Source organism: Argiope bruennichi, chromosome X2 (genome assembly GCF_947563725.1).
Source record: "Argiope bruennichi chromosome X2, qqArgBrue1.1, whole genome shotgun sequence".
NCBI classification, from domain to species: Eukaryota; Metazoa; Arthropoda; class Arachnida; order Araneae; family Araneidae; genus Argiope; species Argiope bruennichi.
Window position 1 is genome coordinate 91,970,736 of NC_079163.1, and position 144,179 is coordinate 92,114,914.

Consider the following 144,179-nt stretch of genomic DNA (forward strand, 5'->3'; position numbering starts at 1 on the left):
TTCAATTAGTGTTTGAGCCTCTGCAGCACTGCAAAAGGCGGTCACTTTAAAACCAATTGAATTTATTTATTAGTGAAGATCTACTCTTATTATTACTTGTTATATTTTGTTAATTAATTTATTTTTAATAAAGTTAAACTAAAAATAGTTTGTCCGGGTTTTTCTGCTGCACCCTGTATAAATATCTAAAAGATAATAAGCGAGTTGGTACCCAGCGAATTAATCGCACTCTTTAGCAATTAATCGCTAGAATGCGGTAATAACCTGAGCTCCGAATGTGTGTTTTGACCTCCTTTTTTCACACCGATCAAAGCCAATATTTGAGATAAAACTATAATTGTAGTCACAAAATAACACACCAAATTTTATATATTCATGTCATTGCGTTTTGCAGTTATTGGGTTTACTTGCTTTTGAAAGTGCACATCGACTGACGGTCAATTTCGTGACGGATTTGGTTCAAAAGTTCGTAGATGTCTCTTCTTTAGACTTTAAATCTTGGTAACAAATGTTATCCATCTAGCTTGTTTCGTTTTTTAACTATCGAGTTAACTTATATTTGGAAACAGCGCAGACAGACACCCTCTGAATGAATTTCGTTCAAAGTTATGTAGCAAATTGTGAATTTGCTGTAAAGATCATATGTCAAATTCCATCTTTTTAGATTAAAGCACTTTTCAGTTATCGTGTTCACAGACAGACAGACAGGCATAATTCCGAAAGTGTGTTTTATGAACTCAAAAGTGTCTGAAACAAGCAGACTCAGCTAAATATCGAGCTCGAATTTTTTGAAGATTACCATATTTTCTCTTTGTATACGAAAAAATAAAAACGCAATGATTTAGATGTATGAATTTTGGTATGTGATTTTGTGACAACAATTCTATTTCTGTGGCAAATTTTGCTTTTATTCAGCCGAAAAAATGTCCAAAATACAGACATTGGTTTCATTTCTACATTTTTTCTTAAACTTCTTATCAAAAGAAAGTTGGAGCTGCGTTTTAATTTGCAACAGAATGATTTGACAAATCACACAAGCATCATTTAATTGTTAATCAGATTAATTTTATGAAATTTGAGACTTTGTAAGCAATCTTAAATGCATAAAGCAAATAGTAATAAATACTAAATAAATTGAAATCGCTTTTTTCTCGTTATAAAACATGTAGCTCATTATACATTTATTACAATCTAGTCAACGTGTTTGTAACATTAAATAGTTACAATCTAGGAAGTATTTATTGGGAAATAAAATTCCCACTGTTTCTCGACTTTTTATAATTTGAAAGCATCATTATATTAGCCAATAATTCTATCATGCCAGTAATATAGATACATTCAGCCAGATTTAATAGTATGGACTGTTAATGAAATAGTATGACACTGGAAAGCAATTATTATTATTATTATTATTGTGATTTGATATTTTTTGACATCTAGAGAAATTTTTCAGATATTCTTGCTTTGCAAACCTGGAAAATAATATTTTAAAGGCATGCATAATCAGTAATATTTGGCTTTTTGAAATTTGTAAATGCTCCCTTAAATGCATCGCTTTAGAAATAATACAGGAAATTTAAAGTAAGGGAAGAACTACTCGTAGGAATGAGCTGCAATTTTGTATGTATTCATAAAATGGCCTTCTCCATTGATTTATGCAAAAATTTCGGTGTGTTGCCATTTAAAAATTTTAAACTCTTATTTTGAAAAATTTTCCGTTCATTAATTAAAAATTGCTTTTTAATGATAAATGTGTAATTTAAATGTATAGAATACCTTATATTTCTCTAATTAAAAAATTATAATCAATAATTATATATTTTTTAAAGATATGAATAAAAGTTCGAAATTTAAGTTTAACATTAGAAGTACAAATTTTTACTCTTAATAGATTAATAGAATTTGGTTTCCGAGAATAATTTTTGATGTACGTTTAGGAATTTGATGAGAAAAAAGGTATTACCATTCAAATTTCTAAGTTAGTTCCTATTTCAATGCGCAGATGGCCTAGTTCAAAATTCATTCCTTTCGAATGATACTTTTTTTTTTTTATGATTGCGCGATGAACGATGTCAGCATAAAACAGTGTGGTTTCTTTTTTTCCCCACATAATACATTTGTCGAAATGTATCCTGTGCAAATAGGGATACATTTCGATATAATCGTGGTGAAGATTTAGGCATTTTTCGTATCGGTTAACCAGGCTTCCCATTCCCTTGCCTCCAGTTACGTGAGACGGGCCTTAAAGTTCCTTTGAAACTCCTCATCAGTACGGAATTATTTTATCAGACTCGGATTACGAAATAGGCAAATGCTTAAGGGCCTCGAAATTTCGATGTATTCTTTTACAATATTTTATTATTATTTCAATTTTATACTTTTATTTAATTTATTCGGGTCACGACTCATCCTTTGACTATTGACTCAAATTTAAATCAAGTATCGAACATAAACCAAAGCATTATGCTAATATTCTTAATTTAATTATCTTTAGCAAGTTCCATATTATTGATTAAAAACTTTGATAAAAATACATTGCTTTATGTTAAAAAAATATCCGATTGTGTAGCTAAATAGAATTAAAACTTAAAATAATATGTTTGTTAAATGCCTCAAACATCTTTAAAAATTCAAATAATAATATGTGCTGTTGTTATATATTACAATTAATTTTAATTTGCCCGTGCATTTTCTCAGGCAAAAAGAAAAATAATTACAAATTTTAATGATACTGAAAAACAATAAAAATAAATTCAACGGGTCAAATATTTGTAAAGACAAAATATGAAACTCATGAAAATATAATCTTTGATTCAATAAGCATGAGAACTGTTACCAGCAAAAATCTAAAATAATAATTTAAAAAAATTATTCATTCTAAACAAAATATTTGTAAAGAAAACATAATAGAATTCAATCAAAATTGAAGTAATACGAGGTGAAATGTGGACAATAATTATCGGTTGGTAATGCATTTTCCTGTCAAGAAACATAAAAGACACGAATTTTTCAACATTAGTTTTCTGAAGTTAAAAATTAAGTTGATCGGCGATAGCTAAGCCCTTATTTATTTAAATGGTAAGCTAACAGTTTTCTACCAATGTTTTTAGTTTCTAAGACATCGATCGATCGACTTTTAAAAATAGTTTTTCAAAAGGAGGAGATGGCGAAAATATTGTCTTCTATTATCATAAAAAAAGGATTCGCCTCGTTGCCATGACGCTCGTCTTCCCCGGGCAAAGGTCAAAACACGCATGCGCTTCTGTATCCAAAATAAGAATCTTATATAACAATCTGCAGTGCGCTTAACGCAAAGGAAAACAGGAGCAGAAAATGTAAACACGGGTAATCGGTGATTGGTTAGCTGAAATTCGGAGGCGTGGCAAGCACCCACGTTATTAAAATTTTGTGTTTATGACGTAGTACAAAACCCGATTTTATCGATTTAATTTTGAGCTATCATGTATGGGGGACTGGTTCTAAAAATATTAGTTGTGAGGAAGCAATGGCGGTCCTCCCACTTTCTCATTTTTACCTTTCAGTTGTTACAAAAAGCAGATAAAATTTTTAAAAGATATACGAATTGAAATGAAAAGATGCTAATACAATTTTTGCGATTATATATGAAATGAAAATCTCATTACATGAATTACACACAAATAGTTTGTACACTTCAGAAATTCATATATTTTTCTCAGAGACTTTGATCGTAAATATGAGTGCTATGACACACAAGAACGGATTTAGTAAAGATTTCATAACAATGGTTCCTGAATGAAATGGCTCATTTTTTATTAATTAAAAAATATGCTTCCATAAGTTGAACTAATTAATTTATCTTCCATGATGAATTAAAAAAAATTGCAGGTGTTTTAAATAATTTTATCTATCAGCCTCAGAAATGCTACATAGCGCTGAATTTAATTTTTCATTAAAATTAGTAATAATTTATATGCACAGTTTTGGAAAAAAATTTGTTATTGTTCTATAATTTTTCTTTAAATTTATGAGATTTAATAGATGTTTGGCACTAATAATATTCACATTTTAATTAGTATGATGAAAAGATTTATATAGTTATAATTTTATTTAAGTAATAATTAATTTTTTTATTAATTGATAATAATTAAATTTTTATATATCATTTTACATAATAAAATTTTCCAGATAAAAAATTATTATATATTTAAAAAAAAATACATTTATGTGCTTGTGAATTTGCTTTCCAACAGGTGTTATTATTAAATATATTTTTATTTTCTTTTTTAAGGTATTTGCACCACGTACTCAGTCAACAACTATCTGATGTGATAATTGTAACTTTTAAAATATTATAAATTCTTAAAATTTTGCATACAACTATTGAAAAATTAGGGAGATTTAAATGAAACTTTTAGCATAAATATGTAGTTTTTTTTAAATTTTTTTTTTTTTTTATAAAGTAGTCGCCCGTAGCGCCGATTCGCCGGAAACATTTGGTGTTTAATTTCAACTTAATCTCTTATGCATAATTTGAGGATTATGCTGCTCGCAGTAAAGTATTTTTAAGCACTAAGTCATTTTTCAATTTGATAATTAAACCACTACAGCAATTAAGCTGTGTTATTTTAATAATCTTGCATCTTGTCTGTTTATTGAGTGCATGAACTTCCTAATGAAACTGAGCAGCAAGACATCAGAGCGCCATTAAAAACTGAAGTCTCTGGGCTTAAAGCCTTATGTCGAATTGCTCGTAGTCTTTTGCAAAATTATAATAAAAAAATAAAAATAAATACAGAATTCAGGAGAAACTTGAGTGAAAATTAAGAGGGTATCAATAAAAAAAATATTTCAAAAATGGTGTAAAAATAAGCTTTGCAGTTTAATATTTTCGGAAGTTATAATGGGAAAACGGCAAAATCTCGCTTAATATTTTGTTGAATAAATTTCTGATTAAAATTTAAAAAAAAAAAATGTCTCTCCGAGGTACACAGTTTTACTCTCCGAAGTATGCATAAGTCAAATGTAGTAATATTAAGTTAAATGGTCCATCATGCTGACACACCACATGCAAACATTCCCCTTCATTATCAATAGTAAAATTTAAAATATTTTTATCTCCAGCATTATCAAGTATATCCGCTAGTAAGTAAAATAGCAAAACAAAACCAATGTCACATAATTCATATAATATAATCCTAAACCAAAAATCTTTATTAATGTTTACTGTTTACGCCTAATATGCGGAAGAAAGAAATACCAAGCACTGCTTTTATAATGGAATCTTAAATGAGTTTTTGGTGAATGAATAGCACATTATTGTTTTGAGAATTTTTACCAAAGTGCAATCTGTTTACGAATCTCTTTATATTTTTTAAATCAGTGTTAGTGGTATCCCAAAACCTTTCTCGCATACTCTCTAACAAAGGTATTGTCTCTCCCGTCCGCATAAAATTGAGAACTTTAAGTAATGTCGCGAATGCCTTGCATAGCATTGGCGAACAATAGCTAAGAAATATTGATCTTTGGCATGAATTTAACATTCCTACTGAATTTATTGTGTGTTCCTTGGCGTGTTTTTTCCCCCCTTTTTGTGATTGTTTCCTGACATGCGGTTAATAGTACCGAAAATTGAATTTGTGTCTGAGACGTGTTTTTTCCAACTGATTCAAACTAAAATTTGAACTAGTTTGCACAGAACTACAGTTGTAATTATAAAATAACTTGCCGAATTTCATATATTTAAGTCTTTGCATTTTGAGTTATTTCGTTTATATGCTTGTGAAAGTACAGACCGATATGGAGTCAAGCCCTCTACAGATTTGGTTCCAAATTTGATACATATCTACATTTTATATGTTGAATCTGTGCATGAAATTTTATCTATCTAACTCGCTTCGTTTCTAATTGTCTTGTTAACTTATATTCAGACATTCGGATATAGGCTTGCTTTAAAAGAATTTCGCTGAAAATTCAATAGAAATCTACAAATTTGGTTTAAAGACCATATACGTGTTATCATGTTTCCAGATAAGCAGACATAATTACAAAAATGTGATTTTCGAACTTTGGGAGGTCTGAAATCTTTTGATTCGTCAAAATCTCGAGTTCGATTTTTTTTAACGATTACAATATTTTCTCTATACTTCATATACGAAAAAATAAAAATATCTTTTACAGTAAAATATTGAAATTCGAGACTACAGAAATTTTCTATATGTAGTTCTCTACACAAAGGAAACTAAAAGAAAAAAAAATCAAATGAAAAATGCCACATCAAAATATAACATAAAAACAGCTACTACTAAATTGTATGGAAAAAAATACAACTAATAAAATTAGAAGATAAATGATATCAAATTTAGTAGCTGCCTCGTGACATCATAATTTTATAAAGTAAGTTTATTTATTAATAGAGTCAGAAAAATGAATTCAAACGCTTTGATAGCATAAGTTTTTTTTTCTCTCAATCCATACAAGTTTTATAGAGATCCGTCGAAACAGAAAGAATAATGGATATTCTGAGTATCAGATCAAAACCAAGCATGGAAATCGGATGACACTGAAACCACCTCAACATGTTTAAAACTAATATCTAAATTAGATCTTATGAAATATAAAGGAATAGACCATCAAGGATAAATAAAGTTTATGAATAATTAAATGGCTATTTTATTTTTATCATTGGGTAAATTACGCCTCCCACATTTGTTAGAGAAAGATGCATCTAGATTTCTTCAGAATTTTTTTCTCTTGGTGGCACTCTCATTAAAATGATCAATTATTTCCTACGTTTTCAGAATTCGCTTTCTTTCAACTGACTCTGACACTTTGGACCCATAAATTTTATTTTTGACATGTATATCAAATACAAATTTGGATTTAATATCTTTCGGAAGACGAACTGTCTTCGAAGAGTTTAATGTTAAACTCGAATCTCCAAAGTCAATTTTTCTGCAAAATTAATATATAATAGTTCTGCCTGAAACTCTTTTTCGGTCAAAGATCAAACCTCTGTTTTACTCTTTCTACAACGGTGTAATCATGACAAAATAAAAGGCTTGAATATGTGATTTCCCCCCTTTCACATTGTTTTTTGCTCACTTGCGGCGCCAGTCCCCCTTCCCTTGGATGGCAAATGAGAAAACTCCTCAGTTCAGACTGGGTTTGCGTTGGAGTTGGAGCACGAGATACATGCGCCTCTACTAAAGAAAAGACGAAATCTTCTTAACTATTATTGCTCACATTTACCTCCTATGAAGAGAGGATGTGATCAAATAGGGCAATTGAATAATGATTTAAAAGTGTTTATATCAAATTATGATTTGATTAATTAGAATTAATCAAATCATAATTTGATATATTTTGTTGAGTTCCCTAATAAACTGTTTTAACCACTGCAGTTTACTTCATTTTATTAAACTAGAAACATTATTTGGTCCGTCGAGGCCAATGGATGAATAAAATATAATGACTATGATTAATTTAAACTTAAGTGTTCATTTAAAAATTTTGGATGCAAAAATTTTGAAACAATGATGACGACGGTAGATATTTCGGAAAAAATTAATCGTTCAAAAGGCGCAATAAAGGCCAATATTGCGAAAATGGAAGCATTCCATGAAAGTGGAGATAAATCTTCCGTATGTGAATTAGTTAAATTAAACCGAAAAAAAAAATATGAGTATTACAGAAGAAATTAGACTAACTTCTTCAAGAATTCTTCTCAATTCTGGATTTGAGTCAACTTCAAGAAATGGCAAATGATTTTGAGCAAGTGGATAGCCGCCTTGAAGAATTGAAGGTAAGAACCACTCCTATTCTCACTTATTTGAAATCACCATCCAATTTAAAAGATTCATTTGTTGAAAGTATCAAAAGTACGCTTGTCAGAAATTCGGCTCCCAACGTTTGCCGGGGCATTTTGTTTAAGGTCAACATTTAAAACCCAATTCGTTACACTGCCGTCAAATAATAATAATTTAAATGGCAACCAGAAACAGTTTTATTTAAGAACATCTTTCAAAAGAGAAGTTAAACAATTAGATTCATCTGAAGATACATTTAATTCTCTATTTGAGGCATTAAAGGAAAGATTTGAAAATGAAAGACTGTTAAGTGATCATCATGTTCTTTGAATTTTGAATTATACCAAAATACAACAAAAATCAACTAAGGAACTTCGTTATTTAATAGACTATATTAAAAAGAACATTTCGGGTCTTAAAGCTCTAGATTATGAGAAAAATAATTTATCAGAGATTTTATTAGTTAATATAATTCTTCAAAAACTTGACAAAGAATCAAGAAAGCTATCTGAATTTTCCTTACAAACATTAGAAGCTCCACAGTTTGATTCTCTCATATCCTTTCTTGAAATGAGAAGTTCTATTTTGGAAAGTGTTTCACAATTACCTGCTGCAGCGAAAATGAATTATCCAATCCGAAATGCAGCAGAAAACAAAAGTGTAAATAATGCATTTAAACAAAAATCTCTTGTGATAAAATCAAATAATAAAAGCAATTATAAGCCATGCATTTATTGTAAAAATATACATTCATTGTACAAATGTATTACCTTTTAAAATATGAGGGTAGAGAAAAGGAAAGAATTTGTACAATGCCTTCTGCACATTTTGCCTTCACATTCATATCGATTCGTGCTCATCCAAATGTTTTGTTAAATATTGACAGATGACTCACAACTCCCTACTTCATGAGGGGAGAGATACATTAAATCAACCCACAGGAGGAATGAACAATGACATACCCTTCCCACCCCCCTCCCAATAGCTTAGATGTCATTGAACACTCTTATCTATTCGAAAAAGGGAGATGTGTTCAAACTTTGCTATTACGTGATTGGATGAGATGTATATCTCGCCGATAGAGTTAATTTGTTTTAAGAATGCTTTGGGAGAAAGGGTAATGATCCGATGTTTGATCGATTCAGGGAGCAACAGGAAACCTCCAATGGAGGTTCAGAAATTGTGCCAAAAAAAAGACCTATTCCTTAAAATGAATATGAAAATGCTGAGGTTTGTATGTTAAGATGGGCACAATATTGATATTGATAAGTTAATAAATCACTTTTTCTGAGTTTTCTATTTTGAAACTTTTAGTCACTGCTAAGGAGTTACCCCTGACTAGCGCCTAGGCATGCGGATGAATTGGATGACTAGTTGCCTTCACAACTTAATCAAACACTGAGACGATTGCAAAATACCTTACCCCATTACAGAGTGACCTATGCATCCACTCCTCACTTAAGAACTACGACCAATCATCGGACTGAAGGTAACTCGACCCCGTAACATTATTGTACCCAACAGTTAAGTGATAACCTTCTTATACTACAATTGTTCACCTCTGTACCTGAGATGCCCCCGATGGAATTGAATATTTAATTATACGAAATTTTAATACATAAATTCAGATGTGGTTTCCGAAACAACAGGAACTTAACAACAAATTCACTCTCAACTGAGAACTAAAATGTTCACTAATTTATTTTAACTTTTTTTACCTCATGTTATTTTGAGACTCTCCGTTTCAAATCAATATAATAACTCATAGTTATGTTTAAATTAACTCCCAACCACCAAGAGAACCTTTTTAGAATGAATATTAATTTTATTGGTTAAGTGAACCGAAAAGAATTTTATTAAATTTATTAAAAAATACTTTTATATAGTTATGAAAGTTATATGAGTTTGAATTAAAAACATGTTAAAACTGAAAAAAATTATGTTTAATGTGTGAAGTTAAACGTGTTAAAAACTGAATTTCAAATAGTGCTTTAACACATTTATTGATGAATGTTTTCATTTTAAGAAATAAATGAATGCTTTATTTATGCGATAAATGTTTTTGTTTTAAGTAATAAATGAATAATTTAGTACATTTATTCGATAAATATTTTTTGTTTAAATAACGAATAAAATACCAAAAGAAGAAAATTTTGAAGAAATTGAATATCGAATCATTTATGACTATTAACGTAGTCGGATTTGGCTAATTTGGACGTTTTTAAATCACATTGAAAACAAAATTGTGTTGGGTATTTCGAATTTTTTTTTATCTAATCCTTTAAATTTTCTGTTAATTTAATATTAAAAAATAATTCGAATTTATTTTGTTTACCTCGAAATCTTAGCTAAAAATCCTAAAAAATTATTTCTATTTTTGAATTGTTTTTTGTTGGTTAAATGCGTCTGTAACTTAAGTTCTCAGTGATCGCAAGTGAATATATTTTATCTAATTCCTCAATTCACTCAAGTATTTGATCCTTCCTTAGTTACGAGTGATTTCACAAATCGCTAGAATATATTATGTGTATGTGCTTGCAATCAGTTGCTGATTTTTTCAAGCTTTTTCATTAACCGTTAAGAATTAAGAATTTATCAAATTTGGCCTGCAAATGCCTATTCCCAAGTACCGGACATATAGCGATCGATCGGATGCCAAAATAAAAAATCTTCTTCACTTAATTCATTTTCTAATATTCTTTTTCTTTTGATAAAAAATGTCATATTTGAAATAGACGTAATTGTGTAATACGAAATTTATGTGACTTGAGGAGGAATTTCTTCGTTGTTGTTGGTCGGTTATATGGAATGAAAATTATATGGAAACGAAAAGTATTTTGAAGGAAGACGAGATTGATATATCTTAAGTTTTTTACGATAAATTGTGTTTTATTTTGCTTATTTATTGAACAGACTATGCACTAAATTCCCCCAGAATAATATTAACACTTAAATTTTAGTGTTAAACAGGTGAAAAATTAGTGGGCCATGACTACAAAAGCTATATTAAAGTCATAAGAGGTAACTTTGCTAATAAGTAATATTTTCTTTTCCACATTAGCATTACAAAATAATGTGCGGTAATGTACGCAGTTGACATTTTGTATTCTTGAGTACTCTTAACACACATTTAGAATGATTATTTAAGCGTTAATATAACTAGATTTTTTTTATTATCACCGACCGACTTTGGTGACCAGGCTAGGTCGCCGGGAGGTCTGGTTATGTTTAATTTCACTTAAATTTCTTATACATAACTTAATGCTCAAGATATTCTCAATAAAACATTTGCAAACATCAAATTGTGATGAGCATTTATGCTGTAAAGCCAAAAAGTGGAGAAATACCAATATCTCTCTTAATTTTAAATTAATCTTTAAAAATTTCACTCCAAGGACCACATCTTAACTCTTTAAGATATTTTTGTGCCAAATTAGGTTGCTCTAAGTTAAGTGGTCTGTTCTGAAGAACGCTAACAGATGAAACACATTCTTCATTATTATTAATAGAAATAGCAAATACAATATTGTATAAAATATATTTTAACAGATTCTTAGATTGAAAGACACTCCCTTAAAGATCCCCTAATTCCGAGAATTATGTTTTAAGATTTAAAAGAAAAAAAGAAAAAACATAAATGTTGAATCATTTGTATGGATAATCCTATTATACCTTGCAAGAAAGTGTTTCGGCTAAGATTGCTAAGTTTTTTAAAATATGTTTTGAATATTGTTCTATCATTAAAAAAAACTGATTTTCGCGATTTTCATAACTCTGATTTTAATAACGAAGTATTAGCATTTCATACAACGTGTCGAATCCTGTAGCTTTGAGCTTTATGTTTTCTCATTTAAGAAAAAGTGCAACAGGTATTTTTTCGCGATTTTAACAATCGCTGATTTGTTTCTTTCAGCAATCAAATGTAATTCTACTTCCTTATTATTTATAATTTTACCTAGCTTCTAAAAAAATTAATAGTTCATAACTATTAAGTACTTTATTTCATGATAATTGAACCCAATATTGTCATACCACCAAGGCTGCATTATTAAAATGTTTTATAATTTAAAAATGTGTTTAATACTCTTATTAGATAGTATTTAAATTGTGTTAAAAATCATTCACATTTTTTTTGCTATTTTATTTTAATTATTTTTAAATTTGAATTCAGAATTTTCTATTCGCCGGATACTGAAAATAGTCATCACGAAAGTGATACGCAATCAAAAATTTTGTAATTTGAATTTATCAAAATTTGATTGAGATTAAATTTTAATATTGTTATTTATATATATATTGTTATTATATTGTATTTATTTATTGTATTTATTATATTGTATGTTATATAATATTGTTATTATATTGTATATTATATTTCTTATATTGAGATTAAATTTTAAAAAAGCACCCTGATTTTAGAGCCGCTCAACGAAAATTTTATATTAAGCAATGGAAATTAAATTAAACTTGTAAAACTATTCACCTTAAAGCTCTCCGTAAATTTCAATAGATATTCGCCATTGCTTTCAAATCTGACGGGGATGCACGCTCCCTGATGAAGCTGCATGCATGCATGCAATGTAGATAGAGGGCGCAATTGCTCAGCCCCATGGCACACTGCCGCAGTCTCCCCTGCAGGATGGAGCAAACAGCCATGCGGATGACGACAGCATTCGCCTAGCAACGGTCCGATGCCAGGGGCAACGAGAGATCCCTGGATTTCCAAGAAACCTCAAAAACAGTTCGATTAATACACGTGCCGCTCTGACACGGGGCTTCGTGGAACGACCTGTTTACAAAATTAGCCGCCATTTTTCTCCTGGTGTTTTGTGCAGGAAAGAAGGACATCATTACACTATATTAACATTTTCTAAAACTAACTATCAACTAATTAGTTGATAGTTATTTATTTATTTAAAAATTGTTTTATTTAAATTTTTAAAAAACAAATTTAAGACATTTGATTAATTTAAAATTTCGAATTTAATCAAAAGAAAACAGTTTTTTTCAGGTGCTATTCTTCCAAAAACATATGTTTGTTTTTCAGACAAAAAAAAAAAAAAAAAAAAAAAAAAAATCTTATTAGAGACAGAAAATTTTATCTACCACTGAACAGATAATTTTTTTATGATAAATTAAAAGTTTTAAAATAAGACAAAAGGAATTAAAATATTTATTCTTAGAAATAAAGAAATTAGGAAGTTAGATTAAAATATTTTTCTTGTCTTTTTAAGAACTAATTGATGGAATTGTCAGACTTAAAAAGTACTTAAAATATTCCATAATAAATTTGAAATTGAATTATGAAATATATCAAAGACTACAAACCGAAAAATAATAAAAATATAAAACTTTAGAAGAAGTAGACTTCCGACAATGTATTCCGACAAAATATTTTTATTATATCAAAACTCTGAAAGTCAAAATAAACTTTGTAAAAGCTTGAAAGGTTGAAAGCAATATCAAAAGGAAATGTCACAATGAATATCACAACAAAGCTCTTAAAAAATCATCACAAAGAATATATAATGTATTGGGAATTTGATTACAATTCTATTCTATTTAGAATATTTAAATCAGCACCTCCAGATTTTCTATTTTCGTTTTGATCTCTGGATTAGTAAACTTGGCACTAACTTATTTCTTCTCTTTCTTAATACTTTGATGAAAATGCTATTTGATTTCTTTTGAATGTTCCGCTTTTTATTTTAGTATATCATCAGTGAACAATATATCAACAAAATAAATCTGATAAAGATAAGAATTGAATTATATTCTTTTAAGCGTTTAGATGATAGGTATTTCGATCCGTTGATACCGCCAGACGTGTGTCCACAAAAAATGCCGTTAGAGCAAATAATAAAACAGCGCTCTCCTCCCATTTGTTAAGAAACTTTTATCCACATAATCCATCCGATCCCATGAAAATTTATGCCAAAGAATTTAAAAATGTAATTGCAATTAAATCTAAAAAATATATAATTTTTTAACTAATTTGATTTATATGTTACAAATTAATCGTCAGCTAGTTCACCCATCAAATTGATGGTATTAATTTCGTAATGTCAACCAAATTTAATTTAGAATTATTATTAATTAATTATTTAATTTTTGACAAGCTGAAAACATTAATTGCTATAGATAACAAAGAAAGGAATAGGAAAATACAAAAAAGAAAACCAATGCATAAAAGCGTTACTATTTGAACTATATTTTCACTCTCAAACCAAATGAAAATGTACTGAATGTTTCGCACCAGGTGAAGTTCATAATTTAGGTTCTTCCGTTTAATTGTTTAAAAAACGTTAGGCAGCTTTCAAAAAAATATGAAATTTGATTAAAATAATTTATAATTTTTGTCAAATATAAATTTAACTGCCGTTGCAATAAATTGTATTAATTAATTCATTATAGACATTTAAGAAAAGTATATTAAGCCGTTGAGCAATATATTAATTGCTGTATTTGCTTTTTCTCTCAATCAAAGCAACAATTTTATAAAATACACAGTAAAATATATCCAAAAAAATTCCTATAGTGACTATTTAAATCATTTATCTACATAAAAAAGGAAGCCCATGTCAAATTTAATTCTGAAACTTATATCATCATGTATAATAATTTTTAAGAAAATTCATATAATTCATAATAATTTCATTCATAATAATTTTTTGAAAACTATAGAAACGAAGGAGAAAAACAATAGTATATAAGCTGTAAAATATCAAAAAAAATTAAACTTTCTGCAACAATATCGTTAGAGTCCTGCAATTATTAGAATTATTAGATGATTAGAACTTGCACATTTAATATAGTAGTATTACAAAACGTACATAAAACAAAGTGACATAAAAATAATAGCTTCAGATATTCTAACTCTTAAAATCAGAATTGCCATTTTCTAATAAAATGCACTATTTCAAACATATGTAGCTTTTGGAAAAAAAAAAAAAAAAAAAAAGATTACACGGTGTATGCACGGAGATAAACAGTATAGTATGCACATTTAATAAATATCGTATGATTAATCTAATGGGAAATTTTCGTCAAGGCAGCTGAACTTGGGGAAGGGGGGGGGCAACGAGTCTTTTAGAAGATATTTTCTTGGTTATTACATAAATAAATTTGCAAAAAATACAACTTCTTTGAATTATAAAATATTAGAACTACAACTTGAGTTCACAACAAATTATTAAAATCATTAGTTAAAGTTTAATTCTTTATTTATTTATAATGAATTAGAATATTAATCATTCATTAAATCTTTTAATTACATTCCACTTCACAGGTTCTGCAAAATAATTTTTATATTACATTTATTTCAAATTTGTTATATCTTTACAAACCATCATAATAATTTAATGCTTTTATTTGTAACTAAAGAAGTCATTGATTAATAATTATGGCAAATATTTTTTTTTCCATTTTAAGCTTTTTTCCCCAAGATATTTAAAAAATAAATAATTAAAAACGTTTTTTTTTCAAGTAGTTGTTAAAACAAAAAAATTAAAATAAAATAGATCATTAGTATGTTGATTAAAAATGTATAGAAATATGAAACTTAATTGATCATTACATAAAAGAGGGGCCTCATAAAGCGCAGCACCTAGGGAAGCAAAATGCTTAAATCCATCACTGGAAAAATCTAATCCTGTTCCGTATGAGAATCATCGTATTCCGAAAAACCATACAGATAGAGAAAGAAAATCCAATATTTTTTAGATATGAAATCACTCCCTATAATTTCTTAAAAATAAGATAAAATTCTTGATTAATGAAGTTATCTGGGGTGTAATGTTATTTTTTAGCAAATAAAAAACATCGGATTTAAAGATTTGATAAAATATAAAAATCAGTTTGGCTTTAGTTTTAATAATAAAAGTTACGGATGCAAATCGTATTCATAAATATTTTTGAAAATTAATTAAAAATGTGGAAATATTGCTCGGCAGCTGAATTTAAATCTTTAAAGAGATAATTTTTGGAATCTTATTATTAAATTAAAATAATTTTTTTGCACTCTAATATTTTTAGAAGCCATTACCAAAAAAAAATCCCAAAATTTTGCTTGTCGTTTAATTAATTAAAGTATAAAGCAAATTACTTCGAGGTACACATTTCCACATTATAAAATGCATTTGTGCCAAATTGAAGAACTTTAAGTCAAATGGTAATGCGCCGACAGATATAAAGGCTACAGCTACAGACGTTTGTAGAAAAAGTAACTGAAGAATAGGCAATTAATATAAACAGTTCTTTCATCTAAAAGCGGCATAAGAACATAAGAAAAAAATATTGAAAAACACATTTTATAAAGTTGTTTTAAAAATTAATTCATAAGAAGTAATAAAAATTTATGCTACACTAAGAAAATAAAATTTTATGAGTCTTACTAATACTTACTTAGATATTCACTTGCAAAGCCTGGCACACTATATATGAATATAACGCAATTCAATATAAAAAAAATGGATAGTTTTTTTTTAATTAACGAAACGTCTTGATTATGGTTAAAGGAGGCAAAATCAGCAATATTCACTAATTTGCATTCTAAGTATCAATACGCTAAGTATAATGATTATTAACATACTCAAAAATAAATTTAAAGTTATAGTTAAATATATATTGCTATTTAATGTTTATTTTCAGCGAGAGAAATCAACGAAAGCATGACTGTTACACTGGATGGAAAACTTCCCCTTATCTTCTGATTTCAAAAACACCCCTCAAACCCCTCACGGCGATTATCGGAAAAATATGCTGTTAAATCACCGTACTCCCGTTCTTTCCCCCTCTCTTTTCATGAATCACCGCGCATTCACCCCATATAATCAGCAGTGAAAGTGAATGAAAGTGGTGATGGAGAAACTTGCAGATGATGATATTGATTTTTTTCCAATAAGAAACGGTGACTGTGAAGACGGGAAAAGTGATATAGTGGAATCATCCATGGTTGAAAGTGCAACAAATATGTATATTTTAATCAATTTCGTTGAATATGTCAGAATGTACCCTTTATATGTACGTCTGCAGGACTAATGGTGAATGATGGTGGTAAAGTTGAAGGGTTTGATGGGCATCAGTTTGAGCAACTCAAAATTTCTCTTGAGGGTTAATGATAGTTCAGATTTCTCATAGTCATGTAAAAGCTCTATTACCAAACCCTATCACTGAAATAGATTTTTGTGTAATCAAAGAATGTTTCAAGAATGTAAATGTCAAAGTAAAGTGAGTTGAATACGAGATTATGCACTCTGTTTGAAGTAGGAACTCTGCATTCCAGAAATAAGCTGAATTAATAGTTCTTGCTCATTTCTTAGTAAAATTTCTAAACCTGAAATCATTCCGTTAAGTTATCTCCGTTTTTATAAATATTCACTTTCTGACTTTATATGGTAAGATTGGTGATAAAATTATTATAAATTACTCGAAACTGAAGGACTTGAATAGGTATGACAGCTTATATCAGGTATTCAATGAAATCAATCAAATATTTTTGCAGAAAAATAATATTTTGTAGGGATTAGAAACCAGCAGTAAAATAAATTATGAAGCAGTGCGAATCTCATTTCAAATATATTCTTATCAAATCAATTCACTGCCTTGATTAGAAGATCAAATAGAAATTCCAATTAATTCAGAGACTATGAGATAATTGGAAACATACCGGGGTCATTAAGATGTCTCTGTCCTTAATGCTAATTAAATAATAAATCAGTTTGAAAAAATTCATTATTTAATTAATCTTTCAGAGCATGATTATGCACTCCCATAAATTATAGGTTTATTTTTCTTCTCATGTGATAATTTCAAATCGAAAAAAATGACGAAGTCTGCAAAATTCGCTCCCAATTTTCCTAATTGATCCAACAGCAACAACAAAATAAGCAACAAATGTTATTTATTGCATGTTCAAATTAAAAAAAAAAAGTGAGAAAAAGTTTGACTGTATACATTGTATAACATTTAATCATTTATTACTATTTTATGCCTCATGTTTGGCGTGGCAATTTCTCAGGTCGCATATTCGTTTCTTTATCTACAAAAACCTTAATATTAAATTTTTGCTGTCAAACACATAAGATATTTTTTTTATTTTTGAGTGCATTATTTATATTACCACACTCTTGTAAAAAATCAATAGATAAATAAATCAGAATTAAAGGAAATTTTAATTAAAATGAAATTAAATTTACATAATTATTATAAATTGTTAAAACAATTACAAATTGAAAAAATTAGCTTTGATGTCAAAATATGTGTAAATGTATCAATTATTAATAAGTGAAAACAAAAATATCAAAGAACATGGAATCGTATGTAGAGATTAAAACGTAAGATTCAATCTTTTTTACAAGTAATACCGTCTGGCAACCAGTTTTGAATTTTATTTTTCACGATGCATTTATAAGCCACCACACTTGAAACAGATAAATTGAGTCCACTTTATGCTCAGGGAACTTTCACAGGGTCGGCAAACCTTTCAATGGAATATCTCATGTGAACAAAAAGAAGGGCCGTTTTCAGGAAATTATCTTTTTAATCTCGATGTGAGGGAGAATGCTAGGCCAGTATTCCGGTTTCGAAATGTTATCAGTGTTCTACCAGCAATGAATTTTCCCAGACAGCGAAGAAAAGAAACACCGGGATTTTTTTCTTCCGTTTTAAGTGCAAGCAAATTAAATCTAGCCATTTATTCTAGAGGTATTCATCAATGCGTAAAACTTACTGATATTGTACGTTTTCTTTTGGATAATTTCTGTGCTTACTTAAGCTAAATAAGGCTTTGTTTGGGCACTGAATAACACTAATTTTCTTTATTTTCTGTCGGGTATCACCTAAAACACATTTTCTTCAAAAAAAGTCCACTTTACAGCTACACCGATAGGCGTGTCGATTTTGGACCAACATTCGAACCATTAATTATACATTTGTAATTATAATACATTTGAAATCCTAAGAACTCAGACTTTCAGGTGCCGCTTCATTTCACGTTTCATCATCTCCACATTCTTCATGTACCGCCTTCGCTTGACCACCTTGACTTTCAAGAACAAGAAGATATCATAGCCGTTTAATCTTGAGAGAGAGAGAACCTGATCTGAAGTTTTGGTCGAATTACGGATAAAACTAGGGAATGTATGGAATTCTTACATATTTTTCAATCTCAAGTGTTTTGTTAAAATCGTATGAAAAAAAGATTTTATCAAATTTTGTTCACCAGCAATCATCCGGACAGTGAACCCATGAACAGAGAATATGAGAGATTGCATATGTCCAATGTTTTTTTCAGAACGGAAATACTAAGTGGAACAGTTGAAAATCAGGTCCTTCAGGAAATAGAATTATTTGCTGGTGAGTTGAGTTTCGAAATTAATTTTAGCTTTCCCTGTATAATTAGGAGATTAATTTTAGCTTTAAATCTAAACAAAGAGTTTTATTAGATATATTTTACTTCTCACCTCTCTAAAATTATTACAGTAAAAAATTTTTATGCCAACATAGCTCATTCAATAAGGTGCTATTTACATACAAAGAATAAGAAGGGAATATCAAAAAATGCTGAATGCCTTTCCTTTATTATGGTAGAGATAAAACTAAATAACATGCACATGAGAACGGAAGATGATTTTCTAAGAGTAAATAAATTTTAATTTATTGTTAAAATTTTGCTGTTTTCAGAAATTGTTTACTAAATTCATATTTGCAATTAGTTCCATTGATTAAGTCATTTGTATTGAATTATTTTCAGTTATTTTAGCTGTATTATAAAAATTATTGGAGACCTTATGTTTATTATCTTTTCAAATGCAGTTCTGTATTATTATAACATATTTATTTCCAGAATTTGACAATGTAATCAAATTATCACTACTCGTGTGAGAAATGTGTGAAATGTAAATTCATATATCTATCCAAAAATTTTATGTGTGTTTAAAAATTTGTCATTCAAAAAGTGCAAAAAATACAATTCATGATAAGTTTAGTATTGTGATTAAAACTAATTATTTGGGCCAAACTTTAATAATGAAAATAAACTAGAGTTTATATTTATTCTGATTTTATATTGAATAAATGCTTTATTTGAGCAATTATTTTTGGAAGTAAATAATTTTAGGAATTTAATCTATAAATCCAGTATATGCATCAGATCATCTTTATTTATTTGAAAGAAATGTATCAGTTTCAAAACTCAACTTTGAATCTTTTCAGAAGGGATTAGCTGGAATAATCACTGTTATTCCATTTCATAAACACATTCTTAAGACTGACTGATTTGTAGGTTACATGATTTCTCCTTGCTGAAGACTGCCGGGAACAGTTCACGGATTATTTTGAAGATGGCATGGGGCCTGAAGAAGCAGCCAAATACCAGAAAGAAATTCTGAAGATGAAATCAGATTTCCAGCCAAGTGGTCTGACAAATAATAGGATAAATCCTTTTCAAAGAACTATCGAATATTGGTTCTCCACCTGGGATCTCGAAATAGCATTGGCATGATTGAAGTAAGTTGCAAACTCTAAATTTAAGACCTAAGTGAGTCATTATTTTAATGATTTGCAGTTTTATTTCATCATTTCATAAAATAAGTGATGGGTTTAATTTTTATATTTCATATCAGTGTTTAATTATGAATTAAGACATTTGTAATTTATACTTATCCATTAATATTTATGTTATAGATTGAAATGCGATGATAAGCAAGACCAATAAAGTGCTTAGTGTTTTCAGCGATAGGCTATGAATTAGAAATTAGGATAGAATAAATATGAGGATTATTATTAATTATTTTATGAACTATACTGAGTAATTTTATTTACATGGCTAAAAAATATAGAAAAGTGATGCATACATAATGTAGTTCACAGCCTTTTATATTGGATAAATGTTATTATCAGTAAATATAATGTTATAATTATATATTCTCTATCTTGTAGGTTACATGTCTTTCTGTAATTTCCCTAACATTTTTTGAATTTCTTATCTTTCTTATCATTAAGTTATTGCTTCCTAAATTCCTTAACAGATTTCACCCTTTATAGGAGCTCTTGTAATTAAATAAAATATTTGATTATATTTGCTTATATGTTTTGCAGGAAAAATTCATATTTTTAAACCACTGAAGTAAGCATGTTTTTTTCTTTCAGAAATTGAAGGGAAAAGTAACAACTTATGCAAATAACAATTAGGAAGCAGCTTATGAAGAAAATCCTTTTGCTGTCATAATTGTGACCCCTAATATGAAAAGATCTCACAGCTTACCAACATCATAAGAAATCATTTTTGTTCCTGTGATCCTGAAAGAAATTCTGTGATGTCCAGGCTTGCACCCTATGCTGCTGGAAAAGTACCTGTAGGAATCTTCATCACAAAAGGTAATATAGAAGACTCATATAAACAAGGCTTTACCTGAATTCTGAATGTTTCAAAAGAATCAGTTTTTATCATAAAGGGGGGGGGGGAGGTCTTACAACTTTCATTACAGATGGTTCAGCATCTGAACCATTTGTACCAGGCTGTTTGGAGATGGTTTGGGGATTCTAAAAATGGAATCCCAAATAATTATAGGAAACAACTCATGTCTCAGTTTCAGAAAATAATATATGTCCTGACGCCAGCTTGTGCAGAACAATCATATTTAAATGCAATTGGCTATATTAGCCTTTATATTCCACCTTTTCCATAATGGACTAATTACTTGCTGAAAAGTTGAAAAAGAAAAGAATTGTGGTGTCTTGCTTTTTGAGATGAAACCATCAGAGACCTCAACACCAATAACTTCTCAGAAGTGGCCATAAGAATATTTAAGGGTGAAGTTCTGTCATTAGTAAAAACATATAACATTGCCTTGATAGAATTCTGTTGAACCACGCGGAAAAATTATTATAGCAGAAGATTATAAGAGTTTGCTAATTCACGAAATGGTGAATGAAGGCTTTTTCTTGAAAAAATGAAGAAAAGAGCATTGAATTCAACCAATCCCATCAAGCCAGAGCATATCAAAAAAATGGAATCTAATGAATGTCTGTTTTCTGTTCTATGTGAGAATGAAGTATATTCTATTGATGTTTTAAGTGCTTGCTGTTTTTGTTCTTCTAGAAGATTAGGGAAGTTTTGCAAACACCAGTACTGCAGTATTATTATCACAAAATTTGAGCTAAAAACTTTCCTCTAGTTGAGGTGAAAGAAAAACATCAAATAGTTATTTGGCGCTTTGAGTGGAAGTTCCATTAATTGATTTTTACCAACCATCTTAATTAGATGTATTAAATTCCAACAATTAATAGGAATAATGTATCCCTTGATGGAATTCTTCCTTTCACTTATGAGTCTATTCCTGCTACAGTGAGTCATTCTTCTGATGCTAACATTCATGTAGTTATAAAAATTCACGGAGGAAAGAATTGCATGAAAAATTGATGAAATTATTTACAGATGGTCTTGGGGGGGGGGGACTTAATTCTTCTGAACATGAATTTGATTCTTTGAACTTGATTCTTTGCTTTTCTTGAACTTCTGAACTTGATTCTTTGAAACAATTATTTGTTAAATAACAACAACCATTGAAATTTGAAAGTTTTTCTGTAACGTAAGCTGTTAACAAATTAGAAGAATATTTAGTTTTGTATTTCGCATATACAAGATAATGCCATTTGACTAACTTGAGGATCTTACCAAATGCATTAAAAAATCATAATACAAAAATTAAAAGGTAAAATCTTTGAAAAATTTCTAGAAGCCTGTTATTACAGATAAAGAAATTTCCACTTTTAGATGTTAATAATAAAATATATTTTTCAAAACAAAATCTATTTTATTTTTTAAATTTTTATATTTATTATTATAGGATATCGAAAAGGTTTTAAATAAAAATTGTCTGTGAATAGTAAATATCTATCTAGAAATTATGTGATAGTGAATTTAAAAAGTAAAAATCTGTGGTGTTAAAATAATTAATATTAATACAACTAGAGTGCTCTGAAGTTAGACTGATTTTTTGCAACTTTTTGTTTCCAACAGATTTGGAAAAGACTGTAATGCGTCTACAAAAAATATCATCTGAAGGACAGTGGGAAACAATGTTGGCAACCCTTGGTAGTAATGTTCCTCTAAAGAGAAAGTCTGAAGTAGCTATAAGAGTTTAACCTACATCCATTGCCCAAAGATTTGTTGGAATTACAAGAGGCAACAAACGACTAGCATGTGGTAGTTCATCTAAAGGGCTTCAAGTTCCCCCCAAATGAAAACATAAGCTTGTAGAAATTATTTAATTAAATCAACCGAATGCTAAAAAACAATAGATTCTTTTCTTGGGAAAAAGCTTTGAATGATTTATTCTATTTTTATATTATATTGTACAATTAAGAATTTAAATTTATCACAATATTTATTTGTATATTTTCTCTGCTTGGAATGTAAAATTTCTTACTACAAAAATGTTTTTCTTGTTTTTGTATATAGAAAATATCAGCAATGAAAAATAAGTATATTGAGTTAGTAACCAAGTTGCTGGAAATGTTTGTAGAATTTATTAAAAGACAGAAAAGCCTTTTATTTCTATTCTTTTATTATAAACTTTGCTGATAGATTTAATATTGTATACATATATGTTTAAAAAAGTTGCTTCTTGTCATTTATTATGAAATCGTAAAATAATATTCTTTTTGTAGAAATTTTTAAAAAATATGATGTCATTGTTTATATTGATGCTTTAAAAGTACGATAAATACTTTTTTATCTTTCAAAAATATTAGAATTAACTTAAAGTTATATTTGTTAAATTATATTTGTAAAATTACTAAAAATAAATTGCCCTTTTAAATTTTTGAACTAGTTACACTATAGTTTCACCCAAATTTGTGTAATAAAAAATATAGACATTATTTTCTTTGGTATAATGTTACTATTCTAGTATATTTACCTGCTTGACACAAATATTATCATTTTCTTTATTATAGCTTTCTCTTATTGAATTGTAAATATAAAAGCAACATTTTTGCTTCATTCAACTTTAATTAAAAGTTACCACTATTGCATTATTTACTTAATTTTGTAACATATTTCGTAATATTTATTTTTATGTGCGAAAATGTCAGTAAGATTCTTTTTCTAGTGTTAAATTTGCATTTGTTCATTATAAATAAATTAAGAATTTTTCAAAAAAAAAATGTTTGGTCATACAGATATTAATACAGACGTTCTTTAGAAATTGGGAATGGGCAACCCGGAGAGACATTTTTTTAAAATAAAGATTTTATTAGAATTTTAATAAATAAAAAAATAAAGCGAAATTTTGTCATCCCCCCGTAATTGTGAAAAATATTACAGTTAATTGCTGTACATTGTTTGTCTATTTTTGATAAATTTTTAAAAATATTTTAACCTTAATTTACAATTTTATATTTCACTGTTGTAAAGAAAACTCAAATCGTTATTATTGTTGCTACAAATATTTCATATTGAACTGTTCTTCCATTGTTTAAGATAAAGAAGATATGGTGATAGGCTTATTTTTGCATGAAGAGTAGGTTTCTGTTTATAGTATTCTTTTAATACCATTTTTAAAATTTTGTTTTACTTACTATTAAGGTTTAACTCCACAAATAAGCACTGTTGAAAAATTTTTTAAAGTGTGCCCGTTTTTAAATAGTTTCAACAAAATAGTTTTTATATTAGCTGTAGTTTAATTAATTTCATTTGAATTCAAGGTTCAAATTTTAGGAGAGATGATAGAAAATTAGGGATGTATATAGTACATTGAATAGAATGATGTAAGCTTCTGAAATAATTCATGTTGCACATCTATTGAAATTTTCTGTTTAAAAATACTTAACTGAAGAAGAAGCAATAATCTGCATAAAATATTTAATGAAAATTTTATCAACCATTAATCCAGCAAACCGGCTGATTTGCTAGGCGGAGATTTTACATGTGTTATTGTCGCACAAGATTGACTGTTAGATCTAGAACTACAAAATCGGGCACTGCTATTCTACCGAGAATAAAAATATGCACTTGTGGGCAATTTTTAAAATTATTTAACAATAATTTAATGAAATAAAAATTGCACATAATTTTAGCGTTTTTCCTGATAGGAACATATAATTGCACAAGAATTATTATTAAGCTGTTTTAGAGTTCAAAATATTATCTTAAAAATAATATCAATTTTTATAAATGTACTAGATTTTTTTTTCTGAATTTTTATCATTTTTATATCTTTTTTGTATAATTTTTCAATAACATATTTCATTATGAAGTAAAATTCAAATCGTTTTCATTGTTTCACCAGCTTTTTAGTTGCGTTATATTCTTCCATTATTCAAAACAAAGGAAGAACGACTTTATTAAATATTTGTGTAATTTACATGAAAGTGAAATTACAATACCGCAAAAGACAAAAGATAGAACAGGGCAAACTATATTTTTAATAGAGTATGATATTATGGACTTGATTTCATTAGGTAGGTTTGTTTATACAATAAGTAGAATAAGCACAAAGCAATTAAAATAGCATAATTCTAATGTATATAGTGATCTCATTTTTAAAAATACATTTTTTATGGAACCATGAATATCAAAGTTATACATAGGAGATTAAATAAAAATTAAACACACTCAATATTCCCGAGGTTGGTTACCAAAGGCGGCTAGTTAAAAATAAAATTGCTGATGATATAATTTGTGTGATATAATTATGATTTTATTTCAAAGTATCGTTATTTAGTTATTATTTCCCATAAAATTTTATATTTGTATTTTATTTAAAGAATTCTTTAAACTGCGCACACTTCCTTAAATGCTATTATTACATACATTTTTACTTCCGTTTACGTCTCATGCCCAACAACAGCTAATCTGATGTGAAAATTGTGGCCTTTGTCTTATGATTAATAGTTCTTAAAATTTTGCTTAAGAATATATAGTACATTTTTTAATACAAAAAAGGAAATATCTACTTTAGTAGCATTGGCGGATTATCATTTACTAAGTAATTATAAAAATAAAATATCACTAAATTAAAGTGAGCATAACATATTAGTGATCAAAAAATATATTATATATATAAATAACTACAGAATACAAGTACTTTACATATGGATACCAAATATAAGCACAGTTTTTATGATTGAAACTTCAATAAGTTTTTGATGGTTGCATAGTATAATGTTTTTAAAAAATTTTTTAGTCAAATTATCTATGAGTTTCTTTTATATTTTTAAGGAGAAACTCTTGCTACCAAACACTATTAATAAAACTACAGAAATGTATTTCACGCAGATTGTAGAAATGCATAGCAAGCTATATAAAGTAAAGTAACATAAAAATCAGTTGAGCCAGTCTCACCGTTGTAAACTATAAACATGATCAATTGAATGATAAAATAAAAATAATAGAGTTAGAAGATAAAAAATCTGAAGTTTTTAAAAATGTTCGTACATCATAAAAATGTTTGTAAAAAATGTCATAACATAAAATAAAAATGTAAGTATTTATACCTAAAAATAAACTTTATATGTCTGCATTTTCATTTCCAAAATTTAGTAATGGACGACAATGTATCAAAGAAATTAATCTATATATTATTTTATTGGAGGTGAAAAGGATTGACAAAGCTAACTAGATAAAAACACATAAAAATAATGCTAATGAACTGTAGGAAAACGATGTCGCATTTGAATGCATTCCATTAGTAGGGATGAGTGTTTTTCCAGACTGCTTGAAATTTTTTTTGTATTTTATCTCGAAATCAGCTGAGAGTAAATGTTGTGCACCCTTAGACATTTTCATAGACTTGAGGAATAAAGGAGTCAGGAATAAAGGAGTGAGGAATAAAGAAGTGATCTTGTTATGAGATATATAGCAGTCACATCCAAAGAATCGGTATTGCTGAAAATCCTGTGCATCACGAGAAATGAGCAATAATAGAAAATTAAATATGATTCCCAGATAACATGGTTTTTAAGTTCCTGAAAATACCATGTTATAAATCTAAAACATTAATTTGTATTAAATGTTTCATCATCATCGTTGCTAACACACACAACTAACAGAGCATTGTCATTTTTAAGATTTAATCCTGTAAATTTTCTTCAGCATTTTCATAGCTTTTGTTCTGTACTTATTCTAAAAGGCAATTAAAAATTTATATAAATTGCTTGCTTTTACCTTAGAGATCTTAGTGAATGTTTTTAGGTATTTCTGGGTATTTGTGAAATTCTCTCTAAAACTTCCTTCGCTAGCAGAATCTCCATTAAAATATATATATAGCTACGTCTAACCTTCTTTCCATCCCTTCTAATCTTTTCTAACCCTTTTTTACTTGAGAGTTTTGTATTTATTTACTGAGTTTTCACTAGTGATATTAAACCCGGAATTAAATTAACTTATCCCAATTATCATTTCCAACATTTGATTCATTAGTTGTTTCAATTAGTCATCCATCAATAAATTTTCCAAAGTAAAATCATTAGAATCTCCCTCCTTAAGATTTAACAAGTTCCTTTATTTAATCTATTTTGTTAGTAGATGACATTTTTATTTTTAATAAGCTACACTTGTATATTTCCCAAACACGTGTATAAAATAATTTTTTTTTTATTTCTTTTACAGATGAATTTATAAGACTTATACAATTTAACATTTTTAAAGATTCCTTTTATTTGCCATTGGTTTAATTCAAATTCCTATTATAATTTCTTGGTGTGTTAAATGTAAATGTAATTGCCAGATCTGAATTTAAGTGAAAAAGCTGTTTTATGATTAAAAAAATTGTTATTTCAGTGGGTAAATGCGAATCACTAAAGGCGTTATTTAACATTAGCAGACCTTAAAATACGGATTTTTTTTTTGCTTTTAATAGTTTTTCATACATGGAACGAGTAATTTGAAATAATTTAATACTTTTCTATTTCTTTTTGCTGTACATTATAATAATAAATTATTCTTATTTATGGTTTTTATTATGCAAGAATTAATAGATTGATAAATCACCAGAAATTTTCCTCTGTGATCCTCTCAATATTATGTTATGTAATTTAAGTTATGTGGTTTTGCTGATAATTTAGCATAACTTTTTAAAAATAAATCTCCTTTTTTGTCACAAATTTTTGATTTCATTGGTATTAAAACTTTAATATCATGAGTATTCAATTTGATTTATAATTTTTTTAAATTCCTATGGGTAAGTTCATTTAATTTTTAAAAATTAATGATAAATTTTTAAAAACTTCATGTTTAGTGAGTTGGTATTCTTTCAAATTTTGTGACCATGATATTTTTTCCTAATTTCTCAGTTACTTGGGCTCCTGGTGAAGATGTTATATCTATAGAGACAATAATTTTTTTTTCTCTCAGATAGACTAAAAAATTCCAAATTGTTTCCTCATTAAAATCTTAAAAAATAGTATTGGAAAATAGAGCATAGAGGAATATTGAAATCAACCTTTTGAATGCAGAATATTAAATAAAAATCTACTTAGAAATTCAACAAATTGATTTTTAGACATAAGTGTAATATCAACTTAAGAAATATCATAACGAAAAATATTTTTGTTAATAATGGCAATTAAGCAATGGACATTCTTTGCTGGATTGTCCTTCGAAAAAGGCTATCATTAAATTGAGGTACGTGAAGAAAAAAAGTTAATTTAATACATTTGGGAGCAATGTTGTTCTAGATATTTAATTCTGAATATAAGAATCTGAATATAAGCAAAAGAATTGTCAAAGATGGAAATATGTGAAATGAAATACAGCAAGTGCAAAACTTGTTCTTGTTATTAGAATGAAGATAAATTTTTATATTATAATATTCTGCAGGAAAATTTATAAGGAAAGAAAACTTGTTTGACAAAGGATTCTTTTTATCCATGAAAATAAACTCTGAAGCACATTCAAAGCTTATAGTCCTCAAATAACTCCACAATTCTGTTTAAAAAGATTTCTCTATCACGTATAAAAACAACAGAAGTTGAAATATTTTTTATATATAAACAGCCAAGAGAAAAATTACAAAAAATGAAAAAGAATTGGAATATTTTTGTAATTTGAAATATTAATATATAATAGAAATGAAATCTGCTAACAGGGTTAAAAAAGTTATAAATCCCTTGTTGGAATTTTTTTTATTTCCTTTGACTAAGAAGGTTGGCTTTATCTCCAGATAGCACGGCCTGTTGCACAATATTGTGTAATACTGTGTGATATTATATTATATAATTCAATATTATTCAACAATATTATACAATGTTCGGAGTATTGTTTACTAACATACAACATCATACAGTATATATGTATTACTAATCTCATAGACATAACCAGTGGGTTTTATTTATGATTAGATCCAAATCTTTCAGCATCATTGTCAGGTTTTAGATAAGTTATCTTAAAATGCTGTTTATTTTCTCTTTTAGAGAAGCCATGGATTTATTGCAATAAGAAGCACTTTCATGTTAATTTAACAAGAAAGTTAAGTTTATAAATATTTTAAATTGATCATAACATTCATTTCTTACTCTGTAATTGAATAAATTATCATATAGGAAATATAAATTCTCAAGGTAGTAATGGTAAAACGTGCTCTGCAAGAGCTGCCAACCTAAAAAATTAAAAATAATTCATTAGAGTGGAATAAAAGTAAAAATTAGAAAAAAATGGTGAAGAATTAAAAAGCATCTTCTCACTCTTAGGGCAAATTGCAATAATAAAAGAAATTGATGCATTAACCGTGAACACATTAAGCACTGTTTATATCCACTGTTTACATTTTTCACATTAATATAATATATTTAATATCATATTCATACTACACTCGTCCATAAATTAAAGATAATGCCAGTTCCCTCAAATAAAGGTACAGAAACAAAGCAAATGTAGCTTACTCATAAAGCCCGTTTATTAAAAAAAAAGATAAAGAACAAAAAAGATGGTGCGTATATGATATCATTCACAAAAACTTCGATTTTTATGAACGAGGAGCAATTACGAAAAATATCTCCCGTACAAAAACTTAACTTTACAAAGTTGGTATGATGGTTAATACATTGCATTCTCAGACGATGAAATATAGTCCGTAAAATGCCTAGGCATGCTAAGCATCAAATTATCGAGCTAATCTCGCAGAAGATTACTTCAGTCATCAAGCAATGCTCTCTGAAGTTCCGGTAAACATGTAGAAGGTGGTTGATGGGCTGCAAATCGTCGGCCAAGCATGTCCTATCGGATTCAAGTCAGTTGAGAATGCTGTCATTCCATACGGTGATAACCTCAGTTGAAGGCATTCGTTTACGAAATTTGCATGACGATCACGGGCGTTGTTATCCATAAACTCAAATTCTGCGCCCATGGAATTCCTAAACAAACGTACATATTGTTCCAGAATAATGTCACGATAAATTTGACCTGTCCTGGTTCCGATTAGAACATGCCGATCTGTACTGGAACCCTGCCTAATTCCACCCCAAACCAGCAATCCTGCGCCAACGTAACAATGATGTTCTCTTGGTGATAACGAGTACTTGACGTTCTTCATATGAAAGCCCGACGTGAATCAGACTGCAAGCTAAATCTGAACTCATTGGAAAAAATTACACAAGCCCAGTGTGGCGATGTTCACATTTCAAGTTCTCTACTCCAGGCTAGCCGCTGGCGACAGCGAGTTGCCGTGAACAGAACACATCTGACAGGCATGCGAGCATACAGACAAATATGTCCCAAACGTTTGTACACGGTTTGCCTAGGAAATGTCGCACTCGCTCGTGGTAGAAGATAGCTGACTAGACAGGTCTGATGCTATGCTCCGTCTGCTTCTTTTGACAGTTACTGCCACATACGAGTCTTCATTCGGATTTGTAACTCGGTGGCGACCTATACTGTAACGTCTACCAACATTTCCATGATTCTGAAATCGTTGCCAAGACTTAGAGATGACACTTCGGATGATTCCAAGTTCCTCGGATACTTCTATCTGAATACGCCAGATATTTCCAGACGGCCGATAATTCTATCATGTAAAAAATCTTCCACATGCTTTCTCTGTGCCATAGCTATTCGATTATGGCACTGAGTGAATTACAGAAAGCTGGTGAACAATTTTACTTCTTTGCCATTATTCCTTATACACCCTTCTCCTACAATCTCGTCATTCTGATATACTATCGGCGAAATCTGGTGGCATTCTATAGTTTGAGTATTATTCTTGAAAATGTTTGTGATAATTCTACTGGTGAAATTTCTACTTTAGAGTCTGATTTCCGTGAGATTCTGAATTATCCTTAATTTATGGGCATGAGTGTGCATTAAGACTACAAGAAAAATGTTTTACGCCTTGTCGCTTATTTTGCTTGAAGACACTTTTTATTCTGCCCAGCAGCAGAAGAAGTTTAAATATTTTAAATTCAAAAGTGTTTTGTATAAGACTTGGTACCAGATTCATTCCACATAAGAAAATCTCATTTAATGGTAAACGAAAAATGAACGAGTCAATCGCTTAGATATGCAGGGAGCAATATTTGTAATGAGTGAAGAAATGTAAGCATTTGTCTGAAAGTAATGTACCAGTTTGTAAGTATCAATTTATGAATTGATTTCAAAGGAATTATTTCCGATCGAAGGAAGGAAATATTGTCCGAAAAGGGGAAGGAAAAAAAAAAAAAAAAACGTGTTTAGGTCTACAGAATACTACCTACCTCCATTTCTTCTTCAATCCATCCACCATAGTTTCTTATTTTGAATTAAAATTGCGAATGAAATAAGGTTATGTTACGAGAAATTTATAGATCATAAGTATGGCAATTTCATATATGACTTTAATTTATTACACGCAAATAGCTTTAATAAAAGTGTATAAAGTGTGTAATCAGAATGATTTTACTAATTTTTTGTGGAGCAAAAAAATAACGAGACACCTTTTAGTTTCACTTTCGAAAACTACCCCTATTCCCAAATCGATGTATAATGTATATAGTACTGATAATTTAATCTTTGCGAGATGTTAACATGAAAATCTGTAAAGTATTTCTCGGCTGTCAAATTAAGCTCAATACTAGCTACAACACCTACAAAAGCAATATTCAGTTTAAAATTTCAGGCATTTTGTAGTTTTAGAAGAAACCAGGACGCTTTCATACGTCTTTTATCTACCGTATTAATTTAATGGTAGTTTTGCTTATTTTTTGAGAAAAAAAAATAATTAGTAAACATACAAAACTACTCACTAAAATTTATAATTAAATATTAATGAAAAACATCATTTATTAAAGACTTCAAAATAATTCATTTAATAAAAATGAAAATTATCTTATTACGAAAGAAATTTCTAAATATGTTTATTCAAGATATTTTTTTTTTTACCCATGAAATCTCGTTAAATAACAACATTCTATTAATACAACATATCTCTTAACAAGTTGTTGTTGTTTTTAATCTCACTTGCCACAGACAAGCCCACTGACTTTAGAAGTCAGTGATTTTAAGCCAATGGGGCGTCTCTTGTTTTTCAGTAGCGCCATCTAGAACCAAGAGTACGACTTAGCTACACACACGTCACAACCCTTTTTACGGGGCGGACTTTATTCATGCATTTCATTCACTCAACAGATCGTAATTTAGACCTGAATCAGAGAACGATCACCCCTGCTCCAGTACCCCCAGTGGTATTACTCTCGACATGGAGGACTTTGTGACCACGACAAACTTAAACGCGAGCGAGCACAACACACGCGGAGAGTCTTCTGCCGGGGAATTCGAATTCGCAACCCAAGGGACGCGAATCCAACGCTCTACCAACCAGGTTACCCCGGCCACTCTCTTAACAAGTACAGTCACGTAACGCTGTAAAAAGACAGAAATGTTTTTAAACACAAAAAAATCAGCAATATTTCGTAGGATTTCGAGTATATAGTTCCCAAAACACTGAATGTCCCTTGCTATACCATTTGTGACATGGATAATATTTGGACTTTATACTACCGGAAGCCATTCGGATAAAAGTGTAATAAGTCGAAAAACAATCAAAGTAAAATTATTCAAATGCTTCTAAAAGGATGCAATTTATTACTATAGACTGAAATTTTCATTTCATGCATAGTAAAAAGAAAAGAAGAAAGAAAGAAATCCCTGAAATTTACAAATGATATGCAAACAATGTTGAACAAAACTACACAACAGTACATTTTTCAAAAACATTATGAGTAGGATATGCAATATATTCAATGCCTATTTGAGAGCTGCAATTTCTATCGAACTGCACTTAATTTTTAAATCTCATTTATATGCGTGAGATGATGAGTTGTGGCATTCAACGCGTTAAAAGCACAATAAATTCAAAGTGCACAGCTGCTTAACTTTCTTGTAAAATAAGTTCCTAAAACTATCGGGAAAAACAACAGTATGGCCTGAAATTTGTTTTAAAAAATGCAAATGTGTTGAATATATTGGTTCCGCTTCTCACATTAAAAATAATGCGTCAGGCGGTAAATTATGTGGGTATGAAAAATGTGCTAATGACACATTAAGAAATTATTAATTTTCTTGTTAAAATTTGGCAAAAAAAAAAAAAAAAAAAAAAAGACGATTACTTACTAAGAATTGACACGAAAGAAGACATTTTTTTTTGTTTTTCAAGAGCAGTAAAAAGTAGTCCATGAAAGACATTTACTAAATTTGCCTATAATATATATAATTGAAATGTGTGAGGGGATAGTTATAATTTGATTATAAGTGCATTCCACTGTATATTAGGAGAAAAGATTCTGTCACAGAGTCATTTAAGGGGCCAGGTACAAACTGATGAAGGAATTTTGAAATGATTTGCAGTTTTCATTATAGGTTTTGTTTGTTGTGCATAATGTGTGCATGAATTTTCGTATAAATAACGCATATATTCGGAAAGTTTTGTAAAGATTTTTTTAAAAATCCCAAATATTTTCCACTTATAACATGCCAAGTTTTCAATCAGATTATGTGCAATTTGCAGAATAAATGATAATAATCAAGAAAAGTTTTATGTAAAACTTTACAATGAATGCTTTAAATATCATAGGATATATAAATATTTGTAATAAATAATTTATAACTGCCCTTGTGGGATACAAAATATTTTTTTTCTTAGTTTCAATGCCAGATATGTGGCAACTTATATAAAATTTCCTGTTGAATATCGTTAAGTTTCGGAAAGATATTGGCATTGCAAAGATCCTAAGAAAGAACTACACCTTCTCTCTTAGGATCTTCTTTTTCTAGCTGAACAACAACAAATCTAGGAAGGAATTTTTTCTAGCAGTTTTTGAACAATTTCTTGCCTTTTTTCCCCCAATCATTCATAAGTTCGGTGTTCCATAAAGTCGATTTACGTGATAACAGACGTAATTATGCCTGTCATTTAAACAGAAAACAAAATGTTTCACGACATGATGCAAAGTATATGTGCTTGTTATTAACGCTTTACCCTTTGCTTTGACACTGTGTTTATATTTTACTTGAGAAAACAGATAATTGTATGAAAATTATTTTAATTTTAAATCCTGAGCTTAAAAATCCTGAGTTAATAAAAGCAAATACTGTGATTTTATTTTTAAAAAAAGTGGGTTTATTTTTGAAAAATCAAGAATACGAGAGTCAGCATGTATGAAACTGAAGATAGCTTTTCTTAAGTATTTTATTGTTATTCTGCTTCCTTCACAGAATTAAAGTTAGTTCCATTACGAGGGATTAAAAAAAAATATATAATTAATGGCTTAACACAAAACAGCAAAGTGGATTATAATTTAATTCGGCAAAAAAGTGTAGTTTTTATGATTTGTATTATCACATGAATGCTGAGCATGATTTGTGTATCCAATAATAAGATTTTTAATGCTGACAGGTTTAATTGTGTTATCAGTAAAAATGAATTTAGAAGATAAAATTTGAGGGAGCATTCATAAAAAAAAAAAAAAAAATCGCAACTGAAAATTTATTGACAAAAATATTTAAATACAAAACATACAAATCACATATAGATTTTTTTGTAACAATATTCAATTTGTTGTCTTAATCAAGTAATTCACACATAAGTAGTATTACTGATAAGTAAATACATGCTTAGATGGATTGCAACCATTAACACATAAGAAAATACTTTTCTCAATATCATTCAGGAGACCACTGGCACCGATACGAAATAAATGTGGATGTAACCATTTTGGTCCTAGTTCTTTTTTCATTAAATTTTGCCACAGAAGAACCTCTTTAGTTGAACGAATGCCACCAGCGGGCTTGAATCCAACCTTCAAAAGACAAAAAAGCTGAGTTAAAGTCGAGTTTTCTTGAAAAATCCGATTTTTTTTTTTTTTTTTTTTTGTAATTCTATTCCAAAAATTTGAAGACAAATTTAATAATTGATTAAAATTATAAAATACAATTAACTTGATTTTTGAAAAATGCATGTGTTTTATTTCTGTTTTATAACAGTTCAATCTATATCAAAATTTACTGTGAATGATTCATTATATTTCAAAATATGAGAGGGTCGAAAGAAAAAAGGGACAAGCCACATTTTAGACAAAATAAATCCAACACTGCAATTTGCTGCTTATTAATAAAAATTTTAATAAAGTACATATTTTTTATTTCTAGTGTTACTAGATGACAATGCATGTCAAAAGTTTTGTTTTTAACCGATGTTTCTGGAGCTTCTTTCGCGGGAAGAAAGTGTCAAGCAGCAAGAGTTTCGGTTATAATTATGCAATATAGGGGGAAATGAATTTCTATAATAATTCAGACGATTCTTATATAAATGAACACTTGGATAGTGAACATGAACTTACAGATAAGAAAAATAATTCGTCTACTGAAATTGGGAAAGAAATAAATGTGGCTTGGCATTATTTTCACTTGAAAAATATTTTCGTTTTTCAATTTTATTAAAGGTGATAGTAATTTTTATTTCATGTATATTATGCTTATAAGATATTTTGTGCATCTGTAACTGGCGTACTATTTTATTAGTCATAAAACTAGGTATTAGTTACCTTCAGACATTTATAAAATTGAAGAAATGTCATAAACAAAAATTTTGTATTTCTGATTTGTTTTAATTTTATGTATCTTATTTTTTCTTTAGTTAAAGTTAGTCGGTTTAATTTGGAGAATTAGAATGTTCCTTTCAAAACAGATGTTGTAATTTGAAGAAAAAAAATCGAATAAGTAAGAATTGTAAAGGAAGACAACCCATTGAATAGAAAATAATTCAATATACTTTTAAAAACCGCTTTTCTAAAACAACAAAAAAATCTTGGTTTAAAAGTGCGATAATTAGATCGTGAATAACACCTTTTAATACTGACACTTTTTTCGACGGCCTGTATACAATAATTTCAAAATGCAGTTTACTCACGAAAAACATTCCTACAGAATCTGTTTTATATTTAGATTCTGAATAGTAAATGCTTTTATAGTAAAATTAGGCTACAGTAGAAAATCTTAAAAATTATGCAACCAAAAATATCCTGCAGTTCATAGTTAAGATACAAATATAAGTTTTAAAAAAATTTCAAATTTTGAAGGAAGTGAACGTTTTAGTAACATTGCATCAGAATTACAACAATTAAAACTCAATTTTATCTCCCATACTCTGCATTCATTTTCATAAACTACTGTTAGTCAAAACAATCACATTCTAGAAAATAAACAGCATAGCAAAGGCACTTTACCAGTTGTGATCAAGCAAATTACACAAAATCAATACCAGGAAAAAATATAGGGAAATGGTTTAAAACATATGGAATTAAGTATCATTCAGTTATCACAGGAAATGCGCTTCGTACTTTAATGATGGCAGAATACAGTACAGAATAGTTGGGTATGTAGAAAATGCTGAATTGCTCTTTAATAATTACAAAAAAACTCCTTCTTGTATATTTTATAGTTTTTATCTTCAGGTCAGCTAGCAAATTTGTCAAGTTTATCACTATACAAGATTATTTTGAATTCAGATACAATCAGAATTTTGAATTTTAAAAGTTGATAATTTAATTTCTAATTTCTGATGAAAAATTAATGCTTCTAGTTTATGCTATTTCAATAATCTAACTTTATTTTTAGTAATAAATGTATTTACAATTTCTGATTACCATCAGAAACGCATAGCTACATGACGAGGGAGTAAAGCGAGCTGGGATCACTATGTGATCCCAAAAGAATCACTACATTATTCTTGGGAGTCGGTGAGCGGAGCGAGCAAGGGGAGTAACCCCCTAGTTTTATACAATAATTTTTAGATTTCCTTTTCCATTTGGCCACTCTAACAGCTTATGAATTTTTAAAAAATTATTGCACATTTTCTCTTATATTTAGATTTAGGGGGTTTGTGAGCTTTTGAGGCATTTTTAATATGAAATACAGTAGACTATCCAATCCATTCGACGATATTTTTGGAAGTGAATCATCTTTTTAAAGAATTAAGTTCAGCAGAACCGAACCAGCCGAATGCTGAATAACTTGCTAGCTCCGATTAGTTAAACGCCCGGCGTGGACAGAACCAATTCATGTTCTGATGTCAGACGAATCCATCACAATCGTTGCGTATGAACGTACCCTGTCGCTACAAACACACACAATTGGACATATATGATCCAACAAAACCCCCCACGTTCATCAATAAATTCCGTAGCATGCTTCAAAAGTGATAGTGTGGAGTGACTTCACCTCATCTTTCGCCGCTGTTTCTTAATTTTTAGAAGAAAACATGGGCCAATGACAGGCTTTATTACTGGCTCAAGGTAAGCAAAAATGTAACGGGACTTTGTCATTCCCTCGTTTCAACAAAGAAATTCTCTTCACAACAAAAAATTCACACAAGATTTACATCGACACAAATCTCGTTACTTGTTCAAGAGTTATTGAGGAAGAACTTTCGTATTACCAAGTTATTCGCAGGTCATTTTAAGCATCTTGGCTGGTTCAGTCATCTGACCTAAAACGTGATTTTTGTCAGTGACGATACTTAAAGAGCTCCAAACTTAACGGCATTGAAGGATAGAATTTTGCAAGAAGTATCCCTCCCTCAAGCGAACGACTGCCATGAATTCTGCCATCGAATAGTTGTACATCGAATGCACTATCTAGAGCAAACAGGCGAAGAACGTATCCGATCGTTTCTGTAACGATAGTAAGGTTCCACAAGTGATAGCAATAAAAGCTATTGCAAGTTAAAACACTTTTCTGTTGTTGATATTCATTTTTTCTCCACAGGATAGTTCGCATTAATCATCATTGGTATGCACGTTAAGAAATATGTAAATTGCCTGCCCCAAAGCACCATTTCTTCCCTTAGCGGCCGAAATAGAATTTTTTTTTTTTTTTTTTTTTTTTCAAAAATAGAAACCACATAATCAGGAAAGAATATGCACAGAATTTGAATGAAATTGACCGAGAACTTTTCCCTACAGAAAAGTCTAAATCTTTATCGAATGTTCCACCTTAATTTATATATATATCAAAATTGTAGCATAACGTTGAATAATGTTAATATTGAATTGCAGAAATAATGTTGAGCTCAAAAAAAATTAGTCCAACTAAAAAAAAGGCTTAAAAGGTAAGAGATCAGAATTTTGAGTTTCTTACATTTTTCGAGATTATAAATTGAACTACACAATGCAAATAATGAATGAATGCTTTTCAATACCTCATATCCTGTTAGATCATAATAAGCTCTTATTGCTCGAGCCATGGTCATTCCAATGGGCAATGTTGCATTAACCGATTCTTTTCCAGTAGACGTCTTTATAAAATCAGAACCTATAAATAAAGTCTATTAATTTCACGTGACACTATCATAGCAATTTTAGAGCTTTTTAGGGGGGGGGGAAACTAACGCATATGTATAGAATATACTTTCATTTGACTCAAATACTTTTCACTATCAACTCTTTTATCTGAAGAAATCAATGGCCATGAATATGCCAACACTTAAACTAGTAGAAACTATTCTACACAGAGAAGACTTCTTTAATTACTTATCTAGTGAAAGCAACATCTTAAATAATATGACATGGAAATTCGTCATAAAAAAAGATCATCCCAGACAAATAGCAAGACTTTTCATAAGATTACCACGAAAATTGGAGGTATTGCCTAGTTGTAGAAACCGAAAAGAAGCATTGGAGGGAGAAGTTACTTTAGAAGCCGTCATCCATGGAGAGATTACAGCATCTGAAAAACTTGATCTTAAACCTATAATTCATCTGATGGATTACCTATAATTCGCCTGTTAATTTACATAACACCTTCAGAAATATTGCAAATGAAGAAAATGACAATAGGCTCTATGGGAATTCAAATCACTTTGAAGAAGAATATTATATCATCATTAGACAGCAAAGAAGCCTAATATATTTAGTTAATTTTACTTGAAAACAAAACAAAAATCCTGCAAAAACTAGATAATTCATCTGCTATCACTAAAGTATTCCAGAAAGTAAAACAGTGATTTCAACTTTATAAAGCACTGAAAATTCTATAATACTTGCAGAACTAAAAGATTACAAAAACTAAACTCAGAAAAATTTCCAATGTTTCAGTGTTAGTTAAATGGCTCTCTATGTTCATGGATCACGACTCGGTCTGAATATGTATTCCATGAACTATTTAAGAAACTAACCAAAAATTTATCCTGTTCCAGACCAAAATCGAATTTGGTCCTGATCGAAACTGAAGCACAATATATCTAATCTGGAATCACATAAATTTAAAGTTGAAAGAATTGGCTTATTTATAATGTTACCACACAAAAAAAATTCAAAATATATTAAATAAATTTAATCTGATTTTCACTTACCAGCTGCCATACATACAATGCTTGCTTTATATATATTCTCAAGTGATCCAAGTTCCCCAGCAGCAATTATAGTCTTGAGCAGTATTTTAACTCCACAGGCCTTTCTCATAGCCTTCACTTCTTCATATAAAACTGGAAATAAAAATAAAACTATAAATAAAATCTTAACGAAAAAATTAATAAAAAATAATGAAAGCATGCACACAGATTGAAATTTTAAATAAATATTTTGGAAGAAAAATAATTAGAAAAATCAAAAACCAATTTGCTTCACGAAGCAAAATAACATGCAAGATCAAAAAAGGAGCAAGTGAAAACCTACTTTTGTTTGAGAGAATTAGGTACAATTTTACATCTCAGACAGTCTTGGAAAGAGCAGACAATTTTTACATCATAATAGCAAGCTTTTCAGTCTAGTAGGGTTAAAATAAAGGAATGATAAATTCAACTAGCTATTCTTACATAAGAAAATTTCGAACATCTATTCCGCAAATAATTGGCACATAATCAGAAAAGCAATTTAAAAAGAAGAAGAATTAAACTCCATTGAGAAAAGAACTTCGTTTGAATGCATAAGCTATTTTTTCGAAAGAAAAATATAATGAATATCTTTGAAATTACGAATGAATGAAACTAGGTTATTCGCCAGTGGCGGGTTGTCAACTCAAAATCCAGAAATGCTGCCAAAGATATTTCTCAATGTATAAAATACATTCAGTCTAAAACAATAGGAGTAATTTTCTTTCGAATGTTTACATAATCAGATGCGTTTTACGTTTGATTTTATATAATGAAGAGAATCGAGTATGTAGTATAGCTGTCTGCCCATTGTCCTATTGGATCCAAAATTAACGATTTGATGTCTAAACCACATATCAAAATTCATTTATTATGCCTAGTATGCTTTGGAGTTACTGCGTTCACATACATACGGTCAATTTGTACAATTGATGGATACAGTAAAAAATTAGATACATTTTTAATTATACAATAAAAATTATGTACTAAAATTCATTTATTTAGCTTGTTACTACACAAATGAACGAATCGACAAATTGATAAACAGTTAATCCTACAGATATGGTCCAAAATTTCATATAGATGTACAGTTCTAGTAATAAAATTATATGTTGAATTTCATCCATTTAACTCGCTGTGTTTTTGAGTCATTCTATTGATATATACATGCCTCAGATACATAAGCAGATTTTCTTTCTAAAAAAACACAGCTAAAATTTGCTGGGGTTCCATAATTTTGATTTAAAAGCAGTGCGCAAAATTTAATCCCCCTACCTTGTAGCATTTGTTAGTTATCGAGTTCATAAACAAGGGTTTTTCTGGAAACTTAATGAAACGCTTTATACTTTTCACTAGGCCCAGGAATCTTAAACGAAACGTATTGATTCGTCAAAATTTCATGGACGAATTTTTTGATGAACACAGTACTTTTTCTTTGAATACGAAAAAGTAAAAACTGCTGTCCACTTTTTTTGAACAAAAATTCCCCATTCATCATAAGATGTTAAATTTTATACATTTTAGTGGAATTAAATAAGCAACACTTAATATTTCCCCTTCTATTTGAACAAGAAAACTATATTTAGGTGAATGTGTTCACAAGACAATTTCACAAGCGCAGTAAAATAATTTTATGTGAACGATTGATTAACGAAGCACAGAAAAACAGTTAAATGTAACACGTACTAAGCCGGAAACATTTTTTCGTCCTAATACAGAAATGGAGAAAAGAAAAAAATAGGGTGAAAGGGAGATATCAAGAGAGTAAGTTTCTGATTTTCTCGATATACTGCCAGACTAAAGAGAAGCTATGAAGCACTCTTTCCCGAATACTTTGCTCTATTTTAACCAGTGTATCGAGATGGACACTTGTGTAGTGTATAGAGCTTGTTATCTGTGGACCATTTAAAAAGAGAAAAAATATCTCTCTGTCTCTTCTCATCAATATTAGAATGTATTGGACAAAACAACTTCGTCAGCATTATAACACACTCAATAAAAAAAATAGAATAACACTCAGAATATATGGAAACACTAGTAATGTCATTAATAAATAAAATAAAAAGTAAAGATCGAAAATTAGAGTTCTGAGAAACACAGGAGGTAACTGAGAACAAACGTGAGACAACATTATTAAAATCAACACAGAGAGTCCTATTACATAAATAAGAATGGAGCCAATCAGTAAGGTTGAAATTAAATCCAAGATTATGAAACTTATTTAAAAGAATTCCAAGTTGTTGTTGCTGCTACCGCTGCTGAAGATGATGATTATCCCGGGAAAAAATTGCTTGATAAAGAAAAGTTCACATTCCTTGTAAACGCTTTCTCCATGCACTTTTTTGTTTTCATATGGTCCACTATTAAGCCAACTCTTCTTTTACAATGATAAATTGCGGTTGCGAAAATTGCGAACATTTTCCTCCTTTCATTCCAGATATTTCAAGATTGAATGAAACAAATGAAAAAGGAAAAAGAAAAGAATACAACCTTCAGATATTCTTCCTAATACTGAAATTTGATTCCAAAACGCGGCCACCATCACCGACAACCCCCGTGCGTCATTCGGTCTTTGAAGGACTATGGGCAGGATTACACAGTATCCTATGACTTCGAAATTTTTAACTAAGAACTATACATAAAATCTCCACATAGCGGGCAGATTTTATTTACATGCTATTGGCATTTTCTGCAAGACCACCTCACCACCAATATATTAGCAAAAATTTTATTACTGTTTTGCATCGATCCGAAGAATGATTAAATTCGATTCCAAAAACGCTGAAATCCACGTTTCTGCAGAAAAGTGTATTGTCTGAGCATTTACAAAAACTTTTAAGAATGACTTCTATAAACCAAACAAAATAGTAAAGAAAGTCGAATGAAATTTCATATGATTTTAAGTGGATCAATAAACTTCAAAAGACAAAATTAAATATAATTTCTGTAAAATTCATATACATCTAATATCAACTTGAAGAGAGAAAGAGAGAGAAAAAATAACATTTTCACGTTGATCAGTTTAATAAACCTTGAAGTCACATTAAGGAGACATGAAACGTGTTTTTTTCTCAGCTTCGCTTATCAATTTTAATGGAAATGCCCACATGAGCTTAAAAAACAACAACAACAGTTCCCCAAATAGTAACAGCCTATATTCTTAAGTGTTTATCTTGGCATGATAGAAATATATACATGTGCTCTATAACAGACTGCATTAGAGTGCAATGTGTAGGTAGCAAAATAGCTTTCATCATACAGCTATGAAATTTTAGAAAAGCGCTGTTTGCGATTAATGCCATTCAATAAATAGCCAGCTCAGCAGAAAGGTAATTTGTATGCGAATATGAAGACCACGACGTTACAGGTGACGCGAGAGCATGCGAAATGTATAAAGTCAGCGCACGCAGTGCAAGGCAACTTAAAATGAAAAAAAGTCACATTTTTAAACATTCGCTGCCAGAAAAAAAAAAGTGGAAGTGATATCGTTAGTACAAAATGGCTACAAGAAACCTTCAAGACGCCTTACACATGGTAGAATGTTCGGAAGACTGGAAAAAGAGCATAATTCAACGAATGTTGCCGATGAGTTTGGAATCGACTAAAATTTTGTTTCACGCGCTTGGAAAGAGCTCCTCTCTTAACAGTGTTAAGCTTCAAGAGAGGTTGGAGGTAAACAGCCAAAGAAAACATCGGGAATAGATGACCGATATATAGAGATGCAAGGCGAAAAGAGACTGAAATCAGATAGCTGAAAACACTACTCAGCACTAATCGGACGATAAGTGTTCAGGTTTACAGTGGCTAGATGACTGCATAAAAGTATCCTATTCGCCCACTGCATACAATGGTGTAATGAATACAAAGACTGGAATCTCTTCAAAGTGGTCACATTCTTTTTACTGATAAGAGTTGCTTTAATCTCACAAACGATTACCAATGCCAATTTACATATAGAGAGAGAAACATGTTTTCATCCCGCTAACATCAGGAAATGAGACAATTAGGGTGGTCTTTGTGTACTAGTGTCAGGAGGGATAATGAAAGAACGGAGATCGGTATCTTTCTCATAGAGAAAAGACGACCAGAGATCGTTATTGCAATAAAGTTATCCTCTCCCACGAACATGAGTTACAAGTTACCATAGAACCACAATTTTTGCTTATGGATAATAACGAACGACCATAAAGATCTCTTAGAGTGCAGGAGCTTCTTAAAAGTGAAGATGTACGTCGAATAGATTGGCCAAAAATTCCCCTGATTTAAATCATCTGAACATATCTCGGAATGCTACAGGGAGATGCCTGCGACAAGATCGCATTATCTAGAAGCAAACAGACAATTCATATAGACACTCTTTGACGAAAGAACCTCTTGCAATTTCATTCAATAATTAATTTCATTAAATACTGAAAAGTTTTAATGTATCTCTAAAAGGAGTAACTGAAATTTCTGACAACATGCGCTATAGTTTTTTTTTTTTTCCCTTCTTCTTGTTTTCTTTATACACCACTACTGTTAACTAGAGTTACTGTTGAGGTCAGTTTATTTCCTTTTCTTCATCTACCAATTTTACGTAAGAATTCCATTAATAAGACAGAATTGGTTTGATTGTCGTCTTGTCAATTATCAGTCATTACTTTTTTTAAAAATTTGATTTGGAAATTTTCACACATAAATTTCAATGCAAAAAATTTACACTCTGTCGTTCTATAATTGTGAACCATAAAACATAAAGCCTTTTAATTGTTTTTTTTTTTTTTTTTGTTAAAAATAAAGTTTTTTAACAAGAAATGTCATAGAAAAACTGAGGTTTCTTCAACCATAAGAAATTTCAAAATAATTTATGCTAATTTAGCCCAAGTAGGCATAAAGGATTTGACGAATTTATTAAAGAAAATCCAGTGAGGTGTTTCAAAGCTAAATAATTCAATTTTGGAACTATAAAAATCAATAGACAGATCCTGCCACATATAAATCAATGATGTTACAAGGATAAATCGCGTTCAGGTCATACTATTATTTTTTTCGATAGTTTCGCCACATTTAAGTCTAAAATGTAAAATGAAGACACTAATATCTATAATTTCAGCATTCAAAAGCAAAAACAATCGCTATTTCTATAAATATAAGTATTAAATGCTTTTAATTATCGAAAAAAATATCTTAAAGTTTACTACGGCTGTCAAAATTAACAATGAGAGTTTTCTTAAATGGATAAATGGTATAATATTGTATTTTTAAAGAAAAAAAGGGGAGAATACAGGTTGGGAATGTATCAGAAGTAACTAAAAACCATATTTTTAATCTGCTTATTATTTAAGGGTAAAGCTAATTCAATTTCAAAGTCACCTTAAAATTTCCGAAATCAAATTAAGGCAATCTTTTTTTATAAAAATATATTTAAAAAACCTTTTGTCTGTGTTAAATAGGAAAAAAATATATGTTATCAATATAAAATCTGGCGGCTAAAATAGACTTCACAAAAATATGAGATGCAAATAGCAATACTCTAAAGTAAATTAAAATTATGTAATGCCTTCTTAATTTTTTTAAAAATAAATCGCTTGAGAAATTTTTATTCCTTTAATATTTATTATGTCTTTATAATTCTCATTTTTTAAAATATAAATTATTTTCTAATTTTTAATATATTTTCAAAATAATAATCACAATAGGTAAGACAATTGTTGTGTATTTCCGTATTTTATTCAAGTAAGATTTAATTTATCGTATCTGAATGTGTCCTTCCTCAAACCAAAAGTGTAGCATTTGACCTTGAGAGACGCCAGTCGTTCTCATTACGGATTCATGATTCAATGCTCCCAAAGTGATTATTTTAAACAAACACTGAATATGTTTTCTTTTTTCCAACTGCATGGTATTTTGGTATTATGAAAGAATTGTTCTGATAGATTTATTTTATTTTCAGAGTAATGATTCAGCATATGTCATCTTTTAATCGTATAAAGCGCGCAATTTTATTTCTGATTCTCAGAATATTATTTTTATGATTAAGAATTCTGAAAAGTTAAATCCTTTTTTAGTACTTATGCGAATTTAATCGCAATTGTTTGCTATATCAAAATTAGACATCTGCTTTTCTTTTATAAAGTGTGTATATACAGTTGCAGTTAACAATTGAAATATTTTTGAACTTAATTTCCATCTTCATGTGTTGTTTTCATCTAACTAAAATATATATGCATAAAATTGTTTTGAACATAAATATTTTTTTCTATTGCTGAAAATGTATTTTATCACCTACTTAATTTTTTTTTTTTTTTGCATTCTTTTTTTTAAAAAACTGAGATTTAAATAATTTGTGTTCTGCCAACTTTATTGATATATATATATATATATATATATATTCAAAAGAGAAGGTAGGTGTGTAACTGTTCCTTCATATTCAAGTTTTTTTGCTTAAATCTTATTTCATTTCGATAATGGCTTGTCTATCTAAAGGAAAATAAGTTGACCTCTATAACTTGACATTGGAATTAGGCCTGGATGTTACATCCCAAGATAAAATAATTGACCTACATGATAAAATAACTAAATCTGCATTCTATACGGATAACAAACAGTTTGTGACAAATACATACAATAACACTGTTGACGAACGGGAAAAGTTAGAAGAAGCAGAAATAAAGAAACTGGAAACAGAAAACTAGCCAAGGAAAGAGCATTTGAGCTTGAAAGGCTTAAGCTCCAACATCTAAGATATGGATTACCCCGTCGTCAAATAAATGACAATGGCAAACAGTTTGTCAGCGCCATCATGCAATAGTTATGTTATATATTAAATATTAATCAAAATGTAGTTCCTGTTTACCATCTAAAGCAAATCCTGCTGAACGTAAAAGCAGAGATTTGAAGCCTCGTTTGGCAATCATGGTAGGTAAGTAAAATGCAAAGTTTATGCCAATGAAAGATAGACCTTATATCATTCTATTCCAGAAATCACTTCATTTTTCGTAATAGCTAGTTGTGACAAACCTGATGAACTTTAGGTGTATGCCATGCATCATCTCTTATACCTTTTCAAAATGTCACATAGAACCAATCCCCTGTGACGCCTTTAAGGAAAAGAGGTCGACCTCCCAAACAATCTCAAAACCGATCTCCCAAATAACCTTTTAATGCTAATGACAATCCTGAGACAAACGCCAAAATATCCAAAATCACGCCACCTCGTCGAGACGGTTTTAGGCGGTGTAGGGAGAGGATGCAGCAGTTGCATTACTCTATCTTCTCTTTTGGATAATGGATGACGATGCCTCATTAGGCACGCATCCCATATTGCATTGCGATTGTTATGAGATGAAAATAAGAGAGGAGATGCTATTCTGTTAAAGTGCGCGCGTTACTGTCTTGTCTTTCGTGTTTGTGTTTGTTTTGTGTGAAATGTAATCTTTAAAGAAATGTTCTCGAAAACATAAGTCCTCTTGCTTCCACAGCACAGATCATAATGATTTTCATTTCACCACAGTATTTAATATTCTAAAATAATATTAAATATTCTACTTCACTTTAGTCACATTCTTATTTTCAAGATAAACGTTTTAATTTTTATCCTTTTATAATATTCTTTATACCTAACTTTAATTAATTATTTTATCAAAAAGGCAGATGTCAAAACAAAACAATAAAAACATGAAACTGGTTGAAACATTCTAAGTAAATTGGAATTTTTATCACGTTTATAATATATCTTAACTTTAATGAATGCCCAGAAATTTCTTTCTCATGATATTTATTGTATTTTAATTTCCTCATAATATTGTTTCATTTTCGATTAATCAATATTATTTCCTCCTTTTTACTTCACTAGTAAAAGGATGTTTAACCCTCCAGCTGCTTATCCCACGATTTCCACGGGTTGGCAGTTTAGTGTGTTTATTTTTAAGACTGCAGATTTTTATTATATCATATTATTATCATGTGACATATAGCATCAGTTCACTTTGAAAAATATTTGAACTTATTAACAAACATCGATCTAAATAGATTTTAAAAACTATGCAGTCAGAGGGTTAAAACCTTTTTATTTTGATTATTTTCTACATTTTAGTCTTTAATATATTACATAAGTCATAATTATAAATATTATGGAATCATTACATTAATTGTTAATTAAGGTTTTAAAAATTATAAAAATATTGTATCATCATTGAAAACCAGTAGATGTACAAAATTTTAAAAATCTAGTACTTCAATATGCGAGAAAAATCGATTACAATATTCTATCTTTGCAAACATGAAACATTTGAAATTAAATAAAAGTTATCTTTATTGTTGAACATTAATTTATTCAATTTTTTACGGAGATAGAATAACAATAAAAATTTATCTTTACTGATTTTATCATCATTAAGAAATTTCTAACCAATTACATTTCCTTAAATCGCCAAGCATAAACTAAACCATTTTTGATAAAAACAACAGTAATATGAGCACATATGAAAAACTAATTAACGCTGATAGTAAATTTCAAGACAATAAAAAGAAATAACAGCGAATTTTGCGAAATCGGCATTTTCCGGTTAAAAATCATTGAAAATAAAAAACAGTAAGTATAATTTTACGCACTTAAGTCTGAATGAAATTTTATAATCATAATACCTTCCCATTCGCCGTTGAGCACCAACTGACGGCTAATAACAATATCAATTTCTTTGGCCCCATCTTTGATACAGCATTTGATTTCTTCTAATTTTGTATCCAAATGATACTGTGCACTGGGAAAACCAGCCGCTACGGCAGCAACTGGAACATTTGACTTGATATCTTTTAAAGCCCTAACAGCATTTTTTACTTGGGCAGGATATACACAAACAGCACCAACATGGAATTCTATAAAGATATGTTATGTTTTAGAATAACAGAACATTGAGGAAATTTACTATACAACTATAAAACATAGTTTTATTTTGAAAGACAGCACTGCAAGGTAAAAGCTTTATGCAAATTTCAAATTATTGGTAAACTATTGATAATCATTATTGATATGCAATCTATAAAGACAGATAAATAGTTTTTTCATAAACTTATAATACCTTTAAACATTAAAATAAATAGCAGGAAATAACAGCATAAATTTGAAAACATGAATAGATAATTCTTTAAGGAAAAATTAAATTTGGCAAATTCCGAAACTAAATTTACAAAATAAATGTATTCGTAAGAAAAATCTCCCTATACTTGAATAGTATAATTAATAAAATTATAGTGATAAAATAATTAATACTAGTACAGAGATATGGATGGTGGCAGATGCACTCAGTTGTATTTGCGCTAACTTATTAATGACATCTATATGTGCCCAAGTATTGGAATGGTTGCCACAATGTAAACTTTATCTTTGTCGATAATATTTGGTTCAATGACAACGTACGACACTTGATAATCAATCAATTCTAATGTGAAAATGATACTCCAATGATCCTCCGCCCCTGATGAAGAAACAAATCTTTTGTGAAAAAATGCTGATGGCCCTAATTATTGTTCTTTGCAGCAAAAGATTAATACTCCGTTCAAAAAGAGTGTTAAAAATAATAAATAGGATGAAAGAAATATCCTTCAAAAATTTATTAAAAAGGAACGTATATAACTTTTCCGTGAAGACGACATTTAAAAATATATTTATAATTTTTATGTATGTGATATTAACGCAATCTAATAAAAGCAGATATTATTTTCAAGTTAATGCGAATTTAATCTTCATATGTTGCTTTACTTATTTAACAGTACAACGCGAAGTCTTCAATGCGCGGTGGACATTTCGAAAATCAATATATGTAAACATATGCAAATACGAAACTAAATTTGCATAAGTTTACTAAAATTAGCAAACAGCGAGTAAAAATATTATTAAAGTTACTTAATATTTAATTATTAATTTTTAGTAAAATGTTCATGCTTTCAATAAAGATTTTTCTCCATATACCGGATAAGATGTCACACATTTTCTCGAAAACTATGGGTCGTAGAGGTACAGTTATTTGATCATTTTTTACGTATTCCAAACAACGAATCTGGCTGTTAAGGATTTATCTGGTTTTAGTGGGACACCGTGTATAATACGGTGCATACCATATTTTCACTGCTCTATCACTTTGTCAGTTTCACATTTTATTTTTCGATTGTAGGTAGTTAATTTTTATTACATCTATAAATAAAACTTTATATGATAACTAAAGAATGAAACATATCCAGTACACAAATTGTTGTAATGTTTTTATAAATAAGTTTAAACAAAGTAAACATAAAATTGAACTTTATCTGTTTCGACTTTTGAATTGAAATTCAAACTTTTGAAGCAATGAATAAACTGTAATGAGCAGGAACACAAGGCTTCTAAAATAATACGGGTGTGAATGCATGTGAGAAAATCTGAAATATAAATTTCTATTGCAGCTTTGTCTAAAAACACAAATTAGCTCAGAAATATTTATTTACATGAAACATAACCAATATTACTTGATTAGTATTGAAACAAAGAAAGCCTTGACCAGGTCATTCAAATGCAAATTGATTATGTGTTTGATAGAATGTACACCATCCATCATGATCCATCCTATCCTTGTTATTATCACTGGCCAGTCTTTGGATATATACTGACTAAATTCAACTAGGTGATTAAATAAGCAAGAAATTTCCCAATTTTGAGGCCAATGAACTAAAAATTGGCAGGTAACTTCATCATGGATATACCAATCATTGATATATACAGCAACTTTTCGTAACATTGATTTTTGCAGTTAAATAAAGTCTTTCACAGGCATTAAAATTTCATTTAAGATTTAAATGTTTTCTCTCGGAAACAGCTCAGAATAAGGTAATCAATTTTCGTATAAATTCAGATCTCCTTTAACTCACATTTTTCATTCCTATCAAACAAATTGGAGAAATTTTAAATAAATATCAATTTAACAATCAAGATGGCCAATGCTGCAGACATGCAGGTTGGTCAACAATGCAGATTAGTCTATATATATATATATATACTTATAATAAAGATGAATCTGTGTGTGTGTGTGTTTGTGTTGGCACTCTACAGGCCAGACAGTTTGACCTACAGTTACCAAACATGGTATATACATATACTTTGGAGGTGTATAAGGAATGTGTACCTCGGAGCGATATTTTTGAATTTTAAATTTGAATTAATTAAAATTTTTGCGTTTTCCTGCAATAATTTCCAACTATATTACAGCACAAATTTGATTTATATATCATCAAAAGTTCAAAAAGTAATCTTTCAATGATACCAATGTTTTAACTTATAAATGAAGTTGCTATTTTTAATGAATTTTTAAAAAATATTTAAATCATATTTTTTAAATAATTTATTTTTCAGAAGATGAAATAAAATTTAACTTGCAAGAGCGCGATTATGAGTGCGTGGGAAAATTAGCTTTTATTAGGGCATTGCCATCACATTGACAAAAACTCATATTGAAAGATTAAGTAATTCTCACTGAAAACTAAACTTAGGAAATTGTAATATTCAGTATGTGTTTATATGGAATGGAATAAGTATGAAATGTGATATTTTCTAAAAATAAAAAGTAAATGCGAGAGGAAGGTTCCTATGACGTTTCAAAATAACTACATTATTAATTCAATAATTCAATTTTATTTAAGGTTCAATATTTACAGGATATAAATTCTAATCAAGGCCCAACAACTAATATCTAAAAATATATTCATGGGTGTATATATCTTATAAAACAATTGTCTAAATGAAATAAATACTTATATTTTATGTAGTTTGAATCAATAAATATTCTGATGAATTACAAATTTTAACTTTTTATACAGATCCTCTGTTCTATGAATCGTATTTAATAAAATATTTTTGAGACACTTTAAATTTAAAAAAGCTCTGATCAGTTACATTTAAAACTGACTGAGTTATGAAAATTTGGATGTCTCTATTATATAAAAACCTGCGATTTTAGAACTCTCCATCAAATGTTTTGCAGAAAATACACCAATCAGTGCTTGGACTTTCTCCAAGACTGATTGTCTAAAATAATGAAATTGTTGATTGTCCTAAAATAATGATATTCAAAGCTTTATAACTCGGTCAGACTTGATCGCAAAAGATTGGAAACTTAGATTGTCAAACTAATTTCACTGCTTATGATTTATGGGATCAGAGGGCTGTATAAAATTTAAACTTCATAACTGTTTTCAGAAATACATTTATAGATTGAAATAAAATATCATTTACCACATTTGAATCTTCTTTTAGGTAAAATGGAATTTCATAATGAATCAGAAAAATTTGTATTGAATAATTTTTGGTATTGCATAATTTCTTAAAAAAATTTCTGTGGAACACATAAAATAACAATGCTAATTCGAATTTTCTGTGGTCATATATTTTTTAAAAAGTACGTTAGGTTCCAGCAAAAAAGTTTTCGTATTTATTGAACTTTTATCTCTTCCATTTCAAATTCAAATTTAAATCTTATAGGACATGACAGAAAATCAAACATATATATTACATGCACTGAATAAGCTTCTATAATAGTATGAGGTATACACTATCAAAATTTAAAGCTTAAAAACATTTTGCTGAAGAAACTATTTAGAGATCAAGGTACATAAATATTTAATTGAAAATTTTAGAGAGCATTACTTCTAGCATACCAGATAGTCACCAAAGGTGACTAGTAATTAATAATATTCATTTTTTTATATTTTCCAGAATTCTAAATAAAATTTCAACTTCTTTGCAAAGATATCCATCATAACAAAAAATCTTCTGAGTTAGTTACAGTGTTTGCTGGATATGAAAGGATTATTCATTATGAGATAGAAAATTCTTAGAAGTACTTTTTTTTATATTCCATTCATTAACTGATGCAATTCAAATTTAATAACCTAAGTGAAAAACAATTGTCAAATATGACATATATCAATAATAAACAGCTTTCAATTAAATTAATGTATTGAGAAAGAAAGCATCTGATAACATAAGGTAAGGTGTATAAGCAATCATGTTTACTTTAAGAGATATTTGCTATTCAGGCTTACAGACTTTCTAATTCAGAAAAATCTTAAAACATTCCTGCTCCTATAAAAGCTATCTGCTATCTCAAAGAGAGAAAAGGTACTATTATTAACTTAATTTAGGAAAAGATAATAATAATGAGATTACAAATCAAGCTTGGGTTTCATATTTATGCAGCCATATTTCTATGTTGATCAGATCAATAATTCCACTGGTAAAACATAATACATGCTGGAAAATGTTATTTAAATAATTTTATGTTGTTAGTTGTGAAGAAACATAAATAATTCTAAATTAAAATTACTGTTTTTACCTTCAGAAGTAATTCCAAGTTGGTCAAGTAAGTTTTTATCAATAGGATTTTCAGCCTTATGACATAACCGGTAAACATTACATTCTGCATCATCACTAGAAAGAGTTGTTAAGTCAATGCAAGTAACTGCTCTTAAAAGAGAAGCAATCTAAAAAAAAAAAAAGGAATGTAATTATATATATATTACAACTAATTTTTTTAAAAAAAACATTATTTATCAGATATAAAGTAGCCTTTATTACAATAGCACAGAACTGAAAAATTGAGTACTCTACACTACAATAAGAAAAATACAACTAGTAATCTGAAGTTTGCTATCCTGCAAAGAAATAATCATATATGGTAAGTATTATAACAAAATGATAAAACTATAAAACAATACTGAATAGAATAGAATTAGATAACTGACTGAAAATTTATTTTATAGTAAATATCCGCTCCCAAACAGAATTAAACTCATAAGGTTTTAACTAATATGTGCTACCTTTATATACATAAGTTCAACTTTCAGCTATAATAATCCCAAAAATGTTTACTTTACACTGAATACTACAAGAAAAAAATTCACTGAGAAAATTATATTCATGTAAATGATTTGATTTACATGTGTTTCAACTCAATAAAATTTAACTCCAAACTATAAAAAGATATTTTTAAATTAAATAATTAAGAGAAAGAACTTTAATACAAGCTAAAAGTAAATACATCTGAGACATTTTCTGGCATCATAACGATAAAAATGTTATTGTTTATTTCATAGCTTGTAGAAGCTTGCTTGAAATTACAAAATCCTTTGTCAATGTATCCTTACTGTTTTTAAAAATCACAACTTGCAACTTCGCCGACATGGTACTGTGAATTCTAAGCCTGCGTCTTTTTATTTTTACACGCCTCACAAGGAAATCATTTTTAGAGTTTAGATTATATTTCTAAGTCTGTTTAAAAAAAAAAAAAAAACATTTGAAAAGATTCGATTACATAAAAATGATTATTTATTTATTTATGTATGTCCAAAAGTTCTGTATTTTGAAGTCTGATTAATCTTGACACATACACAAAAATACCAGATGAAACTTCCATCTATTTCTGAATAAATATTATCAAACAATTGTGATAAATGCAAATTTTTTCCTTTTAAAATAACCATACCATTTTGATGTTAAATCTTGCAGAGATGAATCTAGCTGACATAAAGAAGTATCAGATAATCCATTATCACAGTGTGTTTTAGGGTTAAATGAAATTATTAAGAGGAAAATATATTCTAATTTTAAAGCTACTGCGAAGTAACATAAAAATTCCAATAGACTCAGTAAAGGATGAAACGAAAATACAAATACACGGCAGACAGCAAAACACAGCTGAAAGGTACGCAAGAATACTACTTGCAGTAAACAGCAGCACACAAGCAGAAATTAGCTATTAAACAACCACAAAAGCATAAAGCACCCAGAGAGAACTCGCTGGAGATCAACACTGGAAAGAAAGAAATCACTCAACAATTCGCTAGAGATGAATACTCCAAAGAAAAAAATCGCTTAAGAATTCGCTTGAGCTCAACTACTTCTGATTGATTCACTTTCATCTGTGCGTTCCGCTCTTTATAGTTTCTGTTAGAGGCCATCGAATGTCCTAAAAAATTATTGTATCATCGCTTCTAATGGATAGATACATTGCCAAAATTCCAGTAGTTTTAAGAACTTTTATAAGATCGCAGCAGAGTCCAGGGTTCATAAATCTGGCATTCATACAAGCATCTTTCAGAGCTACCCGTAAAACTATCATCCTTATCATGAAACTAACTGTGCAGGAAAGCAATATTACAAATTTGCAACAGTACAGAATATTGCAAAACAATTCCTAGGAAAATATAATTTAAGATGCAAACATGGGTTTCAACACAAATTTGATGAAAATGTAATAACATACAAATATAAAACAAGATATTACAAACTAATGTTATTAACAAACTAAATGTTAAAATGATAAACAAACTAAATGTTATTAAAAGAAATGAAAAGTATAATGAAATACTTATTGTAGTGATCAAATAAAGTATATTTACAATTCTTGAAAAAATTGCTGCAATTTGAAATTTAAAAATTAAGCAATTTAATATGAAAACTACACTTTTAATAGAAAAAGCTTCCATTTTTGAAAATTTTAACACTGATTACTGATGATGGCAACACCAAAAAAATGGATATAAATATCTTGAATGATATTTAAGGAATACATGATAGAACTTTGCTTTCAGATATAAGTTCAAAAATAAATTGCACTCCCTAGTAAAATATCTTAATGAAAGTTGACTAATGATAAAACCTAACTAAGTGAATTACCTAAGTAATCACAACATCAGTGCTTATCACCAAAAGTACAAATGAAAAATGGGACCATGAGAAATATATATATATGTGTGTGTGTTATGATATTTTAAACTCTAATTTCAATTTAATTAATTTCCAAGATTTTATCTTAATTTAGCCCATAGTAACTTCATTCTAAAATATTCTCTTATTTCGTGATCCAATTCCACTTTCTCTACTTAATTAATTCAAGAGAAGCTTTGTAAAATTGCTGAATTGGCTAAAAACCTAACTTTCCCACACTCCACATGAAGGGCTAGAAAAATGTCCAATAAGCACATTCTTTTTTAAAAGATCCTTTTTTCCCCCCTGCCATGTCGACGCGTGTAGCAAAAATACCCATCGAAATCTTAATAACATATGAGCACTGTAAATAAATATTTTCCCCATCAAAATCTCAGGTTATATAAGATCAGGAATATAATGTTCAAAAGCTTTTCCCTCATTTCTTTCTGTGTTGTGTGTGTTCCTCGTTGCTCCTGCTTGTAAATAATGCGTGCTTCTCGAAGAAGAAATAAAACAATGTCACGAAATCAAAAGTTTCTTCACTGTCTTCAAAACTGCATTTTGCTTCACATAAAATAATGCTTACACACACGCATATATATAACTATCAAATCAATCCATCTAATCACCATTAAATGCATAGAAAATGAAAAATACAGAATCATGAAAAAATGGAATGGAAAAGCAAAATAAAAAATGGAACTGACAAAAGCACAGTAAACTATTGGATCTTTATTTAAGATATCAACAATTTACCTATAAAAGAAATTCATAAAATATAGGTCAAGATAAAAGTGTATAGTGAAATTAGCTTTCAGATTTCTAAAGAATTTTTAAATATCAAAATATTCATAGTAAGCATATGATTGATCATATTTGAAATATCAAAACATTCACAATATAATTATTGACAAAGCTGTGAATAGTTATATTGCAGCAGTTTGTACTATAATAGGTAAAGAGTGGATATATTACTATATCAGAAGAAAATCTAATTTTTGAATGAGTGAGAAACAAAGCCATGTTGTATTATCATAAACAGAAACCAAATATTAAAGTTAGCAGAATACTTGTAAAGGAAAAAAGTTATTTTCTTTAAATATCTGCTGTAATGTCTGGAATAGCTATGAAAGAATCAACAGTCATCTTTAAGGTAAATCAAGGTTAAATAAAAGCAATTATAAAAACAAAATTTTAGGGATGATTAAAGCCTGCTGGTATCTATTACTATCATCTAAAAGATTTGGTGTAAAAGAAAATAACTGATTTTTTCTTACTATGGCATGTCATTGACAAGTAAATACATATTTACCAAGCACCATTTGTAAACACACTTCTTGATCTTAAGAATAAAGATGGAATGAACTGCAAACGGTAACTCGATGGAATGAACAGCAAACAGTAACTCGATGGAATGAACTGCAAACGGTAACTCAGGCATAAGTTGATTCTGAAGTTGACATCTCATTTTGATGACTTTTTTAGAATATCCTCATAATTCTAAACATTAACAGCATATATATATATAACCATCCCTTCTTCAAACTTTCTCATTACACCTGCAAGAAGATGTTTCATTCTAAAGTACTCCTTCTAACTTGTATCCAGACATATATATGGTATATTTTTGGTAGAAGTCTGAAGTTTGCAGCCGTTTCCAAAATCACTTAACAGAGATGTAATAGGAGGAAAACAAGTCAAAATATTTACTCAGAAACACAGAGCTGGATGGACAAGAGGAAGCTAGTGAACTGATTTCATTTAATATGTCAAATTTAATGAGGAAGGGAGTAGAAACAAATCAAGCTCTGAGAACACTCAATTTTCCTGTACTTATCATTACGAATTTTCCCATTGTCCTTGTTTAAGTCTGATGCATATTTAAAAATGTAAAAAAATCACCATATGTAATCTTTGTGTGAACTTCTTAAAAACATAAATACCCACACTTAAAGGAGAAGCAAAGAAATGCAAATTTTTTTTCTCACTTTCTGGATTCAGTCATAATCAGAATGATAGTGAGTTTATAGGAAATGGTGTTCAGACACTATAGCATCTCAGATTATAAAAGTTTTAAATGGTTATAAAACTGTGAGAAATTCAATGAAATGACTTCAATTTGATCATGTATAATTTCTCCTTTAAACTGTAAATAAATAACTATAATATTCACATAGTTTCAAGTTATCTAATGATTTAAAATATAATGGATTTCAGCAAAACTACAGAAAGCCATATCAAAAATGATCAGTTAAGTTCACAAATTTTTAATGCAAAATCCAGACAGCTGTGAACTGTTAAGAAAGAAGTATTAACAAAAATATAACCTGTGCAGTTTTATCTTTTCCTGTTCTATCAGAAAAGCTTGAAACAGTTTCTTCAATAGCAGGCATGTTGATAAATACACCATACAACAGTGGACGAATAAATTCTAAAAAAATTTAGAAAAATATTCATAAAGGCATGCATAATTATATCTATGCTATTTAAAAGAGTTATTAATGCTACAGCAAAATCTTAAGAAGATACTAAAACCATGCATTTTTTCTTGATTCTTATTGAAAACATATATACATGATTCCTATCAGAAATTTGTACTAAGATATAAACTAAAAGCTTTGAAAAGACAAACAATCAGATATTTCAGAAAATTATACAAAAAAAAAAAAAAAAAATGTAAAAGTAAATTTAATTTTCTTGCACATAATTTTCAAGCAAATAAAAATATTAAACTACACTAATGTGGGAAAAAGAAACAATGCTATATTTTACAATTCTGATTTATAAAGTGATGCACAAAAAAATAAATTTCATATGTATAAGCATTTCAATTAATTTAATTCTTTCTGGCTAGTTAGCCTTCTTTGTAAAGGATTTATGCGAGAGAAAATTTAGATAAACATCTTAATATGAACAATTGCTAGAAATTTTGTGAAATGTTCATCATAAAAATTGAATTAAAAAAACATATTAAAGAATTCTGAAGGTTGTTATAATAAATATTTATCTTCTTACTAGTTTATTAATTCCACTAAAGCTTTAAAAAACTCTTTAAATTCCAGATTCATGATGTTTACACAATTGACTTAAATAATTATACAGTTGACTATGTAATCTGACAGATATGAGATCAGAGAATTACCAGATTAATAAAAGCACTAGATTTAAAGGAGTTCTTAAAAAAACTGTATTTTAATATCGAAACCTGTGATTACTCTACAAATATTGCAATTGTTTTGCTTATGTTGTTTTGTTTTATAATTTCTGTCAAATTTCTTTTAGAAATTCACATTTCTCTTATAGCATCAAAATGTTGACTATTGAATGATAATTTTAACAGTGGAAAGGACAAAACATGATATATCAAATGAATACTGCGCTGGCAAAAATACATATTGGGCATTTTGCAATAAATACTTATAAAAACAAGAATTATTAGATTGTGCATTTAGTAGTATAAAATCCATGAATTAAATTAACTAATCATATTCCAAAATTATTTTTATTGGCCTATTCAATACAAAGCTATAAAATACTAAAAATACTCCAAGTTATATAAACAACACAATTTCTTTCACATTTGACTGGGGGACTTGAGTAGTAATGAATTACAAGCGCAAATGAGCTTTTAAAATTTGTTGAATAGATACAATTGATATAGATAACAGTTCAATTCCATATTATTTCCTGATCAATTAAATTCAGCCTTAATTGAGAAAACACAAAAACTAATTATAAATCTCAGACACAGACAATAAGCTGCTCGTTAAATTAAGTTGGTGGATCTTGATTCATCCATGTCAATTTAATGTTTTTTCTTAAAACAATTTAAGCCACTCAAAAAAATTCTTACTAAGTAAAATATAATCCCTGACAGCTTTGGGGTAGAAAAATTAATGCTTTCCTAGTAAATAATCTATCAAAAAAGTTCCATTTAATCAATTGCACTGATCATTTTAGAACACAGCAGAAGTTTAGATAATTTACTCTCCCAAAATAAATTCAATGACAAAAGCAAAATACAAAACAGTAAAAGAACATAAAATATAGATAGACACATCAAAGAAAAAATTTATATACTTTATTGAAAAGCTTTACACTTTATTCTTATAAAAACCTTACATATTTTAAAAGAAATATTCCTGGTTATTTTTTATAATAGCAATATCTACTTTCCACATTTGTTTAAAAAAAAGTATGAATATGGACATTCATTTCTATTTTTACATACTATTACCTTTATTGCTATACTGAACACTTCTGAAAGCATGAAAAATTTCTAAAATGATTTTTAAAAAATGTATATATTATGTTTTTCATATTCCTCAAGCAATCATTTGCTTTTTTCATACACAATTAAATTCATATTTTATAACACAAAAAATTTAATTTTTTTCCAATAATTTTTTTTGTATCTTTCCAGATTTCATTCACATTTTATGGCTCCACTAAATGAGATTAGAAATATATTTTATGCTCATTCGTGGCCAGAAGAAAAAACGCTTTTTAAACGATTGTATCCATATCCAAACTTAGATATTCTAATAAATATAGGATGTTAAACATGCAGTCACACAACAAGGCCACCTATAACAGAGGTGAAGAGAAATTCAAACAAGTAAATTTCTAATAATGAAGACAAAATTTCACTTTGCTGCTGTCACAACTTTATCATCATATTAAGAAGAATAAACATATGAAATTGTATTACAAACAGAAATATAATCAATTGGGATAATCTGCTGAAGTTAAAATCATACTAAGCATCTCTTTGCTGCTATAAAAACTCTAGCCCCTGGATAAGTAAATTATTGTTATTTTAAATTTGATATATTATTTCAAGTTATCTTATTACAGGAATACCTCATTCGATTGCATATAAAATAAAACTTTTATTGCAACTTCCCAACATTAATTCGAAAAATGAACTGAAACGGACCAAAATAGAATTTTTATAAGTCATTTTCATCACAATCAACCTGCACTAACGAAATCAGGAATGCAAATGGTTTTATTAGAAATGATGAATGAGGATGCTAAATCACAACACAATCCTAATCGATATTAAACAATTTAATATAAAAAATTAAGAAAAATATAAAAGATTCTAAAGAAAATGAAAATCCCCAACCAAAAGTGGTTCCTTGATTAGTGGTTCCTTGCTTACGACAAATCTTGGACATATTTCTAAATTAACACTCAAGAGCCTATAAGTAAATTAAAAGAAAACTGCAGGATTTAAACTTGCTCAGTTTCAGATTTGTCCTTCAACTTCTATTTAAAATGAAAATATTTTGTAACTGTTTATTTCTAATACAGCGCCTACCGAGCCCGAACTGCATAATGTAAACAAACGCACGTGATTATTCCATCACAGCCAATATTCGCCCTAACGTCTCAATCACCATCCTTATCCCTAAGGGATGGGCGAATCCATCGCAAGCTGTTCTTTTGAGAAGTAGGAAAATATTAGATAGAGGGGCGTCTGAGTTAAGCGTTATGATTTATATGTTGAGCTGTATCTCAAAACTTTTCCCCGTGTGTTGGGCTCGAAACGGCATATTTGTCGAAACGCTGTGTCAACGAAGTGGCTTAAAACAGATTTGTTTTTTGTAATCTTTCAACTTATTTAAAGGATGATTATTTAATAAAAATTCCATTTCATCTTATTTAATGGATAATTATTTAATAAATTCCTTTTCATGCTTTATAAGCTTTTACTTTGTACATTATTTCATTATAGCGAAGGCTGAAGGGAAATGAAATAGTATTAATCTTTCTGTTCAAAAGGGAATTTTTCAGGTAGCTTTTAATTACTTTCAACTGCTTTTTTTAAATCGTTTCTATTGGTATTTTTAAAGCAATAAAATCTTATTTATGAATTTCCTGAATCAATGAATCTTGAACTTATTTAAAAGTATTTTTGGTGTGAACTTTCCATTGATACATCATCTCTGAAATTGGTGATTTAGTAATATGTGTAAATAAAAGAATTTAATAATAATGTATTAACTTATTTCTTTACAGAAAAACTTCTAAATAATATGGATGTATCTTTTTTTCATTGACATTTTAATAGGCACCGTCACTAAAAATAAAAAAATAAAAAAGGATGTACTTTTTAAAACTTGTTTCTATGATTGTATGAATACAATAACTTTATTGGCGGACAAAATTATTCTGTTAATGATTATATTTGCCTTTACACATTCAGAACAGCTTGTGTCTATTTTTCTAGTTTCTAAGCTTAACTTTACCTCACAAGAACAAATTTGCAAACTGCTAAAAAACGATGTTCACAAAGTTAAGTAATGATTTAAAAATAGACATTAATAATTTAATTTTTCTCTTTTACCAGAGTAACAACATAGTTGCTAGCAAAAAGAACAAGAGGAAAGGAAACAATTCGACTGAACCTTACGCTACAACTCAACATATAAATGACAACACTTATCCCGTGTACTCCTCCCTCTCAAACGTCTCTACCTCTGAAATATACGGTTTGTAATGGATTCGTCCATCTCATAGGGATAAGTGTAGGGATTGAGATGCCAATCTAAATTCGCAACCGGCGACATCCTTGGAAATGAGTGCACTAGTTGCATCTCTTTCATATTCTTTTTTTCTTCCAGTCCCCTAGCGATTTTTGAGTCTGTCAGTTAGATAAAAAGCTCATCATAATAATTTTCATTCAAATTTTGCTTTGTGACTGTCTATTAATGACTAGGCATTCCATGTGCGGAACAATTTCAAAACTCTACTAATAGACAGGAATTGAATAAAATAGTTGCAGTTTTTACTGTGTTCAAGAAATCTTAACGGGATTAAAGTTCATATATACCGTTGCTCGCAAATCGGTCTCTTTATAAACATATATAATTCACAATAAAAAAATAATAAGTTTGAATTTCCGTTATTTGATTGTTTCTGCTGTATTTCCCCATTTTGAAATAAGAATTATTAAAAGCAATATTAATTTATTTAGTAAACAAAAATGACTTCTAAAACAGTATTACTTTTGAAAGCTGCTGATGATTCATCTTCTGATCCATATTTTGAGGTACTTTTTCTGTTGTAAATTAAAAAAATAGCTGTTGCAATTTAGTTACTTTTTTATATTAACATTTAATTTGCAAACTCAAGAATATTTCATAGAAATATTGAAGCTGATACCATATTGGGATATCTTAACTTTTATTTATTTATATCACAGAAAAATGAACTAATGCTATTAAAATTATGTGATTCTTGTTCTACAATGTGAAACTATAGTTTTCCTTCATATTTTATCATTGAAAAGATTAAATACTAAAGTATCATACAAATTGTCAGTTTGTATAATGTTGACTTGATCTGTTAAGTAATCTGTGTAGTATTAAAGAGGTAAAGTGCAGGTTTCTTCTCATCACATGAATAATTCGATGTAAAACAGTAGTACTACCTACAGAGCCCCTTAACATACTCCTTATTCTCTTAAACAGAGAAAGAAAAATTCATTTATACATATTGTTATAGATTTTTCATGGCTATTATTAACATAATTAGAATTGGGCCACATTCATAAGAAATAGATCTAGGTCAAAATGTTTATTTATCGAGTTATTTATTCTTACACTATTGCTCTTAATGTATAAAAACAAACAAATAGATTTTAATTTCACATTTTCTTTCTAGAAGTTACATGAGGCTGGGATTTCTTCAACAGTTATTCCGACTTTAGAATTTATTTTTGTAAATGATGAAATTCTTAAAAATTCTCTTTTATGCCCTGAAAACTTTAGTGGTATAATTTTTACAAGTCCACGTACTGTACAAGCTGTTCATCGGATTTTTGACACAACAGGTAAATTTTTTAGTAAGCAGCAGATTCTCGATTTTTTTTTTTTTTTGAAGTTGTCTGCTTTGACCTAGAAAATTAAGAAGATGATTATTCAAAGTGAATAACACATTATATGAATTTAACAATAATATGTTTATTAATAAGCATAAAAATTTTGTATAAAACACTTGTAAAGGTAACAAAAAATAAACTTGAAGGAGTGTAAAAAATAAGCTTACATGGGTAAAGTCAGTAGCTTTTACAGTGGAAAAAATTTACATACATATTATATACTTAGAATCAGTTAATATAACTGTCCTTGTTTATTTGGATTTCTGGAAATTATACCATTGGTATTTTTACTGTTCATGTCACAACTTTTGCATTTATAAATTCCAAATCAATGAAAATATCTTAGCCAGATGTGGTTAATGTAACAAATTAGATTAACTATAAGTATTTTTTAGAAAATAAAAGTTGTTTATAAATCTTCATTAAATTTTTTTTTTAAATTCATGAACGATTTTAAATTTGTTCTTTAATTTCAAATTACTCTATTTCAAAATTCCCTTTTTTAATCTAAAATGAAGCAAATAAAATGTTTTATGAATTATTATTTTATTACTAAGTAATTCAGAATAGGTATAAGAAGATAAAAATATATGCAATGCAAATTTACATGACTGCTCAATCTAAGGTCAGTGTTTTTTTTTTTTTTTGTGTGTGTGTGTTTTTTTTGGAAGACATGTTTGTATAATTAGAAATTTCAATTATTATTAATAATATTAATACATTACTATACTTATTTTCAATGACAAAATTCATGATTAAGAATTACAAGTAACAAGACATATTTAATTATCTGGCTAAATTTAAATTTTCCTACAAATGAAGAGACAAATTAAAAATTTAATATCTTTTGAATGTCACTAAAAATATGATGAACTGATAATATTGTTAGTAATGATATTAATATTAAGAATTTGCACCTACTATTAATTTGTTATTATTTATATCATTATATTTATTGAATTATGATCAGATTCGAATATCATAAATGCCAACTTTCAATAAAATGTTATGCTTACATTAACTATTATTTCAACATCAATAAGATTTAATTGCACAGCATTTAATGCTCTATCGCAATATAATCAATGTTTCTCATTATCAATATCTTAAAATACAGGACTTGTAATTTCTTGAAAGTAAATATTTTTAAAATAAGAATATGAATTTTGAAGATGTAATTATGAATTCTTTTAAATCTTTTTATCTGCAGATCATTCATTAGCCAGTAATGTAAATTTGTTATTGAAATTTAACAAGAATAATGATACATTTTAAAAATTATATTCTGTGCTCTGTTGTTTGTATATCGACATGAAGCTTATAAAAATGTTAGTTGAACTTTTCCAAAAAAATATACATCTGTGAATATACTACTTATTATTATTAATGTAATAAATTTGAAATAATTGGTAATTCTAATTTGAAATTCAATAATTAATGCAGATATTCTAGAAATTATCCAAATTCCTTTTTGATTGTTTCCATCTTTAGATTACATTTATACTCTTACAGGATTTGATATTTCAAAATGGCAAAAAAAGATGAATTATGCTGTTGGAGAAGCCACCTCAAAATTAGCTGGTAACATATATTTTACAACTTGTGATTTCAGTTTTATTATACAATTAAATATTTTCAAACTAATTCATTTAATAAATTCATATGAACTAGCTTATTTAGTTATGAAGAAAAAATATTTTATTTTTCTCAACTCTTTCTAATTTTGTGATGCCATTTAGCAATATAATTTTTATGCAATTGGGGTTTTAGTTTGATCTGAGAATAGTCACATGAGATCTAGATGCTTACTAAATCTGGATACAAATGAATAATTCATGTGGATGAAATTAATAGAAATAAATGAATTGTTTAAAATAGAAAGTATTTCTAATTTTTTATGTTACTGAATAATTTTGGACAGGAAGGATTTACTAGTATTTTAGTAATATGTTTTTAATTATTGAATTGGACCTTTTACAGATGATCACATTTAATTTCTTAAAAAATGTATTATGTTTGTATATGAATGTTTTGGTATTTCCAGCACTATGTTTTATGTTTTTTAAAATTTAGAATCTTTTATTTGTAGCCTCGCTTCTGCAGTTAGATTTGTTAGGAGAAGAAGCTGGGTCTAGTGAAGAACTTTGCAAAGTTATTTCATCTTCTGTTGGTAAACTTTTGATATGTTCATAAGCTCAAATTGTTTTACATTTTATGATGTGAGTTTATATTTTCTCCTTGCAATGCAAAGTTAAAGACATTTGTCTCTTATATGTTTGAAATTTTGTACCATCACAGAAACAAAACTAACTAACTAGCATAATTCTGACATTGTGTGTAATTCATACAGTAGGAAGAGCAATCTGTAAAAGAGAACTAATTCCTCTGAAAGGGTTAAGATGTAAAATTTTTAAAAGGGATTGTGCCCAAATGCACACTAACTTCAGAGTAGTCAGGCAATCACAATATTAAAGTTTGTTAATGCAATTTAAAACTGTATCAACATTTATCCATACCAGGACCGAAGTTAGCCAAATAAGGGCCCACAGGCAAATCAGTTTTCAGGGCTCCTTTTCTCAATTCTCAAAACCTGATTTATTTTATTGACTTTAATATCATATTTATATGTTAATTTTTTTTAAGTTTTTTTTTATTTAAAATTAAAATAATTATTACAAATTTATTATTTAATCAATTTTATTAGTTAAAACTGTTGGCTGACAAATTTTTTTCAATAGAAGAACATTTTTAAGTAAAAAATCTATAATAAACCAAAATAATAAAAATATTTAATTCAAATTTAATTAATAGTGGAAAGGTGACCCAATTCTTTAACACATTCAAAATATTCTTTAATTAGAAGACCGGGCTTTTTTTAATTAAAAAAAGGCATTTTATGAAATTATAAAATTATTCATATATTATATTTCGATTTATATTATGTGTCATTTTAAATTGTAACTTATCTCAATTTTTTTAAATACAAATTCTGTTAATATATTTCGGAAATCATTTTTTCCCCCTAATACATCATGTTCACTGGCCATAATAACTATAGTCCACGTGTTCTTGATTTGCTAACGATATATAACAGTTGCTCAGTAGCTTCGGTTTCGAAACAATTTCATTCATCATGCATTTGTGATCACAAGGCAGCTGTAAATTTGCAGTACAATCATTGCATTCAGAAAAGTTGATTGTACTGTATTAAATATATTATTGAAAAGAATAGACTTCAGGCACTATTGTTTCCTCATATATCTCAAGAAATTGTGACATGAAGTATTGAAAATATTCCCTTTCATCACCAAACAGATTCAGTATCCTCTGATTGATATTCTCTAAATTTATAAGGATTGCCACGCCACGGGAAAACCTGAAAAATCTTTAAAACACAGGTAATTTAAAAATCGATTAAAAAATGCAGGGAAATTTGAAAATTTTCATAAAAACCAGGAAAATACAAGGAATTTTAAGTTTCTTAGGTATTTTTTCCCCCATCTAAAATATGCCGATCTCTAAAGATTACAAGAATAAAAGATCGTAACCATCGCTTCAAAAACGAAACAATACCATTCGCGATTGTGTAGTGCGGAAACTCACACCTTTTCTTTCTTCCCCTTTTTTCTCTATGGATCAAACCAGTTTCTATTTGTGAGACAGTTGTTCTTTTTCCATTAGATACCGGAATTGTGGCTAATGAGCATGCGCGAGACTTGCGAAAGATTAGAATGCATTTCTCTGGTGGGAATAGCATCATTCAATCTGCGGACGTATCGCTGTGCTATTTAGTCACTCACACATGAGTTTATTGAACGGTTTATCATTTGAGAAATTGTGAGCTTATTCAGAGTATATTAGAAATTTTTTTTCAAACAAAGAGCTGTTCAAAATCCATATTTAATACGAAATGGACGGATAAAAAAAAAAAATCAGTCCTTTATTTGCTGGAAGGGTTCGAGAAATCCATTTGTTGCGTACTGCTCTCTTTGTAAGAAAATAATAAACCTAGGTAATATGGGAGAACAGACTCTTATTAGTCATGTCCCAAAAGGGAAACAAAATCAGTTCAAAAACGTCATAATTATTAATATTAGACTTTGTATCTAAAGGATTGAAGAAGGTGATATGTGAGGTCCAAAACGTCAAATTTAATGTCCAAAAACATATCGATTTCGAACTTTTTTTAGTTCAAGAACAATAATTTAAAGATGAACTTTTATGAAGATTAAAACGTATTGCGTCACATTCAACCTTTAATGCATTCAATGATACGTCGGAAATATTTTCAAATATGTTCACTGGATGGGAAATGGTTAAAAATGTACGCTAGCCCGTACAGAAATGCCGTACCTTATTTGGTAAGGATTAGTTCTATTAAACTTATAGCTGAAAAATCTGGAGAAATTGATGCCCAAATACATGAATTGGCAAAAATGAATAAAGAGAAAAAGGTAATTTTTCTTTGTAACGCTTTTTATGTTAAGTAATCAGTAAAGGATTTGTATCATGATAACAAAAATGGTTTGCATTTTATTCTACCTTAATTAATCCTTAATTTGTGTGACTTAAAATTAAAGAGTATGAGAGGTAATATATCCCCTTCCTCTCTTAACATATAAATTTTGTCTTGCGAAATTCTAGATAATAAATAAATAATTTTTTTTTGTATGTAGATATCAAAATTCTTTTATTATGCTTTTATTTCAAATAATGTTAAATTGTTGCTTCCCTTTCTTGCTTTTTCCACTCCTTGAAATCATATTGCCTTATAACTAATACGAGTGCTATTTTTGCATTTCCTCGTATATTATAAATGCATGTATAGGGAAAAAAACAGGGATTTTTTTCCCCTTGATTAGTTAAGCCCTGATTTATGGGCAGCTTTTTTTTAATTTCGACATTGATCCTTTTTGCAAAAGCAACCAAATATCCAAGTATGGTATTAATTTTACTATGTTTTGTTCTCAGCTTTTCTTTCCCTCTAAGTACAACCTGTTCCATACCCTCATCGTTGTATTGGTCATCAAATATTTCCTTTGCCTTTGTTTCAGTAATAAGCGAACATTTTTCTATGTTTCCTCAGAAACTGCAGCAACAGTTTCAAAAGATCAACAACTGTTCAAATTCAATTATTTCTTTTTTGGAGATATATACCAATCCCATCGATCTGATATAATATTACAGCACAGAAAACTATCATGGCATTCTTTTCTTTTGCTACTTTTATTTTTTTTAATCATTTAATAATATTTGACCTCGTGAAATGACTGGCTTGTAAATTTGCTTGGAAATTTTTGTAACCTTTTGACAAGACCTTGGTTGCATCAACCCTTGTTAGCACCATCTTATTTCAACTACTCTTTATAGAACCAATGCTGAATCTTACTTACGTTTACTATTTTTTTAAGGATGTAGTAGCATAATCCCATATTGACTAGCTAAAGCTGAAAAAAAAAAATTGTATAGGGTTTGTAAGAATCTGAAGAATGAAATAGTGCCAATACAACTTTCCACAGCATAAAGTCCTATTAAATTGAAGGAGTGCACTGTGCATGGAATATAGTATTTCAGTTGGTTTATTTTGATAATGTATTTGAAGACCTTTGTAACAGCCAAATATATTTGAGGCATTGTTGCTGGAATAGCCTTTCATATGTTTTACATTGATGTTCTATTTTACAAAAAAAAAAAAAAAAAAAAAAAAGAATGAATATAAGGAAACGTTCTGTTTATTCATCGAATAGCCCAACATATCTTAGCATTACAGTCATTTGATCCATATGATATATGTCTGGCATCAAATCGACACTTAATGAAAGATACTTGGCGTCAAGATTTCTTTAACAATATTTATGAAAAATCTTTTCCCCTATTGTGTTCATTATTTCTTCACAAATTATTGAAGATAAGTATGATGATCTTCCTGTATTTTCATTACCATACTTGGCTAAATTAGAACTGAGAAATAGGTCATCTGTGGTTCATTGTAAAATTCCTAAGTAATTGCTATTATGTTGATAACCAAGCAGCTTATTATCACTGCAAAATACTAGGCCATGTAGTGAAAGAAATTTCACCTATGACACGATTCTTTCTAGAATCTTAATCCATTATTCCTATGTTCTGCCAAACAGCAATTTCATTATATTGATGATTAGCCCCTGATTTCTCCATTTGCTGATTAGTATCTGTTTATTCGTTTGCAGCAGTGCGCTATCTTCATATTATAAGATTTCCTGTGATGCATTCTTCCAGTTATAAAATCCTTTTGAATTAGGTTTTGGATTTCACTGAAAAATATGCATGAAAAACTGTATGCTGATAGAGAGAACAAAAGCTGTTCTCTTTTGATTTGCTCACATCTTTTATATTTTGGAAAAAACATAGATCGTGAAAAAAAATATTTTGCCTTATCTGATCTAATTCGTGACTTGAGATTTGAAAAAAAAAAAAAAAAAAAAAATCGCAATCAGAATGCTAACAATATTTAGGATCTTACTACACCAAAAATCCTGCTCTTCGCTGTTGATGTTTTGCTATAATCTAACAACATTTTGAAATTTTATTTCTAAATTAATTATGGTTTCATTAAATGATGGAACTTCAATTTCAACTGCACCCATTAATATGACTGAATCAAAAGCTGTAATCTTAATATAAATAAAAATCATTGTAGTTATGAAAATATGTTACATATCTCTTAAATAATTGGGCCGAAATAAACCAAACCTTGGATATTTATTATTTAAGACAAGATAATGCATATTATCAACTTTTCAAAGTGTAATAGTTAATTAAATATTCAATTAATTACAAATCATTCGAAATTTTACTCCTTTTTTGCAATAACTTCGGAGCAAATTATTCCACAAGATATATTTTATATCATTTTAAAATTCAAATTTTTTCACTTTCGTTTCCGTTTAACGTTTCCTCCAATTTTTTTCCATATTTAATTAAAAATAAAGTAGATGCAGATGATTTTGAAATAAGAAATTTTATTTATGGTTTTTAAAATCTTCTGGTTCAATTGACATTCTCATTTCAATCTAAAACATTTCCAACGATTAAAAGATTTTATGTATTATAATATTCCATGAAAAAGTAGTTTTTACATCAAAAATATTAGAACAAAAAGTATTTTAATTCCGAACAACCCAGAATATATAAGCTAATGATTTAATAAAAGTGGAGAGATAGGAACCAAAATATACAGAAATCTCTTCAAAACATTGTCAGCCTAAGGACAAGAAAGTCAAACTCTATCTTTCGAACTGCTGTAACAATTTTTTTTTCCTTCTTTATTTTGTGATAACAACAAAATATTTTTTTCTCTTTCTTTATTTTAAAACAGAGAGAAATTGGTGAGTTTGTCAACCGAATAAAAGAAATAAGACCTCACCTGTTCACCCGGAGAATATGAAAACATGAAATAAATCCGAAGGAAAATATCCTGAAATGTCAACGAAAGTTTATTCTTATTAAAATATGTTCGCGTACAACGTACTTGCAAATTAAAATAAATAAAAATGTTCTCTTTCCATCAAAAAAAAAAAAAAAAAAATTCTTGCCCGTCCCTTCAAAGTTGCCTACTATACTTATTTGATAATCAAGCCCTGATCCGTGCATCTAAGTAATTATTCTTGATCTGTTCAATAAGAAATTACAAGCAAGTAAAATTTGAATCTGTAATATTAAAATAAATTTAAAACTTTTATTGATATTTTGCAAGATAGCATATTTGATCCTGAATATTTTTTGCTATAGTTATATAGAGTATTTAAGCATAATGTGCATTTACATTTGTTTAAAAATAATTTTTAGCATGTAATATAATTTATCTAAGTTAATGTTTGAAAATTTTTGAATAGTAATACCAATTAATTTTGACAAAAGAGGGTTACAAACACTATTTTATTGTTATTAGATTATCATCTCCTTTCTGCAGATAAATTTTTGTTATTAAAAATGCTTTGTTTTCTCTGTAATATTATGCACTTAGGAAATTAATCATAAATTCTGGATTTGTTATTGAAATTGACTTCAGGTATACCAAACTTTTTTTTTTCAATAACAATTTAAAATATTCAATACAAAGTTTATCAGTTATGCTTTATAAAATAATTCAATATTTTAGCATATTTCTTTCTGGAAGAAGAGATGAAAAATTAATTAAATGAAGTGAAGAATTTTTTTATTTTATATATATACATGTAATGATATTTTAATTCTAATTTCAATTTAATTAATTTCCAAGATTTTATCTTAATTTAGCCCATAGTAACTTCATTCTAAAAATATTATCTAATTTCTTGATCCAATTCCACTTTCTGTTTAAATAATTCCTCTGTAAAAATAATGCGCCATCAGTACTACGTATCAAGAGAAAGTGATATCTTCGTTTGCCCTTGAAAAGGTGTCAAAGGTCACCACGTGTATTGAATTGGCGCCCGTCCAGAAATCCTATGTTATATAAGACTAGTGATCATTTTTTCGTCCCTTTTGCTCCTTTCTGCTTTTGTGGTGCACTGCGTCTTCTTGTAAATTAAAATGCCTGCCACTCCGAATAGAATAAAACGAAATGAAAAATACAACGTCTCGTCTGTCTTCAACCAAAATAATTGTTACATATTATTTAGCCGACAGGATTGGAAATATATTCTGTGTGTGTGTGTGTGTGTGTGTGTGATATTTTAATATCTAATTTAATTCAAATTAACTTACTAAATTGTTTGCCTAATTCGGCCCATGTCGGGGTTATTCTAAAGTGTTCTCTTGCTTTCTGATACCATTTCACTTATGAAGCTGTTTAAAAGTTACTGCGCAATTAATTCTACGTCTCAAGTGAAAGTTATCCCTTCGGTGCCCTTGCCAAGGTGTCAAAAGTCACCACGTGTATTGAATTGGTGCGTGGCCGGAAATCCCATGTTATATAAAACTAGTGATCATTTGTTTCGTCTGTTTTCTTCTGCTTTTGTGCCGCGCTGCGTCTTCTTGTAAATAATCATGCCTGCCACCCGGAAGAGAATAAAACGAAATTAAAAATACAATATCTCGTCTATGTCTTCAAGCCTGCCTTCTACTGCAAACAAAATAATGTTATATAAATTATTAATTTTATGTCTGGAAGAAGATACAGTTGAAAGAAAACGAACTTATATTTATAAAAAAATCAACTGATATTTAAATATTAATTGAATGTGATATTTTTTAATGAGACAGTACATTTAGAAATAATACAGTTAAAAAAAAGAAACAAGGAAATCCACATTTTAAAAGCTATAGATTTAAGAGCAGGATATTTACAATAATTTTTTTTAAATAAGCTCTATTTGAATTAAATTGCAGTTAAATATTCTTTGTAGCTAAAAAACGTTCCTAAGTTTGTCATACAAATGGCATAAAATGATTTAAATGAGGTGAAATTTGTATATTTGTTCCCTTTTCTTTGTAAATAATTATATATACTCTTAACTCTATAATATATGATGCAGGCAATAAATTGTTAAGTAAGTTTATATATATTGTTTTCAAGTATTTCATTTGTTACTGTGAAAGTTTTCCCTAACCTATAAGTCAAATGATTGAGAAAAAAATTTCCACAGTAATTTAAATGTTTGATGTTGTTTAATTGATGTGGTATATAGAAACATAACTTTATTTGTTTTTTAATGGGGCTTTTTGCATATCTCAATTAATTCCTATCACCTCCCGTATTGTATTTCATATTTGTGAAAAAAATTCTTACTTAATTTTTTTGTTAACAATTTAGATTGTTGTTTGTTTGTTTTGTTAACAATTTAGACTGCGACAAATTTGTGGAACCATTTTTATTTCCATGCAGTCAAAAAAGTAATGATACTATACTAAAGATTCTGACAGAAAGTGGTAAGTGTAATTTTTTATTTAATTGCATGAAATTCGTTATTTTTTTTGTCATACAAATTTTATTGATACCGCCCCCCCCCTTCTCCCTTCTATATCTTTTACACAGCAATATTTTATTTTTAGGCTTGCAAGTGAAAAAAGTAATTTGCTATAAGACAGAAAGTAATTCTCATATGAAAGAAAATTTGGAAAGATTAATTGCTGAAAAGGTAAGATATGAAATTATTTATACAAAATTTTATTTTGAAAAAATGTAAGTTAGTTGTTGCTTTTAAAGCATTTTGGTATCAGTTTGCTCACAGTTCAAAACTTTCAGTTTTGAAAAAAATATTTTATACCATAAATACACATCCTGTGATAATTTATATTATATAACTATACAACCAAGAATATTTTATCTTTTCCAAATGGTTGGTGAGATTTGTTTCCAAAAAAATAGGAAGCAGATTGAACTTCTTTCTCATATAATTCAAATTCATCATGTAAAGTTGAAACATTCGCTTTATCAACTTATGAATAATATAAGTTTTAGCTATCAAACCTCATTAAAGATAATGAAAAGCAGTGAAATTGGCCTGATATGTGGAGCAAAATTTTACTTACTTTTTATGTTTCTTAAACACAGTAAAGTTAAATTTTTATCTATTAGCGAAATGCCAAGTTTGCTTATTGTTTCTATATATACTGTAGTACCTGGAAGATCCAGCTTCGTTCGGCTTATATATATATTTTTTCTTATTGTAAATAAAATCCTATCCTATGGCTTGTTTAAAATTATAAAGGAAATCTAACCAAATTGCAAACGCGGGATCGAACATGAGAAAAATGCATGGGAGTCCGAAGCTCTAACCACTACTCCATCTCTTATACGCTTATGCAGGTCATGTATTGCGTCAATATTTAGTTATTAAAAAAATGATTGTGTGTGCGTGCTTGTAAAATTGCTTCCCCCCACCCCCCTTCAGGAAAGACACCTATATCGATAACTTTAAAAAGCCTATAAAACCTTGACTAAATATAAAATTTGATCCAAATCGTTTGAGCCGTTTCTGAAATACATGAAATAATTTATATATATACAAGAATTGCTCGTTTAAAGTTATAAGATAAAATTTAAAAAAAGATTCGGATTTCTAACCTGTATCTTACATTGTTAAAAGGACTCAGGGAAAATATTTGATGACATAATTAACTATATACAGATGATTCTATATTCATGGAACAAACTTTAAGGGGTAGTATAACTTTTTAAAACTTTGTTTTAATGTATAGGAATGTATGATCGGAAATGACGCATTAAAACAGAAAAATTTAAACATGAAAAAAAAAAAAAATTATTTACAACATTATCATAAAGTTCCTCTTGAAGCAACGAGATCCTAATTTGTGTCCATTGGAGTTTGTAAATAATTGTCATCATATTCCTCCATAATAAGTAATCGATGCTTAATAAATCTGGCGATCGGGGAGGGGGGTCATCAGATTAGTCCACCACGCCCTGCAAAACTAATATATAAGTAAATGAGGACGTCAAATTTGAAATGGGCTGGTGCTCCATCATGTTGAAACCACATTTGATTACGAATGGTAGCAATTCTGGTAAAACATCTTGCCGAAAAATATGTTAATATGAGATAGTGAGTCGCACTGGCTGAAGATATATATAGGCCGTGAAAAAATTATTCACAATACTTGCCTAGCATTTACAGAGAATGATTTCTAAAACGCATGTGGCAGTGTAGCGTGTGTATTTTCGGTTGCTCTGTACACATTGACACTGTATTTTCGGTTGTACTGTACACATTGAAAATACTTTTCTGTATGAAAGTCGCCTTATCCGTGAATAGTACAAAAGCTGGGAAATCCAGCTGCAAGAACCATTGGAAGGAATATATGTGCAGAGAGTAATCACTTGCTTGCAAAGTCCTCTGAATATGGAAAGGGTGTAAACGTACTTTATTTGATTCTCTATAAACATGGATTAACTTGCATATATATTGCCTGCAGTAATTCTAGTACTTATGTGATTTGTTTCATCCTTAATGCTCAAGATAATTTCGATTTCATACAGTTCGTGTTCCAGTCCTTCAATCAGAGCTCGCGTGGAATGAACTATGTTCACAAAGATGCCGATGCAACCCCTCAAACATTCTATGATTTAGCATACACCTGTTCGAAAAGCGTTTCTGACACTGTCGCAGCGCTGCTCTGCCGGTCTCATTAGTAGCATTGTACATTAGATACATGTCAACTTTCTTACGGTTTTAAAAATCTACCATTGCGGCCGTAACCTTAGTTGCAAATGACATTTTTCCGCAGATGCAGCAGATCAGAGATAGCCGGGTACACTACTGACCTCATCCTAAGTAGCGCATAATATCATAAAAATGGGAAAAGTAATATATATAATATTTTTCCCTGTATTGAAACAGTGTAAAATGTAAGAGTTTTATAATGTTATACAGTATTTTTTCATGATATTGAGCAATGTTTTATTATACAGTATAATATTATACAGTAGTGAATAAATTATACAATACGGGAAATTATAGGTATTAGTCAAGTAATAATTTAAAAGAAATTTTAATTAACTAAATCTATAAAAATTATATTTTTTAAGTAAACAAGGGAACAGCACACAGACTGAAGTAAAACTCCGGAAATACTCATTTCCGGTGTCAGGAGTTGCCAGAATGTTCGCTTAAGGCAGAGATTTGTCATCCCATCCGGTGATGCATTACTGTTCTGGTGCTACAAAATGTAAAATTTATATGATTATGTATTCAAAATGTAAAATTTAGGTAGAAAAAATAATTTAGACTCTTGTCATCTATATAAGCACTTCTTTCTAATTCTACACACGTTTCTCATAAGCTATTGTGTTTATCTTGTTTTCGACTTACGTTATATTTCGAACCTGAGAACGTTTGAGTCGTTGTTCGTCGTCTTACCCTCAGGACTTGGGAAATTTCGAAAGTGTCGGTTGGATTATGGCTATAAAGTATCATTTAAGGGGTTCTGTTCCATATGAAGTGACATTCAATTATTAAATCTAATTCTGAGTAGCCACTTTAGTTTTAGTTAAATTAATCCTTTACAGTTTCTGGTTGGTAATGTAATTTAAAGTAAAAGAGAGTTTTTTCGCTCGAAATCATGTGTTTGCTATCGAAGGAAGCTACAAAAGTAATTGCTTTAAAAAACCTCTCATTTTTTAAAAAATCATTTACTATTTTTTTAACTTGATTTATTTTATAAACAAAGAAATTTCAACATTAATTAAAAGCCGAAACAGTTCTCTGTAAAACGCGAGTTCTTCATCATATCTTTTCATAGTTTGTCTAAAAAAAAATTGAGAGGTTTTAATAATTTCTGATCTAAATAATAGAATGATTCGACGCATGGAGCGGTTTTTTATAAAGCTTTCGATGTATTGTGAGATGACTATTTATAATATTTTGACTGTGCTAAAAATCAGTCAGCATTTATTAATTAGTTTTTTAAAAACAAAACGTTTAATTTTTTATGGGGAAAGAAGACACTTTTCGATATCAAAACGCAAAGCTCTCTAAAAGTGAACTTATTTTAACGGTATACAAATACAGCTACGTGATATCTTGAATTAAAATTAATATTTTTTTTTGTTAAACTTTGCTTTGTGTAATATTTTTGAAAATTAAGAATATCGGAAATATTATTAATGTTTTGGAATAGTATTCTGTATTCCCTGGTATTCATAATATTATATAATGTTTTGCAATTATTATAAAATATTTGTGTGCTGCTGGAATACCATAACATTACCAGCCAATCACAGCTGCCTAGATTGGATTACTGTTGATTATCGCAATTTTGAGCATTTATTATAAACATAGCATCAAAGGACTTTGTTTTGTTGCGATAATGTAAGTAACCAAAGTTTTTCCTTTTGTGTTTCAATTTTTATGTTTCAACTCGTTACTTTCGACCAGGCAATCTTATACAAAAATGCATGTTTAGTAAACTGTACACCCCTCAAAACTTGTCCCATGACTGTAGAATCATGCAATGTATCAAATTATTGTTACAAGTCATTAATGACAGTAATTCAAAATTTTTTTAGTGTTTTACTTGGTATCAGTTCAAAAACTCTGGATCTGCCACATATTTGTAACAGGTATTACTAATGTTTTTTCAGAAGTATAAAATGAATATGTGATGAGGTTTTTCCCCCCATAATTTAATTTTTTTTACTTATTAATTTCTGAATGCTATGCTCTTTATGCTATGGACAAGATGGCATTTTTGCATAATTAATGTGATAAAAACTATTTGTTGTCAAGAAATTTGTAAGATTTAAAAAAATTATATTTACTACTATAAACTGACCTGGACATGTCACTGCTTTATTTATATTTAAAAATTAAATGCTTACATTCGATTGCATGTTTTTCATGTTTATAATTTTTTTTAAATTATGTAAAACAGTAATTTCTTTTTAATTGTTAAATGCCTTTATAATATAAATTTAGTTATTAAACTAGATTACATTCTTGAATGTAGATCAGTATCAAATATTAGATTTTGCAACAGCTCATTTATTTTTTTTATGCTATCTATTTAGTGAAATTCTTTTTTACTTGGCATTTAACATTATCATACTATTTTAAAGTCCAGGTATCAGATTCCTATTAGGACATATTTCTCACCTAATCTATTTTAATATCTTTAAATGACCTGTAAATTTGAAATATAGATAAAATGCTTTCTAGATTTTAAAAAAATATTATGGAATCTTAGGAAACAAATATGAATTTCCTGTTTTATATCAATGCTATAAAAAGTTACTTTTTATGAATTGTCATGATGAGAATTAAATATTGGGAAATTTTAAATAATGCCAAATTTGAACAAAGTTGAGCATAAAAAATATCAAACTACTAATAGAATAGAATAGAATTTTAGGATATAGACCATATATATAGAAACTACAAAACATGATTCAATTAATTTTCGGATGGTTCCATTCTTGATCTACATACTTTAAAACCTTTTTCATTCTAAGGAATACAAGAAACTTTGTTGATGCACTGTATTATAGCAACTTCTCATTACATAGCATTATTGTCCTGAACCATATCACCAAAATTTAAAATAAAATTATTTATATTTCTTCTTTAAATGGCACTATTGCAAAATGTAAACAGAAAGAATTCTAGCTAAATCGTAAGAAAATTATTAAACAACAGCTGTAAAAGATTGGACTAAATATAAGGTGTTTTTACTAAAATATATATGGCATTAAAGGCAACATTTAATATTCTTAAGTGTGTTTGGGATTGAGAGCATTATTAATCAAACTGAAAAAATCCGAATTGCTAAATTCAAAGTATATCAAGCATATAGTAATTTCAAATAACTGAATAAAACATTTTTAATAAAAAGACAAGAGTGAAAGTTAGATATTTTAATTGCTTGCTACCGATTAATGCAGTGATTAGAAAACGAAATTTTTGTTTAAAACTAAGTTATAAATTTAATTAATAATTATAATGGATAAAACTTTCTTAAAATTACTGCTTATTTATGCCTTCAGCAAGAAATATAAACTGATATCTAGTACATCATAAAGTTAATATCTTCTATAATGGCCTAATAATCTCCAGTTAATTGAATGAATCTCTTTCAAAGGTTTGTAAGTCTCTATTCTGCTTGCTGTAAGGTTACTAATAAAATTAAGACTAGTTTAAAAAGAATATTCCTTATTTAAAAATTCTTAAAGACAATCTTATATTTTCATAATGAAAACTACATAATTAGTGTATAACTATAAAAAGGAATTGCTAATTGTCATCTCATTTACATCACGGTTCAAATTTTAAGTGTTATTATAATCTGATATATGTAAAGTGCAAAGTTCGAAAATCTGTAATAATTTTTAATAAATTGTATATTTTACTGTTTCAGGGTATTCCAGATATCATTGTGTTTTTCAGTCCATCTGGAGTTGAATTTAGCAGCAAAATTATAAATGAATCTTTGTGGAAAACAAAGCAACCTCAAGTAAGCTACATTTCTAAACTTTTTTTGTAAAATGCTATGATATTTAGGAAAAAAAGAAAATTTTTTTATTTTATTTTAATTTTAGTGCATAGCGATTGGGCCAACAACTGAGCAAGCAATTAAGAAAGCTAACATGAATCTCTGCAAAGTTGCCAAAAAGCCAAATCCAGACAGTGTATTAGAAGCAGTTAAGAGCCTCCTGTAAACTTATGTTGGATGATGTTTCTTCTTTAATCTTATTTCATATTACTTTCACAGTTTTTTTTTTAATTTAAAATTTTTGCATTCTTTTAGATACAGAAGGATAAAACTTTATCGCATAACCGAAATATTTATAGTATTTTATATAGTTTATATGCATGTATGATAGTGCATAGATGCCAATACTTTGGAGAGAGGGCATCCGTCATTAAATTACCTATTTCATATGAATATGCAATTTGATACTGAAAAAGTCATTTGCTTTTCTAAGTATAATAAATCTTCCTTTAGTAAAGTTATTTTTCATTCTTTAAATTGCCCACCTTACAAAATAAATAATGATCTTTTTGACTGATCAAGTGAAAAAATTTTTTTATAAGTGAAAAGCTGTACATATCTTGTAAAGGCATATTTCACACCACAAAATGTTCAAAATGAAAGAAATTAGTGTTAGTGTATTCTAAGTTTACTGTAATAAAAGTTTTATTGTGAAAGTATTGTGTTATTGTAATATAAGTTTATTGTGCAAGTATTTACACTGTATATTAAAAAGAATTTTTACTTGGAGAATGAATTTTAATTGTATAAAAAATGTTTTCAGATTTTAATAAATCAGTTGTAAGGCTTTTTTTCCTTTTTATAAAAGAAACACACAAATTTCACTATATTCATCCATTTATTCAATTATTTTATTTATATTACCTCCAAAAGTTTATTTACAAAAAGTGCACGGTCACCATAAAACCCATGGAGGTTTCTTTTGTTGATGTGGTAACACATGAGTCATATTGACAGGTATATTTATTACAGCTCTTATTAGATTGTGCGTATTCAGATTTTTCTTGATCATAAATCTGAAAGAGAAGACAAAAATGAGATGGTTTAAAACATGTTAAAAAGATAATTAGTATAAAAAGTGTAGGTAATTTATTTTTAAAACTAAGAATTTTGTTTATAAATCAATGACCATGTCAAAAACTACTAATTGACATAAACTGTAAACAAAAATTACCCAAAGAATCAAAAATATTTTGGGATTATATTTTGTCTACTCCAAGAAGCATACTTTCTCCAAAAGATAGCAGATTAAAGGCAGAATTAATGATTCAAGAAAATAAACACTCTCCAGACACAGGATCTTTCATATCATAAATGTGATCCTCCTTGATAAATATTAAATGATTTCAAGGTACCTAATTCTAGGGGACAAATCATTGTATGAAGATGTGAAATAAGGCCAAATTTATTAAATGCATCAAGTAATTATGTACAAAACATAATTCAGTATGGCTGCTATTATAACAAATTTTATTTCATATAGAAAGTAAAGGATATTTTTTTAATCTAAAGGAAAAGAACTTTTCTGCACCTGAAAATGTCTTTTAAACTGTTACTAAAAAGTATTTTCTTTTTTCAAAAGATCTTTTCATGGTAATGCAGTGATTTTAAGAGCTACTATTAGGATACAAAAAAACTTTTGGGAAATAATTCTTATTCAGTTTTATAAAAATATGCAGAATAGTAATAAATAAAGAACTAATAAAATGACATACATTTGACTAGTTTTAGATGTACAAAATGCTTGTTCTAAAAAAGTATTTTTACAACTTCACATTCAATTATAATTAAAATCTAAAACTATTTCAGACTGGGGGAAAAAAATAAACATTTTTGATCAGATTATGTCAAATCTGAACATAATTAAGTACATGCCTGTTTCGTTGTATGCAATTAAAAAAAAATCAGGTTTTGTATAAAATTTAATTCTGAAAAAGAGATGTTTTTAAATTGTGTTAGTTTGGTTCTTATTTTTTTTTTTTAAGATTTTTTTTTTGCAATCTAAATTTTAATTTCTATTTTTTAAAACAAAACTTACTTTTAAATGACTTGAAAAAAAAAAAGGCTGATGAATAATGTACAAAACTTACCCATCTCTACCTAAAATAAATATTGCTGGGATTGAACAGTTCCTTTTTGTCGTATCATCAATCATATCAATGTACTGTTCATCATTGGAGACATCATTATCGCAAATTATTGCTCCAACTACACCAGCTCTTTCAGCTTGTATGCACTTACTTAAAAAAGAGCAGCCCCTGTATTGCATAAAACAGTAAGAAATATTAATGAAATACAAATTTAGTTTCTAAACTGCAGTATAAATAAGAAAATTTGCAAAGAATTCTTGCAGCATCTATCAGTTTCACATGCATATTCTATAGCAATTATACTATATATATGAAAGTCAGATTAAAATTCAACTAAATGAAACATTTTACCAAGTTCAGTCTCTTTGAATAATTTTCTTAAATTTAGTATGTATAATACTGTTTGTTACACTTCGAATATTTTACATTTGCATATGATCTTTAAATTTTTAGACTATATTTAGTGCAATATTCCAAAATTTAAAAAAAAGTTAAACAGACCTAAATAAAATGTGACCTTTGTTCAATGCAATGAGGTGTATGAGTCTTTAGTCTTTCTTAAACACTTTTCTTGTATCATAATTTCAAAGAAATAGTCTTATATTATTAAATATAAACTTCACTGTAATATATGATGTAATTTCTATTATAAGTAGTTTTTTTATGAGATACATTATTTATTTTGCAAAGAAATTTTTCTACATATTGTGGCAGTAGCGACCCGTTTCTTTCAAAATGATAAATTTTGAAACTATAACAAGTGAATATATTAAAATCATAACTCTGATTTTAAGGTAAGCACAAGACAAAATATTTCAGATAGCTAAAATAAGTATATTGATGTATGTTTCACATTTTAATATGAAAGGTTTTTCATGTATTCTAAATTTATGCTCCTGGATTTCGATTAATTTATTCCATACTATTTTGTATTATTTATACATGCACACATATACGATGTCTATGTCTACTCTTATCATGACTGAATAGCTAATTTCTAAATTCTTGGAAATATAGTTCTAACTGGAAAAAATACCTTAAATATGGGAAGAATTAATATATTCAATAAATATATTTCTGAAAAAATTAACTTTTTTTACAATCCTTAAGTCCTATTAATCATATTTAGTAAAACACTCTTGACGTTGCAATATTTTAAACAAAAGAAAACATTCTTCTGTGAATAAATCTGATAGGATTATGAAACGTTATAATCACATGTTAAGAAAAATTTCACTTCTAAAATTCGTGGCTTCGAGATAGATTTCACTTATGTGTTATTTATTATATATATTGACTTGAGTGACCATTTTTTTTACTATTATTTACACTTTGTAGGTGTGTTTGTATAACTAGCTAGAATTTACAGAATTTCATTCGTCTTGTATTCACTATTTCACCATTAACTACTAATATTCACTGATGTTCAAAAATAACCAGTGTTGTGAAATAGCATTATTGATATTTCAGTTTCACTAAGAGAATAGCAACAGGGCATTATTGCATTAAATTTTCTCAGTGGGAGGCATCCATTAACAATTACTACTTTCAAATTAGTTAAAAATCTCAGAAAAAACGGTAATGTGAAAAATTCCGCCCAAATAAGACATTCTATTGAATCATCTCTATGTATATCTGATGAAATTACTCTGGGTTTTGCTCCCGCTCATCCTTAAAGGAATTTGCAAAAAAGTAGCAGTGCATGCATATATTCAGAGCCACAAATATGGAAAACCAATACTAGGCATATCTATATCACACAATATCAAGACAAGAGTTATTGCCAGGAACCCAAGAGTGGCAATTTCACTTTAGCATTTTCATTTTAACCTACTAAAAAAATCAACTTTCGTGAATTAAATTTATTGGCTAGTGACTGTCACTTTACAAGTGAACGAAGTGAGAATACATAATAGACATAAGATAGTTTTGGGAGCTACGAAATTGCCTTAACATATGGCCAAGTAAGCATGAAGTGTATTGATCTGTGAATGTTTGGTATAGAATATGGAATTGTATTTGAATTCAGCTATTCTTCTTTGATGATGCTTTAGCATTGACTAAATACAGCGGGCCCCAAAATTAAGTATACAGTTCGAAAGTTTGAAATATTTTATAAATAAAAAGCTAAACTTTACTTCGAAATAATCAAATTTCCCAGTGTGGATACTACTACTGTGGATAACGTTATGAGAACAAAAAAATTAGTTTCTTCCTTCCCTTTTATTCATAAAAGGAATGGATATGAAAACTTTGCCGAAAAAACGATGTCACAAAATTGAGTATACACTTAACAAATTTGTAAGTTTCATACAACTTTCTTAAAAAATAATTCTTTAAAGTATTATTACAATTGCGCCTGATGAATATAAACGTAATAATAGTTTTTCATGAATATAATTATTTTTTTTTCAATCTTACGATCTCGTAAAATGAGCTCTAGGAGGGAAACTTCTGAAAAGGAACACTGTTTAGTCATCAAAAGATGGTAAATCTCGAGAAATTTCCTTTTTAATTGGAAAAAGTCATGGTTATGTTCCAAAAAATAATTCAAAAGCAGTGAGAAAATCTGGATCTGTGGTGAATATTCCAGAAAGAGGATGTAAAGAAGTTTTAAGCACTACTGCAAAGATGAAGAGCATATGTTTAGTAAAGAAAAATTTGAAATTAAACGCCCCAAAACTTGCATCGTCGATGTCCTCAGGAAGTGGAATTTCAGCTGAAACAGACGTGTTTTTCATAACGCAAGATTTCACGGCCGTATTCCAATAAGAGAGCCATTCGTTAGTTACATCAATAGGAAAAAAAAAAAAAAAAAAAAAAAAAAACTTTCTTTTGCAAAAAATCCTATTTCAAAACCGGAATCATTCTGGAACACTGTTCTGTTCTCCAATGAGAGCAAATTCAATCTACACAGAAGCGACGGACGATATAAAGCGTGGATGGAAGTAGGGAAAGAACGAGATCCTAGGAATACCGTAAAGATTAAGAAGGAGATGGACCCGGTCTCGTTTGGGGTTGTATGACAGCAAAAGGAATAGGAGAACTTGTCTTCATTGATGGCATCATCGATAGAATGGTATATCTTGACATCTTACAGAATAATTTACAAAAAAGGGCCGAAAAAGTAGGACTTGGGTCAAATTTGTCTTCCAGCAAGATAAAGATGCGAAACATAAAGCGAAAATAATCAAGATAGTTGCACCACTGCAATCAGAAGCTTCATACTCCACCCCAATCCCCAGACCTAAAATGTCATAGAAATATATGGGCTCAGTTGAAAAAATCTGTCCATGAAAATGATATGACGAGTAAAACGGACTTAAAGGAAGGTCTTAAGAGAAGAGAAGGCAAAAATTTCGGTTGAAATAACAAAAAAGCTAGTGGAATCTGTGCCTAAAAGATTGCGAGCTATGTTTAGGACAAAAGGATATGTGATTAAATATTAATTTGCTGTTTTTATGGAAATTAATAACGGCATCTCAATTTTGTGGTGTAGTTTTTTTCTTCTTTCAAATGTCATATTTACTCTTTTTTTTTTTTTTTTTTTTAATGAACTCAATTTTGTAATTCTTTACTCATTGGAAAAGGAAGACAAATAGTATTAACAATAAAAAACATGATTTACACGATTCAAAATTTAGCTCATTAGATAAAAACATGTGTAATAAGTTTAGGTATACACTCAATTTTGAGGCTCACTGCATGTAAACAATTAAATTAAGCATTATCTGATAATTAGGAGAAATCGATTTTTCTCTGAGGGTTTTTTTTTTTTTTAAATTTTGTTTTAGTGTAATGGGATTCAAGCTCATAAATCGTTTGAGGCATATACTTTCCTGTTAATATATTCCTGGAAATTACATCATTAAATGAGGAGGTTCTTGTAAATGGTCCTCACAATCACCAAGATCTAAGTATATTGGATTCCTTCCTTTGAGGTTAATTAAAAAAATAAAGTATAGGAAAGAAAATAAATGAATTGAGCAAACTTGATAAACCATATTTTTATGGCATGTAAATCGGTTGCACCAAATATTATCTGAAATTCATCAGGAGGAAGTCATTTCGAGTAAATATTAAAATAAAGTTACTGTCATTTCACTCAAATTTTCAGAATTATTTATTATAATTATATTTTTAAATTATTTTATTTTGTTATAAAATTGATTTAGTTATTTTTCATGTTTATCAAACAATTTGTATTACATTTCTATCATTATTTAGGTATAAGTTGAATATCCACTTTACACTTTTCTGTTGAATATTTAACCAAATATTAAAAATTAGAAAATACAGACATTTTTAATTTCGACCAAGTATTTTATTTTTCCAAATCTTTCCTTGGAATTCATTTGTATATGTTCTCCATTTAAATTAAACTTAAACAGCTATAACTCAGCTAATTTAGACATAAAATAAAAGGGATTTTTTTTTTGTTGCTGTTGAAGGCCTTAGGTCTCAACAATTTTTGCTAAACATGACAGATAGGACCAAAGTTCTATATAAAAGTTAAAATTCACAACTTTTTAAGAGATGCATTTATTAAATTTAACATAAAACATAATTTTTCCCATCAAAGATTTCATTCTTTCAAGCTGGAACTATGTGTCTGCCAAATGATTTATAAATTAGAAATGGGCCAAACTAAGAGTGAATACTCTGCATATATACTTATTGCTCGATGTTGTTTAATGTTATTAATACAACACTATAATTTTATGATAACACTGTCCTATTTCTTACTTATTTCAATAATGATAATAAGTTTTATTATTACACATAATATTATATCAAAGGTATGCTTCATAAGGATATGAAAGAGAAATTAAAAAAGAAATGTAAAAATAACATTAGTGGGCAGAAATTTAAAATGTTTCAAACCCTCATTAACAAAATGCGTACAGTCAAATTTTGTATTCTAGAATATTTTCAATCACATTTAATTGAAAAGTTTCATTTCAACATATCAAGGAATTTTTTAAACAACAAAACAAAGTAATCAATCATGAAAAAAAAAAAAAAAAAAAAAAAGGGATAAATTACTAAAAATTTTGATGTAGAGTAAGGATTTATATTATCTAAATATCGTATCTACACAAACAAAGCACAGTAAGTTGCTACTTAATGTGGGTTCCCTATATAGAATATAATGAAGTTTATTTAATTTCAAAAACCACGAAAACTTTCACAGATAAAATAGCAATTCATGATTCAAAAATTTCATTTGTTCTTGGCCAAAGAAAAAATCTGTCCTGTCAACAACAACAAAAGGATTCGAATAGAAAAGTACACTTTCAACTTTTCTATAATTAGTTTGAAATGTTTTCAAAAGAGTGGAATTTTTAAATGACAAAAAATATCCTTTTTAGAATTATGTTAACAATAATAAAACTAGGTTATTAATCAATATTCTGTTAACAATTTGAGATCATTAAACAAACAAACAAAAAAATATTAGATATTTCAACTCACCCTCTATCAATCAGGACAATGTTATTCCGAAGTTCTAATGTATTTAAAGGCGCACTGCAACCATCACGAGGTTCTGCCAAAACAAGTCCAATGTTACGATAGGTGCTATTCTGAAATATTAATCAGTACTTTAATTAATCATGAATCAATCCATTGGAGGCAAAAAAAAAAAAAAACTATGAAGGGACAGAAAGTGTTCTGGAGAACAGTGACTACAGTACATATCGGTGAAGCCTTAGTGAGCTTAGAAGCAAGTGTCTTTTTTAATGCAGTACAGAGAAAGATGGAACATTTTCCTGGCTTTCTTTTTTTCAATGTTTCTTTATTTTAGCGGAAGCGTGTTTTTCAAAAAATAGAAACTAAAACTTTCTTTTAGAGTCATTATTCATTCTTTACAATGCTTATTCACAAGTTAAGTTTCAAATTTATACATTTTTTTGGATTTGTAGAATATAATAATTATGAATAAGATTCAGTTTTCATGTTTGTATTTTCTCTCGAGAAAAAAGAGTGTTCTCAATTACATTTGACAACATTCTCCATGGAGTAATTAGGAACAAGCTTTTATAGTAATAAAAAACTGTATTTTTCATGCATTTTTAATAATTTTTTTATATGATCAAAAGTGATATTAAATCTAGCAACATGATGATGTCCTATCCTGCCAATATTTAATATTTTATGGCAAATTAACTAATACCTTTAAAGAATCTGCCATGCAATCTACATATGTAATATATTTCGTACGTGGAAGCTGGTTATTAATAATAATTTGATGCTCTTTGAAGTAAAATGTGGAAGAAAATAAGAAAGCTGACAGCAAAGGGAATGTGATGCTGAGAGAGGAATCTGAAGATGATGGTTTTGATTCTTTTCAATAAGAAATGGAGCAAGTAACTTATCTTGAATCATCCATGGTTGATTTTTCAATAAATAGGTATATTTTGATTTATTATGTCGAAGGTACCAGAATGATGATACAGTACTCATAAGTCTAGGGGATTGATGGAGTTGATGATGATCAATTGAATGAGACAGTTTTGATAGATACCAGTTTGACTAACTAAATATTTTGTTTGTTAATGATAATTTACGGTTTTCGAGAATCAGATAAAAGCTATTTTACCAGATCCTACAGCTTAAATGGACTTTTTTCAGATACCATAAATATCAGAAGAAAAGGAATCGATAAGAATATGGAATATTCTACTGGAAGTGGAAGCTGCACTTTCTATTACATAATTTAATATTAGTCCTTTTTCATTTTAAAGTACATTTACATATCTTACATATTTCCTTTTAGGGTCTCATAAAATACAGACGTTTGCGTTTTTATAAAGGTTGAATTCTCAACAAAATTGGGGAGATTATAAACTATTCCAAATTGGAGATACTAAATAAATGATCATTTATATGCTATATTCTATGAAACAGAACACATTTTTATTGAAAAGCAGTGAAAGGGTAGTACTTCCAGGTAGTTAGAAATTAACAGTAAAATAAATTTTGAGGCTTTAATCAGTAATTTCACATCAATTCAAACATATTTTCTTCAAATTAATTCATTCCTGCGAACAGAAACCAAAATATGTATCCCCATTTATCCTATAGCCTCTGGGGTAATTGGGAATATACCAGAATTATGAGCGTTACTGTAACTGGAACTAGTTAATTAATAAATTAATTGGAAAAAAGCCATTGTTAAATAAACTGTCACAGTATGCAATCATATAAATTACAGGCCTATTTCCTTCCTCATACAACCATTTCAAATGAAAGAAAATGACAAAGCCTGCAAATTTTATTCCCAATTACCCTAAATAATTCTAATTGGATTCTTCTTTAAAGTCTTAAAGTGAAACACTGCAATTTTGGGTTATTTTCTACTTTTATCCAAATTATAAAATTATCACAGCAGCAATAAACTATGATCAAAATATTAAATTGATAAGAAACAAAATTCGTTTTCATCAATTTCAGAATTATTAGTCAACGTTTTAATAAACGAAAAAGTTTTATTATTGTAAAAAAAATGATCTTGAGACTTTTATATAAAGCGGTGTTTCAATGTAGACATATGAAATGAAAAAAGATAGCAGAATTTCATCTTGATTGCTGGACAATGATTACTTATTTAAAGGACGTGGGCTTAATAAATGGACATCATAAAATATATAACAATAAAAAGTCATGATGAAATATAATCTATCACTTTTATTTTTTTTAAAAAAAGATTCAATTTCTAGACTCTACTGTAAAGAAAAATGAGTCACCTATCACAGTATAAAATTTCTTTTCATAATAACTTCAAATACTTTACTTTCAAGGGAAAACAAAAAAAAAAAAAAAAAAAAACCACTTAACTCGCTGACTAATGATACACAGTAAGTGCAACACATTATAACTTTTTACAAGCTGGTAAAAAATTAACAATCAAAGTTCACCAAGAAATCAAATTTTTCCCATCTCAATCAAAGACTGGCAAAGCAGGAAAACTAACTATTTTTTCATTGTTAGTAGATTTAAAAATAATACAACTCAGACTAAATTAGTAGCTTGCAAAAATTTTCTCTTTATCTTTCAGTTTTATTATGGATTATTGTTAATTTTTTAAAAACTTGGTAATTTCTTGCTCAATATATTCTTGTTATATCAACTTTCCCATTTTGAAGCAATAGTAGGTCTATTTTGGGATGGACAAAGTAATTTTGAGCTATGGTTTACATTTAAGCTAATGACCCTAAGCCTACACCCCATCTCTAAATTTTCATGCCATAATAGTGAGGGGACATTTCATCTTTGACATAATCTTAACCATGCCTAATGTATCTTAGGTGGAATTATGTCTGGAAATCTTCCAGTTCTGATGTAAAGACTATTATCAGACCAACACAGCTCTTAATAATTTCTTGCAGTGAAACACTTTCAGAAACCTAAAAGCTACAAATCTCTTTATCTCTCTCTCTCATTTAAAAACTGAACTGTTTATCAAAAAATAAACTTGTTTATCAGTGACAGAAATGCAAACAGGAATAGTTAAACTGACCAGTAAATATGAAGGGTATAAATTATAGCATTTTCTTTTATTAAAACAAAACATTTTTGCCAAACCTTGTGCATCTGATGCTGCTCTACAGGGGTGGCTATTGGACCTTAAGCTATCAAATGTATCACAAACATATACAACAATCCTATTCATTGTTTCATCAAATTTCTTAATCATATTTTCCCCATTGTTATAATTATGGTTAACACATTAATCTTATTTGATGCCTGCTCCTAAATAAATTTTTACTTTCCAAGTTGATATCCATTTTTTAAATATGTTTTTCAACTCAAGGCCACTGAATGAAGAGATTTTTATTTCATTTGATAAATTCTGCGTACTGAAACATTTTCTTGTATCAGCTTCAAACTGATTCTTTATAGATGATAATGGGCAGTTGCTTTGTTCTCTAATCACAGATTTGCAGTTCACAATTATTACAACTCGGATTCCTTTGCATTTACACATTTTAACTAAGAAATAATAAAAGCAACTTTCACTATTTTCTTTTTAAAAGGATATTTTTTTCAATTGCGTTTTTTAAATTTTAGTTTCGTTTCCGAGTTATTTCGCGTAATTCTTTAATAGATATTTTGTAACTTGTTTTACCTGTTAATTTTTTGTTGTTCAATTTAGTCACATAGAGAGACATTAAACTTAATACATTTAATATTAAAAAGCTTTATTTCAAAACATGTGCAAGAAAAGGTAATTCAGTTTTCATTGAATTCATAATTTTTTAAGCATCAAATAACAAAGATGAAATTTTTGAAAGTTACACATTCCATATTAACAGTTTAAAGGCTAGGAAAGCCAACATACTAAATAAGCAAGCTGGTCATCAAAGGTAACTAGTATGGAATAAAATATTTCACACTTTGAAGAATATATGTGGAATTTGAAAAATGAACTTCGTTAAGTAATTCTGTATATTTAACTCACTAAAATGTACAACCAATCATTTTTTACCTAAATGATTAACATCAAATATGTAAGTTATTATGGATATTATTTATTACTTTGGAAATGTATCTAATGTAATTTTATGCGATTTGTAGGAATTTAACAAACATCCAAACATAATCCCCTCTAAATATCTGCTTTCCTTTACAATTACTTAATGGAATAATGAATCATAAAAATAATCTATACAGTGAACTAGACTACAGGTTTTAAAGAAGTTCCAGTTACTGCACTTTTTTGCAAAAATCAATATAATTACATTATCAAAATATGAATTTTGTTCGTGTTAATCTTTATTAAAATTATGTATAATCAATGAAAGAAGTTCACTTTTTGTTTAATTTAGACATGGTGGCTCAAATGCATAGAAATGAAAAAAAAAAAAAAATGTTATGAATAAAAAATTAAGTAAATAAAAAATGTTTTCATTTTGTTGGTTAAATTTAGTTTTTTTCAAATACGATTAACGTTTTAACAAAGCCTTAAAGGGTAATTTAATAATAAAATCCACTTTAAATTTAGTTAAAAGTTTTTTCAATTTTTCAAAAAGTCACTGAAAAATAAAGTTCAACTTCTAAAAAAAAAAAAATTCAAATGCATATCGAGAAATCAAAATCAAATTTAAAAAGTCAGTTAAAAGGAAAATTAATCAAATATGAAAACGATTGGGATAAATTTAGGTAGATGTGTTAAAAAATTTAGATTTAAGAACAAAATTCTGATGAAAACAAACACAAGGAAGCAATAACTACATATTACTTTCACATTTTATTTTTATGCTACATAATATTAAAGAATAATTAATAAAAAAAAATAACTTTGGTGTGAATAAACAGTTAAAATGTATTGTTACACAGATAAGAAAAAAGCTGGATAAAATTTGCTGAATTAATATATACCATTTTATGGTCTAGTGTAAAATTTCACGTTGAACCAAAGTAAGAATACATAAAAATGCTTAAGTATTAGAAGCACTTTACTGATTATAAACTTTTATCCTCGCTTAAAAATTGAAAAGATTTTTTTAAGTTCTTAAGCTAGAAAAACAAATTATTAAAATTATATTATTCTTTACTTTCGAAGTAGAAATTATTTCTATGTATGTTAAATGGTTTGAGTGTAGTAAAAAAAGAAAATAATTTATTTATCATACATAGAAAAAACATTTATAAGCAAGGTTGCCACTCAAATCTGAATTTTTTTAAAATTCTTTTTGTTTTTCCCAGTTTTCCCCGGTGGCGTGGCAACCCTGATATATACTGTTTGTCCACTACGAGTACACTTCCAGACAACCGTCTATGTTTACGGTGGGCGTTATAGAAACAGGTTTCGGTAGGGAAGATCCATTCTGAATGGGTGGAATCGGAAGGAAGTCTGGGGGTTATTCTTTTTCTTGGCGTCAATTTGAAGCGATTAAAAAAAAAAAAAAAAAAAAAAAAAAAAAAACATTACTCATTCGTCTTTTCGCTTTAACAGCAGTTGCACGTGTCTTTATATTCGCTTAATTTACTTCTTTTTTATTTTATTAATCTTTTCTTTGGTTAATATTAACTGCATTTCATCATTTAATAGTTTTTTTTTTTTTTTTGTCTTTTAAATTTTGACATCCTTTAAAATGCCTTTTAAATTTAAGAAAGGAGAGACTTGAAAATCCCAAACACAAAAATTGGGCATAATGTTGTAGAATGTTGCTCCGAAGAAGCTGCAGCAAAAACTTTGAAAGTTCCTCTTTCACAAGCTATGAAAAAAGCTTCTCAAGCGACTGGAGTGTCAGAATTTACTATTAGGAAAATTAAATATGCAGTTTCAACACTGGACGAAACGGAAGTTTTGAGAACACCTAGAAAGCGCCGTAAAAGTCCTATTCACTGAAATTGTGAAATTGATGACTTCGACAAACCAACAATTCAAGATTTTTACGTCCAACAAAAGAAAGTACCTTCTTTAAGAAAATTACTTCCCGTATTGAGAGAGAAGTTAAATTCTTATTGGAATAAGGAATCGTTGAGGAAAATTTATATTCCATGAATTTCCGCTGGAAGAAATATGCAAATAAAAAGAAAATTTCTCATCGAAAGACCTGATATTGTGTTTTGGAGAAATTACTACTTGCGATAAATGAGGCAGTACAGAAAAAGTCAATGCCAGATAGTTTTTATTAATGAAACGTGGGTCGACAGTAATTTAACATTTAGAAAATGCTAGCAAAGTGATACAATTTCAGGAGCGGAAATAAACTCTTTTTGCATGTATATGCACAAGAGTGGAAAAAAAAAAAAAAAAAAGGAATGTTGTATTAAATTATTTAGTTTAACCGTTAACTAGATTATAGTCAGACAATTCTCAAAGTGAAATTAATAAAATAAAGTTACCAATTTGTTACCGAGGAAGTAACAATTAAATGAATAAGATGACGATTGATTTTAGAACTTGAATTTGAATGATGAATTATAGAAAACGACTATCGTCCTATTCACGACTAATATAAAAGCATCAATTTCTCTAATAATTCCACTGACAGATAATCGAAGTGCTCGATGAAAACAATTTTTTTTCCCTATAATTTATGATAAAATTTTAGCTGAAGGACGAAGATTAGTCGGGAAAAATGTGACGTCTTATTTACTGACCTGCTTATTGATTATTCTGCTAAATATAGTATAAATTATATACTGAATGAACATCATAGTATTTAAATCAGATGACTGCGAATTTGGACTTAACATCGTCGACAACCACTGCATTGAATTCTCAGTCGATCGATCAAAATTTTTTTTGGCAAAATGCGACTTGACTATCGTCTTATTCACATGTCGCCTTGTCGATTATATTGCAACAAGTAATGCAAATTAAAAGTTTGATGAATGACATTTTAATCAAATATCTGAAAACCTGGGGATATAATCTTCGACATTCATACTATTCAGTTAAGAGTGGACCACCCAAAAATTGTCGAAAGAATGCGATATCTTATTCACTTATCGGATATATTACTTAAACTAGAGCTAATGATAAGCTAAATGAAAGACATTTCAATCAAATATCTGAAATTTAACTCTTCGACACTCACTGCACTGAGTTCATAGACGACTGAGCAAAAATTGCCAGCAAAATGAGCCTATCACCTTATCGATAGCTTATTTACTTGTTACCTTATCGGTTATATTGCCAAAAGTAGTACAAATCACAAGTTGAACGAATAAAATGACATAAAAATCAGATGTCCGAAAATTTACGAACTTAATGTCTTTAACATCCATGGCATTCAGTTCTTAGTCGGTCTAGCAAAAACTGCCCGCAAAATACGAGATATTATAGACCTGCCACCCTATTGATTATTTTGCCAAATATAGTCAAAATACTACTTGGATATTTCGACTGTTTACAATACTTTAAGGTATTTTTTAAATAATCATATTCTATAATGCGCCTCTCTCTATAACCGTCCTGAAGTGGTGAATACTTTTGCCGACGAAAGTCTCACTCGCTCGCCGACGGGGGGGGGGGCAAGAGGCTGCCGATATGGCACAATTGCCGCCCTGCTACCGCCGCCTCTGGAAAAGTGGTCGAATTAAAGGAAAAGTACGTCTTGTCAAAGTTCGCATTAAGCAAGGAGACTTCGACCTATTCAGCGCCTTTATCCTCTTGAAGTAAGTTCTCCCATTGACAGAGATCTTCGCAAGCGAATTGAAGATCCCTCCATTTGTGACGAAGGAGAGGACCATACTCCGAGTGATTCATCATCGCCAGTACCTGTCTCTAAGGAAGAACCAGCACTTGTGCCCGTCTCTAAGGAAGCAACATCGCAAGTGCCTACATCTCCGGAAGAACTATTACTCACTTCTCAACCTCGGCGAATCAATCGCTATGGTCGAACTCTACGTGCTCCTCATCGTTTGGATCTCTAGAACATTTCTTCTTTGAGAATTGAGTACCAATATGGTGAAATTCAAGGTGGGGAGTATGTCACGAAAAGCACTTCCACTTCTACTGAAACAACTCAACTTCTGGAATTCCTGAAAACGAAATCGGAACTTTTTCGGCGAACTTTGCGATGTGCGGTGTTACAGCTCCATCGCATACGTTTATAGTAAAAATCCTGTATATAATTCTGTAAATAATTTCAACTAATTGAATGTTTTAGTATTTTTGAGACTAGCTCTCTTCAGTATTGATGACCGATTGATTTAATTTAATAGCAACTCGCATCAATGTCGATTCTTACATTCGATATGACTTCATTTCAGCGCGAAAAGAGCGATCGCAGGCGAGGTAAGTAATGCATGTTTATTTTCATTGCTCATCGGTTTTCGATTGCCACAGAACTAGTTGATGAACTGGTAATTTAAATTGGATTCGGAATGGGATTAAGAAGAAAGGGAATCTTGTGACAGTGATTTAGAATTTTTTCTAAGAAACTACACAACTGTCATTCGATTCTGTTAGTTTTTCATTCTTTTAATCATAATTAATATATTTTATAAATAAAAATGGAGTTTTAAAATTGCTTTTTTGTTTCATTTCAATTAGTTTAATCATAGTTTATAGAAGAATGGAATTTTATTTAGTTTATTTCCTGAAGCTACGAAATTTGTTTTTGATACATTTTTATTATTTTCTATTTCTTCATTAATGTGGTTTTTTTCTACCATTCATGTTAGTGTCGATAGTCAAAGGCTTCAGCTTAACATACTTTTGATTGTCCTTATTTTTTTAAGTTTCGTTATATATTTTTTTTTTCAGATTTTACTAAACTTAAAGCATAAAATTTGGTTAGTTCACTGCTGATTAATTAATTTTTATAATTGTTATGATTAATAATTTAAGTTGTAGAAAGTGAAACGAAGAAAGAAACAAGAGACTAATATTTATTAATATTTTTACATACTTAAGTAATTTCTCTTAAAAACTTGATATATTCACAATATCAATACGTTTCCCATAAAGTAAATGAATTGCTTAAAAGGATTTTTAATATATATATATAAGAAAATATGGATTTATATTATTTCTATTTATAACCAAAACTCAATATAAATAATATTTAAATTGTGAGAGATAATAAAAAATTATTAAATCAAAATGTTACGAGAAAAATCTATTTCTAAAGCATCATTATTGTCCTTTAAATAATAAAAGTATAAAATTAACTGTTTGTTTCATTTATATTCAGGGAATTCCGTCTTGTTTTTCTACTTTGTAGTGAATTTTTAATGATTTACTTTAAGTGATGCAAAATATCATTATAAAAGTATTTTTCATACGATTTTCAACTAAAACTGAAGACCCATTTTTTTAAAAAAATTTATATCTTAGTATACTTTTATAGCTTTTCTGGATCAAAAACTTTTCTTTAATGCTATAAACTGAAATTTAATAAAATAATTATCGTAAATTAGAACATAACTTTTTAACATAAATAAGATCACCCTTTGATATATTGATCGATATATGGAACTGGAAAATATAGAAATCCGTTTCATATTTTTAAAACAAACAATTGAAACTTTTAAAGCAAATTATACTCAGCTATTTGTATTAGTAAAACTAAACTGATTATTGATTTTGAATTCTTTATTTGAAAAGTGCATTGAAAATTTGTTAAAGAAAGTTCTTGCAGGGAACTTTGAATTTCATTATTCTTTAAAGAAATATATTTTACAGTTGAGTACTTCATTTTCATCAAAATTATTGAATAATTTCCTTAAATCTACAGGTATAATTCTGTTATCTCCTATCACAATCATTGTCAAGATAAAAAGATGAGAAAAAACATTGTTTTAAGCTTTTGCTGTTAATGTTAAATAATAATTTTCAGAAATTGTATTTATAGTTTTAAAAGAAAAAAGAATTACTTTGAAATTAAAAATAGTGATTCTATTATACTATATGAAAATATTTAGAGATTAGAAAGATTTAATTTCTTTTCTGGAATTGAATGAGTATATGCAATTGTTAAGAAGTAATTCTATTAAATTTTTATTGTGAAATATAATTCAACTATATAATGGTATGAAGAAAATATTATATTATAGGTAGCACATTCCTTTCTTTTTTTCAATAAAATAAAGAAAAAGAGATATTTATTCAGGTTTGTTTTCTCGCCTTCCTGTTCTTTCAATAGCTTTCCTTCTTAGATAGGATTCCAAGAATCTAAAAATTTAAGCATGTTAATGTGAGTTAGAAGGATTAAAATATTTAACGATATTTCTTCTACTCAAGTGCACTAATTGTGATAATAAAACGGTGACAGATAATTATTCTCAAACGACATTGATGAGTTTTGAATAGAAATGTGAAGGACATTGGGAGAGAAGAATTTAAACCCCCGAAATGATAAAATGAATGCAGGAATTTGTAGATCCTTTATTGCTGCACTGCTCATGACTACTGATATACATTGAAAAGAATAGCTCATTTATCACTTTGAATAGACAGTTCGTGAGAAAAAGTTTTCTTTGAAATAATTAGATTTTTTTTCAAGCTGGGGGAAATGAATAAATGGCCAACTGGAATACAAAAACAAACTTTTGCAGCGTTTTTCGTAGAATAATGTAAAATGATGTTGGGCTTATTTAGTTGAGTTCCTTTAAGTCCAGGACATCTGGGATGTGCTTGAATGAACACTTGAATTATTTTCAAATTCAGAATACTTTTATATATAAAATTAATTATGCTGTAGAAAGCTTGTGCATATTGAAAATAAGTTAAAAATCAAAGTTAAATTTTTAAAAATCTGAAAATTGATAATATGGTAATCATTAATTTTGTGTTTCAGAAACCAATATATACATCAGAAAAATACATAAATATAAATTTGGAAAGGTTTCAAACATATTTAACAATGAATATTTTACTTTATAACAGAATAAAAGCCATCTTTTATAAAAATTATGAAATAATTATGATTACTTATGTTATTGTTTTTATGTTAAATTAGACAGATTACCTCACATTTGCTGCGGAGAATTTGATATTAACTTTTTAAGCACCTCTGCCAAAAAAATTAAACACCTATTTTATATCACGCATACGTAAATCTGCATATTTTTTAGCATAAAATGTTTTGTCTTATACTTTGTTTTTAGTGAAAATTGTTTAAATTTAAATGTGTTTTTTAAAATTAATTTTAAATATAAATTTTAATATTTATATCTGCAATACTGCAAAAGCACAACATCTTCTGTAGTAAAACAAAAAAGCATATTATATATATATATATATATATATATGTATATATATATATCAACACCAAAAAAATAATAATAAATAAAGTCAACTTTTTTAAGATTAACAACAAATAACTTAATTTTGATGGATATATCATTACTGAAAATGTCGACATTGATGTAGAAGCTTATGAATAACCAAAACTCTGATAAAAAAGCATACCAAAAATTTTGCATTTGGTTTTTATATATGCTGCAACAAATAAAATCTGGTATGGCTGGGATGGAAAGCATAAATTTCCTGCTATGCAAACTCACAATATTTAGCAATTTAGACCATTTTATTTGCTTACAAAACTAAGAGCTAAAGTATTTCAGAATGGACACCATTGTAGAGTTAGAAAAATGGCTAAAAATTGATAACAAAATAACATGTTCTAATTAAATTTCTTAGATCAAATTTTTTAATAGAAAAGAATAATAGCATTTAGAATTGTTCAGACTATAAAAAGATTAGTTTAGAAAAAAGCTCTTTAAACATTTTGCATTTCAAAAATTTAATAAAAGCCTGCTTTTTAATCTATATACAAAAATAAATAAAAACTTTAGCTTTAAAAAATTACAGAAAAATTTGATTATATATTTCATAAGAAAATTAAAAATGATTTTACAGTATGAAATCACATTACTTATGAAAATGTTTTTATATGTAAGGGAAATAAATTCACGAAGGTGTAAAATGAAAATAAAAAATGACAGTTAACGTATTTTTTAAAAACTATTTTTTGAAACTAGCACACAATATGTCCCGCTGTCTTAAAAATTAAAAAAAATACTCAACAATCAGAGAATCCTATTCAGTGAACTGCTTTAAAGTTTTGAATTTGAAATTAAAGCAAAGAAAGCCTTTTTTTTAATCACAGCATTAACACATTTAACATGATTCAACAATGAAGCAATACCAACAATTTCAATTTTGTTACAATTAAAATCAATGTTCAAATTATGTCCAAAATTAATTCTCCAAAAAGTACTAATTTTTTTAAAAAAAATGTACTTATTTAAATAAAATTCAGATCATTGGAAAGTTACCTTCAAAAACTTTTAAAATGATGTAATAATAACTTTGGTGAGATAAAAAGTTTTGATGTTATGGCAGAAACGCATTAAAATTCTGTTTTTATTTTTCCATTATTCCAATTAAAATTTTGAAAAATCTGCTCTTAGAAAGCCTCAAATACCCAAGAGGTAACTTTCTACCAATTTTCATGCTCCTAACTTCAATGATTTGTACTGTACATTGCTCTGTCAATAAGGACAATTTTCTGGGAAACAAAACAGACAAACATGTATATCTTACTTTAATCCAAATTAATTTCCAAAGCTTTATCTTAATTTAGCCCATAGCAATTTCATTCTCTTATTTCATGATCCAATTCCACTTTCTCTATCAATTCAACAGAAGCTTTGTAAAATTGCTGAATCGGCTAAAAGCCTAAACGTTCCCACATTCCAAGTGAAGGGACAAAATACCGCTGACTTGACAAATTCTTCTAAAAGATTCCTATATTTCCCTTGCTTTTTGATTGACATGCCATAGAAATCTCTATTAAAACATCACAGTATATAAGACAGGGATAATTTGTTTCTCCCTCTTTTTACGCCACTTCTTGACTAATCTGTTGCTGTGAGCGGACATTCTTGTCTGCACCGCTTGTACATAAACATGCCTGCCTGCCTCTCGGGAGAAAAAATAAAATGAAATTTAAAACTTCAACGAGTCTGTCTTCGAAACTGTATTCTGCTTCAAACAAAATAATGCTTACATATATATCTGTAAGAGATGGAAAAAGAGGAAAAGAAAAAATCTATATCAAAATACTAGAATAAGTTTTTATTTTTTATTTTTAAAAAAATTTTAAATGCTAGATTTAGAAGGGTTTTATATGAACTAAAATTTGTCAATATTGGTCTTACAAATAAAAATTTTCAAATGAATGGAGACAAAAAAAAAAAAAACACCTGTGAAATAAATGATAGTTGAAAATCTATGAATGTTTATATGAATATATGATATTTGAAAACCTATGGGTTCTAGTTAACATTTCATCATACAAAATTTTACACAATCGACTAACGTAATTGCACACTGCAATAAATTAAATTCAACATAGTAAAGTAAAATCCCTTTAAACAGATTGTTCTAGAGATTGCTCCTAAACGACATATTGATGAGAACAATGGTCGAATGTGTGAAGGACTAGAGGCTTCACGGTAAACCTTTTTAGAGGAGTATCTGCCATGTTCAATGTATCTCTTTGGCACACCAAATTGATCCTGCTGTATTTGTATTTCCCACTGATCAGACCAATCTGCTTATTTTTCTTTAATACATAAAAAGGTTAAATGTATATTTATCAGGGAAAACTAAAACAAATCGTTCACCATTTTTGAATTCCAATGACATTCATACGTTTTTCAAGTCACAAGAAGTATGACATAGTATATATACCCTTCAAGATAACCTTCCCAATATTTCAATAAACAACAATACACACTGTTGAGGAGGAAATGAGAAAAAGCCATTAAGTGTTAGCTTAATATGTATGTGGGGCACCCCTACAAAAGTTTTCCATGCACATCTTGAGAAAATTAAGCACTTTTTAAGGACCTTTTTTCAAAATCAAGCACTTTTAAGGTGCTTAAAAATGGTTTTAAAATTTAAGCACTTTTCATGACGCTACACACCCTGTGTAAAGTAGAATATTAAATCAAACCTGTATTTTGATTTTATATTCAAAAATTTTTCAACATTATTTTTTCTAGTCTATTTGACAAGGAAGAATGGTGGGAAGGCTCTTTTTATTTAATACCAAATAAAGGAAATCAAACTTACAAATGGAACACCAAAGTCCTGAGCTGGTCTTGCCCGGAAAGTATAATGAAGAGTTTCTGGTTCTACAATTTCAAAATATACATCTTCTTTCACATAGTTGGAATCAAACAATCCTAAGAGCAAAAACGGAAGAAAATTACTTTTCTACATGAATATCCTTAAAACATTTCAGCATCATTAAGTCTTTTAATTCTTTTAATTCAAAAAGTTTTAAGCACATACTTCATATAAAGGAAGATTCAACCCTAAAATAATTCACTGAACAAATTAAAAAATATTGATTTTAAATTAAAAAAACTGATTTTTTAATATATATATATATATGTATGTATATATATATTGCACTGCTTTATCAAACATTTCATTAGTATTTGCTGCATTAGTATTTGCTGTTGATATATACTTTCATAATTTGAAAGCTGGAAAATAAATAAAGTCTTAGTCTAGAACAGCTCTAAACTTATTCAAGGGGCAGGAGGAGCAGGATTATAGTTGAATCGTCTTTTTAATAGTGAGGCATCAAGATTTATTTAACAGTTTGAATAATGGGTTTTTTTACATAATCTGAAATATGTTTTAATGGCCTGCATTCAGCACTTACAATTTCATCAACTTCTGACCTCTAAATACTTGTACTCTTAAAATTTGAAAACTGTAGTTTAAATAAACAATCCACATAAATTGAAAATATAATAACAGATCTGTATAAAGATTTGGTTACAATTCAAAAGATAGCGATTGACAATTTATTTACTTTTTTAGGCATGTGTAATACCTAAATGCATTTTAATAAAAATAGCTCATATTTTCCAGAAAATACAATGTTTAAATTTTTTTTTAAAAATATCTTAAATTTTTCCACATATTTTTAATAAATAGTTTTTTATCAAATTATACAAAACTGACAGAATACTTAGAAATGTGCCAGTATAGTATTATCTGAAAATTGGAAGTAAATAATCTGAATATTCAAAGAAATATAATTTCAAAGCTATATATAGAACAATTTATATAAGAATTCCACATGAAAACCAAAATGATTCAGAAAGATATCAACATACATAAGCAAACTTATCTTCAATTGCTCTCTACAAGCAGATAAATGAGGACAGACCTTCCACAAATTGATATTTTTTAATCTTTAATTGCCAAACATTTATACTGAATTGTATAGAGGTTCAAAATATGCTAAATACCTGTACATACTAATATGTATATGATATAAACACAGTAAATTAGGTACCATAAATAACAGTATGCATTTAACTTTATCAAAAGTCTTTACAACTTTCAAGCCTTTTTAATAGTTTTCATGAAAATAAAAATATATAAAAGAGCAAGCAAGATAAGATAAAATATATTCATATTTATTCAATGTAAAGTGCTGATACAGTAGAGTATTCTGAAATAATCTCTTCAGCTTTTAAATATGAAATTATTTTAAATTTCCTTTAGTTGCTATTTTAATATTTAATTTTTTTCAAATCTACCAAAGTTCTAGAGTATGCTTGACCTATGAAACATCCATATAAAGAAAATTTTAAAATAATTGCTCTCATTGCTCATTCAGTAGCTCTCATTATTAATTCAGTAGAAAAAAATTAATGTAAAATATGAATTAACATATACAGCAGATGCTATTTGATGTGATTACAGTTATGTTATTATTCACTTTATATAATCAAAATCCTCTGATAGAGTTCAAATGCACATAGGTTTATTTAATGTGATCAATACATTATTTAATGTCATCAGTTTTGAAGTAAATAATTATCTTTCATTTTCAACCAGTATTAATGATTGATGATCAGGAATTTCTTGCAACCCTTGTTATGAAATATATGGGTGTTATCTTTACTGTGTGATGGGGTTCACTTTCTTTTATCTGGTCAAGATCAGTCTCAGATAGTTTAAGTAGACAGTTAAACTGCCAGATCTGGCTTATAATTTGTTGAAAGCAAAATGAATTAAAAAAGAACTTATTTGAATTTTAAAGAAAAAAATTGAAGTTTTTTAATATTCATAAAAGCTCACCTAGGATGAATCACAATCTATGGCGCAGTTGCAAATTTCACAGGCTCTTTGTAAGATTTTGAAAAATCAGGAACTTTTGCAGAGAAAGAACAAATAATAAATACTTATGATTCTGATTATGACATATGTGTTGAAGAAAACCCTCCAACAAGTACTAGAATAAATCAAGCACTTGATACTTTCAACTCCACTGTGCAGCATTGTTCACCAAATTTTTAAAAAAACAATATATAAGTGAATCATTAAGGAATAATTGTCAAGAAGCAATTATTCCTTAATTAGGAAGCAGCAATTACAGAATATTAATGGTTATTTTTGAAAATATCATAGATATCCCAGAAATAAGTTTTTTATTCTTATTCTTCAATATGATACAAATATACCCAATTTAATTATTGTTATCAAAATTTTTAAGTCCTGAAATGATTACTTTAAATGGCATCTACTGGATATATTTAGATCTTATAGAATAATCAACATTTTATAACATTTTGCATTCCTCTTACTATAATTGATATTCATAAAATAGCATACTTGAATATGAAAACAATATATTAAAATTCACTGAAAATACAGCCACTGGTAGCTCATACTTAAATAGCTTTTCAGACAGACTGGAGCAAAGATGGTTCATAGTATGAATATGCAATTAACATAATAATTTCATTAATAAAGAATCATTACAATCAGTTAATGACTATGAAGAGTCGAATGTTCCATTACAAAGAATGACATGAAAAGCATTTACATTTCAATAATGTATTTACAAATGCAGAATGTTCTACATTTCAAGGAAAGTTAACTTTTGTTACTAATCAGCTATTCTTGCCAAGTAGCAGTAAATGCAGGTATATTCAAAATGTAATAGTACATTATGTGCCAAAATATTATATGAATTCTCATACACTGAGAAATTCTAAATTTAAGTCATGAACCATAGAACTTTTTACTTTTGAAAGAAAATAACATGTAAAATGCATATTAGTAATTATTTAAATTAATATGGCTTAAAGATTAATTATACATAAGGAAAGTATTACATGTAAATATTACTAATCTAAGCCAGCAAGAATTTATCAACCAAAAGATCCTAGGCACAATTTCAGAAAAAAATTTAACATAAAATAGTTTATATATAATATTGCCATTTTTCTAATTTGCAAGATTGAAAAGAATATCTATAATTGGTACAATATAAATAAATAATTAAAAAAAAATCTGAAGCTTTTTATGAAAAAAGCTTCAGACTTAACACCTTAAAAATTCTGCTGCAAAAATACTTGTTGCCTCTTTTTCAATAAATCATAACATATAAAAAAAAAACTTTAAAAAATAATAAAGAGCAGTCCAGTAGTCTCTCTTTCAACACTGCATGTATTTATATTAAAGTTAGACAAAAAAAAAAAAAAAAAATTAAATAAATAAATAAAAAAAAAAATGGAATATCAATTATTTTGTAGATAACAGCAATAATATATAATTAACAAAATACAATGTTCTTGCATGCAAATTCCAATAAAGCTATTAATATAATAATTCCAACTGTCAAATCAACAATATTCCAATTTCTATACATAACTTGAAAATAAATTAATAATGAAAAACTGGAACTGCAATTAAATTTCGTGTAATTTTTAACAAAATATTCAGTTCTAATTACTAAAATCTAACATATAGAAATACTGAGGGAACACTCTTCTGCATTTTTAAACCTACTGACATCCTTCAGATATTTTAAAAATTTAAACATTATTTTTTTTTAACATTATGAACATGCGATTTAAAATTTTTATTTACTTTAACATTTAAAATTATCAATTACTTTATATTTAATGCATGCCAAATCATAAGCATCTTTCACCCATACCGTAAATAAACACAATATTCATGAGCACCATGATGGTAGTTAAGATGGAATGAATTGAATTTATTCTCACAAGCTGAAATCTACGACGCCGATTATCCTTTGGGATGAAAATCATTGCCTGCATATATTTACAAACAATTCAGCAAGCTGCGCTGTGGTTCATTCAAACATAAACTATGCATTGCCGGCTGCGTTAATCGTTTCGTAATGTTATCTCGCTTTCACCGTGATTCCATGCTTAAGGATGATTGAATGGATAAGTTTATGAGATTGGCATGTTGCTCACTGCGCATGTATGACAAAAACGACGCTTAACGTTGGACGAATGTCAGACTAGAGTAAACTAGCTGGTGAGTTAAGCCCGAATAGTCTAGAAAGAGATAAAGAGAAATATAGGCGAGATAATATTTCAAGATACAAATTACTTATGTATTATGTTAGAGGCTGACTCTTCGCTATGAGAAATCTAATGCCATACTTACAATTAAAGCAAACAGTAAAATTTTTTAAACTTTTTTTTTATTGTAGATATTGTCCGAATTTCTTTTTATATGAAAATTTCCCTTGTAGCAGTATTCAATAATTCAATGTCGGTTAAAGAAATGTTATTAGACTAATAGCCAAATAAATAAATTAATAAAAAGCAGAAATTATGTGGATTATAAAATATAAGGATAATATCAATATTTGTCACACATAATTGATTAGATTCCCAATTCTATAAATTATCCAAAATAAATTCTAAATACCTATTAAAGAAGTATCAACTTCTGATCGCATCGCCTGATTATTCCTCAAATTAAAATCGGGATACTGCCTTTCGGTTTCGCACTTACCTATAGGTTCGAACGCATGACCTTGTGGTAAACTAACAACATCTTCTCCTCACAACCATCAGACGTTGTGGAGACTATAGGTCGATAGGAATATCCTGCACTTTTACATTCAATTTTGGATTTCCCATTTAATTTTGATTATTTTTTTCATAATTTTGAATTAAGAATGCCACCTGAAGTCGAAGAGGAAACGATTTTATTAAAACTTGCATTAAGAATAAATTATTGAAATTAGGCTAAAAAATATTAGCTTCTAATTATATGGAAAACAACAGATATTATTATTTTTCAGAAATTATTTGCAGTGTTCAGCTTTGATTTAGTTTATGAAGATAAGAATTTCAATATTAAGAAAAAAGTGAAACTGAATTGCTTTAAGACGAGGATTACTCACCAAAGTACTTCATAGGTTGTTTAAACATAATAAGTTTGGGAGAATCTGGTTAAAGTAAAATCTGGATGAAGAATTTTATAAAAGCAAATTTTTTTTATATCTGTGCCTCAAAAATAAGTAAAGAAAATCAATGGAAATAAAATTTAAAAAAAAGATTTTCTTTCATTTTCTAACATTAATCCATTTTACTTAAATAAGAAAAGGCAAATTCAGATATTTTATTAAAAATTGGATATTTTTTAAAAAAATCAGACTAAATATTCAAATTCATGATATCAAAAATGTATCCGGATTGCTTGATCATTTGAGGTAAAATAAATTTTTAAAAAGCATAATAGAATTTTACATCGTATTGTCAAGTGTATAAATTTACAATATTGTTATAACAACTTTGATAAATAATAGAATTTACAATAAAGTTTTGCAATATTTTTCAACATTTCTAGTTCTCAATTGCACCCCAAATGGACTATAAAATTATATAATATTGGGAAAAAATATCGTACAGAATTATTTTTCAGTTAATTATTGATTTCTTTTTTCATTGAAACTATGTAACATATAAGATTTTCTTTATATTAATCAATATAAGATTCTAATATTGTACAATATAGTTTCCCCTGTATTTGGCAAATTTGTCTCCAATGCTATAAAAGGACGACTTTTGATTATTTTTAATCTAGATATGCTTATATTTTTGTTTTTCATTTACCTTAAGATTTCAACAGGGACCGTTCTGTTCCAGGCGACATCTCTTTCACTGGTCCAGCGAAATATCGAAACAGGACTGTCGATTATAATTGTATACTTAGCTCAATAAGAATATCGTGTGCTTCTACATCTAATTTTGAACTGCTAATTTAATTGAATAACTCCTTTTTTTAATAATTTTGAGTTATGAATGTGATTTGAAGTAAAAAAGAATGCGATTTCACTCTTAATCAATATTTGCTATTAGAATAAATTATGAAAGTTAAATTCAAAAGTAATAGGAGTTAATAGAAGGGACTTTAATATTTTAAAATTTTTCTGAGACTATTTATCTCTTTTTTTATTTTAAGAAAATTAAACATTCAATATTAAGAAAAAATAAAATAATATTCTTTGTAAAACGAGGTTTACTCGCCAAAGTTCTTAATAGTTTGATTAAACATAATAACTTTGACGTTTTCTATTTACAGTTAAAGTTGGATGAAGAATCTTTCAAAAGCAAAATTTTTATATCTATTAATTATTTTTACTTTACTTCTTTTAATTTTCTTTACTAATTTTCCTTTCATTTTCTGTCATTAAATCATTTTACTTGAAAGAAAGGGACGAGATGCGACATTTTATCTGCTCTAATATTGTACAATTTAATTCCTAATATTATATAATGTAGCTTCCCTGTATAGAAAAATGAAATTCTCATTGATGTAAATATTCACAGAATTAAGCCTAATGGCAGCATGAGAAGAAAATTAATCCTTTTTACTTTCGCAATACCTTTTGGTTATTCTTTAATCAGTATCTGCTTTTTTTTCTTCTTCTATATCGCCATTTCACTTGCAACTCGCACTGAAATTCAAATCGGAGTTCTTTCGATAATTAATCAGGGTCTTAGTCACTCGGCTAGTCCCTATTAGCAAAAGGTACTGAACATTATTTCCTTGGTGTTCTTCGATGTTCTGAATGCTGTACAATATCGTGAGGATATCGTTAACAACGTTTTACTTCTTTTTTCACTAATAGGGCTGAGGTGTTCTTGGTACAAGATGATTTACAATATAATTAAGATTAGGGATGACGAATATTTTACGAGCGGTTATTACGTAACCAATATCAAAAAGTCACAAATACCAGTGATCAATACTTTTCAAAGAGGGTTGTGATTCAAATCTTTGATACGATCTTACTGGTGATATTTCGATTACAGGTCTTGGATCATGATATTAAGTAACAATCGATACGATCTGTGAATGGGTTGAAAAGTGAACGAACCGGTTATTCTTGGAATTATCGTATCATTGAATTGCATACCACTGAAATTTATTGGAGTGGTGACTTCACTGGAAAATGCGAAGTCACCGCTCCACTTCGTGGGAGTGACCTTGAATCTCCGATATTCGCATTTGATAATGCACTGTTCCATAAAGATAATTTTTAATTGCTTGTAACATGACTATCTATTCAGTCATGTTACAAGCAACTAAAGATTTCAATTTATGTAAAAAAAAAATTACTAAACGTTAAAAATTTCAAAAAAAAAAAAAAAAAAAAAATCGCTTTTTCTTTTCTGAGTGAAAAATTGAGTATAAAAATACAAGTCCCTCTATGTCGGATTTTAACATTGTTGAAAGTCTCCAAGCAGGAAAAACCTTGTAGCAGTGAAAGTTTCACAAGCCAATTTATTCTAAATATTGCTGGTTATATAATTATAATGCAAAAAAGGCATTATTTTGTTTTTCATGTATTTTTTATGGTGAACATGATACATAGACGATTAATGGTATGAATAATTTATATAAAATTCTTGAAAAAATAAAAAAAAGTACGAAAATTCTAAAAAAATATTTAAAGAATGCAATAGATATATGTGATGCTTGGAAAGAACAAATTTTATAACCGGTTTAGAAATGTAAAAATTTAGGCTATTTATGGGTTCAATGGGGTCAATTCATGTGACGTAAAAGTCACATGTCATGTACCTCTTGCGCATGACATTTAAGTTTCATCCGCACCGTTTTCCTCGAGCAGTCTGCCATTAACATTCTCCGCCAAGTATGAAGCGGATTTTTTGTTTACATTTGGAGTTCTAATTTTTGAATCATTTTCTTTCCTCTTATTATGTGTTAACAGAGGAAATATTGGTGTGCTGATGGATGCATGCTTTAATGCGAAACACAAGTGACTGCCATGATAAAATGTTTTCTTATTTTCCTTTCAACAATCCTGACTTGGGTTGATAGCTTTGGTATAGATTTTTTCAAGCCTTCGAAGTCGGTGATATGCTCCGATCATTTTGAAGAATTCATTCAGTGTGTGTCCATTTATTAAATATAGCTGTTCCAGTAATTTGTTAGAAAAACTATTCGAAGAAAAAGAAATCGGTAAGCGATTTGCCATCAAAAACAATCAAACAAAAACATGAGTGCATTTCTAATTTACTTTATTCACATTTAATGAAATTTCTGATAATTTTGAATATGCTTAGAAGGTTTTAAAATGTTTATATGAATATTAAATTGCATTTTTCTACAAAATTTTATCTAAATTTAATTAACGTACGTAAACAAATTCCTGTTGCAAAAATAACAACTGCTATAATGCTAAACTTAGGTGGAAGTGAATAAATTTCTTAAAGATTTATTTAGTAAGTGAATCCTTTACCAACTACTGAAAATCCAATTTTCTTATTGACTGTTATAATATATATATAATATATGTATTTTATTAAAAGTGCTCTTAATTTGATACTAATTACTAAGCAAAAGATTACTAAGCACAGATTACTAAGCAAAATTATATGAATTCTGATTTCAGTGGAATGTACTCTGCTTCTTCCCAGACTATTACCTTTTCTGAAATAATTGACAGGATCAGCAATTTGCAAAATGAGCTACAAGAACTTCGGGATTCTGTAAGAAAGAAAGAGATTCATTCCAGAAAATATTGGACTCTTTTTTTTTTTTTTTTCTATTTCTTTAACATATCAATCTTGAATTATAAAATTCTGTAAAAGCATAAAAGTATTTCTTTCAACTACTGTTTACATCCTATTTTAATTCTCTCTCTCTCTCTCTCTCTCTATATATATATATATATATATATATATATATATATATATCATGACCTTATTCTTGTTTATTAAATTTACTGTATTATATGTTTTTGTTTTATTTTATGATATTCATTCAATGTAAATTTTATCAATGTAACTTTAGCAATAAAAAAAAAATCATAAATGTTCTGCTTTAAAAGTATATTGTTCAACATTATGTTTTTATTGGTGATAAAAAAAATGTTTAGTATCTAGGATGTTTCTGTTGAACAAAACTGATTTCATCATTTACATTGAGATTCTTGTAATACTGTGTTTATATTATTTCTAAGTGTCTAGAAAAATAAATGTTGATAAATAGTAAATAGTTTTTTTGAATTAGTGACTGCATTAAAATATCCATTTGATTCTATTTTTCCAAATAAATATCATATATATTTTATATATATATATATATATGTAATGTGTAAATAAAAATTATGAAAATGTGATTTTGTTTGTTTTCCTTTAATGATTTCTACAAATTAAAATGAAATAACTGATTCATAAATTGCATAGATTTAAAAAAAAGGTATTTATGCCTTTTATATTTCATAATTTGAAATTGTAAACATAATTTATTCAATATATACTAATTTGAGTTTTATGTTCTTTCCTCTGAGCAAACTGATAACATCAAAGTCTCAATATTTATAAAAGTAATTACATAAGAAAAAAAATATAATAATTTTATTAGTAAGCTTTAAAATATTAACTTATCTAAGACTAATAATTATTTTTAAAAAGAACTAACTGGGGGAACTATATTCATAAGATTCAACATTCAATAATATTTAAATATGTAAAAAAGAACATATGTAATTTTTCAAAAACACTGCCATAGTCATTTGTCAAAATGTATCCTTTGGATAAAAAAGGAAAGAATATAGCGGCACCAAACGAATTAAAAAGCGATGTTAATTAATTATGCAAAAACAATAATTCCATTGAAAATACTAATTAAAATTTTAATATAAGAAATAAAATTATATAACTACGAAAATTTGGATTAACTAATTCAAAATAATATCTTTAAAAAAAAATCAGAAGTTTTTAATAATTGATCGGCTAGCGTAATATTTACTAAACGATGATTTCATCAACGTTATCGGCAGACATCACAACATGCGCAGAACGGTTGAAAATTGAACAGAAGCGGTTTGTTTGGTACATGACACGTGACCGTGAATTGACCCCATAGCATTTTTTAAATATAACTTCTTAATAAATATTTTTTACAGAATTGCTAACTTTTGAGATGGTGAGCCGCTACTGAATAAAGGTAAGCATATTTTAGAAATTACTTAATTTATAAAACATTAAAATAATATGACTAATTTCTCTATAAACAATTTTATCATAAAAACGCAGTTGCTTTTGTTCTGAATAAAGAAATCGGTAAAGTTTCCATAATGTAATGAGTACTAAATGAATTATAATGTAATCAGTAATTTTTAAAGTACTTACTTTTTAAATGATTTCATCTAGAGTTTCCAGTTTACTGAAAATATATGAATATTAAATTATGAGCAGTTAAACTTCTTGCTAATGTATAAAATATTATATGTGCTTGAAAATTCTTATTATTACAAAACTAATATTCATGTCTATTATTAAGGTACATAATCAGGTTTTTCATCTACTGTAACGATAATTTTTGATAACTGAAATCCATACAATTCATAAAAACAAAACTAGTGATATAATTTTCTCGATTTTTGATTTTAGTTAACTGGTTACTAAATAAAAACAAAATTCTAACTTTTAACTGAATTACATATCGAGAATAGCTTTTATTTCCTGGTTATTATTCAAATAAGACATCACTTGTATCTTGAAAAGGTACATTCATATTTTTCTGACAGATAGAAATATAGACACATATCTCAACTAATCTTGGTTCTTATTTGTAACATTAACAACTTTAAATAAACATCATTTGAACAATAAAAAAATACTTACTCGAATTTTTACTCCAAATTAAGTAAGAATTGCGTCTTATAGTAACATTAAAGACATTAGCAACACTGTTTACTTTGGTCAAAATAAATAGAATTTAATGGTTACCTTTCCTTTTAACTATATTGTTATGATTCAGAATTATAAGTTCAGCAAATGTATGAGTTCCTCAATGGCTATAAAATAATAGGCAATTTTAATGAAAAATATTAGCGTAAGTTGCAGTGTTTTTGGTATGTGCAAGATATACAGTAAATTTTTTAGTTAATACACAAGATAGCTATTCCTTTAAAAGCAAAGATAATTTTCATAACAACTTAATTATAGATGTGACATTAATCTTTTCTTTAAGTGTAAAAATTTTTTTTCTTTTTGGATCTTCAAGCAATGCAAGATTTAATTATAAGTTACACAAGCTAAACCCAAGAGATTTTTCTTTTTTGAGGGGGGGATTTTCCGAGTTAGCAAGTGTCATATATATTAAATAACCTATTTAAAGGAACCTATTAAAAGTCCCATATCTTAAATAGCCTAGAGCTATGGCATTCTCAACAAGATGTTTTGGTTTCTTCTTTCGTTGCATCTTTTAATTTCAGATATTTTTTAAATGTCTTTCTTGATATAAAAAACAGTATTTTAGCACTTTTTTCATTCATTCGAATTATATTATTTTTTAACAAATAAAAAAGATATCACAACTAATCACATTTTTGATCATATAAAAATCAAAATCTACAGTCTGTCCTTTTTTTAAAATTTAGTCACCAAATGATATATGTTTAAATTTTTAACTTGGAGGCCATGCTAATTTAGTAAAACGAAAGCATCATACTTGATAGATAGATAGAATTATACTTCGAATTTTAAAAGTTGCTTGAACAGATACTTTTCAGTGCAATTTTTATTTTTAAGGCTTTTAATCAAGTCCTATCAAAGTATTATTTTCATATACGTACATTTGATGCATGAATACGATAAGAAAGCTTACTAAAAATTTCTCAGTATCAAAAAAAAAGTATTAGCAAAGAGCTCAAATTGGAATTGAGTTACTTCATCATATCAAAAAAGATTCAAGCAGTTGAGTAAATGTTGTACCTACATGATTAGTAATTAAAAATAACAGTAGCAAGATGATGCGTACTTAGAATATACAAAGATCTGTAAAAATTCTTTCAAAGATTCTTTCTCAAATCCACAGAATTCGAAATATAGTTAAATTTCATTTTGTCGAAGTCCCAAAAGACTCCTGTAACAGCATTCACAGTTATACTGAATTTAAAAATTTAAATAAAGCTTACCTGGTAATATTGGGTTAAGGAAAAAGTTTTTCATATTTTATCAATAGATAAAATTACCGCCATACATCTGTGTTGATTCTTATATGTTGGTTTAAAAAATAGAAAATGGTAAAAAATTAAAATATCACTTATTTGTTCTTTTTTTCAGCGCATTGGGAAATTATTTCACCCATATAATATTCCTCATCGCTTGAAAAATTATTTTTAACTGATATTTTTTAATTCTCTTGCTCGAAGAATATTCAAGAATGAATCTATTGTTCACGTATGATATAATAAAAGTTGGAATTAATTGTATAAATTGTATTTCTTCTACTTCTAGTATTATAAATAAAAGTTATAAATTTAATCATGAGTTTCTTCAGTAGCTATTTAATCAATTATGATATATGGTGCTCTGATTTTGCAAGGTTCTTTAAGGATTATATTACATGGATTAAAATTGTAATTTATTTCTATCAGCACGCATTATAGTTCATTTCAGATTTGATAAGACCATTAGATGAAAATGAATAAAGATTTTTTAAACTATATATTTAATTACAAAGAATTAAATAAAGAAATAATACTTCAAAATAAACTAACTTTTTAAAAAGATACCTGATAACTTGGGAACTTATTAACTCGGTTTATAAATCGTTCATGCAATACTGATTAAAGAAATTCCAACAATGCAATTGAACAATTCACTGTTTTTTCCACAAATATATTAGAAAACAGTACGAAAAAAAGTAGATGTCAATATTTTCAAGCTAAAATTTCAGAATCAACGAAAAATAAAATAAAAAGCACACAGATGTAATACATTTTACTAAAAAAGGTCTTTAACAATATCAGTCATGGTCTTACGATCAGCGATCGTAGAAAAACAAATAGAGCTTGTGTTGTTATCATTGCAGGTATATATTCGGCACGGAGCAAAACACCCAAATTTCGGGTCGTTTGCTAATTGTCACGTGAGCGTGAATTGACCCTATTTTACAGTAACAATAATTTTTAAAATTTCAATCCTTTTGAATATTGTTGATGCAGTATTTGGGATTCCTAGGTATTAACAACATTGTTTAATATCGCATAAAATATTTTATAATATTGTGGTGTTACTACATTAGTTAATGCAGTAAAATAAAGTAATTAGTTAATGTACTTAATTAATTACTAAATTTTTTTCTGTATATCATTTTTTACATGAAATCAATTTCTCATCATAAATTTATTATAAAATTATTTTTTATTAAATGTGAGAAATGTTAAAAAGTTGCAGAATGACTTTAATGCTAAATGAAAATTTCAGACTTTTAGTTCATTCTCAGCTTCTATCATTTAATAATAAAAACATTCAAGATGATAAAAAATTAATACTTAGAATTAAGAAAGTGAAAAATGGTTTTATTTAAATATTTAATATTTTGAATTAATTTGAAATGCATTTAAGAAATAAAAGTTAACTGTAAATTATCAAAGAAAATTTCAAGTTAGAATTCTAAAAAGAATCCTTCAGCTTTAATGTTTATGGAAGGATTATCTTAAGGGTATATACTAACCTCCCTCTTCTATTTCAATTCACATATCAATGGTACTATCAGGGTTACTAAAAACCTTGTTTTCTGTCCTCGCTGATGATACAGAGATGTAGCAGCATCAAAAATAATGCAAGAATAAATCTCCAACTCCTGAACTATGAACAACCTTGGACTCGTGCCTCTCATTTGAGCCTAAATTATGAAAGAAAATTTCAAGTTAGAATTCTAAAAATAATCCTTCAGCTTTAATGTTTATGGATGGTTTGGTTATATTAACATCCCGTTTGAAGCAACACTAGGGCTATTTTGGGATGGAATTCGTAATTTTGAACCGCGGTCAGATAACGAAGACGACACCTGAGCTGACACCCCCCTCTCCACACCACACCACATCAGCGGAAGGACGTTTGGTCATGACGGATTTAACGTGCAACAGACCCCCTTACACGACGGTTCTTCGGTGGAATCTGGTCACGAACTTGAAACCCTCCGGATCCGAAGCCGAGACCTTACCACCAGGCCACCGCGGCCCATTTAATGCTTATGGAAGGATTATCTTAAAGATATATACTAACCTCCCCCTTCTATTTCAATTCACATATCAATGGTACTATCATACTAATTTTCTGTCCTCGCTGATGATACAGAGATGTAGCAGCATCAAAAATAATGTAAGAACAAATCTCCAACGCCTAAACTATGAGCAACCTTGTTGTCACTTTGGACTCATGCCTCTCATTTGAGCTTGCTTTAAACATACTCCGAAGAAATTCAAGATTATAAAAACGATCCTAATTCTGTTTAATCAGCCACAAATTCCAATTCTCAATAAATAACAAACACTCAATTTACAAATCGACCCTATTGGTGACGGTTACTTACACTGGATCGATCTCTAGAGCTGCTGCCAAAAGCTATATAAATAAATTTAAATCCCTTCGAAATTTTATGGTGAAGAAAATATTCAAAATTCTTTGGTATGTAAGAAATGCAAACATTAGAAAAGGTCTCAAAACTTCGACAATATCAGATTATCTCTGAAAGCTGAAAAATTCTTTTTTAATACGCTATAAAAATGTAATATTATTTTTATATCAATTCCACTTTTCAATCAAAATAACAAAATAAAGTGAAACCACGTACCCTGCTCATTCGAATTATTGCGACTTTAAATAGATAATATGAAGAGAAAAATCAATAATGGATGCAATTGCATTTTCTCTATACTACTTTGAAAGCTCTTCAAATAAAACTCATTTCTGTCTGGTGAACACCATTTTATTTTCAGGTACATTTTTTTCCCCTTCAGGTAGACTGTTACAGATTAAGACACCTCTCACAATTGGGTGCTACGTCTAGGTCACAGAATCGTTCTTACACTAAACTTTTTGATATAATAACAATTACTCGACTGATACGCGATCTATCGGCGTGAAGCTGTAACATTCTCACCACCTTGAAACCCCAGGGTTTCAAGAGATTACAATGTTCAATAACATAAGCAATATTACAGCTTTTACACAAATCTAGTAAAAAACACACAAGAAACAAAATAATCAATATCTTTAAGAAATAACAATCAAAACTTACAAATTACAAAATTGAATATTACAAATTAATTATGATCCATAGGCACACAAATTTTAGAAATGGCTCTTTTACAAGTACTAGACTGCGTTTTAATCTTAACAACACGAATTTTCTTATCATCACCAAAATAAATTTTAACTATCCTACCCATAGCCCATTTATAACAAGGCAAATTATCTTCAATTAATAACACTAAATCTCCTAATTTTACATTATTTTTTTCAAACATCCATTTAGATCTCTGTTGTAATTGACTTAAAATATTACGATGACAAAATTTCAACATATATTGTACAAGTCTAATTACCTTTTGTCATCTCTTGAGATGACTTTCCTTTTAATTTGTGAAATCAGGTTTGTTTAAAGAGGTTAAAGACCTATTTACTAAGAAATGTGCAGGAGTAAGAACCTCAAAATTGTCCTCGTTACAAAGGGACAAAGTGGTCGAGAATTCAAAATTCCCTCAATTTGCACAATTACCGTTAAGAACTCTTCGTAAGTTAAGTTTATTTCCTCAACAAGTCTTTTTAGATGGTATTTAAATGACTTTATAGCTGCCTTCCAAAGTGTGGGAATCTTGATGGAATAAAATTCCACTCAATACCTTCTGCAGCTAAATAGCCTGCCAGCTTTTCATCTGGTTTTCTAACCATTTCATGAAGTTTTTTAATTTCTTTATTAGCTCCTACAAAATTCTTAGGATTATTTGAAAACAGTTTCGCACATTTACCTCTTCGAGCCATGAATCTTTTAAAAGTCGCTATAAAGGAATCAGAAGTCAAATCTGAAACAATTTCTATACGAACAGTTTTATAACAAAAACATACAAAAATACAAATATAAATTTTCTGTAAAGCACCTTTACGCTGAGCCTTATTCTTAATATAAAACGGCCCACAGAAATCGGCACCAGCACAATTAAAAGCAAAATCTGGAGACACTTTTTCCTTGGGCAAATTGCCCATGATTTAAGTAGGCGCAATTGGCTGGGCTTTGAAACAAATGATACAATGATGAACGATTTTTCTGCAGCTATTACGTTCATTTAGAGGCCAAACATTTTCTCTAACAAGATATAGTAAAGAAGAAGCACCAATATGTAAATATTTGTTATGAAAATGTTCTATTATAATTAGAGTTAACTTATGGACTTTTGGCAAAATTATCTGATGCTTTTTATTAAAACTAAAATTACTATTACCCAACCGTTCTCCGACTCTTAACAATCCTTTAGAATCCAAGAAAGGATTCAAAGTTTTTAATTTACTACCAAGAGGTACACAGTAGTGCTTTTGGAGACTACTGACGTCTTTAGCAAATTCTTGTATTTGGACATTTTTAATTAAAAATGTCTATGCATAGTTCAACTCCTCAGCATTCAGTGGACCTGTTGTCTTCACTGCTCCTTTTAGGTTCTTAACAAACCTGAAAACATAGCTTAAAACACGGACAATTTTAATATAATTGTTACTTATTTTTAATAGACACTCTAAAAAACTAGGATTATTACAAATGGGAAGATTAATCATAGAATCCTTATTCAGTTCAGAGTTCTTTACAGTTCCTTCCCCTTCAAGAAGATATTCACCATCGGAGACACCAGGATCGTCATTGAAGTCTGGCCAGCTACTAGATGAAAGAAAAGACGGTCCATTCCACCAAATGTCCAACTGTTGGATCCTTGAAGGAAAAACTCCTCGTGATATCAAGTCCGCAGGATTCTCAGCAGTATTTACATAATGCCATTGGAAGTCCTTAGTATGCTCTTGAATCGTAGTGACTCGATTAGCAACAAAAGTTTTCAACGACGTAGGTGGAGTTTTTATCCAAGCAAGCACCACGGTGGAGTCCGAATACAAATGTACTCCATGAATGTCTAATTGCAAGGATGACAGAACCCTAACAGTAAGCTTGGAAAGCAGTTCCGCTGCACACAGCTCCAAACGTGGGATACTAATTTCTTTGATGGGAGCAACTCGAGATTTGCTGCATAAGAGTGACACCTTTATCTCACCAGACCTTTACAAAGACCTCGTGTAGACGGCACAGCCGTACGCATTTTTCGAAGCATCTCCGAAGCCTATGAGGTCTACTTTTAAAGCCTCAGACCATAACACACGACGTTCTACTTTTAAATTTTTCAATTGATTCAGTTCAGAACTAAATTTTTCCCACTCTCTATTTAAGTTTAAGTGAACTTCATCGTCCCAATCAATTCTCGAAATCCACAACTTCTGCAAGAACATCTTCGCTGTGATTATCAAAGGTCCTAAGATAGCAAAAAAGATAGCAATGTTCTTTTTGTTGCAGAACTCACAATTTTTTGAACACTAAAACTAAATGTATCCTTTCCAGGATTGAATTGTAATCCCAAAGTTTTTAAAGTTGCTGAGTTACGGTTATCGAAATTGTATTCTCGGTCCGACGTTGGAACTTTTTGTAACAAAACAGGATTATTTGAGCTCCACTTGTGAAGCTCCATACCAGATGATTTTAATAAATGTATTAACTGGTCTTGTAGTTCAATGGCAAAAGATAAATCCTCGGTGCCACTGAGTATATCGTCGACGTAAAAATCCTTGCCAGCAGCAGCGGCTAAAGGATAATTGTCCTGCTCATCACAGTATATTTATTTTAGTACTCTAGTACTCTAGTCGCCAAGTAAGGAGCGCATTTGGTTCCGTAGGTAACAGTGAGAAAACTTAAATACACGTAATTTCTCTTCCTCTAAATCCTTCCATAAAATACATTGTAAATCACACTGATCTGGATGTATCCAAATTTGACGATACATCTTTTTTATATCGGCGGTGAAAACTACAGAATGTTTTCGAAACCGCAACAAAATAGCGAACAAATCCTCTTGGAGAACAGATCCTGAATACAAATTATCATTAAGCGATTGTCCAGATGACGTTGCCTCTGATGCTTAAAAACAACGCGTAATTTTGTAGTACTACTTTCTGGCCTAAAAACGCCATGATGAGGCATAATGTACCTTGGAGTTTCGCAAGTTGCCTGCATATGCCCCAAATTCTCATACTCAGTTAAAAATTCCCTATATAGTTGCCTATACTCTGGTTCTTTCCTCAAACGTTGTCAAAGTGATTTAAAACTTTTAGTAGCAATGTGTTTTGACTCGCCTAAACATGGGAGGGGGTCTACTTTAAACGACATAGCTTCCATCGTCATTTCTGAAATGTGTTTTGATGAAATGATCTTCACATATTAAACTCTCATCATTTTGTAATTTATCCCCCTCAACATCTTCAATTTCCCAAAATTTCCTTAAATTTGCATCCATATCTTCTATTATCAACCCACAATGAGCAGTAGTTTCGTTTTCGACTGGGACACTTCCGGTAGCAACAAACCCAAATACAGTATTTTGAAAAACAATATCTGTTCCCGGAAACCTAATTTGACCCGATCTTAAAAGTTCATAGAGTATTCGGGCACCTAATAAAATATCCACCTCTCCAGGTTCATTGAATCTCACATCCGCTAAATTGAAACTATCTAATTCTAGCGTATCAATGTCAAATTGTTTGGAAGGGATACAATATGTTATATGCGGTACTACCAATAACTCAATTTCCTTTTCAAAGCTTCCGCTAACGTTCAAAATTTTAGTTTTTATGATCCAGTTAATAACAAAAGATGATTGATTTAGTCCGGAAACCACGATGTTTCGTTTTTCTTTTTTCAAATTCATTTATCGGCTAACTGTTTGGAAAGGAAATGACTCATAATACCGACATCCAGTAACGCATGTGCACTCATAAACATTCCTACATTATTCTGAATCATTACATTTGCAGTACTTAATAAAACCATTTTGTTTACATTTAAGTTGGTAGCAGTGAATGAATGCGTACTGTTCGCAGGTGACTCATTCGTCAGTTGCGAAGAATTATTACTGGGATTTTCAATTCGCGGAACGAATACATTTGACCTTGGATTTAATCCCGCGTTAGCATTCTGCGAACGAGTTTCATTTTCGCTTTGAGTATTTCCCAGGTGCAAAAGAGAGTTATGTCGTTTTTTTGCAAATGGAACAGTTGGATTTTGAATAGCAGTTAGCAATTTTATGGTGATTTAAACAATTAAAACATAATTGCTTATATTTAACTACCTCAATTCTCTCATTAAAAAGCATATTTTTGAACACAGGACATACATTCATGGAATGATTTTCATTGGATTTACAAATTACACATTTCGGAGTTTTAACTTCCGCTACGAATGCTTTTTGTGGACTGTATTCTTTACGATATTTCTGAGAATGGTTTACAACTTGCGGTCGCGAAAACACATTACTATCGTTTTTGAATTTTGACGATACATAAATATCGCAATGCCTGGCCAAATCTGGTGGCACATACCAAGATTCTCTTTGTTTCACGCCAATATGAATTTGTAGTTCACGATCTAATGAATCAAATATTTTTTCGGAAACCATGAGTTCACAAACTCCCTTGAAATCATTTACCTTTCTTAATTGACAATAATAATCAAATGCGGCACTAAGTCGCGATGCAAACTGGATATAGCTTTCGTTTGGACGTTTTTTCGCTTTACGGAAATTATTTAAAACTTCTTGTGGGGTGGATTGAAATTCTTTTAACACTAATTCCTTTAATTAGTCATGCATACACAATTCATCCTCATTTAAATATGTCATTAAATTGGTAACTTTTTCGCCTAAAATATTTAATAGGATCTCCGACTTGAATTATTCTGGGACATTTTTGGTTTTGAAAGCTCTTTCAAGCGCTTGGAAAAATAAATTATACGACTCAGCTCGTGTAGGAACTGGAATAGTTAAATTTTTGACACTTTTTATCAAACTTTCTAAACTAAAATTTGAATCGGAATCGCTATTTCTCACATTAACCTTTTGTATTACATCTTTTTGTAAATTCGCAAGCTCAAGTTGTTTTTCTAAATGCACGAGTGTAAGTTTTTCCAATTCTAGTTTCTGTGCTTCATTTTTCTCGTAATTCTCGTGATCTTTTTCTTTTCAATTATTGACTCAACCACAGTTTTTACAACTTCATAATTATTTTTATAGATCTCGGCTCTTTTCAATTAAATCTTTAATAGTAATTACTTTGGCACCCGAAGGAATATCAATTTCTAGTTCCTCGGCAACTTCAATTAATTCACTCTTTTTAAGTTTGGAAAGCATTTTGAAAAGAGAACTCTGAACATATGCAACTCATAAAAACAAGACTAATACACAAATTTGGAAAACAAAAGTGTACTCACAGTTACCTTGAAACCAAAACGGACACAATAATCCAATCATATGAATTTACTCTTTATATCCATTGGAGATCACTCAAACGGTTCAGAAATCACTGAGAATAATATCAAGTAAACACACGCGGCTAAACCGAAACACTTGCCAACTTTTTCTCAAAACTCTCGATGGTTCAATACTGCGTAGTCGACGGACCACTTAATGTAAATCTCTTCAAATAAAACTCATTTCTGTCTGGTGAACACCATTTTATTTTCGGGTACATTTTTTGTGCCCCTTCAGGTAGACTGTTACAGATTAGGACACCTCTCACAATTGGGTGCCACGTCTAGGTCACAGAATCGTTCTTACACTAAACTTTTTGAAACAATAACAAATAAGAAAAACTTCTTACTCGACTGATACGACATCTATCGGCGTGAAGCTGTAACACTACTAATTAAATTGTTTTTTAAAACTTAGTTTAAAAATGGTTATAATCACCTTAACCTTGTTAAATGTAAATGAATCTTCCTGTTATTCTGACATTAATGATAAATAATATGATGTATTTCTATCTTCCTTTCTTTCTTTTTCTTGAAGCAACTATAGGGGGAAGTGTTGAAAAACTTTAATAGTTTAAGAACTCCAAAGTAAATTTAGTTTAGTTTTACTATTGAAAATTTGGGAATCCCATTTACTTGATATTTGTAATAATTTGAGATATATTCAAGAAAGTACAGTTCGAAGGATAAGAATATGTATTTGTGATTCGTAATATTAAATACAGTCTTGAGAGACTCAAACATTTTTTTTTTTTTTTTTTGTAACCGGAACCAGAAAAATATATTAAGAAAACTCGAAAACTCGAGTTAAATTTTTTTTTAATGTTTCCAAATTTCAAGTTGTGGAGATAAAATTATTTGATCCACTTTAAAATCTAAAATATAAAAAGCAGGCTTTTTTTTTTCTAGTAAACACATAAGTCTCTATGCTTGATTCAATTATGTTTTGATTTTTTTTAAACATTATACATAATAGATGGTGAAAATTCGAAAAAGAAACTAAAAGTTATCGAATATTAGGTTAATTAAACTATATGGTTTTATTACTCTTTCAAAAAGAAAAAGTTTGGATTTAAATGCTTTTTACGTTAATCAATTACATTTTTCATAGAGTTTTACATCTTTATTAAACTATGATTTAATGAAAAACATTGGGAGATGATATTTCGGAATATAATATGAAGGATAGCTCTGATCTAGAACATGGAAAATAAATGCATAAATAAAATGAATAAATGGCCAACACATCTAAAGTGGTAATTAGCAAGCGCATAAGTATTTAAAAAATTGTCGACATTCTAGCTAGCTAGAATGTTTGAACATAATAACATTTGAGCTAGAGCAATAAAACTAGTACAAATGTAATTTAAAGAATGGGAATATGCAACTCGGAGGGATTTTTTTTTAAATTTTAATTAAAATTAAAATTAATCGAAAGTTTGGCGTTTTCCGGTGATGACTTCCGAAAGTATTATAGCACAAAAATAACTTTTACGTTACCTTAAAAAAATCATCTTTTTAATGATACCTATTATTTTGCCGAATATCTTTTAAAGAATTTTAAATCAATTTAAATGTTTTAAGCATGTTTTCTAGCAATATGTTAGACACAAAATAATTAAATTTAACTTGTGTAAGCTCGTTATGTATGCATGAAAAAAAATTGCTTTCATCAATGTATTGCCATCAAGCTGACAAAAGCTCAAATTAAAAAATTAAGTTAACTCTGAACGAAACTAAATCTAGAAGAGTGTAATTTTTAGAACTTGGATATACGAAATAAAATAAATGCACAATATGATATTTTCTAGAAATATAAATGCGAGAAAAAGGTTTCAGTGATTTTTAAAATATCTGCATTATTAATTCAATAATTCTGTGTTATTTAAAGAAAACATGATTTAATATGTACAAGATATCCACTCTAATCTAGGCCCAACAGCTAATTTCTAAACTGTTATTAATAGGCATACACATCTCATAAATATCGTTTAAATAAAGTATATAGTTATAGTTTATTAGTTTGAATCAATAAGTGTGCTAATGAATTACAGAAATTTATATACAGACCTTCAGTCGCATAAGTCTTATTTAATGAAACATTCTTCTTTTATTCTCCTGATTAAAAGAAATCCTACACTTTCACGACTTAATATCTAAATATCACTATTGTATCTAATCTAAATATCATAATTGTATAAAAACCTGTACTTTTAGGAACCCGCGCCTGGAGGAAAATACACTTATCAGCGCCTGGAGTTTCTCCAAGACTGATTGGACTAAAATAATGAAATTGTTGATTGTCTTAAAATAATACTATTCAAAGTTGCATATTTCGATCAGATTTGAACGCAGAAGACAGGAATACTTTTTGATTTAAAAGTTGGAGTGGCAAGAATATTTTACTGAGGATGATTTACTCAATCAGAGGAAAGTACAAAATTTAGACTTCATAATTTTTTTAGAAGTACATTCATTGACTGAATTAAAATAAGCATTGTTATTTATGTTATTTAAATCCTTTTGAAATTAAAACTGAAAACAAATTTTTATGATATATTAGGGACATTTTTATTGAATATTTTGATATTAGGTGATACACGAGGTTTCAATTCTGAAAGATAATATTTTCCGCACTCATGTTTTTATTTCTGTATTCATGTTTTGTAAAACTTTAATTTTTTTACATATTTGGAATAAAAGTTTTTTAATGGTACTCTTCCATTATTTTTTCAAAATAATGTTTCCAATTTTGAGAAATAAACGTCTTTTAGTTAGTGACCTTAACATGATCTTTTTCATATTTTGCATATTGCCTCAATAGTGATTGTCATTCTACAGAATGCCTATTTGTTATATACAATGCCTAGGGAAATTATATAATAATTTTCAAATTTCGTACTTTGCCTAAAAACATCAGACATTCTATAATATGCCTAGTAGTCAGTACCGGTATACCGGGATACCGAATACCGGTATTTTGAGCCATTTGTACAATTTTGTAATACCAGTATTCAGAAGTTTAAATACCGTTTTTTCGGTATTTACTAGAAATTTTTAAAATTGTCTCCACTATGCCAACATAGCATAGGATCGCCAACATAGCAAAATAGTATACGTTTTTGTTTTTATGTCCCCCTTACGGGCGAAATTAATTAGCTAATTAATGGCTTAATTAATTGCTTAAATCTAAATTAGCGAAACATGGATTATCCCTGAACGATGATATTGTATCCATAGCGACTGATGAAGCAACAGTTATGAAAAAAGTTGGAAAGTTGATTGGTGCAAATCAACAACTGTGCTATGCTCATGGAATTCAATTAGGAGAAATAGATGTATTATACGAAAAAAAAAAAAAATAAATAAATAAAGAACAGAAGAATCCAAATACTGTGGATATAGAAACTTCGGATTCCAACTTTGAAGAGAATAAGAGAGAGAGAGTGATATTGACAATGAAGATAATGATAATGTAATTGTTGAAGAAGATATTGCTAATGAGGATGAAATATTAATTCATCAAGAATTGTTTACTATAATTTTTAAAGTTGGAAAAATTGTTAAGATATTTAAACGTTCCCCTATAAAGAATGCCATATTACTAAAATATATACTAACTGAAAATAAAACAGAATATATATTAATATTAGATTCTAAAACACGTTGGAAAAGTTTACTCCTAATGATGGAATGATTTTTGAAACTGAGAAATCCAATCCAACCAATAATCGACTTAAACCAGTAAATTAATTTTTCAGATAGTGGATTCGACTTAATATCCAGAACTGCATCAGCTCTACTTCCAATAAAACTGACTATTGAGGCATTATATTTTATTTTATTCTAATTTATTAACAGCTAAAGCAACAATAAATTTCATTTTGCAGTCACTGAAGGAACAGCACACATCACTATCTGAAGAATTATATATTATATTGAAACATGGCACAGAAGAAAGGCATACCGAAATAGAAAATTATGGTATTTACATAATTATAATGATTTTAAAAAATGAAAATGAAAAAGAAGAAAAGAAAATAACCAATTCAAATCTGATTAAGTTTATAGTAAATTTTCTTACAATTTTTTACCCACAAACCTATCCACATTCAGAAAAATTCGGTTTGGTTATCGAAGATTATGATGACACTAATGTCGATAGTGAAAAAGAATTGTCTTTTGAACAAAAATTAGAATTAGCTATAGATAAAAAAATTTCAACGAACCAAAATACAATACAGAAACCAGCTATATCCAAAACCATCCGACGAGAAATCGATTTATTTGAAGATGAGGGATTTAGAGGTAAATACTTGGAAAAAATATATCGCGCATTGCTAACAGTACCACCAATTAGCGTAGACGCCGAAAGAGCGTTTTCGACAGATGGTAATTTTTGCACAAAATTACTTTTCAGGCTTAATGACAGTACAATTAATGCATTATGGTTTTTAAGATCACATTTCAGAAATTTGTAATAGTACCACAGACTGAATAGTGATATTTACACTTTTATGTGATTTAATAATTAAGATGTTCCTTTACTTTTTTGTGATTCTTTATATACTGTTGTAATTTATAAGTTGCAAATTTTTTTGTGTTATTTTCTCTAATAAAACTGGCAAATAAAACAAAGAAACACCTGCGTTTTCTTCTTTTTTCTAAAATTTCTAATACCGGTATTAAAACCGGTATCCCGGTATTAAGATCTAAAAAATACCGAATACCGGTATTGAAATTTTGTTCCGATACTGCAATCCCTAATGTCTAGGTATTCTATAGAGAGTCGGCGCTTCAAACATTGCCATTAACATATTGACAAGACAATATAGAGCTCAAGTAAAAAAATGTGTATCGCTAAGCACCAGGCAAAAACTCCATAGGATAATTAAATTTATCAGTGAAAATAAAACTCTTTTCTTGCTTCCCTAGCTCTCAACATCAAGTGTCATACTCACAAAGACTAAAGGGAAAAAAAGCACCACAGTTTCTTCACATACATTTGCATTCATAAATATCGACCAAAAGGTTTTTCTTTGTTACCATTAACCAAATTATTTTCCATTTTATAACTGCGTCCGCATCTACTATGTCATGATAACAAGTGAACACAGATTTGTGGTTTTTTTTTTCTTTTTTTCATTACATTTTATCTTTCTGCATTTTATTTTACATCTGTATTTTATTACAAATAATTTCTCTATAATTTTTCAATGTTGAAAATCTTTGTAAACGGTTTCATTTTAGTATCATTTCTTTTATTTTTGTAAATTTTGTACATAATTATTTTTTTTTCTACTGTAAATATTTTGGTATTTAATAAAATTCCCATAGCATGCTCATCAAACCGTTCAGTGACCAGAATGGTTCAATATACAGGGGTATGAGACGGCGTTTTGTTCTGTTAGTAATAAGTTTATTACTGAGTTTATGTAAATAGATATTATAGAATGAAAAAAAAATACATCGGTGGTTATGAGATTCCACATTATTCTAATACCTGATTGTTAAAGTTATTATGGACTGCTCCTTCCTACATTAAGTTATTAGGGACAGTACATCTATATTTTAATATTACCAAATATTCTCAAATACGCTGTCTAATTATTGTATGCAACTAATTTTCTTGAGATGTATTTTTCTAATAAGCTTCATTTTTCTATTAAAGTAATTTTCATTCATGTGATTTGATTAGATCCCAAAAACTGAGTGATACATAAAATTCTAAAATTCCGCACAGTGCATCAAAATTTCCTTTCACTTTTTTTTTTATAACTTTAAGCCGTTTTTAGTATTCTATTACAGAAACATCCATTTAAATCCATTTTATTCAAAGAAGCATATTTGCTAGTTCCATTAGTTATAAAGAAATCGTAACTTTCCTTAATCGTTGACGAATTTAGTGGAGAAGTACAAAAATGAGTCGACGTAAGTAATAAAGTAGAAGTACGAAAGGGAGCTAGGAAAAATGATAATAGATGGTTTCAGTGATTCGGCATTTTCAAATACCACTGTGATTTTGAAAACTGATAATCTTTACTCCCCCCCCCCCACGAATTATTCTCTTTGGGAAAACGAAATGGCAATAGTTGTAAAGCAATTTAAGAGTTCTTATTTTGAACGAGACTTTTCAGCTATCCAGAATGGCCTGTTGTCTTCTAGAAGCTTAATTTACTTATTTCCATGAAGCTCATGTAAATTTCTGAGTAATCGAATACTGCTTAAAATGTATGTCTTTTTGTTTCAGTTCACATGGGAAAGCAAGGGCCGTAGTGGCCTGTTGGTAAGGTTTCGGCTTCGGAACAGGAAGGTTTAAGGTTCGAGACCCGATTCCATAGAAGAACGGTCGTGTAAGTGGGTCTGGTGCACGTTAAATCCGTCGGGATCAAATGTTCTCATGCTGGCGTGGTATGGAAGTTTAGAGAGGTGGGTGCCAGCACAGGTGTCACCCTCGTTATCTGACCGCGGTTCAAAATTACGAGTGCCATCCCAAAATTCTCCTAGTGTTGCTTTAAAATAGGACATTATTATAACTAAACACATGAGAAATCAATGATAAATTTATTTATCATCACATCAGAAAAAAAAAACCTCGATAAATTTTATCTAATTAAATAGAAAAAAAGGTCAAATGGATTCATATGCAAATTTCGGGTAAACTTTATTGTTTTAATATCTTGCCAAAAAAACTCAGCTTCAAGAATTATATTAAGTTATATTGCTTTAGACATTTTAACAGTTATTAGAGAATATAAGGATAAAAGTTTTAGTGCTAAAATAACATATTTATTGATCCTACAAATATTAAGATTTGATTTATACATCTAAGAAATCTTTAAAATGTGAAGGAAAAATGCTGCATCACACAATTTCAGAATATACTTTTATTTTTAGCCATAATTTGTTTACTTTCCCATTATGTCCCTAGATGACGCCACGACCGAAAGTCAATTTCTCTGTTTCTAACAACCATTCTCAAGACTATACATTCATATATCTATAATTCAGTCTACCTTTATTAATAACTAGCCGCCTTTGGAGAGCAGCCGGTTCGCCAATCTTAATGCTTCGTCAAAATTTTAATAATTAAATATTTTATGTAATTTCTACTTTAATAGCTTCTTCATTAAAATATTTTAAAACTTCAAATTTTGATAGTCATATAATTCACTCATAATATTATAAAAGCATTCAGCCATAACCTAATATGTATCTGTCTAATTTTCTGTTAGCTCCCGTAGAATTTATGCTTCAAATTAAAGTGAAAATTAATCTGCAATTAATATGGTAATATTTTTTACTAAAACAAAGCATTTTTTTTAATAATATGATTACTGAAAACAGAGTCACTGAGCATTTAAAACTTATGGGCACTAAAGAATATCTTTCTTGATTTATGTAATATCTCAAGAATTAATCAACAAAATTTTCTCAGATTCATCATGAGCAGATCGATTAATTAACAATGTTTAATTTTAAATGCATCAAACACTCAGAAAATAAACATAATCGTTTAAAATAATCTGTCGAAAACAGGTTAAAAAAACTACTTAAAAACCGATGTGCTTAAAACTATAAGCATATACAAAAAATATATATAACAAACCTAAATACAATTTAATTGCAAAAGCACACAACTAACCTAAAAAATAATTTAAATCAAGTCAACAGCCGTTAAAAATTTTTTTTCAACAATCAGTACGCAATGCGCATTCGAGAATTTTCAACGTCGGTTACGGTAACGCAAATGCGTGAATTTTTCTACGTCAGTTGGGGTAACGCTATACAGATTAGAAATTTTTAATTTCCTTTATTATGTGTTATTTTAATTCAAAAGTACTTCAGAATGAATCTGAAAGATCGATTAATTAACGACGTTTTATTTTAAATGCATAAAACATTAAAAAAAAAAAATAAACAGAATCGTTTGAAATAATCGGCCGAAAAATCTTAAGCCTAACTTGATTAGCGTGGGAAAAAAACTGAAACCTTACTCATTTGGCGGTGGGGAAAAATGAAGATTTTTTTGGCTGGAAAGTTAGTTTTTAATTAATAATTAAAATTCTAATTAAAAATTCAAAAAAAAGGGACCCCAGGTGCACATTCCCGACCTCCAAGGTATACATGTACCAAATTTGGTAGCTGTAGATCAAACGGTTTGGCCTGTAGAGCGCCAACACGCACTCACGCACACGCACGCACGCACACGCACACGCACACGCACGCACGCACACACACACACACACACCACACACACACACACACACACACACACACACACACACACACATTGAGTTTTATATAAGTATAGATAATTAAAACACAAAAATTTGAAATCTGCAAATTGATGAAAATAGATATCATTGCATTCAATTTTATTTATTTTTTATTTGATTTTTAAAAAAAATTACCAAACAATTTTTTTTTTTTGGTATTATTTTAGTCTAAAATGATAATTTCTGTTTTGAAAATCTTTTTATGAATGGTTGACTCATCTTACATTCGGAACAAATATTTTAAAGGGGTGCAAAAAATGTCATTTCTATGAGATCGAAATAGTTTTAAGAGAGAATAAATCATTGTCTAAGAATTTCGCGAATTTTAAGTCTAGAACACAATTTATTAAAAGCATTAATTTAATTCAATAAATGTGGTATATTTGTGACTCCAAACGTTTATGCCATTCATTATTTTCAAGATTACCTATAATATTTTAAATAATCAAAGAGAGAAATAAAAACTTCATTTGTGCGAATAAAGATAATTTGTGCAAAGCCCCCTCCCCCCCCCCAAAAAAAAATTACAAGAAATTTCCTGAAGACAAATAATTTTAACCAGAATTTTGAGCATCTAAGAATATTAATTTTTTTGTTATGTTAGAAAAAATCTAATCATACGATAAAAAATGAGTCTTAGTAATATGTGTGAGAAATTGTAATGTAAATTTTTAAAGCAGGAAGAAAGATTCCTTTGTACTCTTTATAAAAGTAATCTACGACTATATAAGAAATTTGAATGTTTCAATTTTTCGACTAGACCACCTTCAGCCACTGCCGGCACCATATAAATAAAACAATATAGAACCCAAGTAAAAAAAAAAAATGTATACCTCTAAGTAAAAAGTTTGTTAGTAAATTTTATGTACTATACAGGAAATAGGTATTATAGAATGAAAAAATATATATATTGGTGGTGGTGAGATTCCATATTATTCTCCTATTTGGTTGTTAAAAGTTAATTTGGGCTGCACCAGCCTACATTAAATTATTAGGGACAGTGAATTTATATTTTAATATTACCAAATATTCACAAATACACTGTCTAATTATTGTTTACAACTGATCTTCTTGAGATATATTTTCCTAAAAAGCTTCAATTTCCTATTAAAGTAATTTTCCTTCATGTGATTTCGTTATATCCCAAAAAGTGAGAGCTACCTAAAGTTCCGCACAAAAAATCAAAATTTCCCTTCACTTTTTTTATGATTTTAAGCCGTTTATAGTATTCCCTTATAGAAACTCCCATTTAAATCCATTTTATTCAAAGAAGCGTATTTGCTAGTTCCATTAGTTATAAAGAAATCGTAACTTTTCTTAATCGTTGACGAATTTAGCGGAGAAGTACAAAAATGAGTCGACATAAGTAATAAAGTAGAAGTACGAAAGTGATTTAGAAAAAAATGGTAATAGATGGTTTCAGTGATTCGGCATTTTCAAATACCACTGTGATTTTGGAAAGTGATAATCTTTACTTTTTTCCTCCAAATTATTCTCTTTGGGAAAACGGAATGACAATAGTTATAAAGTAATTTACGAATTCTTATTTTGAACGAGACTTTTTAGCTATCCAGAATGGCTTGTTGACTTCTATAAGCTCAATTTATTTATTTCCATGAATTTCATGTAAATTTCTGAGTAATCGAATACTGCTTAAAATATATGACTTTTAGTTTCAGTTCGTTGATGAGAAATCAAAGATAAATAATTTTTTTAAACCTATCATCACATTACAAAGTACCTCTATGTTTTTTCCCAAATTAAATAGGAAGGAAGGTCATATGGATTCATTTGCAAATTTTGGGTAAACTTTGTTAATGTTTCAATAATTTGCTAAAAAAACTGAACTATAAGCGTCACGTTAATTTATAATGCTTTGGACATTTTAGCAATTTTTAGAAAATATAAGGATAAAAGTTATAGTGCTAAAATAAAATATTAATACTACAAATATTAAGCTTTTATATACATGTAGGACTGGTTGCGACAAAATGCCCATTCACTTCCATTTGGATTAGTGTCTAGGATACTGATTAAGAAAACTTTCATAGAAAAACAAATAATTTATTTACGTAAACAAAATTAAAAGGACATTAACAATTAGGACGGAAATGGTTATTTACATTAATGTTACATTAAAGTTCCTCTAGAACACGCTAGGACTGGTACTCAGACCGAAAGGTACCTTGTTGAATTCGAATTGTCCGTCAGGAACTACAAAAGATGGGAAGTGTTTACAGTTTTCGTTTACGTCGACGTGAAAAAATCCGTTTCTTAAATCAAAGGTAGTGTATACTTTAGCTTCTTGGAGTTGATTCAAAACGTCTTCTATTAATGGCAATGGGAAACGGCCTTTGACGAGCTTTTTGTTTAATTTTCTATAATCGATGCATAACCTAGTAGTAGCATCTTTCTTCTTTACTAATACGATTGGACTCGCGTACTCAGATGAGCTGGTTCTGACTATCCCTTGTTCTAATCATTCGTCGATTTGTTTATTCACTGCTTGATTCTCTGCAAATGAGAATCTTCTTGCTAGTTGGTAGACTGGAATTTCGTTCTTTAAAATAATTCTCATGGATACATCCGTAGTTTCAGTTTTTTCTAGCTTGTAACTAGAAATTAGCTCCGATAATTCTTTTCTTACTTCTGGACTAGAAATGTGCTCTATTTCGATTTCATCTTGTGGTCTTGCCTCATATAATTGCGCATTTATGGAAAATATTTATACGACTTCTCTTCTTCGAAATTTAACACCTTCTTTGGCGAAGTCAAGTGAGGCTTGTTCTAAAATTTCTGACCCAATAATTGCCTGAAGATCTAAATATGACGTAGGCACCACATGCCATATCAGAGAATATTTTTCTTCATCTAATTCGATATCTTGCCGAAATGACCCTTTTGTTTTGACTTGTGATTTTCCTAAACCAGATAATATAATCGTTTCTCTTGAGAGTTCTGAAGGTTTGATGATTTGTTTGCTAATATCTTCTCGGAGGAATGTGACTGAACTACCAGTGTCGATTAATGCATCGGAAGTTTTGTTTCTTAAAGCTACTTTTCTTGTTCTCATTTTCTCTCGTGAAAGTTCAGAGCAAACTTGTACAATAGGCGCCAAAGGCTTTTTACTTTTCATATTTTTGGGTAGTCGTGGATAATCTACGCCAAAATGTCTTAGAGTCTGGCAGTAACAACAATTCACAGGTCTCCATGGTTTATTCTTCTTGACGTATGAGCTTCTATTTAGCTGCAAAGGTCTCTTCTCGAACTTTTTATTTCTATCCCGGAAATTCGCTGGTTTTCGTGGGTAATTCTTTTCTACTTCTGCTAGAAGTCTGTCCTCAATGATACTATCTAACATCATTTTGGCATCTTTCTCATCAAAATCTTCGCTTTTCAAAATCAGATCTTTAATTTTGGGTTTCGTCAAGTCGGTTTCAACAGTTACGCCGAATTGTTTTGCGAGAGCAATTAAATCTTATTTCTTGCCTTTTAGTAAGAAAGCCATTTTGAGAGAAAAAGGGACTTGGTGCTAAATCAAAGAACTGTATTAATTTTGAAATTTATCTAAATTTCTCTCTGCTTTAGCGTGTTTAATTAAATGCCAAATTAGATTAGTTTCGTTTCAAACTTGAAATTAAAAATTAATCTTTGGGTAATTTAAAACTAATTCCTTAAAACTATATCTTAAAATTCGCAAATTATTTTGAAACACGGTTCCACTCTGAAATTAGAGATAGAAAAAATGACACTAATAATAACTTTCAAAATAATACCAGTGACAATAAAACAATTGTAAAGTAGGAAAGCCCAAAATTACATCAAAATATTAGTAAAATTCAAAATTAAATCAAAATAAAAGTAAGATTTAAAATTAAATCCAAATATCAAAAATTAAATCAAAAATATTGTTTGAATTTAAACTAAAAGTAAATAAATTATCTTCAATATCTTTTATATATCTTCGATATATAAAACAAATATTTTTATCAAAGATTCAACTGGTTTCTTTAATTCAAAATGCTATTGGAATGAATAGAAGATAAAATGCTTTATTAGAAAACCATGAGTAACTTTCAGCAATAAATTTCAAATAGTAAGAATATCGGATATTTCATTTGAGATCACAAGCAAAAAAAAAAAAAAAAATTCTTTCGTTAATATTTATTTATGCAGCTAGGAAAAATTATTTGAATATCAGTTAAGGTTCTTTCAACACCATACATAACTTTCGTTTCGTTTCTAATGATACCGGAATAAATAACCTGTACAAAAAATATAGCATAGGATAATATACACAAATAATCAGAAAAAGATTTAATACTAGTAGGATCTGTTGATTTGAACTCTGGAATCCTCCGGCGCGCCACTCAAGGTCATTGTCTAGTCGTTGATTCGGCGATTCTTTTTTCTTTTTAATATAAAGGGCTCAATAGAAAATCAGAATAGTGAACATAAATTTTCAAAAAAATTCCGAACTCAGAAATAACATTTTTTCAAAAAAAAAATAAAAATAATAACTTTCAATTATTCAATAGTTTACTTAAAATCAATTTCCCTACGTTTATTATAGAATAGACTCTTCAAAAACAAAACTGAAATCTGTTACTATATATTAAACACATTCATGAAGCTGAAATTTTTATAAACAACAGTTATCAATGGATTTAAATAAATGGATCAATGGATTTTTACATATATTTAAATAAAAAGAACTGGAGAGCGCCAATAGATTACTTTCAGGACAGGCGATTAAATTCTGGAATGTAGACAAAATATTTCAGAAGTACTTACGCGAATCTTGCTCAGCAGCTGTATGCGACGGCACAACATTTTAAATTTTAACCGGCGGTGCACACTTATTTTCGATAGGTTTTTTTCGCTGATGATGCTTTCGAGATACGGTTTTTTTCTCTGATGATGCTTTCGAGATACGGTTTTTTTCTCTGATGATGCTTTTGAGATACAGGAACACACATTCTTCCTTGCACAGGTGGGAACCTTTCCGTTGTATACTTATTTGAAGAGGAGACTGGATGCTGGATTTATATTTAACGATGATTCAAAATCCCGGCAGAGCCCCCAAGTTTGTAGGACTGGGTGGGACAAAATGCTCATTCACTCCCATTTGGATCAGTGTCTAGGATACTGATTAAAAAAACTTTTAAAGAAAAACAATTTATTTACAGTAAACAAAATTAAAAGGACATTAACAATTAGGACGGGAAAGGTTATTTACATTAAAGTTAGAAGTAAAATATTTAGATGGCACCAAGGGCAAAGCCTAATACGATGTCTGCCCATAGCAAAACTATGTGCCGCCGTAGCGGAAGATTATTAACCACACATCGATATCGGACACGAAGAACCCTCTCTCTTTCCATCTCTCTAGCAAATGCCAACAGTTCACTTTTTACTCAAAACTTGCGGCTAAATCACAACACGCTTGTGGATTGGATGGGCGAATCTATTTTTTTCGTAGGTAAGTTCGGTTATCATACGCAACCGTGTTGCTGCTTTCTCCCACAGCTATGTTGTTGGATAAGCGTTAAAGCCTAATCGAGGGTTGAAGGAATCTTACTGCCTTGAAAAGGCAGATTGGTTTTTTTTATTGTTTTTTTAAAGCCTATTTATTTGGATCTCCACATCTGTGTTTGCTTTATTTTTTTTGAATAGTAGAATTCAAGTTATGTAATTTTTTTTAATAGAAATACTGCATCCAAAAACGAAGCCGCATATTTTCCATCACTTTATCAAGTAAAGACTACTCAAAATTATAAATTAATTTATAATTTGCTCTACCAGTTCACTTTTATCTGTATCAGAATACTTTAGAAAATGTTTCCAACACAATTTTAAAATAACAAATGAATTAATATTTAATCAGTGAATTAAATTTTATATTATTAAAATTATACAATTAAAAAAACATGATTAATACAAATATTTATTATAATGAAATTTGCTGCAATTAAATATATCTGTAGCTAGACAGATGCAAATATGTCTTTTGCCACATGCAAATAAACTTTAAATCTAACATTGTTATTATCTATACTTATAATAAAGCTCAATGTGTGTGTGTGTGTGTGTGTGTTGGCGCTCTACAGGCCAGACCGTTTGACATACAGCTACCAAATTTGGTACATGTATACCTTGGAGGTTGGGAATGTGCACCTGGGGTTTCTTTTTTCGAATTTTTAATTAGAATTTTAATTATTAATTAAAAACTAACTTTCCCGCCAAAAAATCTTCCATTTTCCCCACCGCCAACTTTTCCGCCAAAAAAATCTTCCGTTATCCCCAGCGCCAAACGAGAAAGGCTTCAGTTATTTTTTCTCCCAACAGTAATGAGGCTAGGGTTAAAATTTTTCGGCGGATTATTTCAATCGGCTCTGTTTATTTTCTTAATGTTTGATGCATTTAAAATTAAACATTGTTAATGAATCAATCTTTCAGATTCATTCTGAAGTACTTTTGAATTAAAATAAAACAGAATAAAGGAAATTAAAAATTTCTAATCCGCATAGCGTTACCCCAACTGGCGTAGAAAAAATCACGTATTTGCGTTACGTAACCAGCGAAGAAAATTCACGCATGCGCATTCTGTTCTGATTGTTGCCATGACAACGTTATCAATGGATGATTTAAATTATTTTTGGGTTAGTTGCATGCTTTTGTAAGTAAATTGTATTTATGTTAGTTATATATTTTTTGTATATGCTTATAGTTTTAAGTACATCGTTTTTTAAGTAGTTTTTTTAAAACCTGTTTTCAACCGTTTATTTTAAACGATTCGTTTTATTTTCTTAGTGTTTGATGCATTTAAATTTAAACATTGTTAATTAATTGATCTGCTCATAATGAATCTAAGAACATTTTGTTGACCAACTCTTGAGATATTACATAAATTAAAAAAGATATTCTTTAGTGCCCATAAAGTTTAAACGCTGAGTGACTCTATTTTCAGTAATCAGATTATAAAAAAATGCTTTGTTTCAGTAAAAAATATTATATTAATTGAAGATAAATTCTTTCCACTTTAATTTAAAGCATAAATTCTACCGTTTTCAACCGTTTATTTTAAACGATTCGTTTTATTTTCTTAGTGTTTGATGCATTTAAATTTAAACATTGTTAATTAATCGATCTGCTCATAATGAATCTAAGAAAATTTTGTTGACCAACTCTTGAGATATTACATAAATTTAAAAAGATATTCTTTAGTGCCCATAAAGTTTAAACCCTGAGTGACTCTATTTTCAGTAATCAGATTATAAAAAAATGCTTTGTTTCAGTAAAAAATATTATTATATTAATTGAAGATAAATTCTTTCCACTTTAATTTAAAGCATAAATTCTACGGGTGCTAACAGAAAATGAGAGAGATACATATTACGTTATGACTGAAGGCCTTTATAATATTATGAATGAATTATATGATAATCAAAATTTGAAGTTTTAAAATATTTTGATGAAGAAGCTATTAAAGTAGAAATTGCATAAAATATTTAATTATTAAAATTTTAACGAACATTAAGATTGGCGAACCGGCTGGTCGCCAAAGGCGGCTAGTCTAAATAATAAAATAAAAGGTGTCTAAAATCACACATGTAATACATTTGACGCAATAAAATATAAAATATTAATTATTACTTGTAGTACATTATGCTAGCATATTAAGTCACATTTATAAACATTAGCCCATTTGATTTGTATGTTCTCTGAACACCCTTAACTGTTTCTGATTTTTGTTCATATTCTTTTTTAATCCATTCCTAAAATATGTGTTACAAAAATACAAGAAATAAGTATTCAAAAGAGATGTATAAACTATTTATATATTTATGAATCTTGATATTAAGTTAATAAGTAAACAAAGTTCAATTCTCTGTTTTCTGAAAATTCCAGTTTATTGAAAAAGAACTTCCTAAAAGTTTAGAGCTCAAAGAAAAGCGAGAAATCTGTGGGCAATCCTTAAAAAATGAAACCATTGGGAATGTTGTTTCTTCATTGCAAGATAAGTCATAAATATTATGATTTTTATCCATAACAGAGTTGAAATATTCGAGGAACAGCTAGTGCTCACCACTTTACAACATTTATCTGCTATCTATTTCTTGATACACACCATCAACGTTTCATATTTTAGAATTCAATTTATAAAAGAAGCAATTTTTTTTATTGCCAAAAATAAGAATTTTATCAAAATTTAAATTCATTTTTTGCATAAAATTATATATTTTGTTTTCAGATAAACATAGATAAATTTTAATATCATATTTAAATTCAGAAAATCAGCACAAGAAATAGTTTGATTTTTAATTCATTTATTTTGAATCTCTCTTGATTCAATATGTCACCTCTTGTGATATTTTACATGCATATTCAGTGTGAATTGAAATGATTTCTATACCATTTAATTTCATCAAAATATACATTTTCAGATAGACATCTAACGGTAATAATTTTAATATAAAATTAAAAATAAATATCTCTCTGTGTTATTTTATATGACATGCATATTCAATAAAAATTATAATGATTTCTATACCGTTTCACGTCATAGAAATATCTTAATAAATATAGTATATTTGCATATAGATATTTTATGGTAATAATTTTAACATGAAAATTGAATTATAAATTGGCCGCGCATTTTCCTTAAAATAAAAGCTTGATTTTCAAGTCTATTTTAATAATTCTTCACTGGAAAACTGCTAACTGTGCCAATTCTTTATTTATAATATCAGAAATATGGGAAACAGCTAAATTCTCATCAGTCTCAAGTATTTTATACGTATAATTCTGTGAGAAAGAAATTTACCAATTAGAGCACGTCGGTATCCTTTGCCTGTACAATTTGCAAATTCCTGTAGTTTTGTAAACATAAACTAGTCTCTTCTTAAACCTAGTCCCTATGAAAAAATTCGTCTTTCAATGGACTCGTCCGTCTCATACACAGCGTGTTGAGATTTAGCCGCTAGTTTTACTCAAACTTATGGTCATATGACTTAGCACTTTGGATTAGTAGAACCCATGGTGCCATCTATTACAATGCAATAAAACTAAATTGAATCGGATGCGTTCAGTATAACAGTGGAATGGTAATGGCCACTAATTAAAATTCTACATACGTGTTTAGGAAATCTTTAAAATGTAAAAGAGAAATGCTGTGTCATACAATTTTAGAATATACTTTTATTTTCAAACATTGTTTTCCTTTTCGTCCCTAGGTGACGCCATGACTGAAAATCAATTTCTCTGTTTCTATCGGACTTGCCAAAGAAATATGTGAAAATCAAAATTTCATAATTTCCATAGACAGTGGTTCGAGAAAGTGATCCAGAACTACAGATTGCTGATTATTTTTGATAACTCATTTATTATACATATTATAATTAATGTAATGTATTTTTATTCTGCTCTGAATAATTTTAGTATGTTTTGCTTGTTTTCATTAAAAATTTTTTTTCAATTCCTTTAAATTTAATCTATTCTTGAAGTTCTAAATATTTAGCTTATTTATATATTTTTAAATATTTGATTTGAAAGATTAAATTTGTAATATTGGATTTGTAAATGTGATTTTCATGAATCAATGAGAATAGAAAGTTAAGACATTACTTTTGCGTAACAATATTGTTTTAAATATTTTATGTACAAAAATTGTCTATCATTACAATAAATTCATTAATTATTATAATAATTCTAAAGTTAAAAATCTGTTATTTTCTAATTCCTTCCGTTAATTTTTGGACTGTGTTTAGAAAATCCTAAGAAATTTGAGAAAAATCACAGTCAACCGCTGCTTTTTACTAAACATTAAAGTTTTTTTCATTAAGCATAATGTCATACATTGTTGTTAGGCAATTTTTGATACTCAAAACCATTTTTATATTTTGTTTAATAGTTCCTCTAAGCTTCAGTCTCTGATAAATTCATTCTGATAAAGAATATTCATGTAAGAAATAGAAACCTGTGACAGACTCACTTATGCATCGCTTTTTGTTATAGGGGATTTTAAATCAAACCTTAAATTGCGTATAAGAGTATTAATTTAAAATAAGTTTAATGCTTTAGTAAAAAAATGTACCGCAATACTAAACAAAATAATGTGAATGAAGAAAGAATTAATGTAATTCTCTATTTTAATCATTTTAACAGTTATTGGAAAATACAAGGATAAAATTTATAGTACTAAAATAACATTAATACTACAAATATCAAGCTTTTATTTATATCTCTAAGAAATCTTTAAATTGTGAAAGAGAAGCATAACAAGCAATTTAAAATATACTTTTATTTAGACATCATATTTTTACTTTTTCTTTCCTTACCTAGATGACGCCACGACCGAAACTCAATTTCTCTGTTTCTGACATGCATTCACAAGAGCATTAATTCATATATCTATAATCCACTACCTTTCTCCACAGATTGATTTACCCATTTTTTTGTTGATGATAATTCAGCAAAAACATAAAAATTTGAAATCTACAAGTTGATGGAAATAGTTATCTCTGCATTTATTTAATTTTTTTAATTTGATTTTTTAAAAATTACCAAACAAAACAATTTTATAATGAAATTATTTTAGCATAAAAATATTTTGCTGTTTTCAAAAATTTCTTTATGAACGGTTAATTTATTTAACATTGGAAAGAACAATTCTGAAGGAGTGCAAAAAATGAGGTTTTCATCAGATTGAAATAGTTTTGAGAAAGAATCATTGTTTTAAAATTTCGCGAATTTTCTATCTAGACCACAATTCATTAAAATGCATTAATTTAGTTCAATAGTAAGGTATATTTGTGATTTAAAAGGCATATGCCATTCATTTTTTGTGATATTTTAAATAATCGGAGAGAAATAAACATTTCATCTGTCTAATATTGATGATTTGTGCAAAGTATTGCTTAAAAAAATTCAAATTACTAGAAATTCCTTTAGAACAAATAATATTCTTAGGTGCTTGAAATACTTTTTTTTTGCTGTTTCAGGAAAAAAATCTAATCATACGATAAAAAAAAATGAATCGTAGAAATGTGTGAGAAGTTGTATTGTAAATTTTATAAGCAGAAAGAAATCTCTCGCTTTTTTTTTTTTTTTATATAAAAGCAATCTAAGACTAAAAGAAGTTTGAATATTTCAGGTTATCAGTGGCGAAGTTTCGTCTAGGCAGCTGCTCAGGGCCACAGGGTTGAGGGCACGGCCGTAGGAAAGTGGATTAAAAAGATGTTTATAGCCTAAATAAATAAATTTGTTAAAAACAAATAAAATATTAGGATAATAGTAATGCTATCGAAATTCAACCCTCAAATTTTTAGATACAGTAAACTTCAGTCAATTATAAAATTCTGTAATTAAAAAAAACTTTTAAACTTAACGCTTCTATTAATGCACGAGAAGGAAAATATTATGGAGGTCATAAAATCATAGGTGGGATCCACCGATAAAATCTACATATTTTATCGTAACAATTTATTTTTTAAAAATGCTTGCAATTTTTTTTTCTAACGATATTCATTGAGAAGACGGAGGTAAAGTAAGCCTAAATATGAAAAATTTAAACTACATTTTTAATTTACTTCATATTTCTTAAATATCTAAAGAACTTAAAAATATTAGATTCTTCATTGTGCAGATGCTTTACTATAAGTTTTTAATAATGTTTCGAACAGTGCAATACAACATTCTGGAACCTATACCAAGTGGCTAAACTTATAAGATGGACGGTGTTTCGCTCCCATCTTGCTCAAAACGCTGAATCCTTTACCATAAATGCTTTTCGCCAATCACCACGCTCAAAATTAAACAATTGTTTACTTTTACTCTTTATCGAAGAATGCTAGAATGACGTCCGATCCAATCATAAAGAGATAACAAGTTATAGAACCGAATGGTATTTTTTGTGCTTAATCCACAGAGATTACACTCCAGATAAATGCAATGAAACAAACCAAGAAAGTATAACTGATGCATAACCAGTGATAAACCGAGTACGACTCGTCCTTTCCCAGTAATTCCAAAAGCAAGAGCATTTGAAAGACCTATTTCAATAGGAATCATTTCAAATATTGTCAGCAATTTTTTTTATTGATTTAAAGAAACAGCCAATCAATTTTCTTTAAACATGTTTGAGCAATTTATCCAATTGCTCAAATCTAAATCGGCACAAACAGTTTTAGTAAAAAACTCAATCCACAAAGAATCCGAGTAGGTCGGCGATGAAAAACACAATCATTAAATCATCAGTCACGAATGGAAGTTTCCCTACTGCTGGTATTCGTAATTTCATACAAATTTTAAGGTAAATTTTTCTTCAATTGCATGAGCAGATTTCAAGTTTTTCTTAAACTATGGTTTGGTAAATGGCTCACAGTATTGAAAATATCGCTTTACAAGCTAAAGTTCGCAGAATAACTATATGATTGATATTTTTTAATAGAGATTTTAGTGCAACCCTCTCCTGTAGCTGTATCAGCAGTGATAACTGGACATTCTTGCTATGAGTCACACGAAAGTTACATTTAAAAAAATGTAATAACTCAGTATTTAAATTTTCCAGTAGTCTAAACATTATCCTTTCAAAAGTTATTCAGTATAATTTTCTATATACTATCAGTCTTAATTAACTGCTCCTTAATTTTAGAACAAAGTTATTTTCGTTAAGAGAACTATGTATCGATATGGGAAAACTTGCGAGTAGCGTTACAATCTTTTGCTATTAAGAATTGTCACCAATATCTGTATGGCGAATTTATAGAGATATTGACGTAAAGTCATGGAAGAGCTTTAAAGAGCAAGCCAAAATTGACTAAAACGGGGAAATTCATACAGAAGTAAAACACTAATCACAATTCCACAAATAGAGACAAAACAATGTAATATTGCTAACTATACCAATTGATAATTTCGAACCCATTAAATTTGAAGGTTTAACGAAACCAACAGAATATTTTATTGGGGAGAAAGTCACTGAAGTGATATCTGCAAGGAGATGTGAAGTAAAAAAGTGTTAAACCAGCAGGAATTGTAAAAATCTAGCCAATCTTCCGTCTGCGAGTTGTAGTTCTTGTCTAACAAGTTATTTATGACATCTCGTGCATTGACGGTTTGGAGTTTTACCTAGGCTATCAGTAAGTTCAATACGAAGCAAGTAATGAGAAACAGTCATTAAAAAGGAAGAAATCTGTTAAAATCCATGGTTACTACATACCATAGAATTCTCCAGAAGATTTATATTATAGCTGGAATCTTTTTCGAATAGAAAATAGAAGTCTAAAAATATTGCAATTTTTTGAAGCTTCATTTTATACAACAATGGCGCATCTTGTATTTTAGCACTAAGGGGAAACAGTATGGAAACTCATCCGAATTTTAAACACAATATCAGTCGCATACTTAACTGTCGATAAAAATTGATACAGTTTAATACTAAAGTATGTATTTGACAAACGAGTAACTTCGAAATTAATTTTTGCACAAAGTTTTAATGTAAATAGATATTTGCATTAAGAATCCCGAATAGAGAAAAGGGCGGATTTTAAATAAAAGCGTTTATTTAAAAAATTGAACTACATCAATATTGTATTCATGCTTTTACTTCAAAATTGGATGCGATAGTATTACACATTAAATGGAAATAGAGCACCGAAATAGTTATACTAAACAGTAACAAAAAAAGTGTTTCAGAATTTACAATTTACTTTTATTGCAGAAAGACAAAATATGCTACAACAAGGACTTTGCCTTAGATTTGTTACGTGAAATTCGAGTACAAGGAATTCATTCAAATTTCAATATAAAATGTCGGAAGAAACTCGGCAAATCTAGTAGTTTAGAATACTGAATATACATTATATACACGATTGCATAGCAAAGTAAATACAAATAAGATGCAGTTAAAATTCTATTAATGGAGCTTTACATAGTTCTTGCTTGATTCGTATCTTCTGAGAAACCACGTTTAGATTTAGATCTATCGTGAGAATTTTAACGCTCAAAAATACCATGAAGACTATCGGATTTATCCTAGGAGCTTCTGAAATTTCAATTGGAAGGGAAAACCTATAATTGAAGATATTGTAAAGATTTACCTCAATAATTTAAGGATATTAAATATTTACCGACCAGTTTGGATCGATATATGCGAATTTTAACTTTACTATTTCGCTGAAGTAGCACGAGTACAAGGTGTACATACGAAAACACTAAAACTTTATACAGGGAACTAACATTACCCGTTGTGCATTGATGGGAGTAGAAATATGGGCACAGGATTTTAAATGAGATTAAAAGTTTCACACAAGATTTTACGAGTCGATTTACATAAATCATGGCTACAGTCAACGATATTATGAAAGACTAAAAGCGTCAGTTCTTTAGCATGTCCTTGAATCGTAACTTTTTGCACAAAAATTAGAAAAGGTCAACATTCACCAATCA

General features: G+C 28.7%; 3 protein-coding genes and 1 long non-coding RNA gene across 4 annotated transcripts in view; 1 reads left to right on the top strand and 3 right to left on the bottom strand.

The window, feature by feature from the left end:
- Positions 1-34,727: 34,727 nt before the first annotated feature.
- Positions 34,728-60,748, bottom strand: LOC129960741 (deoxyribose-phosphate aldolase-like). Its single transcript, XM_056074351.1, has 7 exons — positions 60,472-60,748; positions 57,668-57,771; positions 52,966-53,113; positions 48,251-48,481; positions 39,608-39,739; positions 38,456-38,568; positions 34,728-35,057 (listed from the first exon to the last, which is right to left on the bottom strand). Exons 1-7 carry the CDS (start codon positions 60,521-60,523, stop codon positions 34,851-34,853), a joined length of 987 nt encoding a protein of 328 aa, XP_055930326.1. The 5' UTR covers positions 60,524-60,748; the 3' UTR covers positions 34,728-34,850.
- A 914-nt stretch (positions 60,749-61,662) lies between these two features.
- On the top strand, positions 61,663-79,919 carry LOC129960808 (uroporphyrinogen-III synthase-like). The gene is made up of 8 exons (XM_056074462.1): positions 61,663-62,400; positions 63,015-63,183; positions 64,744-64,812; positions 65,321-65,401; positions 73,039-73,122; positions 73,246-73,331; positions 79,066-79,161; positions 79,247-79,919. The coding sequence occupies exons 1-8, from the start codon at positions 62,335-62,337 to the stop codon at positions 79,364-79,366; spliced, it is 771 nt and encodes a 256-aa protein (XP_055930437.1). The 5' UTR covers positions 61,663-62,334; the 3' UTR covers positions 79,367-79,919.
- A 100-nt stretch (positions 79,920-80,019) lies between these two features.
- LOC129960725 (protease-associated domain-containing protein 1-like) lies at positions 80,020-105,041 on the bottom strand. Its single transcript, XM_056074323.1, has 5 exons — positions 104,741-105,041; positions 100,840-100,952; positions 86,766-86,875; positions 81,291-81,458; positions 80,020-80,216 (listed from the first exon to the last, which is right to left on the bottom strand). The coding sequence occupies exons 1-5, from the start codon at positions 104,862-104,864 to the stop codon at positions 80,096-80,098; spliced, it is 636 nt and encodes a 211-aa protein (XP_055930298.1). The 5' UTR covers positions 104,865-105,041; the 3' UTR covers positions 80,020-80,095.
- A 38,511-nt stretch (positions 105,042-143,552) lies between these two features.
- LOC129960916 (uncharacterized) overlaps positions 143,553-144,179 on the bottom strand; it is a 14,421-nt gene continuing 13,794 nt past the window's right edge. The window contains exon 5 of the long non-coding RNA XR_008783722.1: positions 143,553-143,801. This is a non-coding gene — a long non-coding RNA (uncharacterized LOC129960916). The remainder of the gene's footprint in view (positions 143,802-144,179) is intronic.

What these genes read in the sequence shown, in the direction of transcription:
- LOC129960741 (XM_056074351.1), bottom strand. Translation starts at nt 60,523, where the DNA reads ATGTCCAAGATTTGTCGTAAGCAAGGAACCACTAATCAAGGAACCACT. An exon ending in TAATCAAGGAACCACTTTTG is followed by an intron (nt 57,772 to 60,471) that starts GTTGGGGATTTT and finishes AAATTTTTTTAG; the next exon opens with AATTTATTCGTCCACTGTTG. An exon ending in ATGATCTAACAGGATATGAG is followed by an intron (nt 35,058 to 38,455) that starts GTATTGAAAAGC and finishes TGTCTTTTGAAG; the next exon opens with GTTGGATTCAAGCCCGCTGG.
- LOC129960808 (XM_056074462.1), top strand. Translation starts at nt 62,335, where the DNA reads ATGACTTCTAAAACAGTATTACTTTTGAAAGCTGCTGATGATTCATCT. An exon ending in TCGGATTTTTGACACAACAG is followed by an intron (nt 63,184 to 64,743) that starts GTAAATTTTTTA and finishes ATACTCTTACAG; the next exon opens with GATTTGATATTTCAAAATGG. An exon ending in AAAGATTAATTGCTGAAAAG is followed by an intron (nt 73,332 to 79,065) that starts GTAAGATATGAA and finishes TTACTGTTTCAG; the next exon opens with GGTATTCCAGATATCATTGT.
- LOC129960725 (XM_056074323.1), bottom strand. Translation starts at nt 104,864, where the DNA reads ATGCAGGCAATGATTTTCATCCCAAAGGATAATCGGCGTCGTAGATTT. An exon ending in GAATATTGTGTTTATTTACG is followed by an intron (nt 100,953 to 104,740) that starts GTATGGGTGAAA and finishes TTTTGCTCTTAG; the next exon opens with GATTGTTTGATTCCAACTAT. An exon ending in ATTGTCCTGATTGATAGAGG is followed by an intron (nt 81,459 to 86,765) that starts GTGAGTTGAAAT and finishes TATGCAATACAG; the next exon opens with GGGCTGCTCTTTTTTAAGTA.